A 144179-nucleotide genomic window follows, 5' to 3' on the forward strand; every position below is an offset into this window, starting at 1 on the left:
TCATTTTTATGTCAGTAAGATTAATTATGTTCACCATGTTGTACAACAGTTATCACTATCCATTTCCAACTTTTTCATCACCCTTAATAGAACTCAGTGTCTCTTAAGCAATACTTTCCTCTTTCTACTTCTCACCCGCCCCAGGTAACCACTAATAAACTTTGGTTTGTATGCATTTTCCTATTCTAGATATTCCATTTAAGTGTGATCATAAAGTGTTTATCCTTTTATGAATAATTCATTTCACTCATCACAATGTTTTCAAAGTTCATCTGAGTTGTATCATGTATCAGAACTTCATTTCTGTTTAAGGCTGAATAATATTCCATTTTCCGTGTATACCACATTTTGTTTACCCATTCATTTGTAGTGGACATTTGGGTTATTTCTACCTTTTGGCAATTGGTAATAGTGCTGCAATGAACACTTGTACAAGTATCTGTTTGTGTTCCTGCTATCAAGTCTTTGGGATATATACCTAAGAGTGAAATTGTTGGGTCATATGGTAATTCTATGTTTAACTCTGATGATCCACAAACTGTTTTCCACAGCAGTAGTATCATTATACAATGCTCCAAACGATGGTTAACAGTTCTACTCTCTACATCCTTGCCGACACTTGTTGTTTTTTGTTTTTCTGATAATAGCCGTACTAGTGGGGTTGAAGTGGTATCTCATTGTGGTTTTGATTTGCATTTTCCTACTGACTAATGATGCTGAGCATCTTTTCATGTGCTTGTTGGCCATTTGTATATCTTCTTTGGTGAAATGTCTATTCAAGTCCTTAATTTTTTTTTTGATTGGGTTGTTTGCCTTTTTGATGTTGAGCTGAAAGAGTTCTTTATATTTCGTGGATATTAAACCCTTATCATATAGGTGGCTACCAGTTTTTTCTCCCATTCTGTAGGTTGCCTCTCCACTTTGTTAATAAAGTCCTTTGATGCACATTTTTAATTTTGGTGAAGTCTAATTTATCTATTTTGTCTTTTGTTGCTCATGCTTTTGATATCATTTCTAAGATGCCATTGTTGAAAACTAGATTCTAAAGCATTATTCCTATATTTTGTTCTAAGAGTTTTATGATTTTAGTTCTTACGTGTAATTCCTCGGTCCATTTTGAGTTAGTTTTCATATGTGGTGTGAGGTATGGATCCAGCTTCATTCTTTTGAGTGTTGAAATCTCATTGTCTCAGCATCATTCACTGAAGAGACTACTCTTTCCCCTTCAGTGTGTTTAGCACCCTTGTCAAAAATCAGTTGACCATAGGTGTATGGGTTTATTTCTGATCTCATAATTCTATTCCATTGGTCTATATGTCTATCATTATATCAGTACCAGACTATTTTGATTTCTGTAGTTTTATAGTATGTTTTGAAATTGGGTAATGTGAGTCCTCCTACTTTGTTCTTCTTTTTCAAGATTGCTTTGACTATTTGGGGCCCCTTCACGTCCGTATAAATTTAAGGACTGGCCTGTCCATTTCTTTGAAGAAGGCTGTTGGAATAGGGGGATTGTTGAATCTATAGATTGTTTTGGGTAAAAAAAAAAGGTAGTATTGACATATTAACAGTATTAAGTCTTCCAACTGATGAACACTGAATTTATTTCCTTAACATAAAAAATAGAAATTCCATAGGTTTTTTTTGTTTGTTTGTTGTTACAGATTTCTAACTTAATTCTCCTATATTATGAGAATATGTTCTGTAAAATTTAAACCCTTTAAAATTAAGTGAGAGTAGCTTTAAGGCCTAGCATATGGTCAATATTAGTGAGTGTTTCACATGCATCTTCAAAGAAGGGGGATCTCATTACTAACTATCTGCTTTTCATGGACTATGCACTATCCCTACTGGCTTTTTGTGGTTGTTAAAACTTTAGCCCCCTCCACTAGTCCCTAATCCTTTAGCTCCACTAGGGTCCTCTTACAGTCTGATATCCTCCCTGGGCCTCTGCAACGTCAGTTAAAATTACTGTGTTCCTTTTTCATTTCTACTTATTGTGATTTACCTTTTTATACAAGCTCAACTACTGAGAAAAAATGTTTTCTGTTCCACTCCATACAGAATTTCTATTTTCTCTTAGTGAGTCAGCTTTTCTGCTAGATTGCCACAAACTCCCCTGCCGCCTACTAAAACATATTGTCTTGTACATAAATAATGATTTAGACTGAATTTTGAATTTTGGGGGTAAGCGTGAGTGAGGTTTCACTATACATATAAATGAAATGAAAGCTACCTTTTCTAAAATTCTCACATACTAGCAAAATATTAATATCATTATCTAAAAACAGAAGATAAACACTAATCAGGAGGAAGGAATTTCCCTGTTAAAAAAAGAGGCTATGGACTTTTCATGAAAAAGAGAAATATAAAGTGAAGAATTACCACCTCCAAAGGGAACTTGGATTGGAGAAGGGAATTTGATTCATTTTACCTCTGTAAATGTGAGGGAAAATGCAAGATGATCCTACTGTCAACACTTTTCTACACTGACAACTAAAAGTTTGAAATTGAACTGTATGCTTTTTAAGTTAACAAAAGTTCCTCTTTCATGCATACGAGACAGGTATACTTCCCTAAAGAAATTGAAAATATGTAGGAAAGAAAGCTAGAAAATACAGGCACCTAAGCAGATCTATATCTGAAAGTGATAGTCTTCATATCAGCAGTGATAATAGCCCTAAAAGGCTTAATAAATACTGTGCTAAGTGCTTTACCTAGATTATTTTATTCATCTCTCACAAAAATCCTAAAGTTCTTGCTCTAATAAAATGTAATTGGAACTTAAAACCAAAATACCAAGATACAATAAATACGACTTCCAAAGAAAGGCATAAAAAAAGAAAGAAGAGAGAGACAATTTGGGAGGAGAATTTCTTTAGTGAGAGCTATGTTATGATTCCTGGTGCCACCTCACAGAGGAGAGATGTAGGGTATCTGCCCCTCGCCTTCAGTCTGGTAACAGGAGCGTAAAAGGAAGCCCCTGGAGAGATTAATGTGTGTCCTAGGAATTGGCCGGGAACAGTGGATTGTTGTCTGAAACAAGCAGGGGGCATCTAAAGCCAAAAATCTGTGACTAGTGCCTGAGATGGCAGAGGGAGAGGAACTAGCCACACTCACACAATGGCGGGCAGCAAGGATGCCGGAGTTTTCTCATGGAACAGATGTTGGTCAAGTGGAGAGAGAATTGGACTAAGTTTCTTTTCTGTCTTGTTTAAGAAGAAACTGTTGCCTAGAAAAGCAACAGGACCCCAATAGTCTATGTGGCCTAGAATACTGAAAAAACAAGGACTGAGGCAGAGCAGCGGTAAGAAAGTGCACCACCTACAGCAGAGGAGTAAGTGACGTGCTACCAGTGGGGCCCTCAAAGAAGACTGAAAATGCCAAAGAGAGTAAAGGTTATCTTTAAATATGTGCTGGTTAGATATTCAGACATTATGAAGAATTTTTGTGCTCCATTTCTTATCTCTCCTACCAGGACTCAAACTGTGTTGGAGTAAAAAATAATGCTTAATAAGATGGGGAAGAAAGATAAAAGTGTAAGTTAGAGATAAAAAGAGGACCATGTCCTTAACCAAAACGAAAATCAAACCAGTTGCCATTGAGTCCTTAAGTGTACTAAAAAAAGTTTTCAGAAGTCCAGTTTTTTACCCACGGATCATCTGGAATATATGAAGTCTTCACAGGTGCAAATATTCACCCAAGTATCCTGCCTACTTTCATTCTCACACTCACCAACCCATACTAGGAGATTTTACAGGTGGGGAGGAACACAAACACCTTCTGCTCCAAAATCAGAGGTTCACATTTTGATTTATAGTGCTCACGTGAAGTACTTACTCCTCCCTATGCTACTTAATTCCTTGGCCTGGATCCCGTGTTTGCTTAGACCCACAGAATATCAGTTCACCAAATATTTTTTAATTTCCCACTGTGCATAAGACAATGGAATCCAACAGATAAATAAGAGTTTAGACCTCAAGGAGCTCAGAATACAATAAGTGGGTAGATGTGTATACCGCGTATAAGAACTAATAGGGTCACTCTTTGAGGAACAGTCAAGTAAATCCTCCTATGCTGTGTCTTGAAGCATGAGTGGAAGTTTGTGAGATGAAGGGCATTTTAAGGAGGGCAGTGCCATGTACAAGATTATGGGACATGACACAATCGAGGCATCAAATATTTTGAACTGGCTGGAGCACTGGGTGCCAGATCACAAGTGGTGGGAGAGGAAACTGGAGTCACGGGCAGAAACAGAGCAGGAAGCACCTTGAACCATGAAGAAGATAATACTCTAAGACATGTTTCAGTGTCCCCAGAGCTTCTCATTATAGATATTCGGGAGCCATGATTACAAGATTTCAGGAACGGGTGTATGATTTCATCAGATACTTATTTTATAAAGATAGCTCTGGTGGCTCTGTAAAGGAAAGTTTGGACTGTGGCTACTTCATACCAGTGCTGTTCACAGTGTGGGTAGGTGGAGGTCGTGAGAGAAATGCAAAAGGTTTGTTTATTCCCTCCCTCACTCCTAATAGCAGTGTAATTAGCCCAGCAATTTGTGATATGCTGCATAATTTCAGGTATAGATCTCTATGCTTCTGGGGTTTGGACAATTTGTTTCTTTAACTTTTGAAGATTATCTTAATACAAATAACTCTCCATGCATGGTGTGCTAGATGATTGCTCAAGGACCTTCCGGAATTCCTAAACAAAGATAAATTGTGCTAGGCCATAAAAATCCTTAGATCTTAAGTATTTTTTGAGTCATAGATTCCTTTGATAAGTTCCAGAAAATTACACACACACACACACACACACACACACACACACACACAATTTTATTTATGTTTTAGGGATTCATAGACCCACTTAAGATCATCTACTGATCTCCCCAGGACTATGGATGCCAGGTACAGAATGCCTGCTCTCAAACCATCAAAAAACTGGAGATTAAAATCTTGAGTTAGTCATCAAATTTAAAACAGTTAAATGTTTTTCAGCTTACAATTCAGAAGTCTCCATGTAGCTCAGAGCTGAGAATAGTTATTGGGAGACTTTTGTCAATTGACATCAACTTTAAGAGTATTGATGTTACCTGCTTGGCTGCCTTCCCACAACTTTGGATACACAGCAGCCAGGGCAGAGCTGGATCAGGTTGAGGCCTTCCAAGGAAAGGTCACGAACCCTGAGCATAATTGCTCACTTGAAGGCTTGGTCCCCTGTCACAGCTGGGTGGCTGAGGTGGCGATAGTAATCATGCTAGGTTACTGGAATGTAGCTCCTCAGGGATATTTTATTTGTCTTCTACTCATGTTGGCCTGTGGACCATCTTTGCATAAGAAAAGCCAATGTGGTTCCCACACAATTAATTTTATTTCACTGTCACCAAATTTTTTATAGCTCCAAATATGTACTGAACTCATAAAAGAGCAATGTTGAGCAGAAAAGTGGAAAAGAAAATATGTCTAATCTCAAGTTACTGCCTGCCTGTTATCTGAGACCCATGAGCCACTGGAAACTTTAAGTGTCTTGGTGAGTTACTCTGCAACTTAAATTTAATTTGTGTGTATTCTTGGCACAGTAATTGTTTTATTAAGTATTTTTGGCACTTTGGTTTTGGCATTTTGAAATATAACTTACAGACCTTTACAATTTTTCAAAGGTTGCTTTCCCACATACTAGCTCTAAGTGGCTGCCTAAGAAAGCCAGATGCAATGAACTTCTTTAAAGCAACGCAATAGCAAAAAGACTGATGCAGTTTGAGTGTGCTTTAGAAAATATCTAGCGAAATAAAGTGCATAGTTGTTTTCTTGAAGACAGAGCAAAACTGCAATCTCTTTTAACATATAAGTACATATCTTTCACGTCTCCAAAGAGCTACAAAAAAGAAACACTTTAAAACAATGTTGCCATTTTGGTAAATAATAATAATTATAACAACAATAAAAAAGAATCTTGCCAGCATGTAATCTTATCTGCATGGGCAGCTAGATTTATTATATTAATATGTGCTGAGACTTTAAAAAATTGTGATCTTCTTTAATCTAGCCAGACTTGATTTTATCATAGTGCCACCGTAGGGCCAAATATAATGTGATTCTGGAAAATGTGGATCTCGTTTAATCAGGAACCAACATAGAATAGACCTTATCAAGCCTATGAGACTGGCAGACATTATCTATTACTAGTTTATTTGTTATTGTTGGTTTTTTTTTTTTTTTTTTTAATTGTAAAAAGACAATACTAACTGAACTTGCCTGGCCCAGAGAAGGATAAGATTGCAAGAGCCATATTAATTTCTATTAATTTGAGACAGACTGTGTTGACTAGTATGATACTTATTATTGAGAAGTACCATACTTCTATTCCTTTCACTTCTTAAGTTTTCATTTTGGAAAGAAATGCTGTTTTGCACTAATCCTGGACACTAAAACTTAAATTTCTAAGTGTTTTTCCTGGTTAAATCCTAAATGTCCTTTAAGAGTCAGTTCAGGCATTGCTTCCTCTCAAAAGTCATCTTAGATGGTCTTGGAACAAGCACTGCTGGTGTGCCATAAATGCAGAGCCATGGCAATAAATCCAACAAGCACTACACTGAGAAAGGATGGTACAAAGTTAAACAAAATGTAGTTCTTAGTCTAAAATATTATATCCATTTGATATTTCTTCTAGGTTTTCTACTTCTACAAAGTATTCAACTTTATTTCTTAATAGTGCCATCTAATTTTGTGTCCCCCATGTGTCTGTCAGTTTGTTGTACTGTGATGGCTTGTGTGTTGCTGTGATGCTGAAAGCTATGTGACTGTTATTCAAATCCCAGCAGGGTCACCCGTGGTGGACAGGTTTCAGCTGAGCTTCCAGACTAAGACAGCTAGGAAGGAGTACTTGGCAGTATACTTTTGAAAAAATTAGCCAGTGAAAACCTTATGAATAGCAGCATAATATTGATATAGTGCTGGAAGATGAGTCTTTCAGGTTGGAAGGCACTCAAAAGATGACTGGGGAAGAGCTGCCTCCTCAAAGTAGAGTTGACGTTAGTGATGTTGATGGAGTTAAGCTTTCAGGACCTTCATTTGTTAATGCGGCACGACTCAAAATGAGAAGAAACAGCTGCAAACATCCATTAATAATTGCAACGTGGGATGTACGAAGTATGAATCTAGGAAAATTGGAAATGATCAGAAATGAAATGGAATGCATAAACATTGATATTCTAGGCATTTTGAGCTGAAATGGACTGGTAACAGCCATTTTGAATCAGACAATCATATGGTCTACTATGCCAGGAATGACAACTTGAAGAGGAATGGCGTTGTGTTCATCATTAAGAAGAACATTTCGAGATCTATCCTGAAGTACAATGCTGTCAGTGATAGGATAATATTCATATACCCACAAGTAAGACCAGTTAATACGACTATTATTCAAATTTACACACCAACCACTAAGGCCAAAGGTAAAGAAATTTTCACCAACTTCCACAGTTTGAAATTGATCGAACGTGCAATCAGGATGCATTGATAATTACTAGTGACTGGAATGAGAAAGTGGGAAACAAAGAAGAAGGAATAGTAGTTGGAAAATATGGCATTGGTGATAGAAACGATGCCAGAGATGGCATGATAGAATTTTACAAGATGACTTCTTTTTTGCAAATACCTTTTTCCAACAACATAAACAGCGACTATACACGTGGACCTTGATGGATGGAATACACAGGAATCAGATTGACTACATATGTGCAAAGAGATGATGGAAAAGCTCTATATCATCAGTCAGAACAAGGCGAGGGGCTGACTTCAGAATAGACTTTTAATTATGCATATACAAGTTCAAGTTGAAGCTGAAGAAAATTAGAACAAATCCACAAGAGCCAAAGTACGTCCTTGAGTACATCCCACCTGAATTTAGAGACCATCTCAAGAATAAATTTGATGCGTTGAACACTAATGACCGAAGCCCAGAGGAGTTGTGGAATGACATCAAGGACATCATACATGAAGGAAGCAAGAGGTCATTAAAAAGACAAGAAAGAAAGATCAAAATGGATGTCAGTAAAGACTCTGAAACTTGTTCTTGAACTTACAGCAGCTAAAGTGAATGGAAGAAGTAATAAAATAAAAGAGCTGATCAGAAGATTTCAAAGGGTGGCTCGAGAGGACAAAGTGAAGTACTAGAGTAACATGCATAAAGACCTGGGGTTAGAAAACCGAAAGGGAAGAACACACTCCTCATTTCTCAAGCTGAAAGAACTGAAGAAAAAATTCGAGCCTCGAGTTGCAATATTGAAAGATCCTATGAACAAAATACTGAACGATGCAGGAAGCATCAAAAGAAGATGGAAGGAATACCTAGAGTCACTGTATCAAAAAGAATTGGTCAATGTTCAACCATTTCAGGGGGTAGCATATGATCAGGAACTGATGGTACTGAAGGAAGAAGTCCAAGTTGCACTTAAGACATTGGCAAAAAGCAAGGCTCCAGGAACTGACATAATACCAATTGAGATGTTTCAACAAATGGATGCAGCACTGGAAATGCTCACTCGTGTATGCCAAGAAATTTGGAAGACAGCTACCTGGCCAACATCTGGAAGAGCTCCGTATTTATGCCTATTCCCAAGAATGGTGATCCAACTGAATGCAAAAATTATCGAAAAAATCATTGATATCACAGGCAAGTAAACTTCTGCTGAAAATCATTCAAAAGTGGCTGCAGCTGTACATTGACAAAAAACTGCCAGAAATTCATGCTGAATTCAGGAGAGGATGTAGAAGGAAGGGTATCATTGCTGATGTCAAGTGAATCCTGGCTGAAAGCAGAAAATACCAAAAAGATGTTTACCTGTGTTTTATTGACTATTCGAAGGCATTCGACCGTGTGGATCATAACAAATTATAGATACATTGCAAAGAATGGGCATTCCCGAATACGTAATTGTTCTCACTAGGAACCTCTTCACAGATCAAGAGGCAGGTGTTGGAACAGATCTAGGGGATACTGCGTAGTTTAAAGTCAGGAAAAGTGTGCGTCAGGGTTGTATCCTTTCACCGTACCTATTCAATCTGTATACTGAGCAAATAATCTGAGAAGCTGGACTCTGTGAAGAAAAATGGGGCATCAAGATTGGAAGAAGATGCATTAACAACCTGTTTTATGCAGATGACACAATCTCACTTGTTGAAAGTGAAGAAGACTTGAAGCACTTACTGATGAAGATCAAAGACTACAGCCTTCAGTATGGATTGCACCTCAACATAAAGAAAACAAAAATCCTCATGACTAGACCAATAAGGAACATCATGATAAATGGAGGAAATATTGAAGTTGTCAAGAATTTCATTTTACTTGGATCCACAGTCAACACCCATAGGGGCAGCAGTCAAGAAATCAATAGATGCATTTTATTGGGCAAACCTGCTGCAAAAGACTTCTTTAAAGTGTTCAAAAACAAAGATATCACTTTGAGGACTAAGGTGCTTCTGACCCAAGCCATAGTTTTTTTTCAGTCACCTCATATGCATGTGAAAGCTGGACAATGAATGAGAAAGACCGAAGAAGTATTGATGCCTTTGAGTTGTGGTGTTGGTGAAGAATATTGAATATACCATGGACTGCCAAAAGAACGAACAAATCTGTCTTGGAAGAAGTACAGCCAGAATGCTCCTTAGAAGTGAGGATGGTGAGACTTTGTCTCACATACTTTGGACATGTTATCCAGAGGGTTCAGTCTCTGGAGAAGGGCATCATGCTTGGTAAAGTGGAGGATCGGTGAAAAAGTGGAAGACTCCTAATAAGGTGGATTGATACAGTGGCGCAACAATGGGCTCAAGCATAACAAGGATCATGAGGATGGTGCAGGACTGGTCAGTGTTTCGTTCTGTTGTGCACAGGGTCGTTATGAGTCGAAACTGACACTGCAGCTCCTAACAACGACAGCAACAATTTTGTGTATAACGTCATAATTTTAAAAGGAATCTGAGCGGCTAAGAATACAACCTTTGAAGAAAGACTGCCTGGGTTTGTTTGACCTTTAACTCTTCTTGTTACTAGCTGTGTGACTTGGGCAACTTGTTTAACCTCTCTTACCCTTGGGTTCTTTATTTATAAAATAGGAGCAATAGTACATAGATGTTGCGAGTATTCAAAGAAAAATGTATATAATTGTGCCTGGCACAGATTAAGTGCTTGATAAATGTTTATTACTATTATCATTTTTGTCATTGGCTGCCCAGGCCACTGTAGTCCCCTTCTCCATTCACTGCTCTTTGTGTTTCCTCCTAAAGCTCAAATGGAAATGACAATCTCCTCATTCAGAAAAGAACTCATTTTTTAGGCACAATTGTGTTAGTATTCACAACTTTTACCTCTTTTAAATGACACAGAATAAATGTGCTGCAGAGCAGTAGTTTCTGGTGATGGATGTCACCATACTTCACTTTGAAGGAACGGAGAGCAGCCTGTTTTTCTGCCTTGCATTGTGAGCCACATTGCTAAAATGTCTGGAGACTGGAGAGTGAAGGTCTGTGTAATGACTATTGTGTAAGGCACGGGATTGGGAAGGAGAAAAGTGTAAAATGCGCTCACAACTCTCAGCATTTTGCAATGTTAGGGCAGAAGAAAGAAGGGACACTAAAAGGTTCTGGTGGCAGTCTGGGTTAAAGGGAGTGGTCACTGGTGCTGGTTTCCATAAATTTGATCTTCCATTCGTGGACCGTAGCTGAAGAAGACAATGTTCTAAGGCACATTCTAGCGGCCTCAGCAGCTTCTAGGAATGGGCCCCAGGGAGCCCAAACTGGGAGAATGCGTTATCCTTCCTCTCCGGGGAGTGGGCATTAACTATGGAAGGAAGAATTTATCCAGCAAAGGGCCAAAAAGAGTTCCATTTTCTTTGTTTCCAGGTAGTGATTTTAGAAACAAAACTTCTGTCTAGAGTTGCTTGCTGAGGCCAGGAATTTCATTCAAAAGACTAAGATTTAAACGTAAATGCTCAGGAAAGGTAATATTTAGGTTGAAACTTATTCAGACTTAAAAGAAATTAGATATTTGTTCTTCAAAGAAGAGCAAGAATAATGTTTAAAAAATATAACTCATATTGCATCACCTGCCAGCCTAACACTCTCCAATGGCCTCTTATTGCATTTAGAATAAAACTCAGTATCCAAACTCTTGACTCCAGATTACATGGAACTTAGAGAAATGGCCTTTCCCTCTCTCTCCAGACTCATCTTGCGCTAACTCTCACTTTGATGTGTTTCTGTTTCCCTGAAGCATCAGCTATTTCTTTTCCAACAGCCTTGGCACTTGAGACGTCCTGAGGTCTTTGAATGGCTGTTGTCTTCCTCCTTTAGATTGCAGCTTAAATATTACTTCCTCAGAGAAACCTGTATAGTAGCATTCCAACTAAAGTACCCCACCCTACCTTCCCTTATTTTTCATTCTATCATTTCCTTTTTATAACTTATCAAAATTGGTAATTATCTTGTTTATTTATTTACATATTTCTTTGTCCTCTCCCCACCTCGTGCACACTTAGAATTAACTTCCCTGAGAGCAAGGACTTTGTTTTTTTAACCACCGTTACTTCTTGGAATCTATAACATGCTTTGCACATAGTAGGTACTTAATAAATATTTGTCGAGTAGATGAACAAATATATTATTATTGTGAGGGCTCAGGAAATACTGGCCTCTTAAAGTAGGAACATGGAAAATACAGAGGAGAAGGTCATAGAACTGGTAATACTAAAGGCAGACTTACTTGTTTTTACATTTTTCTTTGTAACTAACGTTGTTTGCTTTTAACAGACCATAGTGGAGTAGAAGTTTTATGTGTAAATATCTTAGCACTTGCCACTCTGCTGAAAAACTCAGTATCTAACATTTAATACAGTATGTTCAGATAGTCTATTAATAATAGTAAACATTTACATAGCACTTACCATATATTCAGCATTAACTTAAGGGTTATGTATAGATTAAATTATACATCTTCACAATAACCATATAAGATAGTATTATTTTCCCATTTTACTGATGAGAAAACTGAGGTACAGGAAATTTAAATTATTCCCTGTTATGGATTGCATTGTGTCCCCTCAAAACGTGTATCAACTTGGCTAGGGCATGACTCCCAATGTTGTGTGATTGTCCTCAATTTTGTGATCTGATGTAATTACCCATATGTTGTAAATCCTAACTTCTATGTCTGTGGTTTTAATTCCATTTGGGAATGAGTTGTCTTTGTTATGTTAATGAGGCAGGATTAGTGTAAGGGTGGTGTATCTTGAGTCAATCTGTTTTAAGATATAAAAGAGATTAAATAAGCAAGTTAGCAAGCAGACATGGGGGAAGATTGATGCCAAGCCACATGGAGATATCCAAGGAACCAGGAAATAAGCTGAAGAGACAAAGAGTTTTCCCTGGAGCTGATACAAAGAGAAAGACTTTCTCTAGAGCTGGTGGCCTCAATTCAGAATTCTAGCCTCCTAAACTGTGAGAAAATAAGTTTCTGTTTGTTAAAACCATCCACTTGTGGTATTCCTGTCATAGCAGCACTAGATAAAGACAGAGCTGTTTGTCATATTTTGGCCCTCCCACATCTGATTGATTCAAATATGGAGAACTGTTGAGGGAAATTGTTGAGGAATAGAGCAAGTTGCTAACATCAAGAAAATAATTCTTATCCAAAAAGAAGATAAAATCTCTGCACAAGGAAAAAGAAAGCCAGATTTGGACCAAAATGTTGAACTCAAGCGGAAAAATGTTGAGACAAAAACCTGTCCTATCCTTTCTCTTGTTTTTTACTGTTGCAAATGGCTTAATGAAGAAACTTATTCTTATTTCCTTAAGGAAATATTCAATGATTATTTGTATTATTATTCATATATTATTCAAATTTGATACTTTTTTTGTAAGATAAGGAGCCCTGGTGGCACAGTGGTTAAGAGCTCAGGCTGTTAACCAAAAGGCCAGCATTTTGGATCTGTCAGCTGCTCCTTGGAAACCCTATGGAGCAGTTCTACTCTGTCCATATTGTCAATATGAGTCAGAATTGACTTGATGGCAACAGGTTTAGTTTTTTCTTTCTTGATTTGTAAGAGAATATGCAAATCTCATCAGCAACCTGTAATTCTCATGGTTGGAAACCCTCCTTATTTAAATATAGAAGCCGTAGTTAAGAGCTGATGTGATTAAGAGTTCTGGCTCTGCCACGCACTCACTGAACGACCTTGGACAAGTTACTTACATGCCCTGGACCACAGACTCCTCTGCCATAAAATGAGGATGATAATATTCACTTTGTAGTGTTGTTGTGAGGACTGCGATAATGTAGGTACAAATACAGAGCACTGTGCTGGCCACATACTGGATGGCGTCTCTCGTTAATATCCGTGTATTCACTCCTCCTGTTTGATGCACAAAGAAGTGCAAACACACACACACACTCACACCCTTGAACATTTCTGTGTGTTCCTTCATTGGTTATATATTGATATTAAAAAAAGCCTTACTCAAATCAGGAACACAGCATTGCAGATTTAGCCTCAAGAATTTTACTAGAGCACTGAATTTGTAGAAAAGTATAAAAATGGCCGTTTCCCCACGGGCTACAAAATAATAAGGTTTTTTTCCCCCTTTGTTATCCTTTCAGTTAGTTATTTCAACTCCCATAGAAAAGGTCACTCTTTCTCCGATCAAAACATTTCTTTGCTGTTCTGTTGCCAGAGGTGTACATGGGAACAACAATCAATAAGAGAAGCTCCCGGAACGTTTTGGCTTACATTTGAGGACTAGTCATTAGGTCAACATATTTTACTGTGGTTTTATGACTGATAATTTCCCTCATAATGGCATTTCTTAATCAGTAGGTGAAGATAATTTCAGTAATAGGGCTCCATCAGGATCTTTAAGGTCTTTTTCAGAGCTACGACCTTAGCATTTTCTTTCCCTTTTGGCATTTTTTGGTTATGTAATGAAAAGAATTCCTGAGGTTTTGGGCTAAAGTAATAAAACGTTTCCCTATTATGTTATCAGCCACAAAATAATTAAACATTGCTAATCCATATTTTGTTTTTTTTTTAAATATTTTTTACTTTTAAATGTTTATATGTTTCCAGCTACAAAGATGAGGAGGAGTGGAGATGAGGTCGTTATTACAATTATGACAATTCCTCATGACTTTGAATAGTGCTTTTTTTCAGGGTTCAAAACCTGAACACATAGGACCTCTATGAACTTCCTGTCTGACGGAAAAATAAAGGTAGGTTGTAGTAACCTTATTTTGAGGCAGAAGAAAACAAAAAAGATTTTTCAAAAGAGAGCTACTGTGGGAGTTTCACAGCACATAAACCATAGGATATATTATCATGAATGCCTCCTTAGTCTGTGAGTCTGCATGCAAAGCCCTTAGAAAGATGAAGAACATGCTATCGTGATCTCAAATGGGAATATTTACAAGCCCATTGAATATTTTAAGCATGACAATTTTAGGGAGTTCCTGGAAGTTTTATCAACGTGACTCTTAGAAGTTCATTCATGAGTTATGATAGATGTAAAAAAGTCTATAAATAACGTTGACAAATTTAAAGTAAGACCTGCAGATAAACTCTAAAACAGTACTGTGTGTTGTCTCGTAATCACGTCTACTCCTGTATCTCTTCCTTGTTGGGTGCTCAGAAATCTATCAGGCTTAGGCCCGTGTATCTGCAGTTTGAAGTCCGTTGACTTTTCACTTTAAGTAACATTTTTAAAAATTGAATTTTATATTTTATCATTTAAACACGCAAAAGAATATATGCAAATAATGAAACACAGTAATAGAATAAACACTCGTGAATTTACAACTTAAATAAAGATCATGAAAAGTAATAACAATGTTGTAGCTACTTAGGTCTTCCTTCCACTCACATCCCTGTTGCCTACTCCCAATCCCTGGAGGTAAATCCTATCTTAAATTTGTTTTTGTATGATTTTGAGCTTTATAAAAATAGCATTATGATGTATTTGTACTTATGTACGTATGTATATATGTTGTTCTTGTTAGCTGCTGCAGATTCGACCCCCAACTCATGGTGACCCTGTGCACAATGGAACTAAGTGCTGCCCGATCGTGTGCCATCACCGTGCTCAGTTGTGGATCAGACAGTTGCGGTCCATAGGGTTTTCATTTGCTAATTTTCAGAAGTAGATCACCAGGTCTTTCTCCTTAGCCTGTCTGAGTCTGGAAGTCCGATGTAACCTATTCATCATTATGGCAACCGGCAAACCTCCACTGGCAGATGGGAGTGGCCGCATGTGAGATGCATGGTCAGGAACTGCACTGAGCTTCCAGCATGTGAGGTGAGAAGTCTACTACTGCATCACCAATGTCTCATGTACGTATGTACGTTTTCTTACACTTAGTTTCTTGTGACTTGTTTTCCCCCCACTGTGTTTCTAATATTCAAAATACTATTGCATGAAGATTTGATTAATGTATTTTTACTGCTTTATAATAATCCATTGTGTGAAAATACTGCGATTTATTTATTCATTCTCCTGTTGGTAGACATTTAGAGAAATTTCAATTTTTGTTGTTACAAATAGTGCTCCTAATATGACTCTTACACAGTTCTTTTGGTGCATTTAGGCAACAATGTTTCAATGGGCTTTACCTGGCGGTAGAATTTATGAGTCATGCAAGCCTTGAATGGTATGAAAGTAATGCCAAATTATTTTACAAGGGGCTATACCAATACCCCTCTGCAGTTAGAGAACTACTTTTCCATCTGGGAAACAGGAGTGCTGTGATACGCTGCCTTGCCCTTCAATTGGAACAGCTTCGTTTTTACATTTTATTCAAATCCCATGGCTAAAAGAAAAAGAAAAACTTCCTTATCATGCTGCTTCCTATAATACGGAGTAAAGAGAAAAAGCCTTGTAGAGAAAGGATGTTATGGATTGAATTGTGTCCCCCTTAAATTTATGTTCCACTTCATTTTGAAATGGAAAACATAGTGATTGATATCTTAGGCATTAGTGAGCTGAAATGAACTCGTATTAGCCATTTTGAATCAGATAACCCTAAGGCCTACTATGCCGGGAATGACACATTGAAGAGGAATGCCTTCTCATTCATCATCAAAACGAACATTTCGAGATTTGTCCTGAAGTACAACGCTGTCAGTGATATGATAATACACATATGCCTACAAGGAAGACTAGTTAATACAACTGTTCAAATTGATGCACCAACCATAAGGCCAAAGACGAAGAAATTGAAGATTGTTACCAACTTTGGCAGTCTGAAGTTGATCAAACATGCAATCAAAATGCATTGATAATCACTGGTGATTGAAATGCAAAAGTTGGGAACAAAGAAGAAGGATCAGTAGTTGGAAAGTAGGGCCTTGGTGGTAGAAACGAAGTGGGAGGTCTTATGACAGAATTTTGCAAAACCAGCAACTTCTTCAATGCAAATACCTTTTTTTCAACAACATGAATGGCTACTATACATGTGGACCTCCCCAGATGGAATACACAGGAATCAAATGACTACATCCGTGGAAAGAGACAATGGAGAAGCTCAATATTGTCAGTCAGAACAAGGCTGGTGCTGACTTCGGAACAGACCATCAATTGTTCATATGCAAGTTCAAATTGAAGCTAAAGAAAATTGCAGGAAGTTCATGAGAGCCAAAGTATGACCTTGAGTATATTCCACCTAAATTTGGAGACAATCTCAGGAATAGATTTGATACACTGAACACTTATGACTGAAGAAAATCAGATTAATTGTGGGATGACATCAAGGGCATTATACATGGAGAAAACAAGAGGTGATTAAAAAGACAGGAAAGAGAGAAAAGAACGAAATGGATGTCAGAAGAGACTCTGAAACTTGTTCTTGAACGTAAAGTAGCTAAAGCAAAAGGAGAAATATTGAAGTAAAAAAACTGAACAGAAGATTTCAAAGGGTGGCTCAAGAAGACAAAGTAAAGTATTATAATGAAATATGCAAGACCTGGAATTAGAAAACCAAAATGGAAGAACACACCTGGCATTTCTCAAGCTGCAAGAACTGAAGAAAAAATTTAAGCCTCCAGTTGCAATATTGAACGATTGTACAAGGAAAATATTGAATGCTGCAGAAAGCATCAAAAGAAGATGGAAGTAATACACAGAATCACTGAACCAAAAAGAATTGGTTGAAGTTCAACCATTTTAGGGGGTAGCATATGATTGAGAACTGATGATACTGGAGAAGTCCAAGCTGCGCTGAAAGCATTGGTGAAAAACAAGGCTCCAGGAATTGACTGAATATCAATTGAGATGTTTCAACAATTGGACGCAGCACTGGAAGTGCTCACTTGTCTATGCGAAGATATTTGGAAGACGGCTACCTGGCCAACTGACTGGAAGATATCCATATTTATGCCCATTTCAAATAAAGGTGATCCCACTGAATGTGGAAATTATTGAATAATATCATTAATATCACATGCAGTAAAATTTTACTGAAGATCGTTCAAAAGTGGCTGCAGTAGTATATTGACAGGGAACTGCCAGAAATTCAGGCCAGATTCAGAAGAGGATGTGGAACCAGGGATATCATTGCTGATGTCAGATGGATCTTGGCTGAAAGCAGGGAATACCAGAAAGATGTTTACCTGTGTTTTATTTACTACACAAAGGCATTAGACTCAGTGGATCAATTATAGGTAATACTGCAAAGAATGGGTATTCCAGAACAATTAATTGTGCTCATGCAGAGCCTGTACATAGATCAAGAGGCAGTAGTTTGCACAAATCAAGGGGATACTGTGCGTTTAAAGTCAGGAAAGATTTGCATCAAGATTATATCCTTTCATCAACTTATTCAAACTTTATGCTGAGCAAATAATCAAAGAAGCTGGACTATATGAAGAACTCGGCATCAGGATTGGAGAAAGACTCATTAACAACCTGTGATATGCAGATGACACAACTTGCTTGCTGAAACTGAAGAGGACTTGAAGCACTTACTGATGAAGATCAAAAACTACAGCCTTCAGTATGGATTACATCTCAACATAAAGAAAACAAAAATCCTCACAACTAGACCAATAAGCAGCATAATGATAAATGAAGAAAATACTGAAATTATTAAGGGTTCCATTTTACCATGGAAGCAGCAGTCTAGAAATCAAATGATGTATTACATTGGGCAAATCTGCTGCAAAAGACCTCTTTAAAGTGTTCAAAAGCAAAGATGTCACTTCAGGGACTAAGGTGCACCTGACCAAGACTTGGTATTTTCAGTGGCCTCATATGTATGAGAAAGCTGGATAATGAATAAGTAAGGCTGAAGAAGAATTGACACCTTTGAATTATGGTGTTGGTGAAGAATACTGAATATACCATGGACTGCCAAATAATAGGCTCAAGCATAACCATAGTGAGAATGGTGCAATACTCGGCAGTGTTTTGTTCAGTTGTGCATAGGGTTGCTATGATTCAGAGCTGACTGGATGGCACCTAACAACAATAGCAACAACAAAATTTATGTTGAAGTCCTAGCCCTACTTTCTGTGAATATGACCTTTGTTTGGAATCAAGGACTTGGAAGATGTTATCAGCTAAGTTAAAATGAGGTTAACATGTTAGGGTGGGTTCTAATCCATTCTGTGTAGTGTCATATAAAAGAGGAGAAAAGACACAGAGAGACAGAGGGAAGATGGCCATATGATGTTAGAGTTATGCTTCAGCTGCAAGCCAATTAAATCCTGTGGCTACCAGAAGCTGAGAGAGACAAGAAAGAATCTTCCCCAGGAGCATTCAGAGAGGCATGGCTCTACAGGTACCCCGAATTCAGAATATGATCCTCCAGAACTGTGAGAGAGTACATTTCTGTTGTTTTAAGACACCTGGTTTGTGCTACATTGTTACAGCAGCCCTAGGAGACTAATACAGAAACACCTCTAGCCTATATGCAATCCACCATATTACAAAGAAGGCGAGGCCCCTAGACATCTAGAAGCTTGGGCACGCCCCAAGATTCCTAGCACAGCAGGTAAAGGCAGAGAAACCAGGGCAGAAGTCTTTGAGAAACAGGTGGTGTAGTAGTGTGTTGGTGGGCATCTCCTCACATTTCTTTCTCAGATAAGACTAGATATTTAAAGTGTGACAATTTAAAATCATCCACCAAAATCATAATTGTTCTACCTTATATGTACACAGCTTAAATATGTCCTGAACCAAATCTCTGTGTCAAAGTATCTTTTGTCTTTTTATAAAACTTCATTCCCTAAGCATATTTGTTAAGAGCTGTTTCTTCTTAAGCTAAGATGCTTGTATTTAGTCCAGTCAAAACCAATTAGGGTGGAGTTGATACTTTGATTGAAATTGAATTCATTTATGCCCATGTGAAACATGGCAAGTAGCAACCCATAATAAATTTTTCTGCCCTTAACTGAATGAAAATAGGTTTTTGTAATTGAATTTCTTTGATGGTTCTCAGATTTGCATCCTGGGGAAAATGGAAAGATTTATTATAGGCATGATATGAATTGCCCATCTGTAAGAAATAGTTTAATAACAGAGGTTTCTACCATGACTGAAAAGTATGGGGAGATTAGAGTCGGTGTCTTAGTTATCTCGTGCTTCTATAACAGACATACCGCAAGTGAATGGTTTTAACAAACAAATTTATTTTCTCACAGTTTAGGGGTGTAGAAGTCCAAATTCAGAGCACTGGCTCAAGGGGAAGGCTTTTTTTCTCTGTTGGCTCTGGAGGTATGTCCTGGTCTCTTCAGCTTCAGTTTCCTGGTTCCTTGGAGTTCTTCATATGCTTGGCATCAATTTTCCCCCATCTTTGCTCTGCTGGTTTGTTTAATCTCTTTTATGTCTCAAAAGGGATTAACTCAAAATACACCCTACACTAATCCTGCCTCATTAACATAACAAAGGCAACCCATTCCCAAATGGGATTATAATCACAGACAAGCGGTTAGGATTTAGGACACAAATTTTGGTGGGGCACAACTCAGTCCTTAATAGTGGGTCTGCAGTGTTCCTTACTGATGAATTCAATTAAGAAAAGTTACGATGTCAGCTTTATGCAATGGTGGTATTGATGGGAATTTTAAGAAATCTCTAGGACTAGAGTGAGCTCTTGGATCTAGAAGTCTAAATCATTAGATTTACTGGAGTTCCCATGAGATGGGATGGAATCCGGAGTCTCCCCTAGCCCCACTGAAAAACCCGTCAGGTGGCTTCATACGAATTCAAGGACTGAGATTTTCAGTTGTGACTTTAACCCTCATGACTAGCTGGAGTCTTTTCCATTTCTCATACCATTTGTACATGGTAGGCACTCAGTACATATTTGGAAAGAATGTATGAATGTAGTCAGTTGGTGCCCTGGTGGCATAATGGCTAAGCACTCAGCTGCTAACAGAAAGGTTGGCAGTTGGAACCCACAAGTGTCTCTATGGGAGGCAAGACTTGGCATTCTGCTCTTGTAAAGATTAAATGAAAACCTATTGCCATTGAGCCAATTCCAACTAACAGCAACCCTACAGGACAGAGTAGAACCTTAGGGTTTCCAACGCTGTAATCTTTACAGAAGCAGACTGCCACATCTTTCTTCCACAGAAATGCTGGTGGGTTCAAACCACCAACTTTTTGGTTGGCAGCTGAGCGCTTAACCACTGCACCACCAGAGCTCTTTCCATAAAGATTGCAGTCTAGAAAACTCTATGGGGCAGTTCTACTTTGTCCTATAGGGTTGCTTTGAGTTGGGATTGACTCAGCCGCAAACAAGAAGTCAACTGCTTCAGCCTTATCCAGCCACAACCACGATCCATGATGAAAAGTTAAAGAAAGAGGGACAGTTCTAAAAAGTCTGCCAAATATTACACACATTGTTTTCCGGGGTTAAATAAATCAAATTTACATGAATCTGATAGTAACGAAAACAACAGTAATAGTGGGCATTTATTTTGTGCCTATGAATGTTCTTTAGACACTTTGTATTTAATTTTTATAACAGACTTACAGTATGTTGTTGTTGTTGTTAGGTGCCGTCGAGTCGGTTCCGACTCATAGTGACCCTATGCACAACAGAATGAAACACTGCCTGGCCCTGCGCCATCCTTATAATCGTTGTTAGGCTTGAGCTCATTGTTGCAGCCACTGTGTCAATCCACCTCATTGAGGGTCTTCCTCTTTTCTGCTGACCCTGTCCTCTGCCAAGCATGATGTCCTTCTCCAGGGACTGATCCCTCCTGACAACATGTCCAAAGTATGTAAGACACAGTGTCGCCACCCTTGCCTCTAAGGAGCATTCTGGCCGCACTTCCTCCAAGACAGATTTGTTCATTTTTTTTGGCAGTCCATGGTATATTCAATATTCTTCGCCAACACCACAATTCAAAGGGGTCAACTCTTCTTCGGTCTTCCTTATTCATTGTCCAGCTTTCACATGCATATGATGTGATTGAAAATGCCATGGCTTGGGTCAGGTGCACCTTAGTCTTCAGGATGACATCTTTGTTCTTCAACACTTTGAAGAGGTCCTTTGCAGCAGATTTGCCCAGTGCAATGCATCTTTTGATTTCTTGACTGCTGCTTCCATGGCTGTTGATTGTGGATCCAAGTAAAATGAAATCCTTGACAACTTCAATCTTCAGTCTTTGGTTACTAGCGTTCATTGCGTCAAATCTGTTCTTGAGATGGCCTCTAAATTCAGGTGGGATATACTCAAGGTCATAGTTTGGCTCTCGTGGACTTGCTCTGATTTTCTTCAGTGTCAGCTTGAACTTGCATAAGAGCAATTGATGGTCTGTTCCACAGTCGGCCCCTGGCTTTGTTCTGACTGATGATATTGAGCTTTTCCATTGTCTCTTTCCACAGATGTAGTCAATTTGATTTCTGTGTGTTCCATCTGGCGAGGTCCATGTGTACAGTCGCCGTTTATGTTGGTGAAAGAAGGTATTTACAATGAAGAAGTCGTCGGTCTTGCAAAATTCTGCCATTCGATCTCCAGCATTGTTTCTACCACCGAGGCCATACTTTCCAACTACTGATCTTTCTTCTTTGTTTCCAACTTTCGTGTTCCAATCGCCAGTAATTATCAATGCATCTTGATTGCATGTTCGATCAATTTCAGACTTCAGCAGCTGATAAAAATCTTCTATTTCTTAGTCTTTGGCCCTAGTGGTTGGTGCGTAAGTTTGAATAATAGTCGTATCAACTGGTCTTCCTTGTAGGCGTATGGATATTATCCTATCACTGACAGCGTTGTACGTCAGGATAGATCTTGAAATGTTCTTTTTGACGATGAATGCAACACCATTCCTCTTCGAGTTGTCATTCCCAGCATAGTAGACTATATGATAGTCCGATTCAAAATGGCCAATACCAGTCCATTTCAGCTCACTAATGCCTAGGATATCAATGTTTATGCGTTCCATTTCATTTTTGACGATTTCCAATTTTCCTAGATTCATGCTTCATAAGTTCCAGGTTCCGATTATTAATGGATGTTTGCAGCTGTTTCTTCTCATTTTGAGTCATGCCACATGAGCAAATGAAGGTCCTGAAAGCTTTAGTCCATCCACGTCATTAAGGTCAGCTCTGCTTTGAGGAGGCAGCTCTTCCCCAGTCATCTTCTGAGTACCTTCCAACCTGGGGGGCTCCTCTTCCAGCACTATATCAGACAATGTTCCATTGCTTTTCATAAGGTTTTCACTGGCTAATGCTTTTCAGAAGTAGACTGCGGGGTCCTTCTTCCTAGTCTGTCTTAGTCTGGAAGCTCAGCTGAAACCTTTCCTCCATGGGTGACCCTGCTGGTATCTGAATACCGGTGGCATAGCTTCCAGCATCACAGCAACACACAAGCCCCCACAGTATGACAAACTAACAGACTCGTGGGGGGACTTACAACATATGTACCATTATTTCCATTTTACGGGTGAGTAAATTGAGACTTTAAAAGGAAAAGATGGAAACAGCAACGAAATCCAGATCCAATTAACTTCAAAGTCTATGCCCTTGACACTGTGCTGCCTCCAGTGCAAAAAAAAAAAAAATCCACTTCAATGTGTTTATGACTGAAGTTTAAAAGTGATTTTTGAAAAATTAAATATGATTTTGATTCAAGGAAAACACTATCTCCTACATTTTATGTATTAAGTTATTTTTCTTTCTTGGGAGGGGGTTTGTGAAAGTTTAAGGCAGTCATCCTGAAATAAATAGACATAAAAGATAAATATTAAGTTGTATTTATTGCCAGAAATTCATTAAAAAAAAAAAAAAAAACAATAAAAAAAAAAAAACTCAGGGGAAAAGATTACACTATGGCTGTATGTTGGTGAAAAGCTCTTTGTCAATATAAGCCATCTCTAGAATATGTTTAAGTGATTTTGTCCGCAGTGGCAAGCACTCGGGCTGGCTGGCTGACTGCTGTTGGGGCTCTGTATGGAACCCAGGGCTCTGCTCATGGCAGGGACTCAGCAAGCCAAGGGAGCTGGCTCTCTCTCATTTAAGGACTCACTGCTACCCATCTGCTTCTCGTAGTGTTCCATCATCAAAAATTACACAACAAAAACACAACTTCCCACAATTCTCTATCCATTACCCACGTCTAACACTGATGTATTTTTTTTTTTTCTTTTTTCAACAGTTAATCTGTCATTGGTTTAGCCAGTGACCTGTATTTGTTCAGTGTTGGTTCGGATATGCATGTCTTTGTAAAGCATAGCTGATGTTTGTTGGAACGTAAGCAGCTAGAGTTTCTGCTGCTGTTCAGCTCTGTTCCAGGCAGCATTCTGTAGAGATAATTGCCTAACAGTATGATTGCTTCGGCGCCCTGGTGGCATAGTGGTTAAGAGCTCAGCTGCTAACCAAAAGGTTGGCAATTCGAATCTACCAGCCACTCCTTGGAAACACTATGGGGCAGTTCCACTCTGTCCTATAGGGTTGCTGAGTTGGAATTGACTTGATGGCAATGGGCATGATTGCCTTATGAGGTTTACTAGACACCAGTTCTTGCCATTGCCCTATTGGACCACACATCCTAAAAACTGGTTCCATGCCTTATGTCTGGGACCAATAAAGGGCAAAATAAAGGACAGATACAGGGTAATCCTGTACTGCAGCAAAATTTAGCTTGCTATCTTGAAAATAGTCATACTATTTGGGGATTTTACAGTAAACAAAATCCAGACAGCTGACCAGAGGGGCCATTTACAAGTTATAAAATTGTCTGGGTGAGATAAGGCAACTCATAAATGATTCAGCAAAGCTCACAGAATAAATCTTATGTTTCATACACGTGAATCCAAGGAAGATTCTGTTATGTTCTTAGCCCCTGATAATGTAAGAGAGGAGCACACGTCACATTAAGAACCTGACATGGCATTAGAGTGCTATAAAATGTTCAATTAAACATGGCAACTGCAGGACAAATGGTACCCAGGATACAGTTCTTTGTTTGCCTTTAAGAACTTTAACGTGTCTTATTTATTGAGGGCAAAGAACATAAGGATAGTAAAGTGACAGCCTCCAACCCATCTGAAAATATTTGTGTTAGTGTCAAGACAAATAATAAATGGTGCTGCCTCAGGATCTTAGCCTTTTCAAAAGATGGACAGAGTTGTGTTTGGTGGATTGCACCTTATGGAATTAGAGCCGACTTAAGGAAAACTGCTCCAGCATCTGTCTTCTTTCAAGCAGGTTGTCAAGAGGAAAAAATACTGGGGGAGGGGAGTTGGTTGGGGAGAGAGGAGGGAGAGCGTTGGGTGGGGGAGGAGAGAGAAGCAAGCAGGGACAGCTTGCATGTTTTAAACCTTCAAGATAAGCTGTCGCTTAGAACCTTGACGGCTCCAGAACTTGACACATGCGTTTGCTCTCTGGGGGACCTTTCCTGCTGCTCTGCGGGCAGATCACGGCTACTGAGCTGTGACGCCCCAGCACTTGCCTGACCTGACATAATGGGCAGCTATTTACTGCAAACAAGGTAGATGGAAGAACATAGGCTTAAATGATGCTCTGGTGTAAGCAGGAATCCACTGGGATCCCTTGCAAACCAGTCTTCTGGCTTTTTTTTTTTTTTTAAAGCCTCCCTCCCCCTCTTCTTCTAGGTTGGGACTATTTATTTCTTTCCCATAGGACCGAACCACAGATGCCTGACTGCCAGCAGTGCTCCTCTGCCATCTAACCCCCTCCACCTCCCACTCAAGATCAATATAGTGGGTTAAAGAAGCAATTGCATGACAATAAATAAAAAAGAAAACTAAGTTTGGATACTACCACTTCCAAACCGACTGTCTTCTGGGCTTGTTTTTATCTATTCCTAAGGATAAAAGAAAAAAAAAAAAAAAGAGAGAAAGAGAATAGCCCCAGGAGGGCTCCCGGTTAAGGCTGTCAGATTGCTTCAATGAGAAACCCAATCAGACTTGATTTGTGAAGAGTGTCAAAAGCTGTAGTGAATCATGTAAACATCGTGGTCTATTACGTGAGGCCATCACTTTGCAAGGTGAAGGCTCTTCATGCGCATTTCTGAGGCTTGTGGATGTTTGTTTTTCCTGAATCTAAGAACACACATTTGCACTCTACATTTTCTGGCCAAGGAGAACAATCAAAATGGGAAAGCTTTGGGTTGTGAACGTGAGTGAACGCACAACCAGGGGGATTTGCTTCGATCCCCCAGACCCAAGCTCATCACAGTAGAGGAAATTATCTAGGAAGTCTTTCTTCCATGGCATCTTGCTTTTCAAAAAGTCAAAGGGATTTTATTTCTGTTATTGCATTTTCTTCCTGTTAAGTGAGGCAAGACAGGCAGGTATACGAAAAGAAATCTGAGGCTCAGAGAGGCCAGCTCACTTGTCAAGGTCACAGCACCGATGGCAATAACGGCCTCCGAATTTTCCAGCTTCAAAATTGGTTCCTTTTTGCCATGGACTTAAAAAAGAGAGGGCAAATGCTTTTCTTGAATCTTATAAAGATTTAAATGGCACAAGTTTAAAAACCCTTAGTTTGTTTTTCAGCCTCCAGAGACTCAAAGCATACCCTTCTGTCTGTGAATTTCCTTACATAATATAAGAAGCTCTGTTCCTTGGATGTCTGCCAGGAATGGAAGCCAGGTTTCTATCAGAAACCGATACTGCTTTTTTTTTTTTTGGTAAGTAAAGCCTACATTAGCTACAGAGGAGAGAAAGATGCTATGCTTTTATTTCCAGATAGTAATGGCTGTGTGGGACCTTTACACCATGTTAAGTATCAGGCTATACCTAGTTTTCCAACAAGTTCATAAACCAAGAAAGTCATTTTATAACTCTACCAGCTCTCCTTGTTCTGTTACATAATGATTCTTTGAGGTAAAGTGGAACAAGAGTGGAAGACACTTGAAATCCACAGCCGACCTCTTTCCCTCAATTTGGTTGATCCTTTCCAACTCACGTTCCAGAGAACTAGGAACTGGCAATGAAATGACTTTGCTTTGGGATAATCCACTGTTGCTTTTCCTCTGGGTTTTAGTGAAGGCCAGAGATGGGGGATTGGGCAAAAATTTTCCTTTCCTTTTCTTTCTTTTTTCTCTTAAACTTCTCTGTGTCTGATTTCTTCTTGCGACCTTCAGCTGAGCCCTTGGAAGGCTGACCGTGATTTTGTGCATTGTGAGCATAATAGCCAATTCTGTTTCTTTTTTTAGGCCGCCAAGAATGATCTCATGTGCTGGGCTACTTTCATATTTTCAAATAAATTATTTCCAAGACTCTTATTATCCTATCTGCTCTGAGAAATTCCACTCTTAGCTGTGAGAGGTTCTGTCGGCAGGCTGCTCAGAGTACGTTTTTATAGTTACAGTTTCCTTCTGGAGAAATGGAATAAGAAGAGTGTTTGGGAACCGTCATAGGAAAGGAAAATAGAGGTTTCTGATCCCCCTCGGTAACTAAAACCCGTCAAACAATTATGTTTAAAATTAGCACTGTAACTGAGAAACATTGAATGTGTTGTATAGAAAGCTACAGTTTTGGGCCTTTTTCTTCCCTTCTGACATAAATGTTTCTCCTTTTTTACTTCAACCCTGTACTCAATGAGAAACAATATATGGGACATACATACCAATGGTAGCAGGTAGACAAAGCAGGAATGATGGGTATAAGTGACTTCTCTGTGTGTGATTTACTTCTTAGACTGTACACACTGAAATGGGAAATGAGCAGGGTTTGAAGGTAGAATTTTGGTTCTACAAGACTCTTCAATGTACAGTGATGTATCACGTGTGTTATCAGCTTCATTGTGCTCACTGCCTTGCATTATTTGATAAACATAGTTGATTTTTTAATTAATTAATTAATTTAATTTAAGGCAGGGTTTCTGTATCTTAGCATTATAGACATTTTGGGCCCAGTAGCTCTTTGTTGGTTTTGGAACCCTGGTGGGATAGTGTTTGAGAGTTTGGCAGTTCAAATCCACCAGCCACTCCTTGGAAACACTGTGAGGCAGTTCTATTCCATCCTATAGGGTCACTACGAATCAGAATCGGCTCAATGGCAAAGAGTTTTTTTTTTTTTTAATTCTTTGTTGTGGTGGGCTATCCTGTGCAGTGTAGGATGTTTGGCAGCATCTCTCACTTCTCCCAGCCCAGCCCCCGGAAGTGACAATCAAAAATATCTTCAGGCATTGCCAAAATTGTCCCTGATTGAGAACCACTAAGGTAAAGTAATACATAACATTCACTTTAAGGCCCCCTCTTCCCACACCCAGATTGGCGTTTTGTGTCAATTTTACAAAGTAGCTCTGAAGCCAGTGTGTCAGTCATGGAGGTGATCTCAGATCTATCTTCAAAAGAGAACCTGCTGGAAGGAGTATACCGCTAAAAATTCGGTTGCCATCTAGTTGATTCCAACTCATAGTGACCCCACCTGTGTCAAAGTAGAATTGTGCTCCATGGAGTTTGCAGTGGCTGAATTTTCAGAGATAGATTGCCAGACTTCTCTTCTGAGGTTCCTCTGGGTGGACTTGAACCTCCAAGCTTTTGGTTAGTAGTGGAGTGTGTTAACTGTTTTCACTACCCAGAGAATGTTAGGGAAAAGTATAGTTAGCTGATAATCTCCAGATGCCACAGCAGTCACCCTGAGGCTATGCTTTCCCCAGGCTGCTCCTAGCCCATGATTTGGCACAGCAGGGGTTTCTTAGGGGCAGCCTAGTGGGCAGCCCTTCTCAGGGGCTCCCTAGTGGCCTGGCTGTGACTTTCTCAGAGCTGTTCTGCAGCCTGAGGCTTTTCCTACACAATTGTCTTTTCTTCTCGCTCTCCTTTCCCAGTTGTCAGATTTGCATCAGGGTCTGGGGCTCTCCCTGCCTTTGCCTGCTTTATCTCCCCTCTATCCTTCACAGGTGTTTCTCCCAATAAATCTCTTGCATTTCTAATTTTGTCTTAGATTGGCTTCCTGGATTACTTACATAACACAGCCACCATTACAGTTCTTTTTCTATCCCTTTCCCCCATCTTTAGTTTGTAATGGGTGGTTGGTTTAATAAAAAAAAAAAAAAAGATAACCCTGGGCATGTGATGTGGATTAAGGTCTATAAATGAGGAGGATCTTGGCTCTGTCTTCAAGGCCTTCTGTGGGTGATGGAGAACTCTCAGAACTCAAAGCAGCCATTTTGTTTGTGGTCTTCAGGGGAGGGAGGGAAGAAAGGTAGAGAAGGCCCCACAGTAGGAGATGTAAGATGATCAGTTGAGGACCTCTATGGCATTACAAGCTTATAATATTTACTTTTGTATTCTCTAATTTCTGTCAAATTTGCCCATGAATTAAGGGGGAAAAAAAGTCCTTTATGCAATTCATTGCATTCTATTTGGAAAAGCAATCTGTATCTTCTCCAGAGGATTCTCTTAACTGAATGATTTTTTTCTTATTGAAAGATTAAGGATGGTTCAGGGAAGCAAAAGGGGAAGGGAAAAAGAGAGATGTGGGCAGATCAAACCTTTTGATCCTCTTTCCCCAAGTTGTGAGTTGTCCCTTCCAACTCATTTTCAGTTACAATGTAACTGTCATGGAGAAGAAGGAAGAACATCGATAGGATAACTACAAGGTCTATTTATGGAACAATAAATTATTTGAAAAAAGAATTAACTATTTTGCACAGACATATCATTCTTCTGCTAAACAAGTACTAGAGAGCCTCTACATGCTAAATGTGATCAGTGGTGGCTTAATGGTAGAATTCTTACTTTTCATGTTGGAGACCCAGGTTCAATTCCCAGTCAATGCATTTCAAGTGTCGCCACAATCCATCTGTTAGTGGAGGCTTACATGTTGATCTGATGCTGAACAGATTTCAGTGAAGCGTCTGGACTAAGATGGACTGGGAAGAAAGGCCTGGTGATCTACTTCTGAAAAATCAGCCGGTGAAACCCTATGGATCACAATGATCCAAATCATCTTGCATGGGGTCTCCATTACTGTATGATGGCAGCTAGCTAACAACAACAACAACAATAATGTGGTAGATGGGTCCCTGGATGATGCAAATGGTCAATGTGTTCAGCTGCTAACTGAAAGGTTAGAGGTTCAAATCTACCCAAAGAACCTGAGAAGAAAGGTCTAGTGGTCTACTTCTGAAAAATCAACCAGTGAAAATCCTCTGGAGCACAGTTCTACTCTAACACACATGAGGTTGTTGTGAGCTGGAAATGATTCAGTGACAACTGGTTTTATGTGCTAGGTATGCTAACTGTTGGTAGTAGAAGAATAGGTGAAAAAATTTGGGTCTGTGCCTTTACGGAACTTACACTATAAAAATGGAGGATAAAAACAAAAAAAAAGAGAATTAAAATTCCGTTTGATGAGTGATCTTAAAGGGAGCTGTAGGAGTAAATAGAGTTGGCACTGCCATTAGACATGTAATCAAGGAATGAGCCTCTAAACTTAGGCTTGAAGAGTTGGTGGTTGCAGAGAAAAGCAATACAGGGAAGAGGTTTTGAGGTGGAGGAAACAGGACATACAAAGTTCCTTAGGTGAGAGAGCATGTTGATGAAATTGAAAATAATTAGTATGGCTGGAGTATAGATGGTAGAGTAAGACATTGAGGGGAAGAGGTCTAATTATGAAGGGCCTAGGAAGGTTATTTTTAACACTTTGTTCTTTATTCCAAGGGCAGTGAAGAATCAAGGAAACATTTGGGTTACAGAAACTATTCTACTTGCAGTAATGGGAAGGCTTGAAGGGGACAATAATGGAGATAGGATGGTCTGTAGGGCACTGTTGACATAATTGAGGTAAGATATGATGGTGCCCAAATCAGGCATGTGTCTGTGACTGGAGACACAGGTTTTGTTGTTGGAAGGTAGCTCTGAAAATTTTGGTTGTAAGGGAATAATAATAAGAAAAAGCATAGGTTTCTAGCTTGAGCAAATGAGATTGGTAATGCAAGAAGAGGTACAATTTTGGGGAAAAATGGTGAGCTTAGTTTATGAAAGGTTGGGATTTAGAGGCCTATGGGACAAACAAGAACATCTGAAGCCCACCAGAGAGATATGGCCAGAGATTTGAATTTGTGAGACATCAAATGAAGATGGTGATGGAGGTTATATGTGGGGGTGGAGGGGTTGGGAGGAGGAGGGAGGGGGTATAGGGATAAGCTCACTCTGAGCAATTGTGTATACTGAGAAGGAGTGTGGGCTGAAGTTGATCCCTAGCCTGGCCCCAACCAACATGTAAGTGCCTGGCAGAAGAGAAGCTTACATACGAGTCCGAAAGGAGCTGCCAGAGAAGTGAGAGCAAATCATGTAAGTGAGCAAAAGCAGAGATTCTGCAGGCTGAAAGTTTCAATGAGTTGAAGCATAGGTGTTATGGGAGCAACTGATGAGAGAAACTGGTAGGAAGGAGAATGGAATCAGAAGAGAACACGTGAAGGTATGATTTCCAAGGTACGGAAGTTCTGGCTGATAATAAAGTTCAGGTTGTGGCCGTGGAGGTAGGTGGCAGAATAGGCTGTTCCACCGGAAGTGAGATCATTGGAGACAAGGAAGTGAAGAAGCCACAAGGCCAAAAAGTGGGATGTCTGTTTGCCTGGACACTAAAGGTACCTGGAGTGGTGACCAGGCCTGGAGTGGAAAGGGAGAAGCTAAGCCAGACACAACAATCTCCTCTGAATTAAATGAGTGATTGGTAGTCAGTACAAGAAAGCAGTAAGAAGGGGTACAGGGTAGTACAGCCACATTACAAATGCTTCAGAGGAGCAAGAGCTTTTACATGAGGGAGGAAAGAATACTGAAAAGTGAGGAGCATGCTACCCCACCTCCTGACCTTGAGCTCTATGAAGTACAGGAAATAAGTGGCCATTCCTTAGAGCAGTGAGCTTAGGAGAAAGCCAGGCTTTGGCCAAGGTCAGAAACTAATAGGACATCCAGGGAAGTGATTGATGATGCAGGAGTTCTTTGTTAACCATGGAACAGTGATTCTGAGGCTCAGTATAAAGACTGGGTTGGGGCAGAGTAAGGAAAGTCAAAGGAAAAGCAATACAGAGCAGCAGTGGGATGAGGGTACACAAAAGTAAAGATACCTGGAGGAATCTGTGTCTTGGATAGTAACAAAAAGGCTAGGAATGTAAGGCACGGTGGTTTAGCTGGGCACAGGGTCAGAAGAAAATTGTAATAAACTTCCCTAGAAGACACTAGGAAGTCAGTTGAAACCTGGCTATATTACCTTCCTGGAAGAATCTTTTTTGTGTGCACATGGGAAAACTCTCACCTCTCTGAAAAAAGCATATTTTGGCTGGATCAATGATGTGAGTTCTGGAAAATGACTTCTGACCCAAGACTGTTGGAGTCAGGTTCCTGGAGGGGTTAAAGGACTGTTCTGAGGCTGGCTCAGCCACAAGGCCCAGTGGTCAGAGGGCTGGTCTCCAGGAGATTAGGGTAGGACAAACCTACTCTTGTCTTACAAGTCCACCTGGAGCCAACTCTCACAACACCCCCTGAAGACACATGGTGTCATACTGTTGGGCGATGTTCAGTCCTGAATAGCAAGGTGATATGAGAGAATTTGCACACTTCCTGTACATGGTTTGTCATGGATACTGATTTCAAACTGGTTAATTCTCCCTGGTTTGGAGGGGATTTCCTATCTGTATCTTTACCAAAGATTCAAATTTGTTTGTAAATGAACCACATTATTTATTGTGAGTTCAAACGGTTTCACAGTTCTGGACAAAAGGGATATATATATAAGACACAATTTCTTCTAGCACATAAATGCAGATTAAGGAATTATGCAGCACAACCCTAATGAAAAACCCCAATGAAACAAGTACCTGATTTTAGCCATGGTGCTGGAAAGAGGGGCTGAGGAGAGGGGTATTTGAAAGACAAACAGAAAGTACACATCAAGAAAAGAATGGTTCAGTGGCAGGTAGAGAAATTTGAGCAGCACCCAGTCTAGAATTTTTTTTTCTCTGTTAAAAGTAGGATGGTCTACAAAACTTGCTTCCAGCTGCTGGGGAAATCATGTAAATTGATGGTTTTTGACATGTACGGGAGCCTGGGGCAAGTGTAGCTGCAGGACCACATGGCGTTGCCAAAGGCATACTGTAGATCTAATCTCTGTTGATAGGTTTCTGATAATTCAACTCTTTCTGAAATGTGTTACCAAGAGGACCTGTGGATGGGCAGTTCCATACTCTCCAGTTGGGCATATTTTCTGAAGGCTGTACTGCATGTTTTTTCTCTAAGGTAGACGTGACTCTTTGTTACCTTACATCTCCACTGTGAGGATTACATTCAGGTTCATTTTTTTTAGTATCTAACTATAAGTCATAGACTGCTTTCATGCTTTGATTTCCTTAGGAATTCAGAGGTGGAAGTGGGTGAAGTGCTGCTGCTGCTAACAAGCAGCTTCTATACAAGGCATTCCACACATGCCAACTACATCTGCTCGCTTCCCTTTGCCATTGCCATTGCCATGGTTAAGGTGCCAGCAATCATTGATGGCCAGGGTTGTTCCTCTGTCAATAAATCCTCTCTAGTAGCATCTTGGAAACTCTGGTGGCATAGTGGCTAAGAGCTACAGCTGCTAACCAAAAGGCTGACGGTTCAAATTCACCAGGCACTCCTTGGAAACCCTACGTGGCAGTTCTACTCTGTGCTACAGGGCTGCTATGAGTTGGTATCGACTCGATGGCAATGGGTTTAGTAGCATCTTGGTAGTAAGTATTCCAGGAAAAAAGCCTCTTACATTATTTTTAAAAAATAAAAAGTGTTTTGTCCTGACAGTATTAAGAATACAATCCAAGACGGCTCTATATCACTGTGATATAATCCCACCACTCTGGCAAATTTCTTCTTATCAGATTAATCTGAATCTTTTTCCAAAGTCAAATTATTTGAGGTTAATGTAAAGAATAAACATTGTCCAGTAGTAGGGATTCATTTCACTGCAGATGTAAACAGGGAGAGCAGATAACTTTGCTATCTAAGTTTCTCCTAGCCACAAAGATCCTGTCCTCTTCATTTCATTCTCCTTCCTAGTCTTCTTGCTACCGCAGGCATTTTTAGGAACCTGTGAGAAAGGCAGCCTACAGACTTTTACCATTATTTTAATAAGCTATTACCACTGCTCTAAGATCTCAAAAATAAAAATAGCAAAAGTTTAATAGGGAGGTGAGTTCAGTGGAGGAAGAAAATGTACTCACATGGGGTCTATATTTTAGAAGCTGTTTGCCCCGTTTGGGCTGGCCCCTGCCTACACCAGCTGCAGCTCATCCTCCGCCACATTCCTGGTTACTGTCTGTGTTTTAGCCATTCTGACTCATTTAACTTCCTAGAGCACCTTTAAGGAGCCCTGGTGGTACAATGGTTAAGCACTTGGCTGCTAACCGAAAGGTCAGTGGTTCAAATACAACAGCTGCTTTGCGAGGGAAGAGACCTGGCGATCTGCTCCCATAAAGATTTACAGACTAGAAAACCCTATGGAGTATTTCTACTCTGTCATATAGGGTTGCTATGAGACAGAATTGAGTTGGGATTGGCTTCATAGCATGCAACAACAACAATAGAAGAACTTTGGAGTTCCTGGTTGGTGCAAAATTTTAACGTGCTTGGCTGCTAACTGAAATGTTGGAAGTTGGAGTCCACCCAGAAGTACCTCGGAAGAAAAGCCTGGTGATCTACTTTTGAAAAATCAGCCATTGAAAACTCTGTGGAGCACCATTTTACTCTGACACACATGGGGTCATCATGAGTCAGAACTGACTTAAGGCAACTGGTTAAAACCAATTTAGTCCTTCCTGCCATGTGCCTATATGACTGCAGTGTTCTCTCTCTCCTCCCTGCCCTCTTTTCCCTTCATATAAGTAAATCATTTTTTTTCAGATCTCAATTCAGTCATTACTTCCTTAGTGAAGATCTCCCTGACCCTGCAGTTAGACTCAGATTTCCCAGTTATAGCTCTCATGGTACCGCTTACCTCTCATCCAGAGCATTTACCACATTTTCAATTTATTTGTGTTTATTATCTGATTAATGTTTGTCTCTCATATAAGACTGAATGATTCTTGAGGGCAGACCCCATATTTTTTTTGCTCATTGTTACGTTCCCCAGTAACTGATATAGTATCTGGCACATAGTAGGTGCTGAATAAATATATGTTGAATGAATAAATGAATTCAAGGATATTCTCTGTGTGAGGGCAGGAGATACTCACTGTAACTGGACCTTCTAGAGATTTTTCCTACAAACTTGTCATGTCTGTCTACTGATGCCTAAAATCTGGTAAGGGTATCTGGATTTGTTCTGCATAACCAGGTTTCATTTATTTTTTAGGATGTATTGCAGAAATGCTTCAGTAATGAGGTTTATAAAATACTTTCTTGAAATATTTGTGGGAGAAAAAATGAAGTCTGGGCTTCTTCCTTAGCTACTGATTTTTCCCTAAGGATTTGGATAATGGAAATTTTCCTTTAATTCATGTCCCAGCCCTCCCTCTAAATTTCATAATATTGAAGGATGGAATTCAGAATTCAAATGTCAAATAATAGAAATTATGGAAAGCACGTGATGTTAGAAAAAAAAGAATGAACTTCATAAACTAAATGAATTTAGATTTTTGAATTAACGAAGGTTTTTTAGTGTGATTGAAAACACATTTGCACTGTGAATTTAGGACATTATGTTCAGACAGCTTAACGTGATATGAACTCCTAGAATGATCATGGAAGACTCAAGATGATTTTGCATGGCCCCAGGTATCTCCGATGAACCACAGATTATACTTAGGCAATCTTCCAGCAGATTCGTGCAGACAAAAGAGGAGTCCTTTCTCTGTATTTTCTCCTTTTGCATATTCAAGGTCTTCTTAGAAGAGCTCTATCTGTGAGTAGTCAAAGTCGTTTCAGCCCTGGCACTGTCTAGTTAAGCCATGTGGCCTACTCTAACGCATCATTGCCACTGTCACAGGCTCTGAGAAATGAACTTCGTTAGCCCTGTAGTTCCCTTAGTCGAAACGATTTGGCAGTACTCGTCCCGGGGTTTGAGTCCCGGGGTGTCCCAGCGCTGGTAGGTTACCCTCAGTCCTCTTCACTGGCACACACAGTGCTTAGGGCATTAAGAAAACTCTCAGAATCATTTGCTGCCTGAGCAAATGGTTAAAAAATTAGGACCAAACCTCCTCAAAGTCCACAGGTCAAGGGAAGTAGATGTCAAGGTCAAAGTGGGGGCCTTGTCTTTGACTAAATGCCCACGTACACTATTGTCTTGGCACCCCTTTCACAGTAAACCCCAATGCTCTTCCTTTGGCAGGTGGATATTGCAGGTAAACTGCTTGGTTATTTCTTTTCCTTTTGTTCTGACTGTTATTCACTCCTTGCACAAACAAGTGCTTATGCTAATAGCAAGATATAACCCAACCTTAAAAAGGGTGTAGTGATCAGTATCCATCATCTTTCCAAGTGCCTTGTCTCTACATCAATTAATACAATTGAGCAAAAAATGTCACGGGCCCAGTGGAAAAACCTTTTCGTAGCCTTTCAGAGGGAAGTTTACTTCCAGCTTTTTTCCCTTGCATTAGCTCCTGTCATCTACAAAACAACAGAACCCAGTGGTGTCAATTATATTTGATTGACTGAGTAAAGCACACACACAAATAAGCGAAAACAATGGACACAAAAATCTATATATGACTCCCCTTGTCAGAGAGAATGCTTGTCTTCTCCATTTTCATGCGGCACGGTGTCCTGCTGCTCCTGGCTTAAATGTTTCCTTCAGCCCCCAAACTATCACCAATTAAGTTAGCAGGGTCTTCAAAGGTGTCAGACGACTCCCTAGGCAATCGGCTCTAACTGCTGTTCAATAAATGAGGTCTAATTTATCAGTTTAACTTCACTTCTAAAAACCTAATGCTTCACAGTGCTGGGCGCCAGTTACCTAAGTGTGAGGCGCTGCCACAGACATGCATGTGGGGGACAGTTACGGCACATCTCCTAACAAGTACACATTTTGTTGGGCACTTTTTTTTTCCTTTTCCTAATTTCAGTGTGCACTTTCCAACTTTGTGAGCCTTCGCACCTATCACCTTGCACACATGCACACACAGAATTCCCATGAGCCAACATAAAGCTGAGTCTGGACTATCTTTGGTGCCAACAGCTTTAATAATGGTCTAGTAGAGGCAGAACCCTTCTCTCTTATTCATGTTATGCCTTTGTGTTGTCATTCCGTAGAAACCCACATCTTAAAAAAACTCCAGGAGGTTAACTTTGGCAGCAGAACAGGAGTTAATGTGTGCTCAGATTCCTAACGAAGACATAAACGAATAGGCTCTTGTTCCTAAATCAATTAAGCAAGTGTAGATTTGGCAAAAAGGCAATTTATTATTTAAGTAGGACATCTTGCAAATAAAATGGGCCAGAAATTTTAATTAACAGCTCATGAGTGAAAACCATTCAAATCCATCAATGAAACAAAGGAAAGCTGTAATTTAAAGCTCAAACATACTAACTACGTTAGAATTATTCATAATTAAAATAATTTATCTTAATAGCAAATAAAGACAATGAGCAAGATAGATTAAAAAAAATTTCTTGATGGCTTTGGATATAGATGGAGACTTAATGGAATCAAAACCAAAACAAACAAAAAACAAAGAAAACTCCCTTGTAAGAATGAGGGTTTTATTTATAGTACCCAGCACCCAGTGCCATCGAGTCGATTCCAACTCATAGCAACCCTATAGGAGTAGAACTGCCCCATAGAGTTTCCAAGGAGCACCTGGCAGATTTGAACTGCTGGCCCTTTGGTTAGCAGCCGTAGCACTTAACCACTATGCCACCAGCATTTCTGTTATTTATAGAGTAAAAAAAAAAAAAGGCTGTATATAAAATTTGGGTTGAGGTGAACGGGCACTCTCGTGCATTAAGCAAGGTATCTAGGGTATGTCTGAGTCTATAATGTCCTTGGACATGTTTTCATTTTGATGGGAAGACATGTCATTTGCAAATATTCCTAAACTTGCAGCTCTATCTCAGCCAAGAGAAAATTAGAATTTGGGTAAAAAATTCTAAGTAAATTAACATTATCCTGGAGTCCATGATCCTGAAATATTTCTTAAAGATACCCACCTATGACATGTACCAGAGACAGTATTTTATGATAAGCATGCTTTCTCTGTTGCCTCTGTGAGGACATCGACTCCACGGCAACAGGTTTTGTTTTTTAATCTACTTGAGGAATCCATTTGCGAAGGGGAAAATTAGGCTTTGATTAGAGAAAAGAAGCAAATAGAAAAAACATATTTTTCAATGCCTGACATACAAAAAAGAACTTTACAGCAGGAGGAATGATCATATAAACCAGGCTTGTGATGGTATTTCACAGATTCCTTTGTTTTGCCTTTCGTGTATAAAAAACCAGGTCAGGAGGTTCCAGCTCACTGAGTTGTCCTGTGGTATAGAGAAGATTCCTGCCTCTGTGATAGCTAGAAATGTCCTGTGGTAATATGCACAGGAGAAGACAAAGCAAAGTTCTCTTTCTCATTAAAGAAACTTCGAGAAGAAGAAAGAAAATTTGAAAAGAGAGGTAAATGAGTTCCCCTTCCCACACTTTGGCCAGGAGACTATGGGGAGGCATATGAGGTAAGAAGGTATGTTGCTGAGGGAAGAAAGGAACAGATACCCAAATTTACCCGTGTGGGGAAATTGAAGCTTTTTACCAACTTCTGCCTTCTGAAATTGATCAAACATGCAATCAAGAGGCATTGATAATTAGTGGTAATTGGGAAGCAAAAATTGGCAACAAAGGAGGATCTATAATTGGAAAATACGGTTTTAGTTATAGAAATGACAACAGAGATTACATGGTAGAACTTTGCAAGACCAACGGCTTATTCATTGCAAATACCTTTTTCGACAACATAAATGGTGACTATAAATGTGGGCCTCACCAGACGGAAAACATAGGAACCAAATAGGCTACATCTGTGGAAAGAGACCATAGAAAAACTCAGTATCATCAGTCAGAACAAGACCAGGGAATGATTGTGAAACAGACCACAGAGAGCTCATATGCAAGTTCAAGTTGAAGAAAATTAAAATAAGTTCATGAGAACCAAAATGCAAGCTTGAGTATATCCCACCTGAATTTAGAGACCATCTCAAGAATAGATTTGATACATTGAACACTAATGACCAAAGATCAGACCAGTTGTGGGATGACATCAAGGACATCATATAAGAAGAAAGCAAAAGGTCATTAAAAAGACAGGAAAGAAAGAGAAGTCCAAAATGGATGTCAGAAGAGACTCTGAAACTTACTCCTGAACGTAGAGTAGCTAAAGCAAAAGGAAGAAATGATGAGGTAAAGGAACTGAACAAAAGATTCCAAAGGATGGCTCGAGAAAAACAAAGTAAAATATTATGATGACATGTGCAAAGACCTGGAATTAGAAAACCAAAAGGAAAGAGCATGCTCAACATTTCTCAAGCTGAAAGAACTGAAGAAAAAATTCAAGCTTTGGGCTGCAACTTCGAAGGATTGTAGGGGCAAAATATTGAATGAAACAGGAAACATCAAAAGAAGGTGGAAGGAATGCATAGAGTCACTGTACCAAAAAGAATTGGTCGACGTTCAACCATTTTAGGAGGTAGCATATGATCAAGAACCGATGGTACTGAAGGAAGAAGCTGCACTGGAGGCATAGGTGAAAAACAAGGCTCCAGGATTGACAGAATACCAGTTGAGATGTTTCAACAAACAGATGCAGCACTGGATGTGCTCACTTGTCTATGCCAAGAAATATGGAAGACAACCACCTGGCCAACTGACTGGAAGAGATCCACATTTGTGCCCATTCCAAAGAAAGGTGACCCAACAGAATGTGGAAATTATCAAACAATATCATTAATATCACACACGTAAAATTTTGCTGAAGATAATTAAAAAATGGTTGCAGCAGTTTTTGACTTATCTGACAGACAACTGGCAGAAATTCAAGCTGTATTCAGACAGGACATGGAATGAGGGATACCACTGCTGACGTCAGATGGATCTTGGCTGAAAGCAGAAAATACCAGAAAGATGTTTACCTGTGTTTTATTGACTATGCAAAGACATTTGACTGCGTGGATCATAACAAATTATGGATCACATTGTGAAGAATGGGAATTCCAGAACACTTAATCGTGCACATTTAGAACCTGTCTGTAGACGAAGAGGCAGTTGTTTGAACAGAACAAGGGGATAGTGAGTGGTTTAAAGTCAGGATAGTGTGCATCAGGGTTGTATCATTTCACCGTATTTATTCAATCTGTATGCTGAGCAAATAATCCAAGAAGCTGGACTATATGAAGAAGAATGGGGCATCAGTGTTGTAGGAAGACTCATTTAACAACCTGCGCTATTCAGATGACACAACTTTGCTTGCGAAAAGTAAAGAAAACTGGAAGCAGTTACTGATAAAGATCAAAGGCTACGGCCTTCAGTATGAATTGCCCTTGAACATAAAGAAAACAAAAATCCTCACAACTAGGTCAATAAGCAACATCATGATAAACAGAGAAAGGGCTGAAGTTGTCAGGGATTTCATTTTGCTTGGATCCACAATCATGTTTCCTCATGAGAAATCTGGGATAGTGCTTATAGAGTTGGGCAAATATGCTGCAAAAGACCTCTTTAAAGTGTTGAAAAGCAAAGATGTCACTTTAAGGACTAAGGTGGGCCTGGCCCAAGCCATGGTATTTTCAGTTGCCTCACAATCATGCAAAGCTGGACCATGAATAAGGAAGAGTGAAGAAGAATTGATGCATTTGAATTATGGTGTGGCAAAGAGTACTGAATGTATTACGGACCACCAGAAGTGAACGAGTGTGCTTTAGAAGTACAACCAGGGTGCTCTTTGGAAGTGAGGATAGGGAGACTGTTTTATGCACTTTGGACAAGTTATCAGGAGGGACCGGTCCCTGGAGAAGGACATTATGCTTGGTAAAGTAGAGGGTCAGGGAGAAAGAGGAAGACCCTCAGTGAGATGGCTTGACAAAGTGGCTGCAGTGATGGGCTCAAACATAACAATAATTGTGAGGATGGTTCAAGACCTGACAGTGTTTTGTTCTGTTGTACATAGGGTTGCTGTGAGTCAGAACTCATTCGATGGCACCTAACAACTACAATAACGTCTGGATAGGGCAGTATGATCAGTTGAGATTTGGTTTTCTGAAGCTGTCCTCAATTTCCAACTTTAATCCCATACCTGCCACGTCGCTCCAAATTGTAAAAATTCCTACCACCATCTACTACCTCCCTGCTCTTGTTCTTATTGTCAGTACCATATAGTATGGGGTGTGGTTACTTTTCATTTGCTTTATCTATGGTAGTCCTGAATCTCCTGCTAGCTTGTTAATTTATAAATAGCAGCAATCATGTTTTATGCTTTTCTATAATACACAGGCTTTGAAGTCAAACAGATCTATGTTTCAATCCATACACACCACTTGTTAGCTATGAAACCTTGAACCTGTTTCCTCATGTGAAAACTGGGATAATACTTATCTCCTAGAGTTGTTTTGAATAAACGAATTATTAAGTAAATTCATTTATGTAATAGGCTTAATGCAGGAACTGAAAATTCTTCCTGCTCAAAAATATTTGATGACTTCTCATTTTCTTACAGAAAAGGAGTCAAAAAATGATAACATGTATGATCTAGCCCCTGCCTACCACTCTTGGACTATCTGCCTCACCTTACAAAATGAAAAAACAGGCATATTAAAGTTCCCACAGGCCTGTGAATGTGACATGCTGTTTTATATCTACATTCTTTTACTTTTTTACTCACTGTGCCTGGAAAAACTTATAACATATTCCTCTAGGAAACTGTAGCCTCCCCTAGGTAGAATTGACTCCACCTCTTTGATTGTTCCCCGGTTGTTGTTGTTGTTGTTAGGTGCCATCGAGTTGGTTCCAACTCATAGAGACCTTATGCACAACAGAACGAAACACCGCCCGGCCCTGTGCCATCCTTACAGTCGTTTTTATGCTTGCGTCCTTTGTTGCAGCCACTGTGTCAATCTACCTCATTGAGGATCTTCCTCTTTTCTGCTGATCCTGTACTCTGCCAAGCATGATGTCCTTCCCCAGGGACTGGTTCCTCCTCATAAAATGTGTCCAAAGTATGTGGCACGAAGTCTTGCCACCCTTGCTTCGAAGGAGCATTCTGGTTGTACTTCTTCCAAGACAGATTTGTTCGTTCTTTTGGCAGTTTGTGGTATATTCAATATTCTTCACCAACACCACAATTTGAAGGCATCAATTCTTTTTTGGTCTTTCTTTACTCGTTGTCCAGCTTTCACATGCATATGATGTGATTGAAAACACCATGGCTTTGGTCAGCCACACCTTACTCCTCAAGGTGACATCTTTGCTTTTTAACACTTTAAAGAGATCTCCTGCAGCCAATTTGCTCAATGCAATGTGTCTTTTGGTTTCTTGACTGCTGCTTCCATGGATGTTAATTATGAATCCAAGTAAAATGAAATCCTTGACAACCTCAATCTTTTCTCTGTTTACTAGTTCTCCTGTGACCCATAAATACTTCATAGAGCTTTATCACATTCCTTTGTTTACACTCCTACGTTGCTCTTGTGGACATAAACTGCTTGAGGGCACGGATTATATTTTACTTATTCTTATATCTTGAGTTACACTACCTAGCATATAAGAAGTTTTCAGTAAATGTTTGTTGAATGAAAAATGGCTATTTCTCATCACTATAGCACCTAGGACATAGTAAACTCTCAGTTAATATTTGATTGACAGGCAGATGATCCTTTTTATTAGGCTTGGAACTGAGCTGGCTGTGTAATCACAGAGACATCATCTGACAACTTTTAACATGTTAAATTTCAATGTCTTAATATTTACTCTCAACCAATATCTTAAGAATTTCATAGGCCTGCAATTTACTCCTGCATAAATTAAATGGTATCATCTCAGTATGTTCTCACAGGAGCCTGCTTGTTAATTCAATCTGTTATTGATTTGGAGTTTTTATTTAGTGTCAACATTAATAATTTTTGGTACTATGACTCTGTTTTTATGACTCTCTAGGAAACCCTGGTGGCGTAGTGACTCTCTGCATTCAACCTCTATGGATGAGACCAGCCACTAGTTATTCCTGGGCTTTTGAGCTGCAAACACAATGACAAAGCTGTGATCAATTGTTGTGTCTGTTTTTTGAATAGCTGAGACCATGTCTTCATTCCTAAAGGGGAAAGCAGCTAGTGGTGGTATTTTAGACAAGCAGCTGTTCTCAGACATGTCCTGCAAATTTAGTAGCCTGTTCTTGATGCAATGCCAGTCGAACCCAGCTATAAATGATCCTGTTGGAGGCAAAGAATTTTCAGGTAAAGACTTTAGCCCGTAGGAATATGTCCAGGAATCAACGTGAAGCCTATCAAAGATGGTGAGATGGAGCAGAGTTTCCCAATCTTTAATGTGGGGAATCTTGTTAAAAGATAGATTCTGATTCGGTAATGGGTGGGGTCCAAGATTCTGTATCTGTAACAGGCTACTTACTGCTGATGCATGTCATGCTGATGCTGCTTTGACAAGCAAGAAGACAGAGCCCATGCTGCAGGTTGGGAAACCCGATTTACCCAATTCGCCCTAATTCACAAAGCAAACTGAGTATCACGAGGTTGTCTTAGTTATCTAGTGCTGCTATAACAGAAAAAGCTCAAGTGGGTGTCTTTAACAAACAGAAATTTATTTTCTCACAGTTTAGGAGGCTAGAAGTCCAAATTCACGGTACTGGTTCTAGGGGAAGGCTTTCTTTCTCTGTAGGCTCTGGAGGAAGTCCCTTGTCTTTTCTGAGCTTCTGCTCCTGGGCAATCTTATCCTATCTCTCTTCTGCTCCCTTGTTTTATCTCCTTTATATCTCAAAAGAGATCGACTCAAGATACACCATACACTAATCCTGCCTCATCAATGTAACAAAGACAGCCTATTCCCAAATGGGATTATAACCACACACAGGGAGGCTACGATTTACAACACATATTTTTAGGGGGCACAATTCAATCCATAACAAAGGATTGCTAAGAATCTTCAATAAAGGAGACTTTTGCTAGTTCTAGGCGTGGTCAGGGTTCTGGAGTCTTTTTTTTTTTTTTTTTGATGTTGAAAGTAGGGATTCTTCCTGTATTTTTGCTGGAAAGGTGAACCATGTGTGGAGTTTTTAAAAAAATATAGATTTTCTTAGACTAGGAATCAGAATCTATAAGGGTGAATATTTATATAGCTCCACTTGTAACTTTGATGATCAAATGGGCTGCACCAGCTAAGGCCCACCTGAGCGGAGATAGCTGGAGCTGATTCCTTGGTCACTGTGCTGGGAAAGAAGAATGGGACAAGAGAGTGAGGGGGAGCTTGGCATTTTGGTGTTTATTCTATAATTTTACTTTGTGCATGTTAGCCTATAAATAATTATTATAACAATTACTGTAACTTGGATTTTACTGGGCTTTAAGAATCAGTATTACCTGCTTTAGTTTCCCATAGCCCTTGGTTAGTGTAGGTGTGCATGTCATAACGTCACTGTGTCCGCTACTTAGAGTTCTGGCAAAATGGCACTGAAAGCTTCTGACTTACAGTTTAAGGGAACATTGAGAAAACTTACAATTACCTCACCAAAAGTCTTAAAAGAAGAAACAACTGACCCAAAGAAGCCCAAGGCAACGCACGATGTGTCTTGTTTGTTTCTTACCTGCTACTTGTTCCCATTTTGCCAAAAGGCTGATTTTCTGGGATGTAATTGAGCTAAGAAATGCCCTTCACTCTGTGGCAGCAGGTTATGTGAATTGAGGATGAGTTGGGATCCAGGAGGCATGTTCTCAGGACTTCTTCTTATGAAGCTATTACTCAATTTTTTACATTAAAAGACATCCCTTAGATGGAATCAGCAGAGACAGGATAAGACGAAGAAAAATGACACCACAGTTCTTGAAGAAAACAAAACTCAATTCCAAATGCTGCCCATCAGCTCAAACCATTCATCTTCTATGTACTCTCGTGTCATCTTATTTTATTTCAATCGAAAATCCACCAGGCAGGGATATACCTTCTGAGTGATCTGGATAGCACTGTGGATCCAGTTGCTGTTCAGTGATTCTAAGCCCCTGAGACCTTTAATAAAACTGCAGGAAAGGGAAGACGCAAAGCAGGACTGGCAAGCTAGGAGAAATGCCACCAGAGAGTTATTGAAACAAGCAGAAATAGTTGGGCAAGAAAGAGAACAAAGTAGACTTTGAATTACTAGGTTATCAAAACATCTATATTTTTTCCAAAAATGTGATTTGTTTCAGATACTAGGTTTTAGTTCTTTGGTAGGAATTCAGATGAAACCTATTTGGAACAAATTGGCTATGTATAACCCATATTTATTCATTAAATAAATTGAAGAGGACCTCTACTCCGTTTTCTATCCTTAAAATGAGAACAGTGATGCCTACTCTAAGGGTAGTTTCAAGGACTACGCTAGGCGCTAGGTATTTGTAACTTTTACCATAGTGCCTGGCATAGGGCAGGTGTTCCGGACAGCTACTATCAACCCACTGCTGATCCACTGCTGTCCAGTCAAGTCTGACTCATAGCAACCCCATAGGATTTCCAAGGCTATAAATCTTTACGGAAGCAGGCTGCCACATCTTTCTCCCACAGTTTCAAATCTTCGACCTTTTGATTAGCAGTCAATTGCTTTAACTACTGTACCACCACCAGGGCTTCTTAACTACTGAGCTATTTAAAAAGACTGCTTCAATGTACAAGAACAGTTAGTGAAAGATAATTTTAAATAGTCAGCTTTCTTGGTATAATAAAGCATTGACATATAAAAATTAGATATATTCTTAAATTTTCAGGAGCTCAGGATCAAGATATTTATATTAATAATTTCAAGCTCATGTTTTAACATGGTTAATACAGGGCAACCAAGAATAGAATGTTCTATATTACTAGAAAGGAGCCCTGGCGGTGCAGTGGTTAAGCACTTGGCTGCTAACCAAAAGGTCATTGGTGTGAACCCACTGGCCACTCCGCAGGAGAAAGATGTGTTAGCTTCTGTAAAAATTACAGCCTTGAAAACTTTATGGGACAGTTCTACTCTGTCCTGTTGGGTCACTGTAAGTTGGAATTGATTTGATGGCAACAGATTTTTTGTTCTTCTAAAATTACTGGGAAGGAGCCCTGGTGGTGCAATGGTTAAGTGCTCAGCTGCTAATTGAAAGGTTGGCGGTTCAAACCCACTGAGCAACTCCAAGGGGGAAAGACCTGGCAATCTGTTCCTGTAAAGATTACTGCCCAGAAAACCCTATGGGCCAGCTCTACTCTGTTGCATGAGGTCGCTATGAGTCCAAGATTGACTGGACAGCACCTAACAACGAACAGGAAGCAAATTCGTAGACATCATTCACCCTATTCATATTTTTTAGCACATATTATTTCATGTAGTTCCTACTCAAAATACATTGTGTGCACCCAATATGATGCCCTGTGAGTGAGATAGGTCAGTAACCTAAGACTAAATGCATAGTGGGATAAAAGCCATGATGTATAGGAGGTTATGGAAACATGAGAAGGGTACTCTTACTCAAATACTTCTTAGAGGAGGTAAAGTTTAAACCAAGTAAAGCCTTGACAGGAAGAAAACTTATAGGCTGAAGAATCAGCATGGGGAAAAACACAGAAACATGAAATGCACAGTACCTTCCAGGAAGCAAAGTAATTGCGCATGTGAAGGAAAGGCTGTATGTGGGGTTAAAACTGGAGACACAGGAAGCAGTGGGATTCCTGTACCCCAGCTAAGATGCTTCAGGAAGCCTGGTGGCACAGTGGTTAAGAGCTATGGTGAGCTACAGCTGCTAACCGAAATGTCAGGAGTTTGAATCCACCAGCCCCTTGGAAGCCCTATGGGGCAGTTTTACTCTGTGTTTAAATTACAGAATGACCTGCTTAGATTTGTACTTTAGGAAGATCATCCTGGCGACAATGTGGAGGATGGACTGGTGAAGTCAGTTGTGGTATGGGAACATAATCTATGTCAAGATATTTATAATTTCAAGTTCACATGTATTTGTTGTAAACTTTTCTGCATTTGTATTGTGGTTCAATATAACAGAGTCACGATGAATATTTTCAGTATCAGGAAGAATGTCAGCAATATACCTGAAAACATCCAGATAATATGTCTGAATTCAGCTGAAGGCAAATATCTAAGAGTTTGAGGAGATACTTGCTTGAGAGCCTCTCTTGTCTGTGATGTAGGTGGCAAGGTTATTTATTAAGAGTGAGGCAGGTGGACTTTGGGTTTTTATATCAGAATTTCAAAACTTGACTAAATCACTGAATTAATCAGAACAGGAAACTGTTCTTCCAGTTCTAGCTCCACCACCCATGTTGTTGCTATTAACTGCCATAGAGTCAACTTTGACTCATGGTAACCTTATCTACATCAGAGTGAAATGTTGTGCGGTCCTGCACCATCCTCACAATCACCAACATGTTTGAGTCCGTTGTTGAGGCTATTGTGCCAATCCATATCATCAACAGTCTCCCATGCCCTTGTTGTCCTCTACTTCACCAGACGTTATATCCTCCTCCAGTGATTGATCCCTCCTGATGACATGTCCAAAACAAGTGAGTTGAGCACTGTTCTATTATGATCCATAAGATTTTCATTGGTTAGTTTTTAGAAGTAGCTTGCCAGATCTTTCTCCCTAGTCTGTCTTATCCTGGAAGCTTCATTGAAACTTCTCCACCATGGGTGACCCTGCTGGTATTTGAAATACTGGTGGCATAGCTTCTAGCATCATAGCAACATGCAAACCACCACAGTATGACAAACTGACAGGTAGGTGGTGACTATCACTCATAATGACATAGACTTATCAAGGACTTCAGTGACCATCACATCAGGGATCTTCTCAGGTTCTCTGAGGACAGGCTGAACAGTCAGCTTCTTTAGGAGGGAATTCCCCAACCATGACTTTGTTGTTGTTGTTGTTAGGTGCCATTGAGTTAAACCGTGAAGTATTTACTGTAAAACAATGAAGATTCAAAGTACCTATGGAACTTATTCTTCACTTCATTATTAAATCGAATCGCATGAAATTGCTCATTTTTGACAGATTTTTAAAAATGATTTTTATTGTGCTTTAAGTGAAAGTTTACAAATCCAGTCAGTCTCTCATACAAAAATTTATATACACCTTGCTATATACTGCTGGTTGCTCTCCTCCTAATGAGGCAGCACACTCCTTCTCACTACTCTCTATTTTCGTGTCCATTCGACCAGCCTCTGACCTCCTCTGCCCTCTCATCTCGCCTCCAGACAGGAGCTGCCCACAGTCTCATGTGTCTACTTGATCCAAACAGAGGACCCCTGAGGGAGCAGGAGAGCAGTGGGACGCAGTCTTATGTGTCTGCTTGATCCAAGAAGCTCACTCTTCACCTGTATCATTTTCTACCCCAAAGTCCAGTCCAATCCCTGTCTGAAGAGTTGGCTTTGGAAATGGTTCCTATCTTGGGCTAACAGAAGGTCTCTGGACCATGACCTCCGGGGTCCTTCTAGTCTCAGTCAGACCATTAAGTCTGATCTTTTTATAAGAATTTGAGGTCTGCGTCCCACCGCTCTCCTGCTCCCTCAGGGGTCCTCTGTTGTGTTCCTTGTCAGGGCAGTCATCTGTTGTAGCCGGGCACCATCTAGTTCTTCTGGTATCGGGCTGATATAGTCTTTGGTTTATGTGGCCCTTTCTGTCTCTCGGGCTCATAATTACCTTGTGTCTTTGGTGTTCTTCATTCTCCTTTGCTCCAGGTGGGTTGAGACCAATTGATGCATCTTAGATGGCCACTTGCTAGCATTTAAGAGCTCTGATGCCACTCTCCAAATTGGGATGCAAAATGTTTTCCTAATAGATTTTATTATGCTAATTGATCTAGATGTTCCCTCAACCATGGTCCCCGAACCCCCACCCCTGTTATGCTAGCCTTCAAAGCATTAAGTTTATTCAGGAAACTTCTTCCTTTTGGTTTAGTCCAGTTGTGCTGACCTCTCCTGTATTGTGTGTTGTCTTCCCCGTCACCTAAAATATTTTTGTCTACTATCTAATTAATGAATACTCATCTCCCTTCTTCCCTCCCTCCCCAGTCTTGTAACCACCAAGGAATATTTTCTTCTTGGTTTAAACTATTTCTTGAGTTCTTATAATAGTGGTATCATACAATATTTGTCCTTTTGCAACTGACTAATTTCACTTAGCATAATGCCTTCCAGATTCCTCCATGTTATGAAACGTTTCACAGATTCATCATTGTTCTTTATCAATGTGTAGTATTCTGTTGTGTGAATATACCATAATTTATTTATCCACTCAACTGTTGATGGGCACTTTGGTCGCTTCCACCTTTTTGCTATTGTAAACGGTGCTGCAGTGAACATGGCTTTTATTTCTATAGGATATATTCCAAGGAGTGGGATTGCTGGATTGTATGGTATTTCTATTTCTAGCTTTTTAAGGAAGCACCAAATTGATTTCCAAAGTGGTTGTACCATTTTACATTCCGCCCAGAGGTGTGTAAGTGTTCCAGTCTTTCCACATCCTCCCCAACATTTATTATTTTGTGTTTTTTGGATTAATGCCAGCCTTGTTGGAGTGAGATGAAATCTCATTGTAGTTTTCACTTGCATTTCTCTAATGGCTAATGATTGAGAGCATTTCCTCATGTATCTGTTATCTATCTGAATGTCTTCTTTAGAGAAGTGCCTGTTCATATCCTTCACCTATTTTTGAATTGGGTTATTTGTCTTTTTGTACTTGAGTTTTTGCAGTATCATGTAGATTTTAGAGGTCAGGTACTGATCAGGAACGTCATAGCTAAAAACCTTTTCCCACTCTGTAGGTAATCTTTTTACTCTTTTGGTGAAGTCTTTGAATGAGCATCGCTGTTGTTGTCAGGTGCCGTCGAGTCAGTTCCGACTCATAGCGACCCTATGCACAACAGAACGAAACATTGCCCAGTCCTGCACCATCCTTACAATCGTTGTTATGCTTGAGCTCATTGTTGCAGCCACTGTGACATTCCACCTCGTTGAGGGTCTTCCTTTTTTCCGCTAACCCTGTACTCTGCCAAGCATGATGTCCTTCTCCAGGGACTGATCCCTCCTGACAGCATGTCCAAAGTATGTAGGACACAGTCTCACCATCCTTGACTCTAAGGAGCATTCTGGCCATACTTCTTCCAAGACAGATTTGTTTGTTCTTTTGGCAGTCCATATTATGTTCAATATTCTTCGCCAACACCACAATTCAAAGGCGTCAACTCTTCTTCGGTCTTCCTTATTCATTGTCCAGCTTTCACATGCATATGATGTGATTGAAAATGCCATGGCTTGGGTCAGGCGCACCTTACTCTTCAGGGTGACATCTTTGTTCTTCAACACTTTGAAGAGGTCCTTTGTAGCAGATTTGCCCAATGCAATGCGTCTTTTGATTTCTTGACTGCTGCTTCCGTGGCTGTTGATTGTGGATATCCAGTTATGCAGATAAATATCCAGTTATGCCAGCACCATTTGTTAAACAGACTATCTTTTCCCCATTTAACTGACTTTAGGCTTTTGTCAAATATCACCTGTTCATATGTGGATGGATTTATGTCTGGATTCTCAATTTTGTTCCATTGGTCTATGTTCCTGTTGTACCAGTATCAGGCTATTTTGACTACTGTGGCAGTATGATAGGTTCTAAAATCAGGTAGAGTGAGGCCTCCCACTTTGTTCTTCTTTTTCAGTAGTGCTTTACTTGTCTGGGGCCTCTTTCCCTTCCATATGACGTTGGTGAATTATTTCTCCATCTCATTAAAAAATGTCGTTGGAATTTGGATCGGAATTGCTTTGTATCTATAGATCACTTTTGGTAGAATAGACATTTTTTACAATGTTAAGTCTTCCCATCCATGAGCAAGGTATGTTTTTCCACTTATGTAGGTCTCCTTTGGTTTCTTGCAGTAGCGTCTTGTAGTATTCTTTGTATAGCTCTTTTACATCTCTGGAAAGATTTATTCCTAAGTATTTTATCTTCTTGGGGGCTACTATAAATGGTATTGATTTGGTGATTTCCTCATCGATGCTCTTTTTGTTGGTGTAGAGTGTAAAAAAAAATTTTTTTTTTTTTTTTTTTATCTTGTATCCCAATACTCTGCCGAACTCTACTATTAGTTTCAGTAGTTTTCTTGAAGATTATTTAGGGTTTTCTTGTATAAGATCATGTCATCTGGAAATAGAGATACTCTGCTTCTTCCTTACCAATCTGGATGCCCTTTATTTCTTTATCTAGCCTAGGTGCTCTGACTAGAACCTCCAGCACAATGTTGAATAAGAGTGGTGATAGAGGGCATCCTTGTCTGGTTCCCAATTTCAAGGGGAATGCTTTCAGGCTCATTTAGGATGATGTTGGCTGTAATGCCCTTTATTATGCTGAGGAATTTTTCTTCTATTCCTATTTTGCTGAGAGTTTTTCTTATGAATGGGTGTTGAACTTTGTCAAATGCCTTTTCTGCACCAATTGATAACATCATATGGTTCTTGTCTTTTGTGTTATTTATATGATGGATTACGTTAATTGTTTTTTCTAACGTTGAACCGTCTCTGCATACCTGGTATGAATCCCACTTGGTCAGCTGAATTATTTTTTTGATATGTTGTTGAATCCTATTGGCTAGAATTTTGTTGAGGATTTTTGCATCTAAGTTCATGAGGGATATAGGTCTGTAATTTTCTCTTTTTGTGGTATCTTTACCTGGTTTTGGTATCAGGGACATGCTGACTTCATAGAATGAGTTTGGGAGTATTCTGTCCTTTTCTATGCTCTGAAATACCTTTAGTAGCAGTGGTGTTAACTCTTCTCTGAAAGTTTGTAAGAACTCTGCAGTGAAGTCGTCTGGGCTAGGGTTTTTTTTGTTGTTGTTGTTGGGAATTTTTAAATGATCTTTTCAATCTTTTCTTTTGTTATGCGTTTATTTAGTTGTTCTACCTCCGTTTGTGTTAGTTTAGGTAGGTAGTGTGTTTCTAGAAGTTCACCCATTTCTTCTAGGTTTTCAAATTTTTTAAAGCACAAATTTTTTGTAGTAATCTGATACGATTCTTTTAATTTCAGTTGGGTCTGTTGTAATATCACCCATCTCATTTCTTATGTGGGTTATTTGCTTCCTCTCCTGTTTTTCTTCTGTTAGTTTGGCCAGTGGTTTATCAATTTTGTTAATTTTTTCAAAGAACCAGCTTTTGGTCTTGTTAACACTTTCAATTGTTTTTCTGTTCTCTAATTCATTTAATTCTGCTCTAATTTTTATATTTGCTTTCTTCTGGTGCCTGGGGGTTTCTTTTGTTGCTCTCTTTCTGTTTGTTCAAGCTGTAGGGATAATTCTTTGATTTTGGTTCTTTTCTTCTTTTTGCATGTGTGCATTTATTGATATAAATTGACCTCTGAGCACTGCTTTTGCTGTGTCCCAAAGGTTTTAATACAAAGTGTTTTCATTCTCACTGGGTTCTGTGAGTTTCTTTATTCCATCCTTGATGTTTTCTACAAGCCAGTCATTCTTGAGCAGAGTATTGTTCAGTTTCCAAGTGTTTGATTTGTTTTCCTTGCTTTTTCTGTTATTGATTTCTACTTTCATGGTTTTATGGTCAGAGAAGATGCTTTGTAATAGTTCAATGTTTTGGATTCTGCTAAGGCTTGCTTTATGACCTAATATGTGGTCTAGTCTAGAGAATGTTCCATGAGCACAAGAAAGTATACTTGCCTGCTGTTGGGTGAAGTGTTCTGTATATGCCTATGAGGTCAAATTGGTTGATTCTGGCATTTAGATTTTCCGTGTCTTTATTGAGCTTCTTTCTAGATGTCCTGTCTTTCACTGCAAGTGGTGTGTTGAAGTCTCCTACTATTATTGAAGAGCTATCTCACTTCTCAATGCCAATAGAGTTTGTTTTATGTATCTTGCAGCCCTGTCATTGGGTACGTAAATATTTAATGTGGTTATATCTTCTTGGTGTATTGTCCCTTTAACCATTATGTAGTGTCCTTCCTTATCCTCTAGAATGGGTTTGACTTGAAAGTCTATTTTGTCAGAAATTCATACTGCCACTCCTGCTCTTTTTTGATTGTTGTTTGATTGATATACATTTTTCCATCCTTTGAGTTTTAGTTTGTGTCTCTAAGTCTAAGGTGTGTCTTTTGTAGGCAGCATATAGAAGGATCCTGTTTTTTTAATCCATTCTGTCACTCTCTATCTCTTTATTGGTGCATTCAGTCCATTTACATTCAGCCTAATTATTATTTTTTTTTTATGAGTTTAGTGTTGTCATTTTGATGTCTTTTTTTGTGTGTTATTGACAGTTTCTTTTTTCCAGTTAATTTTTTGTGCAGAGTGGTTTATCTTTATGTATTGTCTTTTCCTCTTATTCATTGTATGTGATTTTGTTTCTGCTGAGTCTCTATTTTTTTCCCGTGTTTTAGTTTGATGAGTAGGATTATTAGTCTCCTTTGTGGTTACCTTAATATTTACCCCTATTTTTCTAAGTTTAAACCTAACTTTTATTTCTTTATATTGCCTCGACTTCCTCTCCGTATGAAAGATCTGTGACTACATTTCTTAGTTCCTCTTTGTTGTTTTACCGTTGTCTTCTTTTACATAATGACATTGCTGTTTCCCTGTTTTGAGAGTTTTTTTTTTTTTTATCTTATTTTAATTTTGTGATTTCCCTATCTGGGTTGACATCTGGTTGCTCAATTTTTGACAGATTTTTAGCCTCAAAGATGACAATTTTATATAGTTTAACCTAATACATTTTTAATATATGAAAAGCCTCAAACATTTTGAAAAATACATTTAGAGGTAAATTCACACTGAAATACAAATGCATACAATTTCCTCAGCTGGAGGAGGTGGGGGTTTCCACATTTCAACTTCTCCTCCCCCTGCCATCCTAAGACTATTGACAGTGTTCTCCTAACCGTGAAGGACAAGCCAGCCCAGCCAGAAGCTACTGTCAATTCTGCAGGCCCCTAGGTGAAAAACAGGTGGCTCCTGTTTAATTGCTCCCTGCTACTACTACATCTCTTTGTGGCACTCAAAAGTAGCTGGGGTTAATGCAGTCATCCTTTGCCCTCATCTGGATCATCTCAGCTCTGAAAAGCTCCCATAATCACTGGTACCAAATCTTTTCTGCCTTGGATCTCTGTTTGCACAGTTCCCTGCAGCCTGTCAAATTATGTGTCATTTCCCAAACTCTCAACCCCTCACATCTCTGCCCTTCCATTCCATCAATCCATATCCTTCCCTCGCCTCTCTTCTAAACCCTTCCAGGGTGCTTTCAGGAACGCCTTCTCAAATCAGTCACACTTGTTATTATTGTTGTTCATTGACATTGAGTAGGCTCTAATAGCAAACTTAAGTATAACAGAACCAAATGTTTCCTGGTTCTATGGCACCTTCATGATGTTTGAGTCCATTGTGTTGGCTAATGTGTCAATCCATCTCATTTAAAAGTGCAAATCAGTTCAACTCAGTGTGTGTGTAGTAGGGTAGTGGTTAAGTGCTACGGCTGCTAACCCAAGGGTCGGCAGTTCGAATCTGCCAGGTGCTCCTTGGGAACTCTATGGGGCAGTTCTACTCCATCCTATAGGGTCACTATGAGTCAGAATTGACTCGATGGCACTGGGTTTGGTTTGGTTTTTTTTTTGGTAGTTTTAAGCAACTTCACTGTGGCCATAGGCTCCAGCTACATTAACCAATCCAACTTTATCAATAATTACTATGATATTCAAGGTCTATTTCTGTGTCTGGTTCAGAACCTGTAGGACAAAGGTTATGACTGGTGCCTCAGTTAACTCCAACAATGTCAGTCAGTCCATTGACGCCTTCTCACCTTTGCCTATTCTCTCTATCCTAAAACCGAATCTTTAGATTTCCCTTCTTGTTCTGCTTAAAGACCATGCTGCATCATTATATTCATTCTCTTCAAAATATATTATCACTTACATTAAAAACATAATTTGGTTGAAATGATAATTTTGTTATTACCCAGCTAAGGAAGTTTAAATCTAGACATTCACTTTCTTTCTCATTCTGAGAAACAGGCAGAAAGATGATCAGAGACACAAATCGTAGCTGAAAAGTAACTTTTTCTAACAGAGTCTTATATTTTTAGATCATATCCTCCATCTTCATACCATCTACTTAGCTTTGGGTGGTTTCACAATTTCCTGAAGTATTGCCTTTCAGTTGAACACCAAGCCCTGAAGCCAAGCCTTATGTTCTTCTTTCCCAGTGGTTTCTCTACTTTCAGAGTAGTCTGTGGCTAAGTCAGGGATCACCTTCCAGAATGATCAGAAAAGTAGGAGCACAACTTAAGTTGGTTATGGCTGAAAGGCCTCGATATCTAGAGTTCCTAATACCCTCTGTGGCTGAAAACCGTACTCATTGTAAATCATTGCCGAGGTGTAAGAAGGTTTTCAAATGAAAATTTCTAAGACGTCTATGGCTTCCAGGGTACTGTATAGGTTACAGGAAATGGATCTGTCATACTCTGGCCAAGGACTTTTCTCTAATGTTATCATGAGGCCAATATGCCTGAAACTGATTCCTCTTACCATTATATTAGTAAAGCATTAGGCATAAAGGATTGGCCACAAAGAAGAAATTCTGCACTTTGTAAGGAGCTGGGAACTCTGTTGGGCACAATGCAGAGTGGGGAAAGTGGCAAATGGAAGATGGATCATTTTACCGCCTTTTTCCCTTCTTATTCTTACTTCCATTCTACTGCAGGTCCTGTCATGGAATTTATTTAACTAGAAATCTTATCTGTTAATAAGAATTAACAGAGAATCTTAGCTGTTTATCAAAAGCCACACTTTTCTTTTCTTCCCAGCTAGAATCTATTTCCCAGGCTCTTTTGGAGTTGGGTGTGGCTATGTGCTCCAGTTCTAGACAGTAAAATGAGAGGAAGTATTGCACAATTTCTGAGCCATGGCTGTTAAGATGTGCCTGTGTTTCCTCCAGCCTTTTCCCCTTTTCACTGGCTGAATGCAACCAACACTGAGGCCCTAGAGAAAGGCAGAACAGTATTTGAGGTCTGTGTGCAGGACAGCCCCCAACAATTAGAAGTACCTATCTGGATTCTTACATGAGCAAGAAATAAGCGTCTACTGTATTTGTCCTTATACATTTTTGTTTCTGTGTCTAGCTTACCTTAAGGAGCCCTGGTGGTGCAGTAGTTGAAGCACTTGGCTGCTAACCAAAAGGTCAGCAGTTCGAACCCACCAGCCACTCCATGGGAGAAAAATGTGGCAGTCTGCTTTCGTAAAGATTTACAGCCTTGGAAACTCTATGGGGTAGTTCTACTCTATCCTATAGGGTCACTAGGAGTAGGAATCGGCTGCACGGCTTACCCTACCTCATTCACTGTGTTCACTAGATTCATTTCACTCCTTGAAAGTTTTAACAGATCTTTTCATTTACATGAGAATTTTTTGTACAGCGTGAAAAAACACGGACCCAACTGTATAAGAGATCTTTTCGAGACTCTAATTCTTTCATTTTAGTGATGCCATTCACAGTACTTATGACGGACTATTTATTCTGCATAATAACTATGCTCATTTTAAGAGCTCAGATTTCACTCTCAGACTGATATTCCTCCTTTCAAATTTGCTTAGCTGTTTCTGTTACTGAACCTGTTTAGGTTTGTGGCAAACCAGTCCTAAAAGGGAAGGCATTTGTGTATGTCGGTGCATATTCTTTTATAGATACGGCCTCTTCCGCTGAAACTAGAGTATATGTAAAGCCCTAATTCTTTTTAATTACCTGATTGCCATCTTTTATTTGTGTTTGATTTGCAAATTTTCAGGGAGCTCCAAAACTCCAGTTGGGGTCACCCTTATGCCACTGTGCAAACTTCTTGCCGCAACACATCAAGGTAGCAGTAGATGATTTGCTCAGAAAGTGGTCTTGGCTAATGAATGTGTTTCTAACAATAACTAAATTTGCAAAGCCCTTTATACTTGTATGGTTTTATTCAAAACTCTCAACAACCCTGAGACACAGTAACCCAAAACACAGTAGGGAGGGTATTTTGATTCTGGCGGGTGTTATATCTGAGGAAACTGAGATGCAGAGAAATTAAGCAATGTGCCTAAGGAACTGGAACCATAAAACAGGTGGTGTGAGTGGGATCCTTTGCTTTTCGCATTTACAATAGAGACTCTTGAGTCTCAAAATCTACCATTCACATTTATGTCCTCTGGCATCAGTTTCTCTAAGACGAAGGATCTGTATGAGCTGATTTCCAAGGTTCTTTCAGTTTACGTATTTTTTTGACCACATTCTGCTTTCTGCTTTCATCTAAAAAAGCTTCTATGTTTTCATGTTGCCCAAGGTCTGTTTTCCTCTTCTGCTAATTCTGTCTTCACAATGTGAAAAATGATTCAAGTTGTATTTACAGAAGATTCCTGTTCTTTTTTCTTCACTCAACATTGATTCCGTGCCCTTAAATACATTATGTTTGAAGCTGTGATTTTTTTCCCCCTGGAATCAAGCCAGGAATGAAGTTAATCTCAGCCCATTACACTACTAATGCTTATCTTCACCTCAGGATGTTTTCCAAAGTGCTTAGAAGTCATTATCCCTTATGGGACCTAGCACTTTACTGAGTTTCCATGTTGTTTAAAAGTACTGTGACTGTATGATTTATTATCTTACTTTTAGTGGAAAAGCAGGCTCTATTAATAATTATGCTAGGACAACCGGCATTAACTGAGCCTGTCCCAATCAAATGGGCATGCAGGTTCACCCTAGTTAAAAGGCATCTTTTACGAGGGAAGGGAGAGCTTCTCTGTGCCTAAGATCTAATCTTGTTTCTTCTCCTTGTTATTTTCTACTTTAGATCTAAATTTTTGTTTTTCACAGCTCTTATCACAATGTATAAGAACATATTTATTTATGTACTTTGAAAATATCTGTAACCCTCACTGGATACTTTGTTCCATAAAGATGCAGGATCTAGCACCTAAACACAATACTTAACACGTAGTTGATGCTCAGTAAATGCTTGCGAGATGAAGGAATAAACAAATATGTCTATTCCTTAAAAGCATCTGATCGATTATTCAAGAACAACCCAAAATTAGTAAGTTTTTTTTTTTTTTTTTTTTTACAAAGGGAAGGAAATACCAGAGATTGTGCTACTTTGGTGAAATTCACATCTTCTAAACACATATTTCTATTTTTGGTATTCAAAGTCCCACCATTTTCCTCACCAGAATGGCATAGTAGTTGTCTTAGTTATCTAGTACTACTGTAACAGTAATACCACAAGTGGATGGCTTTAACAAAGAGAAATTTATTCTCTCGTAGTCTAGAGACTAAAAGTCTGAATTCAGGGTGCCGGCTCCAGGGGAAGGCTTTCTCTCTCTGTCAGCTCTGGGGGAAGGTCCTTGTCATCAATCTTCCCCTGGTCTAGGAACTTCTTAGTGCAGAGGCCCCGGGTCCAAAGGACGTGCTCCCCTTCTGGTTCTTCATTCTTGGTGACATGAGGTCCCCCTGCCTCTCTGTTCCGTTCTCTCTTTTATATCTCAAAAGAGATTGCCTCAAGATATAACTAAACCTCGTAGATTGAGTCCTGCCTCATTAACATAACTGCCTCTAATCCTGCCTCATGAACATAATAGAGATAGGATTTACAACATGAAGGAAAATCACATCAGATGACAAAATGGCGGACAATCACACAGTACTGGGAATCATGACCTAGCCAAGTTGACACACATTTCGGGGGGACACAATTCAACCAGTAACAGTAGTAGATTTTGTGCAGAGAAATATTCAAGTTGTAAAGGCATTTCAAAATGCGCTAAGAGTAAATGTAAAAGCTGTAATGAAATTTTTCCCTAAATGGTTAAGTGATTGGCTGCTACTTGAAAGGTTGGCAGTTCGAATCCCCCCCAGTAGCTCCACGGGAGAAAGTCCTAATGAACTGCTTCCGTAAAGATTAAAGCCTAGGAAACTTTATGGGGCAGTTCTACTCTGCCACATGGGGTTTCTACGAGTCGAAATGGACTCAACAATACCTAATGACAACAACAACATAAGGGATGTTGCAAATGGAGTGGTGCCAAAGAGTGGCTTTCTGGCCCACATGGGGCAGCACAACAGCTCCAGGGGCTGTTCATCACCTGTACATGATCAGCAATGAAATTCTACCAGACTTCTAAATTGGTCAGATTTCAAGGGCTGACTCATACAAAACTCAGAAGAGACTGATTAATGAACCAAAACGCCAGCTTCAAAATTTACAGAGAAAATTATACTAAGCATATTAGAATGCTCGTGTCAGACAGTCAGCACAGTCTCTCCCGTGGAGAAATGTAAATTAAATGTGCCAAAAGGCTGCTTAGGAATATAGATTCCAACTGTGTAGTTACATCATCTCTTTGCTGTTGGAATCAAGCTTTGAGAGTCTGGTGTGCTCATTTCCTCTAGGAATTTAAATAATGTCAGGTACTTGAAGATGCACCTTACGGAAATAGTCATATCTGCTCTTTGGAGAACCCTTTCTCCTGGAGAGTACTTATGCATAGGTATTTATAATTCTACTAAGAAATTTAATATTGTTTGTAATAATACACACAATAAACTGTGATGAGATTTTTAAAACTTTAAATGAGAAAATAAGATCCAAAAAGAAAAAATAACAATGTTTGCATAGAAAATACAAGTCTGTGAGATTCTGTATGTTTGGTAGAGGTGGATTGTAAATTTGACTCTGAGCTTTTCAGTAGGTAATATAGGGAAGGAAACTGATCAATTTTTCCTCTCCTGCTCCCTTTTAAATAATTTGTCAAAATTATCATCTCCTCATGCTTGACAGGAAAACCTGGTGGCATATTGGCTAAGTGCTACAGCTGCTAACTAAAAGGTCAGCAGTTCAAATCCACCAGGAGCTCTTTGAAAAATCTACAGGGTAGTTCTACTGTGTCCTATCGGGTTGCTATGAGTAGGAATAGACTCGACGGCAAAGGACTCTAACGAGTTTCTCATACTTGACATGTTACCAAATAACTGCATAGTTAAGTTATATCCTGGCCTCAGAAGTTGGATTGGAAGACTACCTACGTTTTCCAAGTCATCTCCCAGAGCAGATACTTTTACATATGATTCCTTACTTTAATTCAGAGGGTGTTATATCCTTAGATATACTTCCAAACTCTGTACGGAGTGTCTATGTGGAAACTATAGACACTTGTGTACCGGATCCAGTAAGTCACTTAATCATAAAGACATGGTGTTTTCTTAGGTTAAGTATGATCAACTAAGCTTTCTAATATGTAAACCAGAGATTTTTTTAAAGGAGGAGACATTTTTTTTTTTCCTGCCACATATATTATCTTGTATGAAAATTGAAGCAATACCTTGACTCATTTCTCTTTTTGGCATGATGATAGAGTGAAATTCCCTCCATGATTAGCCAATACCTTAAATTCCTTCTTAACACTTAATATGGATAACAAAAAATATTATTTTGCTACTGAGTAGTGATTCTCAATTCTGAAGCCCCTCTGTTCACCATATTCCAGCCAGATAGGAATTGTTGCTGTGGTGTTGGACATGTGTCATATTCCTCAGATGTGTTGGGGTTAAAAATAGGTTGAAAAGCACTACCGTGGAGAACACTATGTGAGTAAAAACTGAAATTTGTAATAATAAAGTCATTTTAACTCAAGCCGTTGGCTGGGACATGATCATATTTTTTGTCTCAGTGACTTTGTTGTTGTAACCATGTTTGTTTTATTGTGATCTATATTTGAAAAGCAAATTAATTATAAAAACAAAAGAACAATGATTACTTCATCCAAATTTTAAGATACTAGGTTTTATAACTGAGTCAAATTGTATAAAGTCCAGCAGCAAGACAAAGAAAACTTATGGCATAAAAAAAAAAATTAAAAAACACGATGATAGGTAGTATAGAAGGTGACATAATTAGTAACTTCCTTAGCCAAGGATGGATAACAATCTTCATAATGTTCAGGGCTTGCATTTAATTAGGCATCCAATGATTCCATCCCTCATTAGAGATAATCAGTGTCTAGAAATTAGATTGATAGATGCTTCAAAAATTTTGGCTAGAACTACATAGAAGAAATTATACTGGAATTATAGAAAAATCACAAAGAAATTATTTAGTAAAACATTTGCAACTAGCTTAAAAGTAAAAATACCTCTTCCCTTCTCCTCACTCCAGGATTAAGCCTTACTTATGAGTATTTTTTTTTTTTTTGAGTATTTTCTAGGGAGCAAAATATAAATAAAAGAATACAAAACAAAACTCTCATTTATAAAAAAAATAATCAATTAATGGGCCCAGAGAGGTTTTTAAAATGTTTTTTTAGACGTTTGACATTCTGATATGGCCGATTATTACTCGAACATTTGTAAGGGATGGAGCTTGTAATTAAAATCTCTGAAGCCTAATCTCTGAACCATTCTGTTCAGAGCTTTAGTAATTGTGTGTGTGGGGGGGGCGGGGCGGAAGGAGAGTAGGTGGGGAGGATTTCCCTGGGCCTAGGATTTTTGGCTTCCATCAAATTCTTCAAAAGGTTAAAACTTACTGTTTTATTGGCCAACTTGGCAATTTTTACATAGCCATAGCATTGATAGGGTGAGATAAGAATGGGACTGTCAAGAATTGAATTGTGTTCCCCCAAAATAACTGTCAACTTGACTAGATCACAATTCCCAGTATTGTATGATTGTCTACTATTTTGTCATCTGATGTGATTTCCCTATGTGTTGTAAATTCTGTCATTATGATGTAATGAAATGGATTAGTGGCAGTTACATTGATGAGATCTACAAGATTAGATAGTGTCTTAAGCCAATCTCTTTGGAGATATAAAAGAGAGAAGGAGCAGAGAGATATGGGGACCTCATACCACCAAGAAAGCCACACTGAGAGCAGAGTGTGTTCTTTGGACCTGAGGTTCCTGTGCTGAGATGCTCCCAGACCAGGAGAAGACTGGTGACAAGGGCCTTCCTCCAGAGCTGACAGCGAGAGAAAGTCTTGCCCTGGAGCCAAGCACCCTAAATGCAGTCTTCTAGCCTACTGGACTGTAAGAGAATGAACTTCTCTTTGTTAAAACCATCCACTTGTGTTATTTCTGTTGGTGCAGCACTAGATGACTAAGACAGGTACAAAAATAATTAAAATTCAGAGGCTCAACTTAGTAGTAATAGTTGAAGATGCTTATTGTGTAAAGAAAGCACAGCACATGCTTAGAAAATAAAACTTAACAGGAAGTCCTTGGTAACAATTACATTAAGCCAAAACAAGAAATTAATGAGTGAGGATTAGTTGCAGAATTTTCAACATTCAGAGTAAAGACTTGTAGTGCTTAGTTGGTGACACCATATTGGCCATATGCTAGGATTTCTTCTAGTTTGGAAAGTTTCAGTTCGTGACAATGTTTAGGATTACTTTTATTCAAATTGGGATTTGCATGTACCGTTATAGCATCTGGGTAGGTATAGGAACATCAAGATGCAGAAACCTGTCACATTAATATCAATGTCCGAGTCTTATTTGAAATCATTTGGAAATCAAATGAAAAATCTGAAAGAATTTATTGGTCTCATATTTATGTACCACGTACTAGGACTAATTTTTCAGAACTGTTGCTCACAAGTGATGAGTAACTGCGTTTACACTGTTCTGCATAGACAGCATTTGGCCTTGATGATGAAACAAGAAACTTTGGTACCATAGAAATTGAGCCCAGAATATGGATTGACTATGCCTTTGCTCTTTCGACTCATGTTCCCAACCTGTGTTAATTTTAGATATAAGTAGGACTGATAAAATAGTGGATAAGTGTGATTTGGGCAACAAATATTGGTAACATAATTACCCAAAGAGACAGGGACATAATTGAAACTATAATTATAAGTTTTGGCCCTCAGTCCTTATGCTGGTTACTCATCATCATGGTAGCCATATTCCTGCTTATAGACACAAGAGATTCCAAAGAGATTGTTGTGTTATAGTTTATAGCAAAGAAAGGCAGCAGGAAGTGATCATCTGATGGCTAAAGGCCACTGGAAGACTCCTATCAACTTGTGTGGTGTTCGGACACTCTCATTAGTTCATCAGAGCATCAGATCAGTTTCCCTAACCAAGACTTCTCTTCGTAGCTCATAGGAGAGTGAAAGTTTATACCTTCCCTGCCCTAGACAGCTTCTCTCTTCAGGAGTGAAAAGTAGATCTTCTGGGGGAAAAAAAGGCAGAGGAAAAGGCTGGAAAATGTAACTTGAGGAAGGAAAAAAAAAAAAACCCATTCTGTGTGTGTGTGTTATCTATATGTGAAGTGTAGAGTTATGAAAATAAGAATAAGTACAATATATGAATATATAATTTTTTAAATTAGAATTGAAGTCGACATTTTGATTCTGTTTTTTCTGAAGCCTTTCTCATTTTATAATTTTAATCCTAGTATTTCTGAGGGGTTAATTATTTATTGTAACCAAAAGAAAAAAAAAAAAAAAACCCATTGCCGTTGAATCGATTCTGACTCCTAGTGACCCTACAGGACAGACTAGAACTGTCCCATAGAGGTTTCCAAGGAGTGACTAGTAGATTTGAACTGCCAACCTTTTGGTTAGCAGCAGAGCTTCTAACCACTGTGCCACCAGGGCTCCATTTACCATAAAGGTAAAGTTAAAAAAAAAAAAAAGAGGTATTTAGCCAAATGTGTGCTTTATGAAACTCATCATAATATCTGATATGTTTTAAATGAGGGTATTCAACAGTTACAGATATGCAGAACAATAAAAAAAAACTTAATTTTTATCTTGAAAATTTTAAACAAACATTCCTTTAAATAGTAAAGAAAATTAAACCATTCTTCCTTTCACCCTAGTTAAATTTGGGTGATGCATTTGCCACTGACTAGTGTCACTCCTCCCCCAGGTGAAAGTTGTCTGGTTCTCATCTCTCAGAGTCACATAGTAGTCCTTCAATATTTATATGTGAATGAAGAAAAAAGAGCTATTAAGCTGTTAAAGAAGAAGGTGATCCAACAGAATGTGGATTATTAAACATCATTAATATCACACACAAATAGAATTTTGCTGAAGATAATTCAAAAACAGTTACAGCAATATACTGAAGGAACTGCTGGAAATTCAGGCCGATTTCAGAAGAGGACGTGGAACCAGGGATATCATTGCTGATGTCAGATGGATCTTGGCTGAAAGCAGAGAATACCAGAAAGATGTTTACCTGTGTTTTACTGACTACACAAAGGGAATACTGTGTAGTTTAAAGTCAGGAAAGGTGTGCGTCAGAGTTGTATCCTTTCGCCATACTTATTCAATCTGTATGCTGAGCAAATAACCCAAGAAGCTGAACTATATGAAGAAGAACAGGGCATCTGGATTGGAGGAAGACTCATTAACAACCTGCATTATGCAGATGACACAACTTTGCTTGCTGAAAGTGAAGAGGACTTGAGGCACTTACTGATAAAGATCAAAGACCACAGCCTTCAATGTGGATTACACCTCAACATAAAGAAAACAAAAATCTTTGCAACTGGGACAATCAGCAACATCATGATAAATGGAGAAGATATCGAAGTTGTCAAGGATTTTATTGTACTTGGATCCACAACCAATGCCCATGGAAGCAGCAGTCAAGAAATCAAAAAGAAGTATTGCATTGGGCAAATCTGCTGCAAAAGATCCTTTAAAGTGTTGAAAGCAAAGATGTGACTTTGAAGACTGCGGTGCACCTGACTCAAGCCATCGTATTTTCAATCGCCTCATACACATGCAAAATCTGAACAATGAATAAGGAAGACTGAAAAAACAATTGATGCATTTGAATTATGGTGGCATAGTGGTTAAGTGCTACAGGAGCTAACCAAAGGGTCAGCAGTTCGAATCCACCAGGTGCTCCTTGGAAACTCTATGGGTATATTCTACTCTGTCCTATAGGGTCGCTATGAGTTGGAATCAACTCGACGGCACTGGGTTTGGTTGGTTTTTATGCCATTCCTCCCCCTGTTGCTTTTACCTTGAAAGAGCTATTGTCACCTGATGAAATCTTACACATCCTTTGAGATCACCTCGGCTGCTACCTCCTTGATAGAGCCTCCCCCAATAACTGCAGTCAGGTGTAACTTCCATGCCTGCCTCCAGAAGCCTGTTAATATCTTGCCCAAGGACACTTTAGATTCTGTCTTATACTATAGTCATTTATGTTTACCTCTTATTTTCTATCCTAGATTATAATTACCCTTGGGACAAGAATTTTTACGTTTTAAAATTCATTCAGCTGTTCCCCTCATACAATGTGTTTCAAGGAAAAGATGCTCATTAAACTTTTTGTAACATAAGTTTGTGTGTATTGCTTATAGCTTTGAAATTCCTTGAAACTCTAAAGAAAATTATGATAACCACACTTCTAATAAATGATCTCCGTCATCCATCTGTCAGCTTGTACTGTGGTGGCTTATCTTTTGCTGTGATGCTAAAAGCCATGCCAGCAGTATTGCAAATATCATCAGGGTCACCCATGGTGGACAGGTTTCAGGAGAGCTTCTACATTCAGACAGATTAGGAAGAAAGGTCCAGTGATCTACTTCTGAAAATCAATGAAAATTCTATGGATCACAATATTTTGTGGCTCTTTTGCTTTGGCCATGTCATCATGAGGAATCAATCCCTAGAGGAGAACATCATGTTTGGTGAAGTAGAGGGCTGGTGACAGTGGGAGAGACCCTCTGTGAGATGGACTGGCACGATAGCAGCCATGATAGACTTGAATAAGCTAGTGATTGTGAGGATGATGCAGGACTGGGCAATGTTTTATTCTGTTGTAGGTAAAACCACCGTGAGTAAGAGTCGACTCCACAGCATCTAACAACAACAAATAATGACCTTAATTTCGTGTTTATTGTAGCTGGAAACACACATGCACGAGTATATATAAATATATGCCTATATACGAAAATACTAAAAAAGTACCAGAAAATATATTTTTAAAATTTCAGAAGTAATTATTCATCTACAGTGGGTTCATGATTAGATCTATCTTTAAAATCAAAATTTTAACCTAAAGCAGGAACAACAAAAATAATAATTTATGTCCATAAGCTAGTCAATGACTTCTTTTTTGTTGAAGTGAGCCACATGTTCAAGGGCCTTTGATGGTGCTTCTGTCTTGGTAAGTCAGCAATGCAGCATTCTGGATTCACAGAGAGTTGCTGCAGTCCTCATTTTCAAGGGTGTTGATGTTCCAGAAAGAACTACCAGACAGTTTATGGCATTCCGACTCTCTGTGGTCACAGAGGCTTCTTCTGAGAAGAAACGTAAGGCTTATTAACTACTGTGTGAAAAATCACTTTCAGCAGTACATTTGATTACATCTCTACCTTAGGAATTAAGTTTTTTTTTTTTTTCTAAATACAATCAATGTTGAGCTGCTTTTAATGCACAACTCATAGTTATTTTAGCATAGTGTAATAAAAATAACTTGGCTTGCCACCAAAAAATATTGTTTTGAGGAACGCTAGCTACTCATTTTGATTCTCTTGTGTTTTTTTTTCCAATATATAAATGAAAATAAGTTTAAAGTGGCTGCTTGAATCCCCAAAGTCTCTCAGAAAAAAATGAAATCTTCTTTTCCCAGACCACAGTGTAGCGAAATAAATTAGTATAATGATTTATGTTTACTGGTTTAGTCAATTCTGATAGAGATTATAGAGACAAAATGACAAACTGCTGTAGCAGTAAACTTAAATCATGTCGGCCAATCTTTAGTTTTTCCTTACCCTAATTGCTCCTCCTGTTCATTTATCTTCCCAGGCAATCTTTGGAAGAAATACTAGTTCAATCAGGTCATGTGCAAACCACCCGAGATAAAAAAGTTTAGCCTAATTTGTCTAACTAAATTGTAATGCCTCTAGTAAACAAATCTTGGTTTGAAAGAAGACTAAAAAAATCTGAATACTTATGGGTATAAAGTGCTCTCTTTTTGCGTTTCTAAAAAAAAAAAAAAGATACCATTTATATACAGATTTCTCCTCTCTCCACTCCTACCTGTATATCCTTTTTCCCTATTGTCGTTGAAAATGCATCCTATTTCCAAATTAGAACCCATGTAATATTTTATTCTCTAAGTTCAGCTGTTCAATATAAAAGTGAAAGATAAAAGCTTTTTAGGGAACAAAAAAACAAAAAAACAACCAACCAGCAGAGTTCTACACTGACAAAGGCTATGTAGAGAAGTGACTTTTATAGGGATGATAGTTTAAATAGATGCCTCAGGAAGACTTTGAAGCATGTAAGCTTTCAGATACCGAGAACCGTGTTAAGAGCATGTGTTCTTTGTTTCAACAACAAAACATTATAATGGGCCTGCTATGTGCCAAATCTATGCTGGGTTCTGGCTGTATTAGTTTTCTTTTTGCTTGGACTGAGGAACCCAGGGGGATTGGCTTTTATTAAGTCTCTTTGTGTTTTCACTCAAGAGTCACAGAGGATCATTGCCATGTTAGAAAACATCAGACCAGGGTGACTATGATGAAAGGCTTTTACTTTATTTATTTTGCCCCACACTGAACAAGCCCAGCATCTCTCCAGCTTCTGTCTGGATCCATCAGAGAAAAGGTTCTGAATCTGAGCTATTAAGTGATGCTGGAGACAAGCTGGGTGGCTTTGTCAACAACCCACCCAGACCCAAGTGGGGTAGAAATTAGAAGCTGCAGCAGTCTCCATCACTCTTGCATAAGAAGGAGAAAGTGTCTACAGCTCTTGGTGGTCTATGGAAATCATGACATTCACTTGCTGCCCTCCTCAAAAGTGTCTGATAGGATTCCCTCAGAGTTTCAGGAGAACGTCCTTAGTCAGGCTAAGCTTGGCCGTATTTCTAAAATCTCCGAGATGAATTTTCAGGCTTGTCATAAAGTTAAGACTAAGATCTTAGAAACCGTTTATAAAAGGAGAACCTTGCATATAATGGAGACACTTTGGTATAGAAAGGATAAGAGAGTTCATTAAGGTTGTATGGGAAATGAGGTAGAGAGCTGGAATGGGGCCTTGGGTCCTCCAATACCAGGAGGACTGATTCTGTAGATCCACTCTTAGGATTGAATAAAAATGAAGCAAACCAGAGGAGCACATTTAAAGAAAGAGAAGGCTTGAAATGTTAAAGCAAACTTTATTCTTTCCTGGTTATAAGAGTCACTTCTATGACAACAGAACAGGCTTACATTGAAGTTTCTCTTTTAGAGCAGTGACAGAGCAATTAACTAATCTCTGTGTACAGTTCACTGTGCTTAGTGCTTTGGAGAATCCTGAGAAGACCAGGTAAATGCGAGGAGCTTACAGCCCAGTGAACAAGATGATGTGTAAAGGATTAGCCACTGTGCAAAGTCAAATAAAACAGGGAATGACCACAGGTTATTTATGCCTAACAAATATTTGTGAAAGAATAGATTACTTGGGCATAGATTTTCTCTTTATTAGTGAATCTTACCTGATTTCTTAGTTATCTAGTGCTACTATAACAGAAATACCACAAGTGGATGGCTTTAGCAAAGGGAAGTTTATTTTCTCACAGTCTAGTAAGCTAGAAGTCCAGATTCAGGGTGTTAGCTCCAGAGGAAGGCTTTCTGTCTCTGTCAGCTCTGGGGGAAGGTCTTGTCATCAACAATCTGGTCTAGGAGCTTCTCATTGTGAGGACCCTGGTTCCAAAGGGTGTGTTCTGCTCCTGTGCTTCTTTCTTGGTGGTATGAGGTCCCTTAAGGATACAACCTAGTCTTGGTAGATTGAGTCCCACCTCATTAACATGACTACCTCTAATCCTGTCTTATTAATGTTATAGAGCTAGGATTTACAACACAGAAAAATCAGATCACATGACAAAATGGTGGACAATCATATGATACTGAGAATCATGGCCTAGCCGAGTTGATGCACATTTTAGGGGGACACGATTCAATCCATAACAACTGTTTGGGCAAAACCAAAAAAAAAAATTATGAATTATATATTGGCAAATAACACGTCTTGGTTGAGGTGATATGATTGAAGTGTCACAGCCAGTTGTGTTATACAAGTGCTTGCCTTTATTTTTCTAAAAAAAAAGTGCAATTTATACAGATAGGAAATGATTAGTCCCATTCTTTTCTTATATTTCACAATTTAAGTGAACATTTTCATATAAATGTAATCGTTTTACCATATTTCTCCTTTGAGTATTTGTTGCAGGGAGATGCAAGTCCTTCTCAATGCAGTGTTTATGTGGAAAACTCAACATGATTGAAAACGATTATGTGCCAGGTATTGTCACAGGCACTTTTAGCATTTTATTCCATGTACTTATTGCAGCAATCCTATAAAGAATTGTTACTATTCCCATTTTACAGATGAGAAATTGAGTTTTTGAGAGGTTAAGTAATATGTCCAAGGTCACATAGGTAATGAATGGCACAGGCGGAATTTAAACCAGACCAGAAGACTCCAGTATCCATGCTCGTCTTCTTTATGCCATTGCTAAGTGTGCTGTTACGGGAGAAGAGAGAAGGAAATGATTAGCTCCAGCCAAAGCGGAGAGGAGATCTTTCACAAAAGCGGAAATCGCAAGAGAGTATAATTTCGGCAGTCTGCGGACAAAAGAAAGAAGGGATGAGGGTACGGCGTGACACTCAAAGGGACATACACTAAGACTGGCTATGCTCCTGTCGTCTTTCTTTCCCCACCAAGCCCCCTGTGCCAGAGAAGCATATGCTACCTGAGAACAATGGTAAGTAAAGGAGGAAATAGTGATCTGAGCCCTTTCCTTCTGTAAGCAGAGGAGGAAGGAGGGGAAAATGAAGGGGGTAGATTTGAGTAAGAATTCACATTTGCACACAAGCTGAGACTTTGACAGTGAGACCAGAGGCAATGAACACCCTGTCAGTAGGGCTGGGTTAGCTAGGCGGGGGGTTGGGGGGGGTGAGGGGGTGGGGGTGGGGGGTGGGGGAAGCAGCCTGGAATGTCTAGACATGCAATGTATATTACTGACACCCACATTAGATGGCGATTTTTGCTTGCTTGCTATTTCAGTAACAAAGTGTTTCTATTAAAGGAAAACTACTTCAATATTTAATAGGGAATGTGATCTTTTATTAAAAACTATATCAACAAAAACAAAACTAACAAAACAACTAAAAAACTTTAACAAGTAAAGGATGTGAGAGCTAGGTATTTTGATATCAGACGACAGCCATGAATGTTTTGTGAACTCTCTCTGTTTAGGTAGGAAATATTTTTTTTGTAATTAAGAAATTAAAGAGTAAAGATAAGAGAACCTTCACTTCTGTATGAGTGAGAACATAACTCATGCCAAACCACTAAATTCTTATCACTTTCCCATTACCCCAATTTATCATGGTCATCTATCTGCTTATCAGGCTGTGAGGGTAAAACAGCAAAAAGCAAGAGCAATCTCGAGCCCCGTGGAAGAAACCACAGTATTGGGTGTGACCCTTCAAAAGGCATCAACATCGACCAGAAGCTATGTGAATTCTCTCACATGGCAAGAGGTTAGAATGCTAAAGATTAAAGATTTGGTGTTACAAGGAAAACAGAAGTAGCTGCATTTTTAAACAAAGAGATGAATTTCCTCTTTTTTTTTTTTTTCTGAGCTCTTTTTCATGACTGTTCTCTGTACCCCACTGTATACAGAACTGCTTGGCTATGGTTTTCTAAAGGAAAAAAGTTTAATGGAAAAATATGTTATTGAAAAGTTAAAGGATTACTTATTTGTGTTATGTTAGCCAGGATCTCACAGCCTATGTGCCTAGCTGGAATGCTAAAATCCAAAGAAAACAGAATAAGAAGGGAGTGGGGAATTGGGAGATGTGGGAGAAAAAGGTGTGGGTATAGGATTCAACGTGATATGATTGGACACATCATAATAAAGTCTCAAAGCCTCAAACCAGTCCCAGTGTCGATGCATTTTACAGAAATTGGTAGCCCGAATAACTGTAGTTTTCAGCTTTTATTGCAGGGAGCACCTTTCTAAGACTATCTGTGTATAACCCAGATAGACACTGAGAACAGGATGAATTGTAGCCACATTTGAGCTCTTGCTACCAAGGAAATGCTCTCAAGCATTGCACAGGAAGTACAATGGTGTTTACAGATCTACTCCTGGCTTTTGCCCCGAGCACAGATTATCTCCCTTGGCAGAGTTATAAAACCTTCTGTCTTCACTCTAGCCTTCAGAGGAACTCTCATCCTGCAGTGAGAGATGGTGGGCACAGCTTGCAGATGGGAGGGCTGGAGATGGGCAACAGCACAGCACAGCTGCACTGTGGCATACACTGGGTGGAAGCTTAGCCTTCTGTGGATGACCTCTGGAAGAGTTAAGAATATGTCTTGACTGGGTGCATAAGCAAGACCAAGAAAAAGAAACAGAGACAAGGAGCCCAGATCTTAGAAGACACAAAGGAGGATCCAGACTGAACCAGACTGACCCGGAACTACCTCCCTAGCCACACTAAGTCAAGGTTGAGCTTCAGGTTCCTTAGCGGGGAGGGAAGGGAATCTGACATCAACATCTCCGTCTTTTTTAGATCAGGAAGTCCAAACCTGAGGCTCGTAGACCTGGCAAAATGTGTAATTTTTTCTGGGGAAAGGATTCTCAAATGTGTCCAGAACCCCAAAATGCTGACCATTGCTTTAGTATTTGTTATATGTAAGTAAGGACATTGTTTTTAGGCAGGATATGAGTCAAGTCATTCTCAATAAGTCTTTTATTTTCTTAATTTTCATAAAGTTTTGAGTTAAAAAACTCTGCAGTTTTGCCATGTTATTGTTTGAAACTGGGCAGAACTTCCCTTGTTTTGATTATTTCTTTTTTAATTTAAAAAATTATTGTGGTGCTATATATATAACAAAACATTTGCCATTTCAACCATTTTTACATGTACAATTCAGTGCCATTAATTACAGTCGTCATATTGTGCAACCATCATCACTATGCATTCCAAAGTTTTTTTCATCACCCTTAATAGAAACTCAGTACCCCTTCAGCAATACCTCCTGTTCCCTTTCCCACCTGTCCCTGGTAACTACTAATAAACTTTGGTCTTTATGTATTTGCCTATTCTAGATATTTCATGTGAAAGTCAGACCATGCAATATTTGTCCTTTTGTGTCTGACTTATTTAACTCAGTATAATTTTTCGATTCTTGAGTATAGACAAGCTTTAGTAAGCAGCCTCCTTGGTGAACTGACATAATGAGATTTGGTCCCATCTGGATATGCAATAATTACAGCCAAAAGTTGAAACTCAGATGCCTACAAGGATCAGGTAGCTTAATGAAGTGAGTGAACAGGTCAAGGCATAAGATGTTAAGGGCAATTAACACCCTCTCTCGGGAAGACCATGAGCACATTTCAGGAGGCAGCCATGACTTGGCTCCAACTGACCGTCACCATAAAGGAATGTGTTTCTACTGTTGCCAGATTTTCCAGAGTTCCAAGAAGATCTAGAGATAAGATTTTTTACACAAGAATTCTGTTATATTACTGATATGCACAAAAGCACTATGAAATACATGAATCTTTGTCTACTTGATTCAAGACTGAGACATAAATCTTGCTTTTGAGTAACAAGGATTAAATGCTTTTAAAAGTTTAAAAAAATTAATAATAACTTAAAATAATAATATGTAAGCATAGGTAACAAAACCAAACCAAATCTGTTGCCATTTGGTTCTGACTCATTGTGACTCTATAGGAGAGAGTAGGACTGCCCCATAGGATTTCCCAGGAGCAGCTGGTGGATTCGAACTGCCAGCACTTTGGTTATTAGCCAAGCTCTTAATGACTGTGCCACCAGGGCTCCAAGAATAGCTAGGCGGTTGGAAAATCATTACTTTTTTTCCCCCCTCTTCGAAGATGTAATTGATTCAACTATTCCCATAATGCAGAATGTCATTTGGAAGAAGCCCAAAAAGAACATCCCTTTAGATGGTTGGGAGAGACATGAACTTGATCCATAGTATCTAAAATGAACAGACATAACCTGTGCTATTGCTAATTCTAAAGAGCTGTTGACTTCTTTAGAAAAAAAATTCTTTTTTTTAAAGGTGTGTATGGCTAAGAAATTAGGTGATAAGGAAGGGACAAAAAAGGAAATAAACTGCCTAGAGCCCAAGCTGGAGGTCTGTTTCTTTCTTCTTGAGATGGAAAGAGCAGGGTATCAGAAGTCAGAGCAGCAGCAGCCAGGCATAGAGGGCTCATGGCCTTGTCAACAGGGAAACCTGTGGCACTCATCTTGGCCATACAGATGCCTCTTCTAAACATGAGGATTTAGCATGTAGTTTGTCCTAGGACATATACCAAGCCTAGAGTCTCAGTTATACCAAACTTGACTCAGCCACACCCATTTACTCACCCAAGCCCAGCAGCTAACGGGCAATGTTGGAGGAGAGTCCAAAGGAATCTTGTGAGATTTGCATTTCGTTCTTCTAGAAATTCAGTGCTTATAAAAGGGCCTGATTTTACAGTTGCCTACTTCGCAATCCCTTTGCCTTGGTCCTAGCTAAAATCGTCTAAGTGTGCTCTAAAAAACTGATTATAAAGATAACAACCATTCTCAAAGTCAACTCTTCAGACAGGGATTGGACTGGACTATGGGATAGAAAATGATAGTGGTGAAGAGTGAGATTCTTGGCTCAAGCAGACACATGAGACCATGTGGGCAGCTCCTGTCTGGAGGGGAGATGAGAGGGCAGAGGGGGTCAGAGGCTGGCTGGCTGCATGGACACGAACATAGAGAGTGGAGAGAAGGAGTGTGCTGTCTCATTAGGGGGAGAGCAAATAGGAGTATATAGCAAGTTGTATATAAATTTTTGTATGAGAGGCTGACTGGATTTGTAAACTTTCACTTAAAGCACAATTAAAAAAAAACTGATTTTAATGGAGGGAATTATGACATTATTTCACCTGCATTGGACTTCTTTTCTTAAGGTCGATGTTACCATCCCGGTGGCAGTTGCCTAAGAGAAGGATATGCTTTGTGATTACTGTGGACTACTATGAAATAACTGATAAATTTATTTCAACAATTAATACAGTATCATGAATTTTAGTGGCTTTAAAAACAAAACTAAGCTGGTGTCTACATGAAGAGAGACAGCTGTATTTGTTTATTTCCTATAAAACTTAAGTGTTTTAATTTCAAACTCCATCTTGGTTTCAAGTTTTCATGTATTTCTTTCTGTAGGATCAAGTTAAGCCATCCAGTAAAATCTTTCCAGTAATCAGTGAGCAATATTTCTACCTTGTTCTATCCCCAATAGCAACTTGCCTAATATTTTTCTACCTTTTTAATAGTCTCAAATTAGTAGAAAAAGAAAGATTATTTTGTATCTATTTAACAGGGAAATAGTTTGAAACGTTTAGGTACTTCTCACCAACCTAAAGTTAAAAGAGAATTTCTTCATCCTGTATTGCTGTTTAAGGAAACCATTAGTTAGAAAAACAATAAGATTTTTAGACCTCTGAATACAGTGTATTCCTGGATTAATGCAGAATATTTCTTTGAACTCTGAAAATACGAAGAACATTATTCATGATCTGGAAATTCTAAGAAATTTAAAAAGAAAAAACAATCTATTTGTAACAAAATAAGGCATTTAAAGATATATTACAAGTATCAGCCTTAAGCCTTATACAAAAGTTAGAAAACTAACTTAAGTTTTATAATCTTTTTTGTATGTGTGTAGGTATAATATTTTGGAATAAAGACCTGTAGTTTGAGAGGGAAGACTTAAATAGTGTTAAGCGCTATGGCATAATTGTTAAAGCCTTCCTACTTCTAATCCCAGCTCCACCACTTATTATCCCCATGTGTAAAACAGGAAAAATCGCATCCACCTCACAGGCTTATTTTAAGGGTTAATGTGATAATACATACAAAATACTTAGAATAATGCCTATCGCATAATAACCATTGAATGCATGGGTATTCCTAAAAAGAATTTTTTCAGTTTTATTTTATTTTTAAAAAGTTTTGTCATTGTAATAGGTGTGTAGTGAGATCTCACTGTGGTTTTAATTTGCATTTTCCTGATAAATAATCATGTTAAAGGAGGCCTGGTGGTGCAACGGTTAAGCACTTGGCTACTAACCAGAAGGCTGATGGTTTGAATCCATCCAGCGGCTCCATGGGAGAAAGACCTGGTGACTGCTTCCGTAAAGATTACAGGCTAGGAAACCTTAAGGGGTGGTTCTACTCTGTCACATGGGATCCCTATGGTGTGAAATTTACTCAATGGCACCTAACAACTACAACAATAATCATGTTAAGCAACTTTTCATGTCTTTCTTTGCTATCTGTATATATTCTTTGGTGAAATGGCTGTTTAAATATTTTACCCATTTTTTATTTCAATTAAAAAAAAAATCCATGGCAGTGGAGTCAATTCTGACTCATAGTGACCCTAGAGGACAGAGTAGAACTGCCCCATAGTGTTTCCAAAGGGCGCCTGGTGGATTCGAACTGCTAACCATTTGGTTAGCAGCTGTAACTTTTAACCACTGTGCCATCAGGGCTCCTTTATTTCAATAGAGGTGTCATGTCTCCTCACCTCACCCACTGCCTGCAGAAAGAAGGGTTACTCTGCAGTGACAAGGCAGTTGAAAGAGAGATAGCAAGCACAAAACTTTCAAGGATAGTGGCTCGGAGTTGTCTAGCTGGCAGCCACCACCAGCAGTTAACGCACAAGAATAAGGAGATGCTAATAAATCAAACCTTTGTGCTCTTAGAATAGGCAGTTGACTTGGCACCCACGGAAGCTTCTGGTAGAACCTGATTATGGTACTGGTATCTGAGCATGAGGATAATATCCAACTCAGGGGTCAAAGCGAGAGAAATACCCTTCAGCAATATAGACAAGAAGATACACTTTGACCTCCAATAATGTCGCATCTTGGTCACACTGATGGTCTTTTGAGTATTAACTTGGCTAGGCCACCAAAAAAACCCATTGCCATTCAGCTGATTCATAGCGACACTATAGGACAGAGTAGAGCTGCCCCATAGGGTTTGCAAGACTGAAATCTTTACAGAAGCTGACTGCCACATCTTTCTCCTATGGCGTAGCTGGTGGGTTTGAACCATCAATATTTTATTTAGCAGCTGAGCGATTTAACCACTGTGCCACCAGGGCTCCTTCTGAATAGACTACGGTCCCCAGTAATTAAATCAAACGCTAATCTAGGTGTCGTTGTGAAGGTATTTTGTGGATGTGATTAAAGCCCATAGTCAGTCAGCTGTAGTGACAGACAGGTAAACATGTTTCTGGTGTTCTCTGCTTTCAGCCAGGATCCATCTGACATCAGCAGTGATTTCCCTGTTCTATGTCCTCTTCTGAATCCAGCTTGAATTTCTGGCAGCTCCCTGCCAATGTACTGATACAATCACTTTTGAATTATCTTCAGTAAAATTTTACTTGTGTGTGTATTATATTAATGATATTGTTTGATTATTTCCACATTCAGTTGGATCACCTTTCTTGGGAATAGGCATAAATATGGATCTCTTTGAGTTGGTTGGCCAGATAGCTGTTCTCTGAATTTTTTGGCATGGACGAGTGAGCACTTTTAGTGGGGCATCCATTTGTTGAATCAGCTCAGCTGGTACTCCGTCAACTCCTGGAGCCTTGTTTTTTGACAATGTTTTCAGTGCAGCTTGGACTTCTTCCTTCAATATCATAGGGTCTTGATCATATGCTACTTCCTGAAATGCCTGGACATTGATCAATTCTGTTTGGGACAGTGACTCTGTATCCCTTCTATCTTCTTTTGATGCTTCCTGCATTCGACTGTGCAGATTATAACAAATTATGGATAGCATTTCCAAGACTGGGAATTCCAGAACACTTAATTGTGCTCGTAAGGAATCTGTACATAGATCATTTAAACAGAACAAAGGGATCCGTGGTTTAAAATCAGTAAAGGTGTGTGCCAGGGTTGTATGCTTTCACCATGCTTATTCAGTCTGTATGCTGAGCAAATAGTCTGAAAACCTGGACTATGTGAAGAAGAACGTGGCATCAGGATTGCAGGAAGACTCATTAACATCCTGTGATATACAGATGACATAACTTTGCTTGCTGTAAGTGAAGAGGATTTGAAGCACTTACTGATGGAGATAAAAGACCACAGCCTTCAGTCTGGATTACAGCTCAACATAAAGGAAACAAAAATCCTCACAACTGGACCAATTAGCAACATCATGATAAATGGAGAAATGCTTGAATCTGTCAAGAGTTTCATTTTACTTGGATCCTCAATCAGCACCCATGGGAAGCAGCAGTCAAGAAATCAAAAGACACAATGCATTGGGTAAATCTGCTGCAAAAGACCTCTTTAAAGTTTTAAAAAGCGAAGGTGTCACTTTGAAGACTAAGGTGCTCCTGACCCAAGCCACGGTGTTTTCAATCTCCTCATGTGCAAGGGAGAGCTGGACAATGAGTAAGGGAGACTGAAGAAGAATTGATGCCTTTGAATTATAGTGTTGGTGAAGAATATTGAATATACCATGGACTGCCAAAAGAATGAACAAATCTGTCTTGGAAGAAGTACAGCCAAAATGCTCCTAAGAAGCAAAGATGGCGAGACTTTGTCTCACATACTTTGGATGTGTTATCAGGAGGCCTTACTCTGGAGAAAGACTTCATGCTTGGTCAAGTAGAGGGTCAGTGAAAAAGAGGAAGATCCTCAATGAGATAGGTTGATACAGTGATTGCAATGATGGGCTCAAGCATAACAATGATTGTGAAGATGGTGCAGGATCGGGCAGTGTTTTGTTCTGCTGTACATTCGGGTTGCTATGAGTCAGAACCAACTTGACAGCACCCAACAATAACAACATAGTGGGAGATATTATCTTAGATAATCTGAGTGGTCCTGATTCAGTAATTTAAAGACTTATCTAATGTAGAAGAAATTCCACTTGTGGACTGCAGCTCCAGCCTGTGCCCAACAGTTCCAGTCTGCCCTTCCTGATGCCCTGCCATACGGCTTTTGGACATGCCCAGTTAGCCCTCACAATCCCATAAGCCAATTCCTTGTAATAAATTGCTTCATTTTATTTTATTTTTTATTGTACTTTAGATGAAGTTTTACAGAGCAAGCTAGTTTCTCATTAAATAGCACACATATTGTTTTATGACATTGGTTAACAACCCCACGACATGTCAACACTCTCACTTCTCTACCTTGGTTCCCTATTACCAGCTTTCCTGTTGTCTCCTGCCTCCTAGTCCTTGCCCCTGGGCTGGTACGTCCCTTTAGTCTCTTTTTGTTTTATAAGCCTGTTTAATCTTTGGATGGAGAGTGAACCTCGAGAGTGACTTCATTGCTGAGCTAAAAGTGTGTGCAGGGGCCATGCTCTCAGGGTTACTCCAGTCTCTGTGAGGCCATTAAGTCTGGTCTTTTTTTGTGAATTAGAATTTTGTTCCACATTTTTTCCCAGCTCTATCCAGGACCCTCTATTGTGATTCCTGTCAGAGCAGTCAGTGGTGGTAATGGGGCACTATCTAGTTGTACTGGACTCAGTCTGGTGGAGGTCATGGTAGTTGTGGTCCACTAGTCCTCTGGACTAATCTTTCCCTTTTTTCTTTAGTTTTCTTCATTCTCCCTTGTTCCTGAAGGGGTGAGACCAGTGGAGTATCTTAAATGGCCGCTCACGGTCTTTTAAGACCCCAGATGCTACTCACCAAAGTTGAATGTAGAACATTTTCTTTACAAACGATGTTATGTCAGTTAAGCTAGATGTTCCCCGAGACCATGTTCCTCACAGCCCTCAGCCCAGCAATTCGGTCCCTCGGGGAGTTTGGATGTGTCTATGGAGCTTCCATGACCTTGCCTTGTATGAGTTGTGCTGGCTTCCCCAGTATTGTGTACTGTCTTACCCTTCACCAAAGTTACCACTTATCTATTGTCTATTAAGTGTTTTTCCATCCCCACCCCTCCCCTCCCTTATAACCATCAAAGATTGTTTCTTTTTGTGTGTAAACTTTTACATGAGTTTTTAAAATAGTGGTCTCATACAGTATTTGTCCTTATGTGATTGACTTATTTCACTCAGCATAATGCCCTCCAGATTCATCCATGTTATGAGATGCTTTGAAGATTCATCATTGTTCTTTACTGTTGCGTAATACTGCATCGTGTGTAGGTACCAGTTTGTTTATTCATTCACCTGTTGATGGGCATCTAGGTTGTTTCCATCTTTTTGCTATTGCCTTTTCTGCATCGATTGAGATGATCATGTGATTCTTTTCTTTTCTTTTATTTATGTGAGGGATTATGTTGTTTGATTCTCTGTTTTTATTTTTTAATATCTACATTTATTTATATTTTTCTAACAAAATATAATGTTGTTCAGTATTTCTAGCCTCTTCCCAAGCATGTTATGGAACTTAGTTGGGTTTAAATACTATGGAAAGTCCCAAACCAAAAACTGTTATTTTTTTTTCTAGAGTTTTTAGTATTACCATTTTCATATGCACAAAAATTACTTTTGACTTATTTATATAGTAAATGGTTCAGCTAATTCACTTCTTTACTATTTCTCTATGTTGGAGCTAAGGGTTGTGTGACCCTAAGAAGCCATCCTGACCTTGAATTTAACTTTTATTACAGATTTTTCAACATTTGACTTCATGTCAACTAATGAAGATTCTCAAGATACATCTTAAACAGTTTAATTTGGAAATACTCTAAATTTCACAAAAGACAACCAAAAGCTGATGGAGAAACTAGGATATTAAGTTTAATTCACTATTATTTATTAGGGGTATCCTGTGCCTTTTCATGAATTTCTAGAATCTCATACCATGATATCAGAAAAGAACAAAGAGGTTTCTACAAATGCCGTCAAAGTACTTAGAGACAAAAGACCAATTTTAGTGACATTAATTAGGTGAAAATTTAACATAACTTACAAAAAAAGATACAGAATTACAGATTTATGCAATATTAGACAGCATTTAATATGCAAAAAAAAAAAAAAAGATTCCTTGTCCTTAAACTTTTTTCAGAGGTATAAAATTGCCCCTTAATTAAAAGCCAAATTTTTAAAACACTACTAATTAAACCAACCTTGTTATTGAGAAAGATTGTAGACTCCAGTGCATTGAGTCACACAAAGTAAGAGCCATTATTACACTGGATTCAAACCTTCTGGGAAAACAGAACACAAACCTTGAACTTAAATAAGATACAGAGTTGTTCTAAAATATGGTGTAAGTCAATATTTAATCAATCAGAACAAATCTGCTTTTGTATAAAAATTTAAACACACAAAATGAACACCTTGAGACACTTTTGGAATACATAAAGCAAAGAATTTCCAAATAAACACAGTCTTAGCTTGTGAGTAAAGCCCTCCGTTGTTGTGGGCTGCAGGATGGCAGTGCAGTATAGACAAAGCATGATAGGGCAATAGATCACAGTAATAACATTTGCAATAAACAATAACAGAACAAAGCAGACATCCATAAGATTCCCACGAGGAATTTACGTTATCCATAATTTTTCTTTACGTTTGAGAAACTATGGCAGGAAAGGCCATTACATTCAATGCCACCAATTAATTTCTGCAACTTTTAATGACATCTTTCTGAGTAAAAATCTCACAGAATGCCCTGAGCACATGACTGATAGCATCTTATGTTTGATTTGTACTGGATTCCTGATTTTTTTTAGTATTTTTAAAGAGTCCCTTTGCAGCCAATCAAGCAATCAACATGAAATACTCAGATTCTTTCCTGAAAAGTACAAGGGAACAGAAAAGACAATGTGGCCTCCTTTCCTTGCCAACAGACGATTGGTGATGTTATTTAAATAGTTTTCTGCATGATGGATCACAGAGATTTTTATTCCAAGAGAAGATGATAGAGAAAACCATTTAATTCTTATTCTGCTCAGAATGTCAGATGTAACACTATTTTTAAATTTGGGTTTGTAATATACAATTTTCCAATACTGACTTTCCTAGACATTAGGAAAAAAAATTTTTTTCATATCCTACAAAAAGTTCTAAATTTGTAATATGAATCATAGGATTTAAACTGAACAAATAGGACCACACAAGAACTCACATATGTTTTTAGTGAGGATGATCATGGGAAATTAATCCTTGATTAGCATGGGATTTGCATGGAGCTTCTCTTTCCCTTTTTAACCATAAGAGCTCCAGTCAAAATTTAGTTGAGTAGTAGTATGAAATAAGCCTGCCACTTAAAATAGTGAGTGTGTATCTACTCACGCGCTGGTGAGCACAAGGTTCTTACTCTCAAGGTATTTACTATTTAGAAGAGTTTCCTGAACCGACAACAGAGCAGCCTAGAAAAAATCGACATAGCATGTATGTGACTGACGTCTTGCAAAGCAAAAATGGGCCACCACCGCCAGTTGCCGCGGAGTCAGCCTGACTCATGGCTACTCTTTGTGTGTCAAAGTAGAACTGTGCTTCATTGGGTTTTCAATGATTGAATGAATATTTGGAAGTAGATCACCAAGCCTTTCTTCTGAGGCACCTCTCGGTGAACTTGAACCTCCAACCATGTGGTTAGCAGCCAAGGGCATTGACCATTTGCACCACCTAGGGACTCCAAAGGTGGACCAAGTCCTACTCAGAACTATTTATTGGTGATGGCCATAAAGAGAATACCGAGTGTCTAGGAGGGACAAAACACTTATTTATTCTACTAATATTTGTTATTTCTTATATCCAGATACTATGATAAATTCACATCTTTATGGAATTATAGGCTACAGGTGGACACACGTAGAGAGGGTAAATGTCTTGCCCAAAGGCACAAAGTAGGTAGAACAGTTGGGGTTATGTCTAACACACTCCAAAATCCTAGGTTTTAACCAATATGTTAAACTGGTTAAAATAGCTGATCTTGAAAATAACACAAATAAAAGGACATTGGATTTTATGATTTAGTGAAATTAGTGAAAATGTCTCTTAATTGGTATTTCAATACTTTTGAATAATTTTAACCATATCAGAAGATTATAATTATTGTCCAAAGGCGGCTCTACTTAACTCTTAGCTGCTCCTAGTTCATACCTAAAAAAGAATCAATGCCTAGATAGTTGAGGAATGAAATGCACTGCTATCTTTAAATTTCCATAAAGTTGTCTAGACTTGTTTAGACTTCCTGGAATGTTCATTAACCAAGAATTCCAGATATCCCAGCAATCACTCAAACCCTACAACCTCTGCTGACAAATGAGGTTTTGGATGGATCTATATCACAGAGAGATAGATTAGGAATGATAAAATTCAGATTTTTCTACGTTTGCCTATATTGTCACAAAACAGTTCTGGGGTTTTATACCATAGGCTGTATTCTGATGTGTGCAGTTTATGTAACCCCTCTTTTAATCCACAGAAAGCTACATGAAACGGAATAATTTTTTTCATGAGTTGATTCATTCTGTTTTATTTTCAACATTGCTTTTATTCGTAAGACTTTTGCCTAACTCTTCACTTCTAAAATTTTATCCATGTAATCACTACTATGAATCATTGTGTATTAAAAGGGATTGAATAACTGGAAGAGAACTCAGACATAACTAAATCTAAAACTCATTATGTAAATCCAGAAACTGAAGTTGGAAAGATTAAGTAACTTGTCCAAGACCATTAAAAAAGTTTGTGGCAAAGCCAAGATAGAACACTGGTGACAGGACTCCTAGTAGAATACAGTGATGTTCCCTATTGCTCTGTCTGCCCCCATCAAAGTCAGGGTAAACAAGAAATAGGACATTGTACTGTCTTCCTGGAGACATTCTTTGAGCCCTTTTAGAGCATGGGGTATTCTTTTGTCTTCTCTCTTAAGGAGGCACAAACTAAACCTTGCCCAGAAAGATAAAGATCAAATTTTAAATTATCCCCCCCAAGTGTACATGTAAGTACTATGAACAAGCAGTATTTGTCATTCTCATTCTCATTAACTGCCACTGCCTTTTTTTTTTCCCTTTCTGCAAAACAAAATGTACTCACTGTATTTGAAATACTTATTTCCTTGTTCAATTAAAGCAAGCATGACAACTGAGGACAGGAGTGTTGAGAAAAGCAAAGGAGGAAGGTAAAAGGTGAAACAGGAAAAGAGGACAAGAAAGAAGTGAGCTAGATGTTTAACTTAAAAGTACTGGGGAAATTTATGAAATGCAAAACAACAACAACAACAAAACCCATTGCCATCGAGTCCATTCTAACTCATAGTGACCCTAAAGGACAGAATAGAAATGCCCCATAGGGTTTCCAAGGAGCGCCTGGTGGATTTGAACTGCAGACCTTTAGTTAGCAGCCATAGCTCTGAACCACTACGCCACCAGTGTTTCCTTATGAAATGCAAATACCATTATTCACTAAAACAATTCTCTTTGAAGTAATATTCTTTATTTTCAGTGAAGATAATTATTCATTTCCACAACAAGCAATTGTTTTCAAAGACAAGTGGTCTGGGGTGATTTTGCTTTATTTCCCCACTGGCAGATTATTAGTAGCAATTCAATTAGTGCTCTTTCTAGGCCTAAAAAAGTATCAGAATTATACACTCATTGAAGCCAAAATATTTTTTTCCCTTGAGCAACGCTATATTTGCTTTATTTCTATTTGAAAATAAATGGGTAAGTCTTTATTTTTGCAATATTCTTTTTGATCGATCCAAAGGCAGCAGGAATGAAATATTTGTTTTTTCTACTCCTTTACAGTTAGTTTTTCTTTAATTACAGGAAACTCTCATTATAAATATGCTCTGTGATATCAGGCAGCATCGGCTATTGGATCCTGGCTGCCAAGTTTATTTTAGTCTTTATAGCTTCTTCCTTGTAAGGATGTTCCAATTTCTTCCATATACTTTTAGAGATTAGGTAATGCCCAAACTGCAAAGGATCGTTACTTATTAAATGATAGTCTGGCTTCCCATGAGCATAGATGATATGAAGCAACAAGCTTAAGATATCTTAATTAAATGGTGCTTGTTTTTATTGGCAAAATATACAGTATCTTGAGATGAAAGTTTGCTAAGTTACCACTGTAAGAATATCTTATAATGATTACTTTCAGAGATCTTAGAAAGCTGCTACTGTGTGCTGGGTCCTTTACTATACTGTTGTGACACAAAGGGCCAAAAGACATGGTCCTTCCCCCCAAAGGATCTTACCACTTATTAGTCACTATATGGATGGATCTTGGTTAACTTGTTTTACTAACTTTTATGACTGGAATGTTCCAGGAACACCTCTGCTATCAATATTGTCAAAAATGCTTTCTTTTTATGTGCCTCCTGGGTGGTGCAAACGATTAATCTGCTTCCCTGCTAAATGAAAAGTTGGAAGTTCAAATCCACCCAAAGGTGCCTGGGAAGAAAGGGCCTGGAGGTCTACTTCTGAAAAGTCAGCCATTGAAAACCCTTTGGAGCACAGTTCTACTCTAACACACATGGGGTTGCCATGAGTCAGAGCCTACTTGACGGCAACTGGTGGTTTGTGTATCTCTATCTCTCACCGTATGAAAACCAAACCCATCTTCCCCGACACATCTTGAACACCAAGAACCCAAACCATCTTCCCCACACACCTGTCTATGTTAACATGACTTTACTATTCCACTGTCTTCAGTAGCATAGTTTTACTATTTCAGGGGTCTCTTGTCTGGGCAAATAATTTGATTGTTCATGACAGGAACTTCTGGAAAGATCCATGAAATCTTTAATAGAAAACATCAATGGGTCTTTCACATTCTAAGACTCTGAACTTCTTGACCCAAAATACTTGTTTCTACCAATTCTAAACTGTTATATCATGGTCCTTACTCAGTCCTACTCAAGTCCCTGCTTTGAAAGACCCATCTTAAACCCTAGACTTCAAAATTTCAATTAATCAGAACTTGTTCTTCCCTCTAATATCTTCGGAGGTGGTGTGCTTTCTTACCTTGGTAAACAAAAAATTCAGTTTTGTCTTATCAATAGGTTATTTGGGGAGCCAGCGCTTCACATCTATAATTTAAGCTAGAGATTATAGTCCTATCTGGGTTTTGAAAACAGACCACAATCTCCTAGGTATAAGACTCTTGTTGATCTCCAAAGCTTGAGTTTGTTTTCTCCTGAGTTATCTTCTCTCATGAGTAAGTGGATCCCTTTTTGCAACCAAGCTTTCTCCTCATACGTTCCATCTTCCTACACTTAAGTGATCTTCAAGATGCCATTAAATCTGGGGCACTCTTATTTGTAAACCCCAATCCCTATTTGGTTAGATCTACACTTCCATCAAATAGTCAACCTTTTCATCATGACTCCTTAATCCTTAATAAAAAAAAAAAAACAAAGTAGTATTTCTACATATCCAGCTTTTTGTTTGTTTGTAACTTATTTATTTTTTTAGTTAAGAATTTATCTGAAAAGTACAGAGTCTGTAAAGTCACCTTAAGCCAAGAGATCTATTGTGAAGCCCCTATATTCTGTTGAACTGGAATAGGGCTAGAATGGCAACACTTGGGCTAGGGTAGTCCTTCCCTATTTCTTTAAGTGTGGATATGAGAGATGTGAGCATGTCAGGAAAAATCCTCATTCTTGCCTCATTTGTACAGTTTTTTTGTCTCCATCCAGATGTGCTTGTTCTGACTTTTATTCCAATTTTTTCCTGATGGCTTCTCAATTTTCTCAAAGCATCATATAGCCAGAAAGAAGTTATTGGAACAAATGTAGTGGGAAGATGCCTTAAGCTTGCCATTCTATTGTCCATTCCTTCCCACATTGCAAGAAGTACTCAGATCTAAACATGTCCTAAGTCATGGATAATTCGTATAAATATGTGTCTGCTTTGTTCAAAGACAATGGTTTCATCTTAAAGCCAAACTGAGTAGATTTATCTTCAACAATTACAGAGCTTTGATCACCCTAGAATAGGTGGTGTAATGTGGTGTGTAGCTGTCCTTTTCCAATGCACTTTGCTTATCAGGATACATGTCTGTTGATTTGTGGGAAGCTGGCTGTTTTTCGTTCCTGACAAACTCCAGTGATTAAAATGTAGTGGCTTGCTCTTGCTCCCCTGATAAAGGTGACAGCTGCAGAGTTTCCAGTGGTGGTGGATATCGTCCATGCAGATTGCTTTTTAATGAAAGCAATATATTATCTTACCTAGAGACCCCGAAGCCTTACCTTGTTAATGTATTCCAGTTTGGCACCACATTCATCTATAAATTAGTTGTATTAAACACACTCCTTACTGTTTATCCAGCCTTTAAAGAGTTTTTCTAGTGAGAGGATTTTTCCCCCTTTCTTTCTCTTAAATATCGCTAAACTCAGTGACAGCCTCACCAACATTTTAAAGCGTAGCTTTGTATTAAACATTCGTAAGCTGGAAGAATAGGACTACAACTACCTTTATACTCAATAACTTGATAATCCTTCTCGCTTTTAGCAAATTTGAAAAGATAGAGCTGATTAGTTCTGATCACCTTTCATTTGGGTCTCCTGAAAGTTTGCATTAATTTGCAAAGCAAAGCCCACTAAATAGTATGCTTATATAAATAAAGAGGAAGCAATCAATTTAAAATTTAGTCTAATGTAAAGGTTTAAAAATTGAGGTTATAGGAAATCTCCTTTCCAGATGTAGAAAAATAAAAAATAAAAAGAAATATCCCTGTATCTCACACGGCATCAGTTCTACCATGAGTGGTCACAATTCTGCCGGGAGTGAATGACATCTATTATCCTGCTCTTAGAAGAACAGTCCACAGCGAGGTGCAAACAGTATGCTGTGTCTCTGGAAATAACTATAACAACAAGGCCTTGTAATGATCCATGAACCAAAATTGGAAACAAACAACTATTTTGCTGAGTGTGTCCTCTCTGACCTAAACCCGATATTAAACTTTTTACAGAACTATAAATCAAATCCATTAAAAACAAAAAAACCAGTGAACCAGTCTGAACCAAATCTAAACCTACATATTTTCTAAAACAACTGAACTGTAACAAAACTAAAACATCAAAATATTCTCCACCATGAATCGATATTTCATTTGGTTCAAGTCTCTGAACCGTATTTTCTATTTCAAGACAGGATTATTGTGAAGTGTTACCCATCACTTTAAAGAGGAAATACAGAAGGGAAGTTAATGCCATATTTAGTACTTGTGTATAAATCAGGAAAGTGTGCAGTAAGCCACGTGAAAATATTCATTCTATAAATAAAGTAAATAAACACACAATAAGTCAAAGAGAAGCCAGGAAAAAAAAAAGTGTCAAAAGAAGCAAACGCAATAATCTAATTTTGAACATTTGGAAAGGCACAGGGACCAAAGCCTGTCATTTAGAAATAGTAAATTCCATGAGGTGTGAATTGGTTCCATGGTATAGGGAACACGAGAGCAAATATATATTAAACACCACTGACACTGACTTATGTATATATATATATATGTTTTATAATTTTTATTGTGCTTTAAGTGAAAGTTTACAAATCAAGTCAGTCTTTCACACAAAAACCCGTATACACCTTGCTACACACTCCCAATTACTCTCCCCCTAATGAGACAGCCTGCTCTCTCCCTCCACTCTCTCTTTTTGTGTCCTTTTCGTCAGCTTCTAACCCCCTCTATCCTCTCATCTCCCCTCCAGGCAGGAGATGCCAACATAGTCTCAAGTGTCCACCTGATCCAAGAAGCTCACTCGTCACCAGCATCCCTCTCCAACCCATTGTCCAGTCCAATCCATGTCTGAAGAGTTGGCTTTAGGAATGGTTCCTGTCCTGGGCCAACAGAAGGTCTGGGGGCCATGACCACTGGGGTCCTTCCAGTCTCAGTGAGACCATTAAGTCTGGTCTTATGAGAATTTGGGGTCTGCATCCCACCACTTTCCTGCTGCCTCAGGGGCTTTCTGTTGTGTTCCCTGTCAGGGCAGTCATCGGTTGTAGCCGGGCACCATCTAGTTCTTCTGGTCTCAGGATGATGTAGTCTCTGGCTCATGTGGCCCTTTCTGCACTGACTTATATTTTAAGATTCCAAAGAATTATATTCACCCTTGTTAGGATTTGGTTTCCTGCATATTTTTGTTGATTATGAATTTTAGAGAAATAAGTAAAAAATAGAAAATAATTTGGGGGTGATTTTTGGTTTGTTTGAATAAAAAAAATAAGAAACTATAAAATTTACAGCTGTATTATTTGAGTTTTCAAGTTGTCTTACGTGAATCAAAATTTTTGTACGGCTTTTCAAAAGAAGTGTATAGTCAAGGAAATGATTTTCTAAGATCCAGAAACTTTTAAATTGTCCTTTAGTGGTGTATATATATATGAATATGCCTCTAAAAATAACTGAAACATATTTACACATTGTTTAATTGTGCTCTTATATATGTAAATGTATGTACACACAAATACACACATATATCAAGAAGTATAGTTTCTCATCAATGGTATATTTCAAAGCTAACATATATTAGGGAAATGATCATAGGGCAGGAAGTCTGCTGATACATCATTTTTCCCAACAAGTTCTAGTAAGACAGGATTCCAGACAAAAATATTAACAAATTCATCCTACCTCTTAGGGTTGTGATAAAGAGTTAAAGGTCTGACATCTGTTCAAAACACTTGTAAAATAAATTAAAAAAAATTATTCCCCACTTCTAGAAATTTCTCTTGAAGAAATAATTATGAACGTGAGAAGATTTACCCATGGAGATGTTGTTGTTAGGTTCCTTCAAGTCCATTCCAACTCATAGCAACCCTGTGTACAATAGAACTAAACACTGCCAGGCCCTGTGCCATCCTAAAAATCATTGCTATGTTTGAGCCCATTGTTGCAGCCACTGTGTCAATCCATCTAGTTGAGGGTCTTCCGCTTTTTTGCTGGTCCTCTACCTTACCAAGCATAATGTCCTTCTGTAGGGACTGGTCCCACCTGATAACATGTCCAAAGTATGTGAGACCATGTGTCACAATTATTGCTTCCAAGGAGCACTCTGGCTGTACTTCTTCCAAGACAGGTTGTTCGTTCCTCTGGCAGTCCATGGAGTATTCAACATTCTTCGTCAACCCCATAATTCAAAGGCATCAATTCTTCTTCAGTAGTCTTCCTTATTCGTTGTCCAACTTTCATATGCATATGAGGCGATCGAAAATATCATGGCTTGGGTCAGGCCTACCTTAGTCCTCAGTGTGATATCTTTGCTTTTCAACATTTTAAAGAGGTTTTTTGCAGCAGGTTTGCTCAATGCAATATGTCATTTGATTTCTAGACTGCTGCTTTCATGGACATTGATTGTGGATCCAACAATGAAATCTTTGAAAATTTCAAAAATTTTCTGTTTATCATGATGTTGCTTATTGTTCCAGTTGTGAGGATTTTTGTTTTCTTTATGTTGAGGTGTAATCCACATTGAAGACTATAGTCTTTGATCTTTATCAGTAATTGCTTCTCAAGTCCTGTTTGCTTTCAGCAAGCAAGATTATGTCATCTGCAAAACGCAGGTAGTTAATCCATCTTCCAATCCTTCATATACTCCATCTTCTCGGACTAGTTGCTCAGCATATTGATTGAATAAGTATGGTGAAAAGATACAACTCTGACCCACACCTTTCTTGATTTTAAATGACACAGCATCCCCTTGTTCTGTTCAAACAACTGCCTCTTGATCTATGTACAGGTTCTGCATGAGCACAATTAAGTGTTCTGGAATTACCATTCTTTGCAATGATATTCATAATTTTTTATGATCCACACAGTTGAATGCCTTTGTGTAGTCAACAAAACACAGGTAAACATCTTTCTGGTATTCTCTGCTTTCAGCTAAGATCCATCTGACATCAGCAATGATGTCCCTCCTTCCATGTCTTCTTCTGAATCTGGCTTGAATTTCTGGCAGTTCACTGTCAATGTACTGCTGCAACCATTTTTGAATTATCTTCAGCAGAATTTTACTTGCATGTGATGTTAATGATATTGTTCGATAATTTCTGCATTTTGTTGGGTCACCTTTTTGGAATGGGTGCAAATATGGATCTCTTCCACTGGGTTGTCCAAGTAGCCCTCTTCCAAATGTCTTGGTATAGACAAGCGAGCACCTCCAGTGATGCACCTGTTTGTTGAAACATCTCAACTGGTATTCTGTCAGTTCCTGGAGCATTGTTTTTCACCAATGCCTTCAGTGAAGCTTGGACTTCTTCCTTCAATACCATCAATTCTTGATCATGTGCTACCTCCGGAAATCGTTGAACGTTGACCAGTTTTTTTTTTTTTTTTTTTTGGTCCAGTGAGCCTGTGTATTCTTTCTGTCTTCTTTTGATGCTTCCTGGGTCATTCTATATATTGCCCATAGAATTCTTCGAAAAGCTTGATTTTTTTCTCCAGTCCTTTCAGCTTGAGAAATGTCAAGGATGTTCTTTCCTTTTGATTTTCTAACTCCAGGTCTTCGCATATTTCATTGTAACACTTGAGCTGCCCTTTGAAATCTTTGGATCAGCTCTTTTATTTCATCATTTCCTCCATTTGCTTTAGCTGCGCTACTTTGAAGAACAAGTTTCAGAGTCTCTTCTGACATCCATTTTGGTCTTTTCTTTCTTTCCTGTCTTTTTAATGACTTTTTTGTTTTCTTCACGTATGATGTCCTTCCTTGATGTCATCCCTCAACTCGTCTGGTCCTCAGTCATTGGTGTTCAGTGCATCGAATCTTTTCTTGAAATGGTCTCCAAATTCAGGTGAGATATCCTTAAGGTCATATTTTGGTTCTTGTGGGCTTGTTTTAATATTCTTCATCTTCAACTGGAAATTGCATATCAGCAATTGATGGTCTGTTCTGCAGTTGGCCCCTGGCCTTGTTCTGACTGATGATGATACTGAGGTTTTCCAACATCTCTTTCCATAGCTGTAGTCAATTTGATTCCTATGTTTCCATCTGGTGAGTTCCACATGAATAGTCACCATTTATGTTGTTGAAAAATTTCTTTGCAATGAAGAAGTTGTTGGTCCTGCAAAATTCTATCATGCGATCTCTGGTGTCTTTTTCTATCACCAAGGCCATATTTTCCTACTACAGATAAGTCTTCTTTGCTTCCAACTTTTGCACTCCAATTGCCAATAATTATCAATGCATCTTGATTGCATGTTTGATCAATTTCAGACTGCAGAATTTGGTAAAAGTCTTCAATTTCTTCATCTTTGGCTTTAGTTGTTACAAACAATATGGCTCAGAAATTATTAGCTAATCATCTAACTCATTTTCTCATCTTATAGGGAGCAAAGCTAACCTATATTTCCTAGCTTACCTTGGTGTTAGAGGTGATCATGTGATTAAGTTTTAGCCAATGGAATGTGATCAATAGTAATATGTAATGTGGGCTCATTCCAAGTTTGTCTCATTGGTGGCTGTTTATGCTCTTCCCCTTCTCATGGTGACCTTGGAAGCTTCATGTTGAAGATGGCAGAGTGATAATATGGAAGAAATCTTGAATCCCTGAATCATCATTTAAAGGAAAGCCACCTGGTGATCAAGAATGCTGGTTTGGACTGTACGTGAGCAAGAAATGAAGTTCTACTGTGGTAACCTCTTGAAGTTTCAGGGATGCATTTATTATACTGTTACTGTAATACTTTATGTTTTTTATAGTAGCAAAAAATTGCAAACAACCTAAATATCCACCAAAGTTGCAGTGACTATTCTGGTACAGTGGAAATCATGGATAATTTTGATTTCCTACATTGTATAGTTCTTAATATTCTTTATCTCCTAATTATGTATGTAAACTGCACTGTTGTTAGGTGCCATTGAGTTGATTTTTGATTCACAGCAACCCCATGTGGCAGAATAGAACTGTTCCATAGGACTTTCTAGGCTGTAAACTTCACAGGAGCAGATCACCAGATCTTTCTCCCCTAGAGCCACTGGGTGGGTTTGAACCACCAACTTCCTGGTTAGCAGCTGAGCACTTAACTGTTGTGCCACCAGGACTCCTTGTAAGTATACAGTCATGTGCTGTGTCTGTCCAAGCAACATCGGACTGCATATAAGTCTGTGGTCCCATAAGGTTATAATCCGAAACTAAAAACCAAACCCATTGCTGTCGAGTCTATTTATGAAGGTTATAATAGAGTTCAGAAATCCAAATTGGAGAATGAGATGTAGCAGGTGCAACTGGACATATCAAACATCACAGCTTCCCAGTGACTATTTAGTCAATACAGGTATGCTACAGTATTCCATATAGCTTTGCTAAGTACAGGCAGTCCCCAGGTTACAAACATTCTACTCATGCACAACCTGTAGTTAAGAAACAACTCCCAAAAAGCCTATTATATTAAAAATATAATGGTTTGTAATAGCGAAAGGCGCTACTTTGTGAAGTGCGTGAAAACATTATTATTATTACTGTATTATTATGTTAAAGATATTTTAGTGTACCTGGAAGTGTTTCTTTAATGTTTTTTATGCATAGAAATGTACACTATATACTATATACTAAGACAAACATTTGACTAGCTGACATTAGATATGAATTGTACCTAACTGTTTCGACTTACATACAAATTCAACTTAAAGACAGATTTAGGAACAGAATTTGTTCTTAATGCAGGGCCTGCCTGTATATGACATGGTGTTAGCACAGCATTCAAACCACATAATGTTCTATTTCACAGAATGTATCATGGACATTAAAAGATACATGACTATATATGTATTAGCAATATATATAGCTAATATACATATCATTTGTAATGAATATATAAAAATTTATAATTGTGATATTGTAAAAATTAAGTGTGTATAGTGTGATGGTGTACAGTGTTGCTGGCATCCAGAAATAACGAATACTTTTAATAGGAGAAGTAAGCTGAGAAGCTGGATTATATGAAGAAGAATGGGGCATGAGGATTGGTGGAAGGCTCATTAACAACCTGCATTACGCAGATGACACCACCTTGCTTGCTGAAAGTAAGGAGGACTTGAAACACTTACTGATCAATATCAAAGACCACAGCCTTCAGTATGGATGACGCTTCAACGTAAGGAAAACAAAAATCCTCACAACTGGACCAATAAGCAACATCACGATAAATAGAGAAAAGTTTGAAGTTATCAAGGATTTCATTTTACTTGGATCAACAGTCAACACCCATGGAAGCAGGAGTCAAGAAATCAAAAGATGCATTGCATTGGGCAAATCTGCTACAAAAGACCTCTTTGAAGTGTTGAAAGCAAGGATGTCACCTTGAAGACTAAGGTGTGCCTGACCCAAGCCATGGTATTTTCAATTGCATCATATGCATTCAAAAATTGGACAATGAATAAGGAAGACAGAAGAACTGACGCCTTTGTGGTGTTGGCAAAGAATATTGAATATACCATGGGGTGCCAAAAACAAACAAACAAATCCATCTTGGAAGAAGTACAACCAGAATGCTCCTTAGAAGCAAAGATGCCAAGACTATGTCTGAAATATTTTGGACATGTTGTCAAGAGAAATCAGTCCCTGGAGAAGGACATCATCATGCTTGGTCAAGTATAGGGCCAAAGAAAAAGAGGAAGACCCTCAACAAGATGGATTGACACAGTGCTGCAACAATGGGCTCAAGCATAACAACGATTCTGGGCATGGCGCAGGACTGGGCAGTGTTTCATTCTGTTTTACACAGGGTCGCTACGAGTGGAACCAACTTGATGACACCTAACAACAACAACGGTAGGTAGTTGAAAAGAAAAATCTCTTTTCATTTTCTTCACTTTTCAATTTGACTATACTAAATATACAAAAAAAAGAAAAAACAAACCTGTTGCTGTCGAGTTGAGTCCAACTTATAGTGACACTATAAAAGTGATAATTTTATGTCGGTGGGGGGGAATGTTGTTGGCTGACTCCTGTATATTGTTGAAAGTCTCTTTTTTGTGATGTCTAATAAGAATCAGATCTAGACTCAACCAAACAAGTGGCTATGGCAAGGCCAAATTTTTAACACTCCTAAAAATGGTATTGAACGGGTGCTTAATTGCCCTAAAAAATATAAAGAATTAATTATTGTTAGGGGGCTAACCTAATGATTACATCACAAATTCTTAAAACTCTCACTCCACTTTAACAATTTATTTATTGTGCTTTAGGTGAATGTTTACAGCTCAAGTTAGTTTCTCATACAAAAATTTATACACACATTGTTATGTGATCCTAGTTGCGCTCTCTATAATGTGACAGCACACTCTTCCTTTCCACCCTGGATTTCCTGTGTCCATTCAACCAGCTCCTATCCCTTCCTGCCTTCTAATCTCACCTCCAGACAGGAGCTGCCCATTTAGCCTTGTGTATCTATTTGAACTAAGTACTCACTCTTTGCAAGTATCGTTTTATGTCTTACAAAAAAAACCAAACCAAACCCACTGCCGTCAAGTCCATTCCAACTCATAGTGACCGTACAGGACAGAGTAGAACTGCCCCATAGAGTTGCCAAGGAACTCCTGGTGGATTCGAACTGCCAACCTCTCGGGTAGCAGCCGTAGCACTTAATCACTACACCACCAGGGTTTTCTTTATGTCTTATAGTCCAGTGTAATGTTTGAACAGTTGGCTTCGAGAATGGCTTTAGTTCTGGGTTAATGGAGAGTCCAGGGGCCATGTCTCCTGGGGTTCCTCCAGTCTCAGTCAAGCCATCAAGTGTGGTCTTTTTACAAGACTTTGAGTTCAGCACTCCACATTTTTCCTGCTCCATAAGGGACTGTCTGTTGTGTTTCCTGTCAGGGTGGTCATTGGTGGTAGCCGGGCACTATCGAATTCTTCTGGTCTCAGGCTGATGAAATCTTTGGTTTATGTGGCCCTTTCTGCATCTTGGGCTAATATTTTCTTTATGTCTTTGGTGTTTTTCATTCTCCTTTGCTTCAGGTGAGTTGGGACAAATTGATGCATCTTAAATGGCCACTTGCAAGCTTTTAAGACTCTAGATGCCACTCACCAAAGTGGGATGCAGAATATTTTCTTAATAAACTTTGTAATGCCAATTGGCCTAGATGTCCCCTTAACCCATGGTCCCCAGACCATGCTACTCTGTCCCTCGAAGTGTTTGGTTGTGTTCAGGAAACTTCTTAGCTTTTGGTTTAGTCCAATTGTGCTGACTTCCACTGTATTGTGTGTTGTCCTTCACTTCATCTAAGATAATTCTTGTTTTTTTACTATCTAGTTAGTGAATTCCCCTCTCCCTCCCTCCCCACCCTCATAACCATCAAAGAATGTCTTCTTCTGTGTTTAAACCTTTTCTCGAGTTCTTATAATAGTGGTCTCATACAATATTTGTCCTTTTGCGACTGACTAATTTCACTCAGCATAATGCCTTCCAGATTAATCCATGTTATGAGATATTTCAAAGGCTCATTGTTGTTCTTTATTGTGTAGTATTCCGTTTGGTGATTATAGCATGATTTGTTTATCCATTTGTCTGTTGATGGGAACCTGGGTTGTTTCTATCCTTTTGTTATTGTGAACAGTGCTGCAATGAACATGGATGTGCATATATCTATTCATGTGACAGTTCTTATTTCTCCAGGATATATTCCAAGGAGTGGGATTGCTGGATCGTATGGTAGTTCTATTTCTAGCTTTTTAAGGAAACACCAAATTGACTTCCAAAGTGGTTGTATCATTTTACATTCCCACCAGCAGTGTATGAGTGTTCTAGTCCCTCCACAACTTCTCCGACATTTATTATTTTGTGTTTTTTGGCTTAATGCTAGCCTTATTGGGGTGAGATGATATCTCATTGTAGTTTTGATTTGCATTTCTCTAATGGCTAATGATTGCAAGCATTTCCTCATGTATCTGTTAGTCTTCTTTGGTGAAGTGCCTGTTCATATCCTTTGCCCGTTTTTAAATAGAGTTATATTCGTCTTCTCACTCCACTTTAAATAAACTGGAACTAGAAATCACAGATGATGCCTTCTTGGCCAAGTTTGTGAAATAAAGTCAGCAAAGAATTGAAATTAGTGAATCCAACTCTTAAAGTAAATCCTTGACATTAAATTAACAGGCTGACAAGTGAATGTACATTTGCATGTCTTAAATTAAAAACAAAAAACTAAGGAATGGACAATACGTGTATTTCAAATTTAGTGCTTCAACTCATTTTAAAATTAATTGTGGTTCCAACTATTCTACTTTTCTTATTTTTCAAGAGCAATATAGCATCAAATTATACCTATTGATGGCTTCACTAGTGGTATGGAACTAGATTCTTCCTGTGTTTTCCAAAGAATGTACCTCAACAAAGAGTGTGATAACTACATGATGTCTAGAGCCCTGTTATCCAATTTTTAAAGGGATTTCCTTTCATAGACCATTTTTCCTTTCTCTCATAAAAAGGTACCTTTTTTGGGTTGCTGCAGGTAATGACGAACCTAGTTACATTAAGGGCTAGTTTCTAGTTTATGAATCACTATCAGAAGACCTTTGTTGACAACATGACAATTTCCAGATAGGAAGTCCACTACAAATTAAGAAGAAAGATGAGACGTTTTCCCAGAGTTTTTCATGAAGTACCAGCTGCCTTTGACTAAGCTGCTGCTTTTTCTTCTGACAGGTGATGTGGAGGTTCAAACCTATCCTGCACATAGCTTGAAGTTTGGGATTAATGAAAAGGGGGTGTGGAAGCCTCATATCAAGTATTCAAACCACTACCATCCAATACTATTGCATTTTATGTGATTTTATGAGCACCTCAATTGTGGCAAACCCAAAAAAGGCAAAGAGAACCTTTATTTTCTAAGCCTAGAGGCTTGTAACAGGGCAATAGACCATAAACACAATGACCCATTCACACTAATCTTGTTCAAAAAATTTTTAAATATATTTAATTACTACATAGAAGAGGTGTTAAAACTGGGAAATAGCTTGCTCTCAATTCCTAGTGAAAACAAATTGTGTTGAAAATGTCAATCCAATTCAAGTTTGGCCAATCAAGGATATGATTTTAATTGATACTATATTAAGGAACATTAGGAAATAAAAGGTTTTGTGAGGAAAACAATTTTGACCATAAATTTTTCCAGCAATTGCAGAGTTCTATAGAACATATAAGCAAACAAACCCTAATGCCCCGACTATCCCATTTATCCTGTGCCATAACACCACTTCCTGCTTTGTAAATTTTTAACTTGTGGGGACTTTCCTTTTCTCCTCTCTTTTTTAAGCTCAGTTCCTGTTGCATCCTGATCTTTTGATTGGCAAAAATGACCTTCTGATGTAAAAGAAGCAAAAATTTCCAGATTTAGATTACTAGGGAAAAGCAAGAGATTATCAAAGATCTAAATAATGCAACCAATAGCAAAATATCCTAGTAAATCATACTAACCCAGCTAAATTAGATAGCACTGTCCATATACAATTACACTGTTTTGCTCCCATGATAGCCTTTAAATGTGACATGTTATTTGACATGTTTGCAATTAGGGCTTAGAAAAAAAATCAATTTTTTTCTATTCCACTTAAAATAAAAAATGAACTGTTTTCCAATGAAATGCACCTTTTTTATTCAAGATAGAAAAAAAGTAATAGAACAAACATATCACAGCTGCATTATGAAGATAGACATTTAAAGTCCAATTTTATTAGATTTTATGAAAGGCAGAACCCAGAAGTAATTACTAGCATGCTGTATTTACTTTTGCATCATTATCCTTATTCACTTTGCCCCTGGACTTTTAACAAGCAGTGAGGTAGACAGTAACCTGGAGGTCCTGGGTGAGCTTCTGAAGAAGCTCTGTGGGAATTGTATCTGTTACCTCCTCGCACGAGGGCACTTTGATCCTTTTGTCAGACCAAGACCCAGAGAAGGACCAAAGAAAGGTGTTCTCCATCCTTCTACCTTCTACTTTCCTCTAGTGTTGGTTCCAAATTGCTCTGAATAATTCATATGCACTGGCTATGTATTAATACTTGAAAGTGAGATCCTTAACTGAATACTGTGCTTCCAACTTTGTCATTCATCCTTTCTCATAGTCACTTATTGCTACTTGTATTCTCTTAAAATCTATAATAAACATTTGATATTTTTTCCCTTTCAGGAAGACATTTTGACCTTTACCATACTCTTGTCTCATCATTACATATCAGAGACATGTACTAGTAAAAATCACAACAATAACAATAACTGACTATCATCAAGTCAGTTCTGACTCATGTTGACCCTATGTGTGTCACAGTAGAACTGTGCTCCGTAGGGTTTTCAATGGCTGATTTTTCAGAAGTATATTGCCTGACCTTTCTTCCCAGGTACCTCTGGGTGGACTCGAACATCTTACCTTTTGCTTGGTAGCCCAGCACATTAACTGTTTGCCCCATCAGGGACTCCAATAACAATAATAAACTAGCATTATTTATGTGTTAACCATGCACCAATCACTGTTCTAAGTGATTTATATGAACTGTCTCATCTGATTTTCACAACTACTCTATATTTACTATTATTATTATCATCTGCTATCAACAGATTAAGAGATCTCAGCAATAACTCCTAAGGAAATCATTATAATTCTTGTTAGTTACTTTATTGCAAATGGGGGTTTTATGATACTTACATAAATTCTGAGATGAATTTTGCCTAAAACAAACCAAACATTGTGGTAGGCAGAAAAATTGCCCTCCGAAGATCTCCACATTCTAGTCCCCAAAACCTGTATCTTATTTTACATGGCAAAAGGGACTTTGCAGATGTGTTTAAGTTAAAGATCTTGAGTTGGGAAATTGACTTGAATTATCTGGGTAGGCCCAATGTAGTCACAAGGGTCATTATAAAAGGGAAGCAGGTGTGTTGAGTAGGAGGGAAATTTAAAGATGTTACACTGCTGGCTTTGAAGATGGAGGAAAGGGTCATGAGCCAAGGAGTGCAGTTGGCCTCTAGAAGCTGGAAAAGGTAAGGGAATTGATTTTCCCCAGAGCCTGCGGAAGAAACACAGCCCTGCGAACACCTTGGTTTTAGCCTACTGAAACTAATTTCGGACTTCTCACCTCCAGAAGTGTGAGATTATAAATTTGTGTTATTTTAAGCCACTAAGTTTATGGTAATTTTTACAGCAGCAATAGTGAATGAATACAAACATGAACACTGATCTAATGTGTTCAGTGTTATTATATGGTATGAAAAAAAAATATGTAACTCCAGAGGAGGGGCCAGGAGGAGAGTCTCTTTAAAGGAGTCCACACTAAGTTGAGTTTAAAGGAGGAGTGGGATTTTTCCTATTGGGGCGAAGGAAAGGGAGAGAAGCATATCCAAGACATAGAAAACAGCATGAACAAAGGCCAAACACTTGTAGAATTTCCAAAGAAAAAGCTAGTAGTTGGCTGCAGTTTGAATACAGAGTACTGGGCACTGGAGGATGGAAATGTCTAGAAAAAGTTCTGATTATAAAGGCCCTGATGCCATATTAAGGGGTTGGAATTTTGTACCAAGAGATTTTCATCAGGGAGTGATTTGAACAGAGAATCCTTTTGTAATGTGAATAGTCATGTCCCAATTTATGTTTCATGAGTTCATGCTTTTGCGTATTGGGTTTATTTTTTAACAGGGCAATTTATATTTACAAGGAAGGAAGAATTCTTTATATTAATGCTGACAGCAGAGAGAGACAATCTGCTCAGATCAGACCAGGCCAACTCCCAGGGTGCTAGATAGGAATTCCAGCAGGGGTGGATCAGCAGGGCTACTCTCTGTCCCCACCCCCAACTACTTCACGTCATTTGAAAAATGCAGTTTTTACTTCCTAAATCTAGCAGTTCTACTTATGAGGTCATTTTTGTGTCTGTAGTTTGTCTCGTCAACTAGATCGTTAGCTCCTTGAGAATACAGGTAGAAATCCCAATGACGTTGGATGGAGCTGGCCTGGGAGTAGACTTTCAGTTACCAAATAGTGCAATGAGCACATGGCCAGAGCACCCAGATCCTTGACTTAGAGTTGTTTATTTACTAGTCTTTATTTTATTTCTCACAAAGGTCCCATTCTACAATGCTGAGATGGTCAGGATCCAACAGGAATGATCTGAAATGCACCCTTTTCCTCCATTCAGTTTAGAAGTACCCACTTGATGTGGGTTTCCCACATGAACATTATTGTCTCTCATTTCTTTTCTAACAACAAGGTTGTTTCTAAACAAAAGCCTAACTTGAATGCATCTTTCAATTGAGAGAATTATATTAAATGTTTCCTATACAGAAGGACAGCAGGATTTAAGGATTTAAGTGCCTGATTAACACCTTATATGTGACCTTGGGCATGTCACCTATCTTTTTTTAACTTATAAAATGGGAGTAAAAATAATTTTATTTTATTTTTTAGAAGGGAGAATGTTAGAGTTTTGTGAGGACCAAGGAATATGGATATTGTTGTAACTAATTGTACACAGGTGAGTTTTAGTCCACGTGGCATACCAGGTTGAGGGGTGCATGTCAAAGACTGTTAGGGAGTTTTACAATCTCATAATCTTTTTATATAATTGCTTTTTGAAGGAGAAGTTCATGAAGGCTTTTTGACCAGGACTAAATGACTGAATTAAACAGTTTTTGCTGAATCAAACTCGTCTTTTTACGAGCCTGACTGAGGCTATTTATTTGCCTAACTGCTCTCAGTAGAGTCAACCCAGACTTTACATAGGTCTCTGAAGTTCGGCTTCTTAATTTCTAGTAGCTGTAGGAACTAAGGGAGTTTCACTCTGCGGTCAAGTCAGGATGTAGAAGAACTACACTCTAAGCAAGGAAATCACATAGGTGTCTTTTTGTGTAAAGTGGGCTTAAGAAATATTTCTGTATGATAAAGATGTAATAAAAAAAATGTTTTGAAAGAGTCCTGGAGCTAGCCTTATTTAAAGTTTCCCAGACAACTTAAAAGCATTTTGTTTTAACAAGCTGTTTCTGGGAAATGAAGTACTGGTCCTGAATGGTTATCATCCCTGAGACATCTGGTTAGAGCTGCTCAACATCAACCAGTGATGTTTTTATGACTTCTCCTGAAAGATATGTAACTGTAAGCCCCTGTACCAAAGATATGTAACTGTAAGCCGCTGTACCAAATTCCCCACCTCCTAACCCACCCTTCTTGCAACCTCAACCAAAGACTAACCAATCAAATGACTCTATTATAATGTCATTGTTCCTTGGACTATATCTGTCCCTGTTAGAGGCTCTCTTGCTGGAGTCATCAGTTTTCACTTATGTGAGCTGGTGTTTCTCTGCATTCAAATGTACCATTTCTTTTGAATAATGAATAAATTTATTATTCTTCTGAATAAATCCTCCTAAGCTCATTTTAAGGACTGAGTGGTTTTGCTCTCTACAACAATTTGAGGGCTCATCTGGGATTCCAAAAGCAGCCCCACCATGGCAGATCTGAGGATCATGGTCCAGAGTTTCTGGCACCAAATTTGAAGGCCTTTTGTGGCTTTTATCCATTTCTCTGAGGCCTTGAACTCCACAGGTTGGAGGTAAGTGCTCCACAGAAAGAACTTCCACTCTTTTGTGTAGAGGTTTTCTGAAGAATTATTGTCTCTGCTTTCTTTCCTTTTTTTTTTTTTCTGTTCCTTTCTTGAAATTGGTGTGGCAGCCTTGCTAATTGTTGGTGTGTGTTGCTTTGAATTGGTAAAGTGACTAATTAATTTTGGGTACCCTCTAGTGTATCTTTTTTTTGAAAGAAATTGGTAAGGCTGGTCTGATTTTCCCTTTGTAGGCACGTTAAGCTTCTGCATCTCTGATTCACATGTACATTTCCTTGGTGAAATGGGTAATATCAATTCCAAAGAGCATTCGAGTTCCCCCCTTGGAACCCATGCTGCTTTCACAGTGGACCGCTACGACCCCAGCAGTGTGTTATACCTGAAACATTGGCATGATCTTAAACTAGCTTCTCATTAAACAGTATACATATTGTTTTATGACATTGGTTAACAAGCCCATGACATGTCAACACTCTCCCTTCTTGACCTTGGGTTCCATATTACCAGCTTTCCTGTCCCCTCCTGCCTTCTAGTCCTTGCCTCTGGGCTGGTGTGCCCCTTCAGTCTTGTTTTGTTTTGTGGGCCTGTCTAATCCTTGACTAAAAGGTGAACCTCAGGAGTGACTTCATTACTGAATGCATACAATTCGCCAATGACTCCTCTCTGCTCCAATATGTTCCCAGTTTGTTAGTCTGTTCTCTTTCAAAAGATGCATGTTTAAATGATAGAATTATGGTGTTACTCACCTTCAATAAAATATTACGGCATATTATATAAGCACAAGGAGTTTCCATAGATGCAAAAAGAAAGGATCCAGTTCTGGCTTTCCCCGTCCCTAACACTAAGAAGCAGCTAAGTGGATTCTTGGGGCTTTGTGGCTACTGTCATGCCTTGATTCCTAATTTCTCCCTAATAGCTCAGCCATTTTATTGGGCTTTTAAGGGGACCTACACCTGACCCATTTCAGTTGTCTAAGGAAGGTATCCAAGCTATTTCTGAGGGAAAAGAGTCACTTCTAATCACCCCAGCTTTAGGATTTCCCAACTATGAACTGGATTTTTCTTTGCATGGCCTGGAAACAGCTGGAAATGCTTTGGAGGCCCCCACTCAGACTCCTGGGGGTGGGCAGCGGCAACCTGTGGGGTACTATACCTTGCAATTAGAGCCAGTAGCCAGGTGATATCCTCCATGCCTTAGAGAAATTACCACACAGCCTGGCTGGTGGAAGGCACAGCCAATATTTTACTTCAAAAATATTTAGATGTGTACATTCCCCATGCTGTGGCTGCAATCTTACATTTTTCCTTAAGCCAACAGTTTTCAGCCAGCAGGATAACTTCCTATGAAGTTCTAATTTCAGCTTCCCCCAACATTAGGTTGCAGAACATTAACTCTTTAAATTTAGCTACCCTGTTGTCTATACCTGATGATTTTGAAACTGTCCCTCATAAGCGCCTGGATTTAACAGACCAGTTCCTCACTCAGAGACAAGACGTGAACCTCATTTGGTTTTTTTTGTTAATGGGTTATATCTAAAACCAGATTCCACTAATTCTCATTATCAAAGTGGATATGCTATTACCACCTCTACTGAGGTCCTGGAAAGCAGCCCAGCATCAGATGTTACTTCAGCCCAACAAGCTGAACTGATTGTGCTCACCAGAGCTTGCAAGTTGAAGTCCATAAAATCAGTAACCATTTACATGGATTTGAGGTATTATATCTGAGTTGTTCATGATTTTGGAATTTATGGAAACAAAGGGGGTTTCTAACATCATCCAGAAACCAAATTAAAAATGTCCCCTTGGTGGCTGACCTGTCTCTTACTCCCTTCTGAGACCATGGTAGTTAAAGTCTAGGCCCATAAACTTAAAAACATTTCCCAAACGGAAGAAATAAAAGGAGATGCTTTAGCTGATATGACTACCAAAAGGGCTGCATCTCAATCCGCTCATGACAATCCCTGTCATGGCTAGGATGAAAAGGAGGGAGTAAAAGAATTATGTCCTTCAAAACTGTCAAACTCTAACTTTTTGAAAACACTGAGCAATGTTACATTAGGCCTGGCTAAGTCGAATCCATGCCTTTTAAATTTTTCCCAATTTTATGACCTCTTAAAAATCCTCAGCAAATACCAACAAATGGATTCTGAGGAAGAAGTCAAGGGCTGGAGATATACTGAGTGCTTTCAGGGCCCTACTATATTGTTGCAGATAGGCGTTGGCAATAGACCTGTCCTGCCTGCTTGTTTGCATGTGCCCCTTCTCTGAATTTGTTTTACAGACATGAGGGGCATATCTGGTGATGAAATGATTAGTTTTTTACAAAGACATTTTTGGGGAAATTTTTTAGCTGCAGCCAGCCTTGTATACTCTTTCACCCATATATATTCTTCCAGCCATGCCACTTCTTCTGTCAGTGAAATGCTTTTATGCTGATGACTGCTTCTAGCACTGATCGTTACAGACTTTCTTATAAGCATTGTCCTGATAACCCCTCTATTCATGGCAAACAACATACTTGCAATGTAGAATCTCTTGGAGCGGCCAAGGGCATAGTGATTGAAGACCCTATCTGGAACCCTCCTGTTTGGCATGATTTAGTCTGCCACCAAGAATATGCTCCTGAATTAGAGGTAGAACAACAGATGATAAAAAAAAAAAAAGAAGACTGTAAATTAAAACAAAAACTTCCTTATGGGAAGGGCCTGATGCCAAACCTGTTGTCCCCAAGGACTTTCATATTCCCCTTGCAACCACCCTCCATATGAAAGAACGTTTGGTCAGAGACAAAAGAGTAAGCATTTTATAAAAAATGTTTTTGGGGACATTTTGGAAAGCTAAAATGTAGTCAGACAATATCTGTCTGCTTAGGATTTAATCCAGGTAAACATTATCAACCTCCACCTGGAAAGTATCCCTTACCAACTGGGCCAATGCTTCAGTGGTAGATAGATTTTATCCAGTTAACACCTGCCAATGGTTATAATTTTGTACTAGGTATGATTTGCAGGTGCTCATATTGGGTTGAGACCTTTCCCTGTCAGAAGCCCACCGCAGTATTTATTGCAAAAATTCTGTTAAAAAATATCATTCCCATGTGGGAAATTCCAGCTGTCCTTTACAGTGACAGAGGATTCACTTTACGGAACAAGTAATAAAGACCTGTTGTATTTCTTTTCTCATTTTTCAGAGACTGAATTGTCCTTATCGCCCCCAGTCTTCCTGGCCTCGTGGAAAGGACCAAAGGAATCATAAAAACTCAGTTGACAAAGCTCACAGCATCTATGGAATTGACCTGACTGCAGGCCCCCCTGTTACTGTTAATGAACCTAAAAGCCCCTCCTTTCGGCCTGAATAAATTAGCTCTTTTTGAGACTTTAATGGGTCAGGCAATGAACTTACTGTATTCAATAGTCATTATAGATTCAAATTTAATCCAAGCTGATTCGTTGAAGTATTGCCAATCTTTGATTCATTATGCTAGAGAACATGCTACCTTTCTTAAAGAGGCTTTTAACAATAAGAATATTGGAGTGCCTGCTACCTCTCCTCTTCTACTAAGAGATCATGTCTATTGGAACGGGCATCAATTAAATGATTCCCTTGAACCTTGATGGAAGGGACCTTACTTAGTCTTACTCATGAATTCTTGTGCTGCCAAATTACAGGGAGTCAAGGTGTGGATTTATTTATCCCAACTAAAGAAAGCTCTGACTCACAATTGGACTGTTGAGCCTCATGAAGGACTGAAATTAAAATTCAAGCATTACCAGGAAGAGAAACAGATGACAGCTGGGTAGACTGCTTTCCCAAGATTTCCAGATTTGACCTGAAACCGCCTATGCAGCTTGCAGTAAAATTTGGACTGTTTGCCTTTTTCTTTATCATTTTAAGTGTGTTAGTATTGTTAGTTGCTATGTGTGATTGTGGAATTATATCTTGGTGGTTTTGGTGATTATATTATGCCAATTGTATCTTTTTAAAATAAGTTGTGTAAATGAGGGCTTTAACTCTTTTAAAATTTTTTATTAGCCACAGGGATCATAATTTTTAGTTGTGGCTATATTGGTGATTTTAGCAACTCATTTGTGAGGCCACCTTCTGACCATTATAGTTATTTTTGCTTAATCCGAGTTTATAACTTGTATGGGAATTTAGGATCACTAGCTCTTTGCTTGTCTTAAGTTTTATAATCACTTCCACCATTTATATTTTATTAACCCCTTGCCATTAATGCCAGTTGCAGGTTAATTTACTAAGAATTTCATGAATTTTGAAAGAACTTGGTATCTTTTTATCAGCAGCATTCTAGTTATATTGGTGAGTAGTCATCTTATTCTCGTTTATGCCTTTCATTGCTGAAGTTTATTCTGTCATCACTATCATTCGTGTGCTCATAGCCCTTGTTTATTTCTTTTGGGCTGTGTTTCTCCACTATGAAGCCCTTCTTAAATTTTCTGCCTGCACTGCAGCTCATCCCAGCTCCCACTAACTCCTGGCACAAAAATGCTTTTGTCAGGCTAGCTCAGGCAGTTGCATGATCCACAAATCTTACTGATTGCTGGATCTATCATCCTTTACCCAAAACTGTACATGAGAACTCAGATCCATTAGCTACTACCATACTGAATTATAGTTATTTTTCCCCCACTACCATCAATTTTAACATCACCTTTAGGGAAGCCATACTGTGTGAGACCGTGTCATCCTTCTGAAATACCTACTCAATTCCTGGTCCCATGTTTACATCTGACACAGATTAAAGAGTGTTCCAAAAATACCCTGGACCTCTTCTTTAGAAAAATGGGCCCTTAATTACATATAACACCCTTCCCAGGTATTGGAACGTGGCTTTTTCAGGAAATTTAACAGCAGGTCTACAGGGAAAAAGGTCTTTTTTTGTCCAAATATGGAATTGCCTAAATTTAGGATGACCGTCTATTTGCAACAACTCCTTGACAGAGAATTGGCTTAAACAGATGAATCAAACTATCTCAGTTATCTAGAACTGCTATAAGAGAAATACCTATGTGTTGTAAATCCTACCTATATGATGTTAATGAGGCAGGATTAGAGACGGTTATGTTAATCAATCTACAAGATTAGGTTGTGTCTTAAGCCAATCTCTTTTGAGATACAAAAGAGAGAAGCAAGTAGAGAGACAGGGAGACCTCATACCACCAAGAAACAAGAGCCAGCAGAATAGCATGTCCTTTAGACTGGGGTCTCTGAGCTGAGAAGCACCTCATCAGGGGAAGATTGATGACAAGGACCTTTCTCCAGAGGTGACAGAGAGAGAAAGCCTTCCCCTGGAGCTGGTACCCTGAATTCAGACTTCTAGCCTACTACACTGTGAGAGAATAACTTTCTGTTTGTTAAAGCCATCACTTGTGGTATTTCTGTTATACCAAAAAAACCAAACCCAGTGCCGTTGAGTCGATTCCGACTCATAGCGACATAGCAGTGCTAAATGACTAAGACAGTTGGGAAGCCAACTGATATATCAAAGAAGAAAAACCAAACCATGTTTGTTCGGGAATGTATAACCAGGTGTCTTTTTCACATACTTTTGCAATATCATGTTCTTCTTCTCCTGAAGTGTTAATCCAGGTACAGCAAGAAGTGTTAGCTATAGCACAGACACTTCCTTGCTGGGATAACAAGAAATCTAGGGCAATTAGATCATCCAAAACTACTTGAAGAGTAAGTTCAGTGATTTCTCTTGAGCAATCATAGCATTGGGAACATCATCTATTCCTTTCAGGGTTCTGGAGATGTTATGGACAGTGTGTTCTAAATCTCCTACTCCATACCAAGGGAGGAATATTCTTTAAAAAACTATAACCTAAACCAGGGAGCTCCTTTAAAGGATTCCCTGTATCTCTCCCTTACCCATCTCTTGACCTCCTTTCTAATAGTTTCAAGTGGTTAGTCCAGCATAAACTTTCATTGTAAGAATGGATGTCTAAAGGGATTCCCGTACGGCCTAAGATACATTGACCTGTCATATTCCAGCCATACAAACAGGGAAAGTCTAGGTATAGAAACTGTTATTTGGATTTGTATTGGCAGAGGTGGGGTATCTTGATCCTCCACATAAAAATAAGTATCCTTATGGAGTATATATTATGCCAGTCCTGGAGTCTTACCTGGGAGAGGGATGGTTTGTGTCATGGATTTAATTGTGTCCTCCCAAAAATGTGTGTCCATGTGGCTAGGCCATGATTCTCAGCATTGTGTGATTGCCCACCATTTTGTCATCTGATGTGAATTCAGAGCACCAGCTCCAGGGGAAGGCTTTCTGTCTCTGTTGGTTCTGGCAAAAGGTTCTTGCCATCAATCTTCCCCTGGCCTAGGAACTTCTCAGCAGAGGGATGTGCTTTGCTTCCAGCTCTTCTTTCTTGATGGTATGAGGTCCCTCTCCTTTCTGCTTGCTTCTCTCTTTTATATCTCAAAAGAGATTGACTTAAGATACTACCTAATCCTGTAGATTGTGCCCTGCCTTGTTAGCATAACTGCCTCTAATCCTGCCTCATTAACACCATAGAGATTAAGATTCACAACATATAGGATAATTGCATCAGATCACAAAATGGAGAACAACTGTGCGATACTGGGAATCATGGCTTAGCCAAGTTCACACATATTTTGGGGGGACAAAATTCAATCCATAATGCCAACAGAGTGAGTGCCTGGGTTAGATAAATTCTGTTCTCCAGTATCATGGTTTTCATGCTAATAGTCATTGTAATTGACACTACTACATGTCGTATGAAAGGAACCACTAATGCCTTGACCAAGAAACAACTTGATGCCCATGTGCAGGCTAATGTATGTAGAGGCAATGACCATCTCTAATGAATTGGAAGAATCCTAGGTTTAATTCAACCATATAGTATAGTTACTGGGCTCTCTGAGCCACTCAGTATCCTCTTAACCACCTTAATAGCTTTACAATAGCATGGTGAAGAAAACCAAACCTGCATAACAGCTAGAAACACCTTGCAGAAGATTAGTTACTCTATTGTGGGCAACATGAAACCAGCTAGCCCTGAAGATGAGAACTCCTCTAGAGCAAGGTGTCTTAGTCATCTAGTGCTGCTATAACAGAAATACTGCAAGTGGATGGCTTTAATAAAGAGAAATTTATTTTCTCACAGTCTTGTAGGCTAGAAGTCCAAATTCAGGGCATCAGTTCTGGAGGAAGACTTTCTCTCTCTCTGTGGACTTTGGAGGAAGGTGCTTCTCATCAATCTTCCCAGGGACTAGGAGCTTCTCCACATGGGAACCCCAGGTCCAAGGAAGTGCTCTGTTCCCACACTACTTTCTTGGTGGTATGAGGTCCCCAACTCTCTGCTTGCTTCTCTTTCCTTTTATCTCTTGTAAGATAAAAGGTGGTACAGACCACACCCCAGGAAACTCCCTTTACTTTGGATCAGGGGTGCGACCTGAGCAAGGGTGTTACATCCTTCCCTAATCCTCTTTAGCCATAGTTAGAGATTATGATTTATAACACATAGGAAAATCACAAAATGGAGGATAACCACACAATAATGGGAATCATGGCCTAACCAAGTTGACACATATTTTTGGGGGGCACAATTTAATCCACGACACAAGGTAATAATTAAAGGCTTGCTGGTTCAAGCAGCCATCAGAGAACAGCATAAATAATAGTGATTTGAAACTAAGCTCATGCAGAGGAGCCACTTCTTGAATTAATCAGAGGATGTTCAATGAAATCCCTGATCAAAAGGAGGGGATTGTAAAGGAGAAGTTCATTAAGGTTTTTTGACCAGGGCTAAATGACTGAATTAAACTCAGTTTTGCTGAATTAAACTGGTCTTTTTACATGACTGCCCAGGACTCTTTATTTACCTAGCTGCTCTCAGCAGAGTCAACACAGACTTTTCACAGGTACCTGCAATTTGGCTCCTTAATTCCTAGTAGTCATAGGAACTGAGGGAGTTTCACTCTGCTGTCAAGCCAGAATGTTTAAGACATATACATCAAGGAAGGGAATCTTGACACAAGTGTCTTTTTGTGTAAAGTAGGCCTAAGAAGGAAACCCTGGTGGCATAGTGGTTCAGTGCTATGGCTGCTAACCAAAGGGTCGGCAGTTCGAATCCACCAGGTGCTCCTTGGAAACTCTATGGGGCAGTTCTACTCTGTCCTACAGGGTCGCTATGAGTCGGAATCGACTCGATGACACTGGGTTTGGTTTTTTTTTTTTTTGGTTTAGGCCTAAGAAATTTTTTTTATGACAAGAATGTAATAAAAAAATTGTTTTGAAAGGGTCCTGAAACTAGCCTTATCTAAAGTTTCCCTGACTCCTTAAAAGGGTTTTGTTTTAAAAAGTTATTTCTGTGAAATGAGGTACTAGTACAGACTGGTTATCACAAATCCCTGAGACAGCTGGTTAGAGCTGCTTAATATCACCCAGTTATGTTTTCATGAACCCCTTCTAAAGGATATGTAATTATGATTGAAAACTTCTGTATTAGCCCCTGAAATCAATCACTGTAAGCCTCTGTACCCAATTATCCAATAGAAGCCCATTCCCCACCTCCTAACCCACCCTTCTGGTGACCTCAACCAAAGACTAACCAATCAGACAACTGTATTACAATTTATTTGTTACTTAGATGATTTCCATCCCTGTTAGAGGCTCTCTCACTGGAGTCATCTCTGTATTCAAATGTACCATTTCTTTTTTTACTGGATAAATCCTCCTACACTTATTTCAGCGCCTTTCAAGGTTGTTTGCATCTAAACCAAGAAATTAGCCTTAAGTTGTGAACACTAAGCCTTTTGGCCTGAGCCCCTCTGAGAATCTTTTCCCCATAGAAGAGTACACACACTCCATTAAATATAACATATAGAAGAATATTTAATGTATAGAAAAATATTTACAGAAAGTTAGGTTACGAAACAATATATGGAGTGTGATTTCATTTTGAAACACATGTATTTGAGTGTTATACACACACATGTATACACATAAAGGCAGAGAGAGAAACTGATGGCATAAGCACTAAAATATTAGCAATAATTATCTCTGGGTGGTGAGATTATAGGAGATTTTTATTCTGGTTTTTTGTTGTTAAACAATATTGTCTAAATTTTCTGCAATAAGCTAGTGTTACTTTGCACTATAATTTATTATGATCTTTAAAAAAAGAAACCCATGTTACACTTCTTTGTCTTTCACTTATCAAAAGAACTAAATATTCTTCTATGTATTATATTTAATGGAAGCATAATATGTCATTGTGAAAAGGTATTCTACAAAGATGTGGAGCAACTAGAATTTTTGTACACAATTGGTGTGGATTAAATAAGTACAATCTCTTTGGATGGTTGTTTGACATTATATACTAAAATTGAACATGTATCCTGTGCTTGCACATATGCACCAAAAGATACCTACAAGAATGTATAGAACAACATCACTTTTAATAGTTCCAAAGAGAAAACAATCCAAGTGACCATTAACAGTAGAATGGATAAAATGATTTTGGTACGTTTATAATAGACTACCATACGGTAATTAAAATGAATGTGTTCAGCTACATAAAATAACATAGATGAATAAAAAAATAACGCCTAGTAAAAGAAGTCATAAAAAGCATATATACTATATAACTTCATTTGTATAAAATTTAAAAACAGGAAAAACAAATTCATGGTGTTAGAAGTATTTGTGGATGGGAGGATGGTGGGTGAGAGAGGGTAGAAGGGGCTTTTGGAAAGTGGGTAAAGATCTATTTCTTGACCTGTGTGGTGATAACATAAATGTGTTCACGTTGTGATAAACCATTAAGCATACACTTTTATAACTATTACACTTGAATTAAAAAATATTTTTTAAATAAAAATGATGTGACTAAAAAGAACTACTTTTATCATTTCACAGATGACCACTTGGCATTCTCTTGAAGAGCCTTTTTGAGTTCTCAGAACCACTCATTCAATAATAGTTCCTGACTGCTTCCATCCTGCTATATGGAGTTGGGGTTGCCACCTCCCAAAGCTTGAACTTCCAGGTCCTAGCCATTCTAAACTCCTTCACTGCTTCTGGCAAATATATTGAGTCTCCTACAAGCACAATTTCCCTGAGACCCAATGAAAGAAATTGAAGGGATGCTAAGTATTTAATTCTTTAGACCACATGCATTTACTTCAGCCATGGATACTACAAAGGTCACCCAATGTCTTAGTTACTTAGTGCTGCTATAACAGAAATACCACAAGTGGGTGGTTTTAAAGAACTGAAAAATTTTTTTTCAGCTAGGAGGCCGCAAGTCCAAATTCAGACCACTGGCTCCAAGAGAAGGCTCTAGACCTCTATCTACCCTGAGGGAAAATTCTTGTCTCAGTTTCACTAGCTGGCCATCCTTGGAGTTCCTGGGCTTGTAGACTGGTCTGCATCCATCATCTTCAGGTAGTGTTGGTCTTCCCCCTGTGTCTGCCTTCTTCCGTACTTAATCTGCTTTTTTATATTTTAAAAGTCATTGGTTTAAGACACAACCTACACAGATATGACCTCATTAACATAACAAAGAAAACCCTATTCCCAAATGGTATTACATCTACAGGTATACACCCCCTCCTACTCCCCCAAAACAAACAAACAAAACTATTGCCATCAAGTTGATCCTGACTCATAGTGATCCCATAGGACAGGGTAGAACTGCCCCATAGGGTTTTTAGGCCCTAAATCTTTATGGAAGCAGACTACCACAATTTTCTCCTGTGGAGTGTTTGGTAGGCTTGAACCATGGACTTTTTGGTTGTCTGTCAAGTGCTTAACCACTGTGCCACCAGGACTCCTTCACAGGTATAGGGGTTAAAATTTACGATACATAATTTGTTGTTGTTAAGTGCTGTACAGTCGGTTCTGACTCATAGCTACCCAGTGTATGACAGAACAAAACACTGCCTGGTCCTGTGCCATCCACACGATTGTTGTTATGCTTGAGCCCATTTTTGCAGCCACTGTGTCAATCCACCTCTTTGAGGGTCTTCTACTTTTTTGATAACTCTCTACTTTACCAAGTATGATGTCCTTCTCCAGGGATTGATCCCTTTTGATAACGTGTCCAAAGTACATGAGACATAGTCTTGCCTTCCCTGCTTCCAAGGAGCATTCTGGCTGTACTTCTTCTGAGACAGATTTGTTCATTCTTCTGGCAGTCCGTGATATACTCTATATTCTTCGCCAACACCACAATTCAAAGTCGTCAATTCTTCTTCAGCCTTCCTTATTCATTGTCCAGCTTTTGCATGCATATGATGTGATTAAAAGTACCATGGCTTGAGCTAGGCGGACCTTAGTCTTCAAGGTGATATCTTTGCTTTTTAACACTTTAAAGAGGTCTTTTGCAGCAGATTTGCCCAGTGCAATGCATCTTTTGATTTCTTGACTGCTGCTCCCACGGGTGTTGACTATGGATCCAAGTAAAATGAAATCCTTGATAACCTCAATCTTTTCTCCATTTATCATGATATTGTTTATTCCAGTTGTGAGGATTTTTGTTTTCTTTATGTTGAGATGTAATCTGTACTGAAAGCTGTAGTTTTTGATCTTCAACAGTTTGTGCTTCAATTCCTCTTCACTTTTAGCAAACAAGATTGTATCATCTGCATAATGTAGGTTGTTAACGAGTCTTCCTCCAATCCGAAGCCCTGTTCTTCTTCATATAGTTCAGCTTTTCAGATTATTTGCTCAGCATACAGATTGAATAGGTATGGTGAAATGATACAACCCTGACACACACCTTTCCTGACTTTAAACCATGTAGTATTCCCTTGTTCTGCTTGAACAACTGCGTGTTGTTCTTGGTACAGGTTCCTCAGGAGCACAATTAACTGTTCTGGAATTCCCATTGTTTGCAATCTTATCCATAATTTGTTATGATACAAACAGTTGAATGCCTTTGCATAGTCAATAAAACACAAGTAAATACATCTTTCTGGTATTCTCTGCTTGCAAGCAAGATCCATCTGACATCAGTAGTGATATCTCTGGTTCCACGTCCTCTCCTGAATTCAGGTTGAATTTCTGGCAGTTCCCTTTTGATGTACTGCTGCAACTACTTTTGAATGATTTTCAGCAAAATTTTATTTGTGTATGATATTAATGATATTGTTTGATAATTTCTGCATTTGGTTGGATCATCTTTCTTTGAAATAGGCATAAATATGAATCTCTTCCAGTTGGTTGGCCACATAGCTGTTTGCCAAATTTCTTGGCATACATGAGTAAGCACTTCTAGTGCTGCATCCGTTTGTTGAAACATCTCAGTTGGTATTCTGTCAATTCCTGGAACCTTGTTTTTCATCACCAATGCCTTGGACCTCTTCTTTCAGTACCATTGGTTCCTGATCATATGGTACCTCCTGAAATGGTTGAACGTCAACCAGTTCTTTTTGGTATAGTGACTCCGTGTATTCCTTCCAACTTCTTTTGATGCTTCCGGTGTCATTTAATATTTTCCCCATAGAATTCTTCAATATTGCAACTCAGGGCTTGAATTTTTTCTTCCGTTCTTTCAGCTTGAGAAATGCTGAGCATGTTCTTCCTTTTGGTTTTCTAACTCCAGGTCTTTGCACATTTCATTATCATACTTTACTTTGTCTTCTCTGTCTACCCTTTGAAATCTTCTGTTCAGCTCTTTTACTTTTTTATTTCTTTCATTTGTTTTAGCTACTCTGCATTCAAGAGCAAATTTCAGAGTCTCTTCTGACATCCACTTTAGTATTTTCTTTGTTTCCTGTCTTTTTAATGACCTCTTGCTTTCATGTATGATGTTCTTGATATCATTCTGCCACTTGTCTGGTATTCAGTCATTGGTGTTTGTCTTAGTCTGGGTTTCTAGAGAAGCAAAACCAGTAAGCCTATAAATACATATAGAGAGAGATTTATATGAAGGAAATAGCTCACACAATTGTAGTAACTGGAATGTCCCCAGTCCGTGGGGCAGGCTGAAGGATTCTCCTGATTCACATAGCCACAAGGCCTGGCAAACCCAAGACTGGCAGGTCAGAGATCAAGGCTGTTGCTCACAGTCTTCGAAGATCAAAGGATCCCAGGATTGGCAGGCAAGACTGCAAGTAAGCTGCTAGGTCAAGGCCCAAGAACTGGAGGTCAAATGAACAGGAGCCAGCTGCAAGATCCAGAGCCAGGAAAAGCCCAGGAACCTTGCCAGAATGTCCACTTATATCTGATGCAGGCCACATACCCAGGGAAACTCCCTTTCAACTGATTGGCTAGTCACAGCAGATCCTATCATGGGAGTGATCACATTATATCAAATCTCAACGTGGAAGTGATCACAACATCATACGACTGCCAAACCAGTGAGGGTCATGGCCCAGCCAAGTTGACACACAATCTTAACTATCACAGTGTTCAATGTGTCAAATCTACTCTTGAGATGGTCTCTAAATTCAGGTGGGATATACTTAAAGTCATACATCAACTCTCATGGACTTGTGGTAATTTTCTTCAGCTTCAACTTGAACTTGCACATGAGCAATCGATGGTCTGTTCCACAGTCAGCCCCGGCCTTGTTTTGACTGATGATATAGAGCTTTTCCATTGTCTCTTTCCACAGATGTAGTTGTTTTGATTCCTGTGTATTCCATCTGGTGAGGTCCACATGTATAGTCGCCATTTATGCTGTTAGAAAAAGGTATTTGCAATGAAGAAGTTACTGGTCTTGCAAAATTCCATCATGTGATCTCTGGCATGGTTTCTATCACCAAGATCGTATTTTCCAACTACTAATCCTTCTTCTTTGCTTCTGACTGTCACATTCCAATCGTCAGTAATTATCAATGCATCCCGATTGTGTGTTTGATCAATTTCAGACTGCAAAAATTGATAAAAATCTTCAATTTTTTTCATCTTTGGCCTTAGTGATTGGTGTGTAAATTTGAATAATAGTAGTATTAACTGGTCTTCCTTGTAGGTACATGAATATTATTCTATCATTGATAGGATACATATTTTTTGGGAGGGGATATAATTCAAATACCCAGTATATTGTAGTTCACTTGAAACACCATAAGATGAGCAGATGACCCCAATGCTGTGCTGGCAGGGCCTGCCTATACATCTTAAAAAGAGTAAATCCCTCAGAAAGACGTTATATTTGTTGAAGACAGCATTTTTTAAGGTTTCCATAGACATTGTCCCTGATGTGTGGTGGAAAAGTATCCAGTCATTAAATACTTTGGGAAAAGCTTCATTACATTAGTATACTAAAGGTTGTGAAGAGACTCACATTTTAGGAAAACATAAATTTGTGTAATCCATAGTTTCTCACACGTATTTGACCACAGAACTCCTTTTTTTTTTTTTTTTGCCACAATACCTACAAATACCTGGAGGAATTTGTATTTGTCTGGACATGTTGAAAAAAACTGGTTTATAATAATGGGTATAAATGATAATGAATTCTTGGCTTTTCCCCCTTTTTGAAGTGATTTGCATGCCTCTTCTGACATAGATTGAAGTTTTGTTCTGTTGGAGAAATGAGGTAATTGCTGATGGGAGGCAGAGGAATGGGTTCTGGCATTGGAGGATCACGGTTCCATTCTTGGCTTGGCTGATAACACACTATGTTACCCTGGAGAAGACAGATCCCTTATCTGGGCCTCAGTTTTCTACTGAACAAATTGATTATGTTAGATTATGTGATTTTTGACATTTCTTCCAGCTTTAAATTTCTAGACAACATATTTTCTTTAAGGCAATCAGAAGGTAGCTAAAATCAAAGTGTGTTAACGTTTTAGCTGAGAAAGCAGCTCAAATGATTTTTGTTAGTTTTATTTTGTTTTGTTTGATGGCTGACAGCATACTAAGTGCTAGATCATAGAGAAAGGATTTTATTATTCTGTGTTACCTACACATTTGGGTTTCTCTTGTGTGTAGTCGGAACCCTCCATAGGAAAACATGCAACAAAGAAAAAGGTGCCACTCCTTGCTTCATTCTTTTGGAAGAAGAGATCTAAGCAGTTCCCTGGGATTCTCCTTTTTAGAGCCCTGTACATCATTTCAGTGACAGCAGGCAAACTGATAAATGCTGCTGCTCACAGCAGAGATCATATTTGCCTTTTTTTTTTCTTTATAGAATTTGGAAGAGAAACAGCAGTTTCCTTTTACTACCTTCTTTTATTTTTCACATTTAATCTCTTCATTCTGGAGAATACAAATACCACTTTACTATTTCAACACCTTTCCTGTGTCAAGAAAGTTTTTAGATTAAAGAACTAGATAGGGAATTTAAAAGCTTGCAAAAGTTTTATTCATCATGCGTGTGGATGGCTAGTTAATAAAACATGAAAATATCTGTATTTACCCTGAAAATATGGTTTTCTTCCAAAAAAAAAAAAAAAACCAAAAACCAAACCAGTTGCCATCAAATTGATTCCAACTCATAGTGACCCTAGAGGAAAGAGTAGAACTGTCCCATAGGGTTTCCAAGGAGCGGCTGGTGGATTTGAACTGCCAGCTTTTGGTTAGCAGCCAAGCTCTTAACCACTGCGCCACCAGGGCTCCTGTGGTTTTCTTGGTGTGCATAAAATACTACATTGAGCAACATTATAAGAAGTAATTAAATCCTCTTGAGAAGAGAGGGAGAAAGTGAAATCTTATTCAATCAAAAATTTCTAAATTACTTCCATGCTCTCATGAATCCCAAGATTTTTTTTCTCATTTTGGGAAGAAAAACTAAAATAAGATAAAGTTGGAGAAAAAATTTAAGTGGAGCCAGAAAACATCTGAATCACTTATGAATGATGTCTTTATTGGGGAAACGAAGACCCATTTCAATTCAGGTTTCAGGCCCCAAACTGAAGACCTTGTAGAAAGCAAAAAGTTTGCTTCTCCCCTCTACTCGTGGCAGAGAGGGCTATTTCTTCCTAGGGCTCAAAGAGAAGTTCTCAACCAGCCTATTTTTGATTCTCTACTCAAACAAGATTGACGATCATGTTATGAATTCCAGAACCATAACTTCCAAATTTGGCTATAAAATTTTGGACATTAGTCAATTAAACAGCAAATTAAACACCTACTACGTACCAGATGCTCAAGTAGTACAAGATCCTCACTTTGCAGAAGGAGTAGCGGGTTACGAGGAAGTCAGATATATGATCGTTGAGATTCCTTCCGTCTTTAAAGTTCATATAACACAATTTCCTTAAAACAATCAAGATTGAAAAGTACCTAAAATTGAAGCAAGCTAACGTTTTACCCGAATGTAAAGAAAAGGTGAGCGAAAAGCAAAGAGGAGTGTCCGTGTACTCAGCCTGAGGGAAAAGACATTGAGACGGCTTGCTGGGGGAGGAAACTACTATATGTGGCTAGTCTTGAGGGACAAGGAGCACAAGGAGCACCATACAGAAGGGCCCTGAAGCCACATGAATCTTCAGTGAGTTTGTGGAACCGCAAATGGTTCAATATGTTTGGAGTAAAAGTGGGCCTTCCTGAGTGATTAACAGGAGCCTGGAGTTGGAGCAGGATCTAGCTGGCTTGGCACAAAAAGTTAAGGAATTTGGGAGCCAGTGAAAGGTTTTCAGTATGGGGGTAACTGAATTTTGGAAAATTTTGGAAAATGACTCTGATAGCAGCTCAGAGAATGGCTTTGAGGCTAGGGGTTGGTGGAGAGGGGAAGCCAGAAGTAAGGAGGGCTAATTTGATGGCCTGAACTGAGGCAATGGGGATGAAAATGACAAATGGCTTCTAGATATATTTACAAGGCAAAACTGAGAATGGGCAACAAATTAAGTGGGCTTGGATGAGGGTTTGTGTGATGGTGTGGGGAAGGATTCCAGGTTGACTACCAAGTGTCCAGCTAAGGGAAAATGACATTATTTACTAAGGTAGCAAATAAGGAGAAGGAAGAGTTGGGTGCAGGAAAAACAGTGGCTTCGGTTTTGAATATGCTGAGTTTCCGGTGTGTAGCAGATCCTATTTTCCAAAGATGGTCACAATCTTATCTCCTAATCCACATGCTCTTCTTACAATAGAACTTTGATACATCACCTATTGAGAGATGGGGAGATCTATGTTTTTGCCCCTTGAACCTGGATAGGACTTTGTGACTGCCTTGACCAATACACTATGGTAGAATGGATGCTATGTGACCTCTCGGGCTATATCATAAAAATTCCATACACTTCCACCTTAGCATGCTTGCTCTTGGAACACAGATGCCATATTGTGAGGAAATCTGAATTGACCTGTGCTGAGAGGCTACATGGAGAGCCCCTGTATAGGGCTTTCAGCCAACAGCCTCACTGAGGTGCCAGGGAACAGAAACATCAAATGCCAGACATGCAAGTGAGAGTATGTCCAGATGATTCCAGGCCCAAACTCTGAAGTTATCCCAGCTTTAACTTTTCCCCGTTGAGGTCCCTGACATAGTGCATTAGAGGTAAGTCATCCCTGTTGTGTCCTCTTTGAAACCCTGACTCACAATATGTGAGCATTATAAAATAGTTGCTTTACACCACTAAGTTGTATACAGCGATAGTACTGAGAACAAGATGCACATGAGATAGTCAAATAAACATGTCCAACAGAGATTTGCCTATCGAGATCTGGAGCTCGCAGTCAAAGTCTGGGCTGGACATGTTGAACTGGGAGTCCTCAGCATATAGACTGTAACTGAAGCCAGAGATATAAGGGATAGCCCAGAAAGTGTCTTAAGTAAGAAGACAAGAAGGGTGTGTCATGGATTGAATTTTGTCCCGTAAAAATATGTGTCAGCTTGGCTAGGCCATGATTCCCAGTATGGTGATTGTCTACCATTTTGTCATTTGATGAGATTTTCCTATGTGTTGTAAATTCTATCACTATGATGTTAATAAGATGGATTAGTGGCAGTTATATTGATGAGATCTACAAGATTAGATAGTGTCTTAAGCCAATCTCTTTTGAGATATAAAAGACAGAAGCAAGCAGACAGACTTCATACCACCAAGAAAGCAATGCCGGGAGCAGAGCCTGTCCTTTGGACGTGAGGTTCCAGTACTGCGACGTGCCCAGAACAAAGGAAGACTGATGACGACGACCTTCCTCCAGAGCCGAAAGAGAGAGAAAGCCTTCGTCTGGAGCCGGCACCCTGAGTTCTGACTTCTAACCTACTGGACTGTGAGAGAATTAACTTCTCTTTGTTAAAGCCATCCACTTGTGGTACTTCTGTTATAGCAGCACTAGGTGGATCGGGAATTCTGGGAGTGTGCTTATAATTAAGGGACTTTTAGAAAAAAAGAAGCATGCAGAAGGGGTTAAGAATAATAGTGGTCAAGTTCAAACAGGAAAACAGAAACAAGCCAAAGTATTTCAAGAGAAAGATTTCAGTGCTTATAAAACGATTGGAAAGGCTAGGCAATTTGCTACTAGCTTTCAGGCTCACTGCCATAGCTGTGGTACCGAGACAGAGAGCTGCTACTATCACCCAGAGAACAGGAATCTGCAGAAAACTTGCCAACGTCACAGACCCTCCTTAGCACTGAGGCTGGTGATTGGCTGGGGGCATGGAGGCTCCAGCCCAAGTTTCTGCCACCACTGCTTCGAGAAGAATAATGCTCACTTGCCAAATCTGGTGGCATAGTGGTTAAGAGCTACAGCTGCTAACCAAAAGGTCAGCAGTTTGAATCTACCAGGCACTCCTTGCAAACTCTATGGGGCAGTTCTGCTCTGTCCTGTAGGGTTGTTATGAGTCAGAATCAACTTGATGGCAACGGGTTTGGTCTTTTTTTTTTTTGTACCAAATCTATTGCAATGCACTTCATTGCCTCTTGAATGAAAATTGCATCCATCTCCCTGGAGCAAGGAAATATAACCCTTTGGTGACCCAATTATTTTCTCCTTTGAATTTTTTGTTGATACCATGTGTTTTCACTAATGGAAGACATTCTGATTAAAGGACCAATTCAGAATTTTTGTTATGAGTTATGGATTTTGATACACATTACCTGTGATCACATATGTCCCAATGGATGCCAGGATGTGGTAAATCCTACCGATATGAGTCAATGAGCGCGTGGTAAGAATAACTTACAGGAGTCTGAGTCTCTTGAAAAGTACCACTGCAATGCATTATTCCTTACTGCAAAGGCATTATTTACTGTTTAGAAACTAGAAAAGAAGGGAGCCAGTAATACCTAGAAATAATGCATGGCATAAAAGAGAAAATGGCCACTATGACTGAATGAAGACCAGCAACAGCTTATTCTCATGATAAGTACATTCTCACGAGAATATAGTAACTGGGAAACATAGTGAGGAGGCTTATCTCGCAGAAATAAAGGCAAATCTGTCAAAAGTTTAGAAAACTCACACATCCAGGAGGCATCACCTAAGACAATGCTCAGTCTACACAAAAATGAGTTTCCCATTCAGGATTTTTTAGTTTCACACATTTCAAGTCTCCTACCTTGAGGCTAAACACACAGACACACAGACACACAGACACACACACACACACAGACACACACGATAAAATTGGGTTACCTCCATCCCAAAGAACTCCAGAGGCATAAAAACTGGTTGAGACACTGCCTGTCCCATGAGTCCCCAAAGGGATAAAGAAATGCATCTATCTTAGTTATCTAATACTCCTATAACAGAAATACCGCAAGTGGATGGTTTTAACAAAGATAAATTTCTTCACAGTAAAGCAGACTAAAGTCCAAATTCAACGTGTCATCTCCAGGGGAAGGCTTTCTTTCTCTGTCCGCCTTCTCATCAATCTTCCCCCGGACTAGGAGCTTCTTTGTGCAGGAACCCCGCGTCCAAAGGACTCAGTCTGTTCCTGGCACAGCTTTCTTGGTGATATGAGATCCCCCTGTCTCTCTGCTCACTTCTTTCTTTTAAATCTCGAGATTGTCTCAAGACACAATCTAATCTTGTAGGTTGAGTCCTGTCTCACTAACACAACTGCTGCCCATCCTTGCTCAGTAACATCGTAAAGGCAGGATTTACAGCATATAGGAAAATCACACAATACCAGGAATCCTGGCCCAGCCCAACTGATTCACACATTTTTTGGGAAACATAATTCAATCCATGAGAGTATCCTAGGCTTCTCCCAAGACAAAGCATAAAACAGGGGTGAGAGTAAATGCTGATTATGAAGCCAAACCAAAGTAATCCAAAATATAGTCCAATGACTCTCTAAAGAAATGAGATAGCTTGAACTGCAGACTAGAGTCCACCTCCAAGGTCAAGCCAAGAAGTGAAATTGAGGTCTGGAAGGGCAATAGATATTGGAGTCCAACAATCTTGTGTTTAAATCCCAACTCAGTCATTTACATACAGATCTCACCATGCTTTCAGGCTTCAGTTTCCTTATCTGCCAAAGACGATAATGCACACATTACAGGATTGTTGAGAGAAATGAAAACAGTATGTTCTGGGATGCTGAGCACAGAGACAAATGGTGGCTTTTATTATTCCCAAGGCGGGAAGCGAGGTGTGACTCAGCCCAGCAATGGGATGCCACCTGCCCATAAGGGAGGTTCCTTGACTAACCACCTTACTGGATCAAGAACAAGAATCCCAAATGTGTTGGTGGAACAGACACTTCCTGAATGGCATTTTGTCAGACTTTATTCAACAGCCCTTGATTTAATGCTGCTTCTTTGAGATCTTTAGATAAAAGGTGGTTTAATATATCCTCAGAGAGTTAGTTTCAACACATACTTTGAAGGATAAAAGAGAGGAGGCCAAAATGAGAAAAAGCTGCCTGAGAGCTTAGTTTACAGACCAGCTCATACCAAACTTCAAGTTTCAAAGTTGATTCCACTCTTCCTTACAGCTTGTTTTGATCCTAGGGGCAGCTTGGCTTAGCTTCCAACATCTTGTGAATGCTAGTCTCCCTCCTCTTCCACTTGGTTTGTTTCTGTTGCTAAGTTATAACCCCAAAGATGCAACACTAAAACAAATGTGTTATATTTTTAAGATCACTTAGAGTAACATAAAATCCAGGTTATGCCACTTTTGAGCTGTGTCCCTGTCCTGGATTGAATTGCGTCCCCCAAAAATACGTGTCAACTTGGTTAGGCCATGATTCCCAGTATTGTGTGGTTGCCCTCCATTTTGCGATTGTAATTTTCCTATGTGTTGTAAATCCTAATCTCTGCCTGTGGTTAATAAGGCAAGATTAGATTATGGTAAAGAGAATTAGGGTAGAATGTAATATCCTTGCTCAGGTCATATCCCTGATCCAATGTAAAGGGAGTTTCCCTGGGGTGTGGCCTGCACCACCTTTTATCTTACAAGAGATAAATGGAAAGCGAAGGGAACAGAGAGTTGGGGACATCATGCCACCACGAAAGCAGCTCCCGGAGCAGAGTGTGTCCTTTGGACTGAGGCTCCTGTGCTGAGAAGCTCCTAGGCCAGGGGAAGATTGATGACAAGGACCTTCCTCCAAAGCTGACAGAGAAGAGACAGCCTTCCTCCAGAGCCAATGCCCTGAATTTGGACTTGTAGCTCACCAGACTGTGAGAGAATAAATTTCTCTTTGTTAAAGCCATCCACTTGTGGTATTTCTGTTACAGCAGCACTAGATGACTAAGATGGTCTCTATAGGCAAATTCTGAACCAATCTGAGCCTCAATTTCTTCATTTACTTAAAAGAAAAAAGTACTCTGCAGGATTGCTGTGAAGATTAAATTAAATTAGTAAATGATGTTAACCAAACCAAGCCTCTTGCCATTGAGTTGATTCTGACTCTTGCTGACCCCATGTATTACAGAATAGAATTGAATTCCTTAGGGTTTTCTTGGCTGCATGGAGCAGATTGCCAGGCCTTCCTTCTGAAGCACCATTGCGTGGGTTTGAACCACCAAGCTTTAAGTTAGTAGTTTAGGGCAAACTGTTTGCACCACCCAGGACCTGTAAATGATAATAGCTGCCATTTTTGACATGTATGTAGCAGACGCTGTGCTAAGTGCTTTACTAATTCTCAGAATAGTCCTTTGAGGATTATTTGTTTCTAATTTGCAGATAAGGAAACCGAGGCTTAAAAAGTTAATTTGCCCCAAATCACATTATACTTAGTGTGCTGCAGAGGCAAGATTTGAACCCCTGCTGATGGAAGAGCCTAGCACCAGGCCTGGCATGTGGGAGTACTCAGTAAATAGAAAATGATATATTTTACTAGTCCAGCCCCTGTCATTTGATAGATTCCAAAGTGACTCACAGACAGTGACTTGCCAAGGGGCTGAGCTGGAATTAAAACTCAAATTTTCTCACTCTGAGTCTTGTGCTTTTTACTTTACCCTAAACTGTCCTCCGTGTATCAAATCCCTTTCTAAGAAGACAGTAACTTGAAGCTCAGGCTGGACACGAGCTATCATATGTACATGACAGCTCCGCCCTCTGCTGGTCCCTAAGAGAACTGAAAGGGTCTATCTTGGCAAAGTTTATTTTTTACTAACAGTTTATTTACCGTTCACCAGCAGCTCCTAACCTCCCTCTCCCTCCCTCACCCTTCTTTTTTTTAATGGGACAACTTTGAGTTCTTAAATAAATTATATATATTTTACCAGAAAGCCATCTTTGGTCTTTGAAAACTCTGTGACCCTGACCAGAAGGGGGTGCGGTGCGCACAGTCTTAGGTTTCTTTCTATCTCCAGAGCCCCTCCCCAAAGATTCTAGCATGCCTCCTTCCATCCTCTGACCCTCCCTGAGAATCACTGCCTTGGTGAGTATTGTAATCGATGCCACAGCCTTTGGGTGGGCCAATGAATGAAAGAATGAAAGGAAGCACAATCATACAAAGAGATGTATTTCCATTTGAAGTTCCTATCATCTCGATTCTGCTGAAGTCAGCTGTTTTTGTGCTTGTGCACACACAAAGGTAATGACAAGCCACACATCCCCTCAGAGGAAGTTTCAGAATCACAGTGGCCTCAGCCATGTGGCTGCAAAACCCCACATTTAAGCCCAAGGGCTCTAAGCACAATTTTAGAAAGGAATTTCTTAGTATTTATTAAATGCTTGATAAATTAAGGACCTCCTGGGTGGTGTAAACGGTTAAGTGCTCAACTACTAGCCAGTTTATAAAAGAACTCGCCACCTCTATTCACGCTGTTCTCTGTTCTGCAGTGAACAGGTAGAGGCTATGAAGATGGTAGAAAAGTTTAAAGGGGTTTTAAATGTATCCAAAGGAGCCCTAGTAGTGCAACAGTTAAACTTTTGGCTGCTAACTGAAAGGTTGGCGGTTTGAACCCGCCCAGAGGCTCTGTGGTAGAAAGAACCTGGTTACCTGCTTTTGTAAAGATTAAAACCAAAGCAAACCCCATGTGGGCAGTTCTACTCTGTCACATGGGGTCGCTATGTATTGGAATTGACTGGGTGGCACCCAACAACAACAAAATGTATCTATGGGTTAAGAAAGAGCTTCCAGAACAACGTTTGGGAACACATATTGTAGCGAAAATACCCACAATCTCTTGGCATCGAACTTCATGGCACACTCTAAAGATCAGATAACCTGGTGTCCAGTGACCATTACATATTTGGTTTTTAATATTTTGAGCAGATATCTGTGTTTCTAGATGATGAACACATTGATAGTCCAACCCCTGCTCTCAGTGAAGGTTTAACGAGACAATGCATGTCATGTGCACTGCATGGTGCCTGGCACACAGAAAAAAATTCATAAAGAATTTCTAGAACCAAACCGTATCAAACCACTCAGTTCCCAGGACCAGTACAAGCTCTCTAATCTCCTAAACTCCTTCTGCAGATTGGGTATTGGCAGGCTTTTTGGAATGAGAGCTTTCTTGCTGAACATTCCATTCCCAGAACCAGCCACCTACTTCTTCAACAGGCCTCGGTAATGCTGTAATGCCTCAGCCTTCCTGGCATCGGAAGCAAACTCGTTATTTAAAATATCCTCCTCCATCAGTCCTCCTGCAATTACCAAGTTTGCTTTCATCCCTTCATTTTCAAATTAGAGAAAATTCACCAAAACTTTTTCTTGATAGCTCACTCCCTAAAAAAGAGAAAAGATGATGTAAAGACGGGGTTTGGGGGGAAGAATGAAGTGCAATTAGTTCAGTCACAGCACTGACAGGAGAATTATTTCCACCATTATTTACCGATCTGAAACATATTAGGACATAATTAAAGAATACATTCAGTTCAGAATACACACACTGGCATTTATACCATATGCTAGTCACGGGGCTAGATACAGAGGATGCAAAGACCCCACGGCAGGGACCCGCCCCCAACTTGATTATAACTGTAATCGAGTGTATGGTTATAACTACCAGCTATTTCCTTTTTTATTTTTTTTATTTCCTTAGTATTCATTTCACAGGCTTGGAAAATATTTATGTGTTCTTTTTATTAGAAGGTTCCTTCAGTTTTGATTGAAACTTTATCTTTTTTATTATTGGCATTTACTCTTATAAGATGAGCAGGGTGAAAAGCCACGGATTGGATCTAGAATATGGATCGGAAGCAAAATAAGTACTGAGAAATCATCCTTTTCGTTCACCTAAACGATCCCACCAAGTACAAAGGAATTATACATGTGGTTTAAGATTTCAGAGCTAAGTAGCTAGCTAGGACTAAGAGAGGATGGTTTACTTCCATGCAGGCACTTTCCTCTTGATAAACACCTGAAGGAGACATAAAAAAATATCCCTCAAAACATTGAAAATGGCAAATAGCTCTGTTTATGGAGGAAAGAGGGCTTCAGATAAACATGTACATAAGCCCAAAATAAGAAGCACTGACATAATCAAGAACACTTTCTCAAATAAAAAGAACTGGATTTATGCAAATTATGTTTACTTAACTAAATGTGAAAGCAATACGGCTAAAGCCTACCTGAATAGTGAGGAAGTAAATAAGACTAGGATTATATCAGATATACTGGCCAGAATGCCTTTAAAAGTTGCTTTCAGAGTCATAAACATTGTTTGGAAAACCAATGAACTAATAAATATGGAAAAGCAAAACTCATAATAAATATGTGTTTACCTCAGGTTTCAGCTCCTAGTCGGTGATATACACATGCATACACGGTGTCTAGTCACAGCATTGAGAGTTTGTTGGTTAAGGGGCCTCCATTACTTTCCCAGAACGTTTACACTCCATGTAAGTGGTCCTCTTCCTCTCTGAACTATATATTCCCTGAGAGCAATCTACTTGGTTTTGTATTCCTCACCTAACCCAATTCCTGGCACTTATTAGATGAACAAAAACTGCTAATTGAAAAATAAATGATAAAATAAAGGAGTTGAAGAAGAATTTGTTTAAAGCCTCTATCATAATCCTTCCTCAGAGAATGGTCTATACTGGACCTTCACTCCTTACCCCAAAGAACCACCATCTACAATCTGACCTGAAGGGAATGAGAATTCTACTCTAACTCTGCTGCCATAACATTTGGTCTTGGACTGCTACTTTTAATCTAACTCCATTATCCCCTTCTTCTGCCAACTCCTTCTGTGCTGGGGTGGGTATTCTGAACATATTACTATGGCAAAGTGAACAGCTAGAACAGGGGGATAGGAGTGCCCGTCCTATCTGCTCATCACTAAGGGGTCAACTGTTACTCTCAGTCATTTTTATCTTTTATCTTGACTTGAAAAAGTTAATGGGAGCCCAATAAACTCAACAAGAAATAAACATTTATCTAACTTATCCTGTTTCGTTCAGCAAGCTCATAGTTAAAGAGCTTGAATACTATTGTTGTGAGCAGGGTGTCCTGACTGAGGAGGAAAAGACTTGACATAGGGTGATTTTAAAAAGATGTCTTGTAAGTATCTATGGAGTTATTGCCTCATGAGCACTTTCCCAACATTGGCTCAAAGCACAATGCCACGGCCAGGCCTAACTATCTTACTGTTGTCCCATTTAAAGTCTTAAAGTTTATTGGCTGATTCTTATGTGACCTTTGAAGGAGGTAGCCACCACTCTACAAGAAGAGAAACTGGACTACCATGTGTTTTCTTAATCTTGGATGGAGATAGCAAATATATATGACTCCTTCATGACAGATAGTTGCTAATCAATCAAGGAGCTCACTTCTGTTAAGCCTGGGCATGGCCCAGGATCCTTTTCAATACAGCTAAGCATAACCATGGAGTCTCTGGGTGGTGCAAATGATTAAGCACTTGACTACTAACCAAAGGTTTGGTGGTTAAAACCTACTCAGAGGCACCTTGGAAGATAGGCCTGATGATCTGCTTCTGAAAGCTCACAGCACTGGAAACCCTACGAAGCAGTCCTACTCTGAGCACGTGAGGTCTCCATGAGTTAGAATTGGCTGACAGCAAATAACAACAACAATAAGTATAGCTATAACCAATTAGTGGCATGTGAGAAGATATGTAGTTGCCATCTCTAAGGACACGGGGCAGACGCTAGTTGTGATCATGACCAAGTTGTCCTGTAGGTATTTTAGCAACTGGGAAGCATGAAGATTTTTTTCAAAGTAATATCCTGAAACCCAATGAAATTGGAAATTGACCAAGGTCATGCAGCAGGTAAAAGGCAGAGCACTATTTGAATATGGGATGTCTTAACTGACATTCCACTACTCTTCTGTCAGTTTGTCGTGCTGTGGTGGCTTATGTGTTGCTATGCTGCTTCAGGCTATGTTACCAGTATCTCAAATACCAGCAGGGTCACCCATGGTGGTCAGGTTGCAGTGGAGCTTCCAGACTGAGACAGAACAGGAAGAAGGACCTGGCAATCTATTTTTTAAAAAACTGGCCAGTGAAAACCTTATGTAAGTTCTTTAACTATGAACAGTAGTGGAACGTTGTCTGATATAGTGCCAGAATATGAGTGCCTCAGTTTGGATGGCACTCAAAATATAACTGGGGAAGAGCTGCCTCCTCAAAGTAGAGTCCACTTTAATGACGTGGGTGGTGTCAAGCTTTCCAGACCTTCATTTGCTGATGTAGCATGACTCGAATAGAGAAGAAACAGCTGCAAGCATCCATTAATAACCAGAACGTGGAATGTACAAAGTATGAATCTAGAAAAATTGAAAGTTTTCAAAAATGAAATGGAATGCTTAAAGATAGATATCCTAGGCATTAGTGAGCTGAAATGAACTAGTATTGGACATTTTGAATGGGGCGATCATATGGTCTACTATGCTGGTAGTGACAAATTGAAGAGTAACAACATTGCATTCATTGTCAAAAAGAATATTTCAAGATCTATCCTGAAGCACATTGCTGTCAGTGATAGGATGATATCCATATGGCTTTAAGGAAGACCAGTTAATGAGATTATTGTTCAAATTTACGCACCAACTGCTAATGCCAAAAGTGAAGAAATTGAAGATTTTTACAAACTTCTGCAGTTTGAAATTGATCAAATGTGCAATCAAGATGCACTGATAATTACTGGTGATTGGAATTTGAAAGTTGGAAACAAAGAAGAAGGATCAGTAGTTGGAAAATATGGCCCTGGTGATGGAAACAACACTGGAGATTGTATAATATAATTTTGCAAGACCAATGGCCTATTCATTGGAAATACCTTTTTTGAACAACATAAAAACCTATTGCTGTCGAGTGGGTTCTGACTCATAGTGACCCCATAGGATGGAGTAGCGCTGCCCTATAGGATTTCCAAGGAGCAGCTGGTGGATTCAAACTGCTGACCTGTTGGTTAGCAGCCATAGCTCTTAACCACTGTACCATAAACAGCAGCTATATGCATAGACTTCACTAGATGGAATACACAGGAATCAAGTTCACTAAATCTATGGAAAGAGATGATAGAGAAGTTCAATATCATCAGTCAGAACAAGTCTAGGGGCCACTGTGGAACAGGCCATCAATTGTGCATATACGAGTTCAAGTTCACACTGAAGAAAATGATAACAAGTCCACAAGAGCCAAATACGATTGTGAATATATCCCACCTAAATTTAGAAACAATCTCAAATATAGATTGGACACATTCATTGAATATTGATGACTAAAACCAGAGGAGTTGTAGGATGACATCAAGGACATCATACATGAAGAAAGCAAAAAGTCATTAAAAAGACAGGAAAGAAAGAAAAGACCAAAATGGATGTCAGAGGAGACTCTGAAATATGTTCTTGAATGGAAAGTAGCTAAAGCGAATGGAAGAAATGAGGAAGAAAAAGAGCTTACCAGAAGACTTCAGAGTGGCATGAGAAGACAAAGTAAAATATTATAATGAATTGTGCAAAGACCTGGAGTTAGAAAACGAAAAGGGAAGAATATGCTTGCATTTCTCAAGCCAAAAGAACTGAAGAAAAAATTCAAGCCTCAAGTTGCAATATTGAAGGATTTTATGGGTAAAATCTCTTGCATGACTGGAAGAGACCTATATTTTTGCCTAATCCAAAGAAAGTGATCCAATTGAATGTGGAAATTATCGAACAATATCACATGCAAGTAAAATTTTGCTGGAGATCATTCAAAAACAGTTGCAGCAGTGCATCAACAGGGACCTGCCAGAAATTCAAGCCGAATTCACATGGATCCTGGCTGAAAGCAGAGAATACCAGAAAGATGTTTACCTGTGTTTTATTGATGATGCAAAGACGTTCAACTGTGTGGATCATAACAAATTATGGATAACATTGTGAAGAATGGGAATTCCAGAACACTTAATTGTGTTCATGAGGAACCTGTACATATATCAAGAGGCAATAGTGTGAACAGAACGAGGAAATACTGCATGGTTTAAAGCCAGGAAAGCTATGCGTCAGGGTTGTATTATTTCACCATGCTTAGGGTTTTGGTTCTTGATTCAGTCTGAATGCTGAGCAACTAATATGAGAAGCTGGACTATATAAAGAATGGGGGATCAGGATTGCAGGAAGACTCATTAACAGGTAGTTAAAACCTGTGTTATGCAGATGACACAACCTTGTTTGCTGAAAGTGAAGAAGACTTGAAGCACTAACTGATGACGATAAAAAGACCACAGCCTTCAGTATGGATTACGCCTCAACATAAAGAAAACAAAAATCCTCATAACTAGACCAATAAACAACATCATGATAAATGTAGAAAATATGGAAATTGTTAAGGATTTCATTTTACTTGGATCCGTAATCAACACCCATGGAAGCAGCAGTCAAGAAATCAAATGAATCATTGCATTGAGCAAATCTGCTGCAAAAGACCTGTTTGCAGTGTTGAAAAGCAAAGATGTCATTTTGAGGACTAAAGTGCGCCTGACCCAAGCCATGGTTTTTTCAATCATCTCATATGCATGTGAAAGCTGGACAATGAATAAGGAAGACCGAAGAAGTGCTGACCCCTTTGAATTGTGGTGTTGGCGAAGAATATTGAATAAACCGTGGACTGCCAAAAGAACGAGAAAATCTGTCTTGGAAGATGTACAGCCAGAATGCTCATTAGAAGCAAGAATGATGAGACTTCATCTCACGTACTTTGGACGTGTTATCAGGAGGGACCAGTCCCTGGAGAAGGACATTATACTTGGTAATGTAGAGGGTCAGGGAAAAAGAGGAAGACCCTCAAGATGGATTGACATAGTGGCTGCAACAATGGGCTCAAACACAGCAAGGATTGTGAGGTGGCACAGAACTGGAAAGGGTTTAGTTCTGTTTTACATAGGGTCACTATGAGTCTGAACTGACTGGACAGCACCTAACAACAACAACAATAACAACCTGAAGTTCTTTTCTCCTCTCCTCAAATTGTATTCCATATTCTTAGGAGATATCATCTAGGAGTGACAGTAGAGCTAAAACCTTAATATGTTTCCTGATTATAGATTGACTTTCTCTAATCTCTCTGCCATGGAGTCCCTGGGTAGTACAAATGGTTAAGTGCTCTAGCTGAAAGGTTGGCAGTTTGGACCTACCCAGAAGTAAGGCCTGGTGATCTGCTTCCAAAATGTCACAGCCTTGAGAACCCTATGGAGCAGTTCTACTCTGCACCCATAGGGTTGCCATGAGTCAGAATTGACTCCATGGCAACTAGCAACAGCAACCTCTTTGCCAAAGGACTTTTATTTTGACCATTGCATTTCGGCTAAACCCCCTGTTGTCAAAAGCCTGCAGTTCATCATCTTACATATACTATCCCCCACTCTTGGCATGAGCCCCTGCCTATTTTCTAAACGATAAATCTCCATAGTTTTTGTCACGAAGCCTTTTAAAATTAGGTCTAGGCTCTTAACTTCGAGACTATGTCTGAGAAATACCAAAGACCAATGTTAACTTAAGAATTAAGAATGTAAGTCAGCAAATAATTATGTAGATAGTTAAAAAGGTAGTCAAAGTCCTAATACTTTTATCGGCAAGTTCTTACCAAACAATATATTTTAAAAGCTATTCCAGAGCAAAGGAAAAATGGAAGGCAGCAGCAGAAGAAGAAACAACCCAAAGAGCCCCATCCATGGCTGTTTTCCTCTAGCTTCTGCTTTGCTGAGTTAATTGCTGAAATAGGAGAGCCTGTGATGTCTCAAGCTCTGTCTCCCTCTGGTGACCACTCTTACGATCTCTGGACTCCTGCACAAGCTGTGGCCATCCCTGTTTTTCTGAGAAGCTACTCTTTCTCTTTGAAGACTTGAATGTGAACTTCATTTGGAGTGACCATGTAACACCTCCAATTAGTAACCACTGCCATGGAGTCAGAGCCCTGATGGCACAGGGAACCCTGGTTGCACAGTGGTTAAGAGCTTGGCTGCTAACCAAAAGGTCAGCAGTTCGAATCCATCAGCCACAGTTCTACTCTGTCCTATAGGGTCGCTATAAGTAGGAATCGACTCGATGGCAACTTTTTTTTTTCCGTGAGTCAGGCTGCCTGGGCTTGAATGGCAGATCTACTACCTATTAACTGTGAAACATGGGGTGGGTTGCTCAAACTCTCTGTGTCTGTTTCCTCATCTCTAAAATGAGAAGGAGAGATACATTTACCTCAGAGGTTGTGAGACAAACCACATCAGCGCTTTGCTCTGTGCCTGTCCTGTCCTGGTTTATGCCCTTGCTGGGGCACCATCACCATCAGAGGGCTCTGGAACTGGCTTAATGAAAACATTCTTATTGTTTGTGAGCACAGCGTTTCCCACAAGCCGGATGAGGAAGATGAGGCATTAGGAATGAACGAATGGAGATGTATCATATTACGAGTCAGTTTCCATGTAGGGATTCACAACTTGTGTTCTAAAACAGATCCCAGAAGGTACAGAAAGCATAAGAAAAACATACAAAAATTTCCCAGATCCTGGTCAGCAGAAAACTTAAAAAATTTCTATCCTAGGGAGATTCTGGAGTTTGACTTCGGGCAAATAATTTGGTTTTTCTGAGCCTCAGTCTCTGCCTCTGTAAAATGGGACTGAGAGTACTGCTCCCTTGAGATTATATAATGAGACCATCCGTATATACTTGTTGCCATTGAGTTAATTCCAACTCAAAGTGACCCTATAGTATAGAGTAGAACTGCCCCATAGGGTTTTCAAGGCTGTAATCTTTACGGATGCAGACTGCTACATCTTTCTTCTGGGGAGCAGCTCGTAGGTTCAAACTACCAACCTTTTGATTAGCAGGCGAGGGCTTAACCAATGTGCCATGAAGGCTCCTTAATCCATATATACCAAAACGAAAAACCAAGCCTCTTGTGGCCGAGTGAATTTCGACTCACAGTGAATCTACAGGACAGAGTAGGAGGACCCCATAGGGTTTCTAAGACTTTAATTTTTACGGAAGCCGACTGCTACATCTTTCTCCCCAGGAGTGGCTGGTGGGTTTGAATAGCCAATCTTTCAGTTAGCAGCTGAGTGCTTAATCAATGTACCCCCAGGGCTCCTTAATCCATATATATATTTAAAAAACAAAGCAAAACCAAAACCAGTTGCCTTCGAGTAGATTCTGACTCATAGAGACCCTACCGGGCAGAACAGAATTGCCCTATAGGGTTTCCAAGGAGCAGACGGTGAATTCAAACTGCCAACCTCTTGGTTAGCAGTCATAGCTCTTATCCACTGTGCCACCAGGGCTCCAATCCATATATAGCACCTAGCCAATGCTTGGCACAGAGGAAATGTAAAAAAAAAGAAACAAAGAAAAAGAAACCAGTTGTTGAGTTGACTGGACTCATGGAGACTCTTAGATGTCAGAGTAGAATGGTGCTCCACAGAGTTTTCAATGGCTGATTTTTCAGAAGTAGATCACCAGGTCTTTAGTCTGAGGCACCTCTGGCGGACTTGGTTAGCTGCTATGTGTGTTACACATGACCAACTCCAATGCAAGCTGAGCTTCTCACTTCAGAGTAGGGCTGTGTCCAGTATCAGGTCAGAAGCTCGTATCACCGTGGAGTAATTTCTGAAGCAATGGGATCAGTAGGAAAGAAGCCCACTTTCCTTAAAACAGTGCTTTTCGAAACTGGCTGAACATTAGAACTGCCTGGGAGTTTTAAAACTGTCAAAGCCTGGGCTCCATCCTTAGAGGTTCTGATGTAACTGACTGCGGTGTGGCTGGCCTTGCGTTGGGACTTTATAAAAGCTCCCCAGATGATTGAAATGTTCAGCCAACGTTGAAACCCATTGCCTTTCAGCACACCCATATGATGTTAGTTTTTTTTTTTTAACTCCTTCATATAAAATCTACACAGATGCAAGCATAAAAGCAATTTAAGAATGCAGTATTTTTTACATCGGAACAGCATGTTAGCAATTAAATGGAGGGAAGCTTTTGAGGACAACCCAGCAGTCTCACTTGGCTAATTTTCCAGTATAGCACAGTGTTTCAGAACATGGACTCTGGAGCCATATGACCTGTGTTGGAATCCCAGCTCTGCCACTTGGTAGCTATGTGACCTTGTCAGGCCACTTAACCTCTTAGGGCCTCAGTTTTCCCATCTGTAAAATGTGAGTGATAATAGCACTCACCTCAGAGTAGTTGAAAATCTTAAATAAATTAGCTAAAAGTCAAAGGCTTAAAATAGTGCCTGGGATGTACTGAGGACCATATTCTGTGTTCATAATATTATTATTTCTAGTCCAGCTCTGAAAAAACATTTTTAGGTCTTAGAGAAAGGGAAGTTTTTTTTTAACCTAAAGTGACTACAATGTAAGAGGCAGTGTAAAAACACAAAAAAACCGAGCAAACAAAAACTAAGAGAGTGATCCTTGGTTTGGCAGAATTCTTATACCTGTGGAACGAGCAGCCTTCCATCAGAGTCAGCGATGGAGGTGTTGGAAGGACGCAATGGCTGAGATCAAGCAAGGAAACAAATATTAGTGTTGGGTTAAGGCTGCCCTCCAAGTGGCAACAGGGGATGTTGCAGGAAAAAAGTGTAGGCAGAGCTGCAGGAGAACACTTTGTGCTTCTGAAGAATGCCCAGCCACTCTAGGTTCCTGGGATAGGAACTAGTGTTTACCGATTTTACTGTAGGGATGACTAAAAATGACTATCTCCTTTGTTAGGTCTTATTGACTATTTTTCCACTCACATGCATCTGGGTAACTAACTGACCAGCTGGTCCCTGAAGCATGAAGCCTATCCAACTTGGAGGCAAGTGATTGCTTCCATTTTAACAGCTTTGGGGACAATTCCTCTATATGAAGTGTATGTACCAGTTCTAAAGAGCAACTGCAGGGCTGGGTTACAGTTACTGAAGCTTTCAAAGGCGAGATAAGATGAAACCCCTAATTGAGACCCCAGGCCCTCTCCATGTCCTAGGACAAACATACAGGCTCTGCGCCTTGTCTCGTTCTGCTCTGGGGTAGGAGGCTAGGTCTCCGCGTACCAGGCTCAGATGGGACAGTTAGATATTTGGTTAGCGGTGTTAGAGTAATCAATTCTAGGGTCCACTTAAGCCATGATTTTACCCATGAAATGTAAAAGTTAATAAATTCCCAAAATAGTTTCAGCCCAGGAAAGAGTCCAGAAAGGAAAAGTATAGCACCATGAGAGAAAAAGCGGTTTCAGGGTCTCTGTTCATGAGGACATCAGTTGAAGCTTTTCTGGAAAAGGTTTTTCAAAAAGTCTCAATGTTTTAAAAATTAATTAACATTTGAGATTCAGCATCCCATGAATTTCACATCTGCCGCTGATTTTCTCACTAATTAGAAAAGCTGTTGGTAGAAGACTTGTTAGGAGTTGTTTGCACAGCACGCATTAAGGCATAATTAGAAGGCAGGGTGGATGCTAGCGAGCAGTGAGGCTGGTCAAACAGTGTTTATAGCAACAGAACAATCTTCCCCCTCACGGTTCTTTGAGCTGATTTCTAGAAGAATTCTGTATGAGTTCAGATGTAAGAATTCTTTGGTAGTTTGGTGGGAGTGTCTTGAAACTACACAATTTTCAGAAGTCTTTTAGCCTTTGAATTCAGTGGCAGAGAGCCTTGCAGCCCCCCAATATCTGTGCTAGCCACAGGGGAACGGGGACCCAGTGTTGTCAGATTTTCTGATTTTTCAAGAGAAGCAGGAACACTGGATTTGTACAGGAATTTCACCAGTTTTTTTTTTTTTTTTTTTGTACTTTAGATGAAGGTTTACAGAACAAACTAGTTTCTCATCAAACAGTTAGTAGACATGTTGTTCTATGACATGGGTTAGCAACCCCATGACATGTCAACACTCTCCCTTCTCACCCCTGGGTTCCCCATTACCAGCTTTCCTGTTTCCTCCTGCCTTCCAGTTCCTCCCCTGGGGCTGGTGCACCCCTTTAGTCTTGTTTTGTTCCATGGGCCTGTTCAATCTTTGGCTGAAGGGCGAACCTCAGGAGTGACCTCATTACTGAGCTGAAAGGGTGCCGGGAGCCATAAATTCACCAATTTTGAAATGTTAGCAAGTAATTCAAAACTTTAAAAAACTGCAAGCCAAGCAAAACAATACAAAACAAAAAAACTTATATTCATTCTGGGAATCCCTAGGTTGTACAAATGGTTAATGTTCTCGGCTGCTAACTGGCAAGTTGATGGTTGAAGTCCACCGAGAGGCACCTGGGAAGAAAGGCTTGGTGATCTACTTCCAAAAAATCATTGAAAAACCCTATGGAGCACAGTTCTCCTCTCACACATGTGGTGTTGCCATGAGTTGGAACTGACTGAATGGCAGCTGTGTTATCTTATTTTATATTCATTCTACATGTGGCTTAGACTGAGTCTGCCTTAGACTGATGACCCCAGAAAGGGTGAACAGAATTTAGAGGTAGGTGATTTGGTGTGAGATGGAAGAGGCATAGAAAACTGCAAGAGGAATGATGAGGTGTGAGTTGGACCACAAAAGTAGATGACGGTATCAGCAATGGTGAGGTGGTTTTGTGTGTGTGTGTGTGTGTGTGGTGTATCTGCATGTGAAGAGAGAGTGGTCAAGAACCATGACAATTCCATTGCTTTGCACCAAAGATAGGCTCTCTGGTGCCCTGTTTATTTAGGTTTTTTTTAACCATTTAAAAATTGGGGGCATATTTTTTAATTATGAAAATATTCTGTTAACATAGTGCTATATTAAATCTGTTTGTCCCTAGAAAGCTGTTCCTGGCTGTTCATGCATGCTACCTCATGACGTAATACATTGGGATAGAGGTAAATACATCCCTGAGGCAAAATGTGAATTTTAAAAATCAGGGACTCTAACATATATCAATTTTTAAATCTAATAGAGTGACGTTCTTCCGAAAGAACGTTGACTCTGAAGACATCTGCAGCTGACCGTTGTCTTAAGAAACTGGAAGTGCCTCATTTCACCATGAGCTTCTATGTGAAGCAAGATTATCTGGATGTTCCAAAGAGAGTTATTAAACACGTTCCTTTTTGTACAACCATGATGTGATGATTCTGTAAGAACATGGACAGTAAAACTTGCAAAAGCCAGAACCTGTGTAAGGTGGAAACATGTCAGAGAAGGAAAATGCAAATATTTTCCACTAATAGAAAGTGGTAGAAAAGTGGTAAGACTGCACCCTGTCAAAGGTGGAAAACTTGTGAGACCAGGAAAAACAAGGCAGTCCCATCGAGTTCCAGGTCTCACAGGTTTAGCTGTATCTTTTTTTTTGTATAAAGTTGTTAAGGAAGGGGAAAAAAAAAAAAAAAGGAAGGGAAGCTGTTTATAAATTTTATAATGGTCACAGTTTACATATTAGAGAAGAGGGATTTACTGTCCTTGGTATATTTTTTATACTCCTTCAGTTTTTAAAACAAAGGTATCTGTGAGTTTTGACAAAAATGTGTAGTGGAAACCAGGTGTAGTCGTTAAGAGCTACAGCTGCTAATCAGAAGGCTGGCGTTGGACTCCACCAGCCGCTCCCTGGAAACCCTATGAGGGCAGTTCTACTCTGCCCTATAGGATCGCTATGAGTCGGAATCAACTCGATGGCAACAAGTTTAGCTTTTTTTGGTTATACAGGTATGTAACATCTGATACCCTGTTTTGATATTAAAAGTCAAATATAAAGTCTCAAACCTGGATCCATTGTTTCATTTTTTTTTTTTTTTGCTTTACTTTTACCCATCCAACGAAATATTTCAGCTCCTATTATGTACCAGGGATTGGGAATACAAAGGAGCAAAGACGTGGTCTGCCATCTTCAAGGAGCTTTCTCTTTCGCAGAGGACTTAGACATCTAAAAGTTACAATGCAATAAGAGAACTGCTATAAGGATCTGTACAGATACCACTCCATTCATTTAACTAATATAATCTGACCACCCATCAGTACGAGGCCAAATGTTGTTAGGAGTGCAACTGTGGACAAGAGAGCCCTGGGCAAGCTCACAGTCCAGCCGAGGAGGCAAACAAGTGAACAATCAGATACTGTAGCAGGGAAATAAGTGCTTTGCTGGGAAGGATGAAGAGCCAACCTACCTCTGGGGCAAGACCTGGGAAAAACCACAATGTAAACCAAGAGCAGGGTAAGCTGTGCCGAGAAAGGCAGGAAAGCTCTTGTTGAATTCCCCGTGGGATTCCTCCAGCACCGTCAATTCTGGAAGGAGTCGAGGAAAACTTCACTAAGGGGTAAAAAGAAGTTTCTTAGACTGATTTATGACTGGTTAATTATGGAGTAAATGTGTGAGAAAGCATTTACATTAAACTGCAATCTAAGAAAACTTCTGGTTTTCATGTTCCAACCAGGCCTAGAAAAATGGCTGTCTTGCCAACAGGGAGTCTGTTCCTACCACTGATCCATGTGGCGGCAGTGCCAGAAAAGCCATTTATTAGTAGGGGGAGGACAGAGAACAGGCTTGGGTGTCTGGTACTGGCTGCCCCGCCTGGCCCTGCTGGCCCAGCTCCAGGTGCTGACAGCCAGAGGCTGGGCCCGTGATGAAACAGACATTGGCAGAGCTCATTCCCAGCCAGCCAGTCATGGGTGCTGAGATAAGCCAGCCTAATGGGCTGCTTTGGTTACTCTATCAATCTTATCAATCTCGAGGCAGGCAGACGATAGTCTGAAGGCAGCCAGAGCTAAAGGCTCCCTGGACTGGAATGCTTGGTTTTGTCTAGATCCGTTGGTGGGTCTTCTGTATCCTCTGCCATGCTGGGCGGTGTTCATCAGCTGACAAAAGAGACAGTTAATTTAAATGATGGAAATTTATTGGCTTAATTTCTGCTCCCTGTTCCCTCCCTAACCCTCCATGACAAATTAATGGAAATCTCCACCTCCAGCCCATGGCTTGCTTTCAGTCCTCCTTTGCCCCCCGCTGCACATTCACAGCCTCATTTACATTTCCATCTATATCTAGATGCTGGATCAAAGTCAGCCTTAGAGTCTGGTAGACTGGGGGTTCTCAACCTCTACACTATTGATATTTGGGGCTGATTAACTGTGTCCTGTGCATTGTAGGATGTTTAGCAGCATCCCTAACCTCTACCCACTAGATGCTAGTAGTTTTAATAACCAAGAATGTATCCAGACAAGGGCTTTGAGCCTGTTCGAACCAGTTCAGTCATGGACAATGAAGCGAAATTGGAATAGACCCAAATTTTTAAAATTTGGGCAAAGCAGAACGACAACCAGAACAAGAAGAATTGTAGGTCGGAGCCTTAGATTAGGAGAACGAGAAGAGGCATAGAGAGCCCTTTTAGGAGCCTGCTGTGGGAAATTAGATTATTGCCAGGACTGTGGAGAGTAACACAGATTCCAAGTGGTGCAGTTGGCCACCATCTTTGAGCAGGGCATCATTGTTTCTGACTGTGCCAGTTGAGAGATTTGGTTGTTATGCCCTTGTTTTCTAAGTGGGAGATTAAGTTTCTAGCAGGGTGTCATTCAACCTGTAATTTTTCCTATTCCGGTTATTGTCCCCGTTCACTCATATTTTATAAATTCAGGTCCGTTCCAGTTTTGCTTTGTAAGCCATGACTGATCCAGGAAGAACAGGTTAGAAGCCCTGATTCAGATATTGTCAAATGTCTTCTAGGGGACAAAATTGCATCTAGTTGAGAAACACTGAGATAGACCTAGGTGTTAATCCTGGTTTTGCCACTTATTGGATCTGTGTCCTTGTTTAAGTTACTCAGCCTCTCTGAGTCTCAATTACCTTGTCTGTAAAATATCTTCCTTTTAGGGAAACCTCAGTGAGATGAACTGACACAGTAGTCAGGACAACGGATTCAAATAGATCAATGATCATGAAGATGGCACAGGGTTGGGCAACATTTTGTTCTGTTATACATAAGGTGGCTATGAGTCGGATCCCACTTGTCAGCAACTAACAACAACGTGGTTGTTATAAGAATTAGAAAAATGCCAAGTTGGTTAATTCCTGCCATGTGGCATACCTTCAAAGGGCAGCTATTATTACCATTGGTTACTTTGGAAATTGTCCTGGATAATGCTTTTTTTTTTTTTCCTCCCCTTCTGTAATTCCAGATTTCTGGTGACTGAACAGCTCAAGAAGAATTGTGGAACTGACAAAAATTTCCTTGGCTCTGTTGCTGGCCTTGTAAGGAAGTTTGGCTTGGATTGCCTCACCTAAAAGCATAGTTTGGGGTCTTTCTTTGGGAAAGCTGCTGTTTTCAACATTCCTGCAGAATGGGATCAGCATCCCCATGAGTATGAAGAGACTTCTACCTTGTTACTGCCGGCTCAGGGTTTGAACTGACTCCTCCACTTTCCATTACGAGCTTGTACCTCACTGATGGTTTCTGAAGGCAAGATTTGAATTCCCTAGGCTTTGGGGTTCAGCACTTAGAATAGATCCAAATTGATTTAGTAGAGGAGCTTTTAAATGATTTGAAAAGAGGGAGCTATTTCTTGGGATAAGTTGTAATTTTGAGAAAATGCTCTATTAAGGTTGCCTATCAGGGTTAAAGAATGTCCCTCCTCTACCTCTACCACACATCCTCTTCTCTCTTTCTCATTATGAAAATATACACAACTTTATAGAATTACATTGAAAACTGTTTTCAATAAACTAATGTTCTTCTCTTGGCTGATTTATAAGAATAGAGAAGGGAAAAGGGTATAGAAAGAGGAGACACATTTTTCAGTTTATCAAAACTAGGAAGCAACAAAGGTGCTCTGGTGGCATAGTGGTTAAGTGCTTGGCTGCTAACTGAGAGGTGGGTGGTTTGAACCCATCAGTGGCTCCACAGGAGAAAGATGTGGCAATCTACTCCTGTAAAGATTACAGCCTTGGAAACCCTCTGGGGCAGTTCTACTCTGTCCTATAGGGTCACTATGAATCAGAATCAACACAACAGCAATGGATTTATGAAGTAACAAGTCTTCCTTCCTGCCCCCCTCCCTCCTTTCCTCCCTCCCCCCCTTTCTTCCTTCCTAGATATAAAAACCCTTCTTTTTGTTCTAGGATCTGCTATGCATGATGATAATTACAGAGCGAGGACATAATTATTGAACTGAACAAGAATAGCAAAATTAATTTTCATTTATACTGGAGTGAGTTACATGTTAAATATAAGTTACATTTTAATTATATGCAAATTTTGGTCAAAATTTTACTCCTTTGGAAGAATAAGAGTGTTAGGTACCTAGGATCTAAAGAAGTGTAAGACAATCTCTACACTTAAGAGAAAGAGAATATGATTGGGAGAGAATAGAATATAGAGTTGTAAAGATTAAACTAGGAAACAGACTGAAAAGAGAATAAAACAGTGACTCACATAGAATAAGCACTCAATACCTGTAGAAGAAGAAAGAGGAGGAAAAGAAGGGAGGGAGGAAGGGAGGGAGGAAAGAAGGGAGGAAGATAGGAAGAAAGAAAGAATCCCATAGGATAGCACATTAATAAGTAACAAATGAGAGACACAGACAATTCTTTAGGAGTTTACAGAGGATTCCAGGCCTGGGTTAGTCAGAAAACTTGAGGTACACATGGACAGACCGGAAACACCAAGTACTTGAGTAGAAACAGTCCTCAGTTTAGTCAATAATTTAAATATTTCTAAGAGAGAAACGCTTATCAGGCAATATTCTATTAAACATGAATTGTTTTAAATTGCTAAAATTCTCTTCTGAGCTTCTCCAACTACAAAGATAATAAAACATAGATAATAAAACCATTACCTCTTCGTCTCCTAAACCATGTACTTTTAGAATATGTGAGATTTGTCTGATGGAGAGAAAAGGGCACATCTAGGGAAGGGGCACAGATGTCTTCCCTAAAGGCAACAGGAAAGAGCCAGAGATATACCCTCAAACACCATTATTGTTTTTGTTGCTAGGTGCCTTCGAGCCATAGCAACCCTACATAAAACAAAATGAAATACTACCCAGTCCTGTGCCATGTCCATAATCATTGTTATGCTTGAGTCCATTGTTGCAGCTACTGTGTCAATCCATCTCGTTGACGGTTTTCCTCTTTTTCGCTGACCCTCTACTTTACCAAGTATGATATCCTTCTCCAGGGACTGATTTCTCCTGACAACATGTCCAAAGTATGTAAGACATAGTCTCGCTGTCCCTGCTTCTAAGGAGCATTCTGTTTATACTTCTTCCAAGACAGATTTGTTCATTCTTCTGGCAGTCTATAGTATATTCAATATTCTTCTCCAATACAACAATTCAAAGGCGCCAATTCTTCTTCAGTCTTTCTTATTCCTTGTGCAGCTTTCACATGCATATAATGTGATTGAAAACACCATGCCTTGGGCCAGGTACAGCTTAGCCTTCAAGGTGACATCTTTGCTTTTCAACACTTTAAGAGGTCCTTCGCAGTGGATTTGCCCAATGCAGTGCATCTTTTGATTTTTTGACTGCTGTTTCCACGGGTGTTAATTGTGGATCCAAGTAAAATGAAATCCTTGACAACTTCAATCTTTTCTTCATTTACCATGATGTTGCTTATTGGTCCAGGTGTGAGGATTTTTGTTTTCTTTATGTTGAGGTGCAATCCATACTCAAGGCTGTGGTCTTTGATTTCATCAGTAAGTGCTTCAAGTCCTCTTCTGTTTCAAAAAGCAAGGTCGTTTCATCTGTATAACACAGGCTATTAATGAGCCTTCCACCAATCCTGATGCTCCCTTCTTCTTTATATAGTCCAGCTTCTTGGATTATTTGCTCAGAATACAGACTGAATAGGTGTGGTGAAAGGTTACAACCGTGATCCACACCATTCCTGGCTTTAATCCACACGGTATCCCCTTGTTCCGTCCGAACAACTGCCTCTTGCTCTATGTACAGGTTCCTCATGAGCACAAGTGTTCTGGAATTCCCATTCTTAACAATATTATCCATAATTTGTTGTGATCCACACAGTCGAATGCCTTTGCATTGTCAATAAAACACACATAAACATCTTTCTGGTATTCTCTGCTTTCAGCCAAGATCCATCTGACATCAGCAATAATATCCCTGGTTCCACGTCCTCTTCTGAATCTGGCCTGAATTTCTGACAGTTCCCTGTCAATATACTGCTGCAGCCAGTTTTGAATGATCTTCAGTAAAATTTTACTTGCATGTGATATTAATGATATTGTTTGATAATTTCTGGATTCAGTTGGATCACCTTTCTTGGGAATAGGTGTAAATAAGGATCTCTTCCAGTCGGTTGGCCAGGTAGCTGTCTTCCAAATTTCTTGGCATAGATTAGTGAGCACTTCCAGCACTGCATGCATTTGTTGGAACATCTCAATTGATATTCCATCAATTCCTGGAGCCTTGTTTTTCGCCAATGCCTTCAGTGCACCTTGGACTTCTTCCTTCACTGCCATGGATTCCTGATCATATGCTACCTTTTGAAGTGGTTGAATGTCAACCAATTCTTTTTGATATAATGACTGTGTATTCCATCCATCTTCCTTATTTCCATAATCTTCCTTATTTACTGCTTTAAGCTGGTGATTATGAATCTCTCTTAACATGTGGTTGTCAATTCTTTAAGTCACTACCTGCCATGTAAATAGTAAATCTTCATGTTGTTCCTAAGTTTATCTCTTTTGGACTCTTGGATTCATATCTGAATTCTGAAATAGTCCTTTTCCCATACTAGGAAAAACATCTCCAATTCTAAGTCTTTCATTTTCATTTCATTAGCTAGTGTTATTGGTTCTTGCCCAAATATGAATTTGGGATCACCTGGGATTAAGTCTTCCCTTCTATTTGGGGCAAGAGCTCCCTCTAGATCTCTCTAGATTTTTGCACATTGAAGAAACTGGTCTGGTCTGAACTCAGAAATATGAGGTGCTGTGCAAAGTGAACAACTTTGTGTCCCTTCAAACTGTTATTTTTTGTATATTTGTTTAACATTTATTTAGTAGAGATGAGAAGAAATTTATTTTTTATTAATAAAAGGTACGTATCTTATTTTTAGCTTTTTTATAACTTTATGTTACTAATTCTTTTTTTTTATTGTGATTTAGGTGAAATTCTACAGAGTAAAAATAGTTTCTCATTCAACAATTTATACACAAATTGTTTTGTGACATTGGTTGCAACCCCTATAATGCGTCAACACTTTTCCACAACCCAATTCCCTGTTTACAAAAAAAAAATTACATCTGTCCATTATTCCTGTCCCTTCTTGCCCTCTCATTATTGCTTTTGGGCAGATGTTACCCTTTTAGTCTCTTACACATGATTGAACTAAGAAGCACGTTCCTCACGTGTGTTATTGTTTGTTTTATAGACCTGTCTAATCTTTGACTGAAGGGTGAG

At 39.2% G+C, this 144179-nt stretch overlaps 1 long non-coding RNA gene across 1 annotated transcript; it reads left to right on the forward strand.

Moving 5' to 3' along the window:
* Positions 1 to 69108: 69108 nt before the first annotated feature.
* LOC135228601 (uncharacterized) lies at positions 69109 to 106352 on the forward strand. Its single transcript, XR_010319241.1, has 4 exons — positions 69109 to 69365; positions 91060 to 91163; positions 92474 to 93332; positions 104301 to 106352. It is a non-coding gene; the product is annotated as an uncharacterized LOC135228601 (long non-coding RNA).
* Positions 106353 to 144179: the final 37827 nt, after the last annotated feature.

The sequence above is a fragment of the Loxodonta africana genome, chromosome 2, assembly GCF_030014295.1.
Source record: "Loxodonta africana isolate mLoxAfr1 chromosome 2, mLoxAfr1.hap2, whole genome shotgun sequence".
NCBI classification, from domain to species: Eukaryota; Metazoa; Chordata; class Mammalia; order Proboscidea; family Elephantidae; genus Loxodonta; species Loxodonta africana.